At 52.2% G+C, this 141,049-nt stretch overlaps 4 protein-coding genes across 5 annotated transcripts; 1 reads left to right on the plus strand and 3 right to left on the minus strand.

Moving 5' to 3' along the window:
- Positions 1-9,323: 9,323 nt before the first annotated feature.
- Positions 9,324-18,305, minus strand: PDCD1 (programmed cell death 1). Of its 2 annotated transcripts, none has more exons than XM_054478829.1 (5): positions 18,173-18,305; positions 11,981-12,340; positions 11,557-11,712; positions 11,307-11,341; positions 9,324-10,736 (listed from the first exon to the last, which is right to left on the minus strand). In XM_054478829.1, the coding sequence occupies exons 1-5, from the start codon at positions 18,246-18,248 to the stop codon at positions 10,497-10,499; spliced, it is 867 nt and encodes a 288-aa protein (XP_054334804.1). In that variant the 5' UTR covers positions 18,249-18,305; the 3' UTR covers positions 9,324-10,496. The 2 variants fall into 2 exon arrangements, with proteins under 2 accessions (XP_054334804.1, XP_054334805.1); XM_054478830.2 differs by having other exon boundaries at positions 9,339-10,733; positions 18,173-18,287.
- Positions 18,306-29,280: 10,975 nt separating this feature from the next.
- RTP5 (receptor transporter protein 5 (putative)) lies at positions 29,281-32,862 on the plus strand. Its single transcript, XM_054479006.1, has 2 exons — positions 29,281-29,442; positions 31,232-32,862. Exons 1-2 carry the CDS (start codon positions 29,285-29,287, stop codon positions 32,742-32,744), a joined length of 1,671 nt encoding a protein of 556 aa, XP_054334981.1. The 5' UTR covers positions 29,281-29,284; the 3' UTR covers positions 32,745-32,862.
- A 10,366-nt stretch (positions 32,863-43,228) lies between these two features.
- On the minus strand, positions 43,229-43,756 carry LOC129032046 (large ribosomal subunit protein eL21-like). The gene has a single exon (XM_054479007.2). The coding sequence runs from the start codon at positions 43,717-43,719 to the stop codon at positions 43,237-43,239; it is 483 nt and encodes a 160-aa protein (XP_054334982.1). The 5' UTR covers positions 43,720-43,756; the 3' UTR covers positions 43,229-43,236.
- Positions 43,757-55,802: 12,046 nt separating this feature from the next.
- Positions 55,803-65,393, minus strand: FAM240C (family with sequence similarity 240 member C). Its single transcript, XM_054479008.1, has 3 exons — positions 62,811-65,393; positions 59,649-59,797; positions 55,803-56,154 (listed from the first exon to the last, which is right to left on the minus strand). The coding sequence occupies exons 1-3, from the start codon at positions 62,820-62,822 to the stop codon at positions 56,028-56,030; spliced, it is 288 nt and encodes a 95-aa protein (XP_054334983.1). The 5' UTR covers positions 62,823-65,393; the 3' UTR covers positions 55,803-56,027.
- Positions 65,394-141,049: the final 75,656 nt, after the last annotated feature.

Raw genomic sequence — 141,049 nt, forward strand, 5'->3', positions numbered from 1 at the left:
TCCAGGGTCATGAGTGTACCTGATATTATGGAGGAAAGTAAACAAGAAAACCAGCACCTTGAGCAGGGCAATGCAAGACTCTTAGTAACAGCATGAGAAGTTTCATGGCTATACTGAACAACGTATAACAAGAAAAGCCAAGAGTGCAGAATCAAGTTATATTGAAGGAAAACATTGCTCTTCTAGACCTTTAAGATCAACATTTCAGCATCAGGCCACAGCAGTAGTTACAATTGGAAAAGAAAGTTACAGGAGCTGATGAAAAGGCTGAAAGGGAAGCTTATCATCCCAACCAAGCAAAAAGATACATCTTGGCAAGGGCACAAGAACAGAAGGCAAGGATGAACGCAGAATTAAACATTTTTTTTTGAGATGGAGTCTCGCTTTGTTACCAGGCTGGAGTGCAGTGGCACGATCTTGGCTCATTGCAACCTCTGCCTCCCAGGTTCAAGCAATTCTCCTGCCTCAGCCTCCTGAGTACCTGGGATCACAGGTGTCCGCCACCACGCCCGGCTAATTTTTGTATTTTTAGTAGAGATGGGGTTTCACCATGTTGGTCAGGCTGGTCTCGAACTTCTAACTTCAGGTGATCCACTTGCCTCGGCCTCCCAAAATGTTGGGATTATAGGTGTGAGCCACCACGCCCAGCCTAAACATCAAATTTTATTAATAGCAAATTATTATTTTAACAAAACTTTTCTCTAACCGAAAACTTTTGTTTTATATTAATTAGTGTACTCTTTTTTTTTTTTTTTTGAGATGGAGTCTCGCCCTGTTGCCCAGGCTGGAGTACAATGGCACCATCTCAGCTCACTGCAACCTCCACCTCCCGGGTTCAAACGGTTCTTCTGCCTCAGCCTCCTGAGTAGCTGGGATTACAGGTGCCTGCCACCACATTCAGCTAATTTTTGTATTTTCAGTATAGACAGGATTTCACCATGTTGGCCAGTCTGGTCTCAAACTCCTGACCTTATGATTCGCTCGCCTCAGCCTCCCGAGTGCTGGGATTACAGGCGTGAGCCACTGCACCCGGCCCAATTAGTGTACTTTTAATATCAAAGTGCAATCTTTAGAAAGACTCTTATAAGCAATTTCCTTTTAGTAATAGCCAACTTACACATATGCAAAATTCCTTTCATACTTAAAAACAAATTTTTTTTTGAGACAGAGTCTTTCTCTGTGTCCCAGTCTGGAGTGCAGTGGTGCCATCTCAGCTCACCGCAGCCTCTGCCTCCTGGGTTCACGCCATTCTCCTGCCTCAGACTCCCGAGTAGCTGGGATTACAAGCATGCACAACCACACCAGGCTAATTTTTTGTAATTTAGTAGAGATGGAGTTTCACCATGTTGCCCAGGCTGGTCTTGAACTCCTGGGCTCAAGTAATCTGCCCACCTTGGCCTCTCAAAGTGCTAGGATTACAGGTGTACTTTTTTTTATGAAACTTATCACAACTCATACAGACTGTTTACGACATGCTGGGACTTAATGGTTTGTCCTGTGCTCTCTCTTTCTTAAATAACCAGTCATTTTACTTTAGGACAAAAATTTACCACACAAGATTCCTTTTCATAGAAAAGTTACGGAAATCAGTCTCTTGTCCAATCAAAGTGGTCATTAGGGCTGGTGGCCGAGGGGAGCGGGTCGTGAGCCAGCGTCTGGCGGCAGGTGAGATGCAGCTGGGCGAACGTGGCTTCCCTAGAGGCTGGTGCTCATTTAGCTGCTAGAGAAAAAGAAAACCTCAGCCGGGCACAATGGTTTACGCCTGTAATCCCAGCACTTTGGGAGGCCGAGGCTGGCAGATCACGAGGTCAGATCAAGACCAGCCTGACCAACATGGTGAAACCCTGTCTACTAAAAATACAAAAATTAGCCGGGTGTGGTGGCACATGCCTGTAATCCCAGCTACTCAGGAGGCTGAGGCAGGAGAATGGCGTGAATCTGGGAGGCGGAGGTTGCGGTGAGCCAGGATGGCCCCACTGCACTCCAGCCTGGGCAACAGAGTGAGACTCCACCTAAGAAAAAAAAAAAAAAAGAAAGAAAACCTCACGGCAGGCAGGACATAAATCAGCACAGCGTGTGTGACTTCACCCTGCCTGGTGCAGCCTCAGGTCCTGTTGATAATTTGGCATCCTACTGCTGTATTCAGTCCTGCCAATTTTTTTTTTTTTTTTTTTTGAGACAGAGTCTCACTCTGTCTCCCAGGCTGGAGTGCAGTGGTGCGATCTCAGCTCACTGAAACCTCCACCTCCCAGGTTCAAGTGATTCTCCTGCCTCAGCCTCCCGAGTAGCTGGGATTATAGGCGCCCACCACCACGGCCAGCTAATTTTTTTATTTTTAGTAAAGATGGGGTTTCACCACGTTGGCCAGGCTGGTCTTGAACTCCTGACCTCAAGTGATCCACCCACCTCAGCCTCCCAAAGTGCTGGGATTACAGGCGTGAACCACCACGCCTGGCCCAGTCCTGCCAATCTTATGGTCTCTATTTCAACATTCACTCTGGGCATTTGTGTCTAAACCACAAAAGGGAGGGGCTCTAACGAGGTGTATCTGTCCTCCTGTCCTGTCCTAGCTGGGAACTCAGGTGTTAAGGTTTCTCTGGGGTCTCCTTGGCTAACAGGTGTCCTTTTAGTTGACTGGGGGCTTAGAATTTTATTTTTAGTTCTCAAAGCTAATCTGAAAAGGCTGCATACTGGATGATTCCAACTATACAACATTCCGGGAGAGGCAATCTACGGAGACAGTAAGAATCCTCAGTGGTTGCCAGGGAAGGGAAGGGTGAATAGTGGAGCTCGGGGGAATTTCGGGGCAGAGGAGCCGCTCCTGACACCATCATGGTGGATACCTGACCTCATGCACTTGCCAGGACTCCCAGAACGCAAGACGCCAAGACTGGCCCCTGATTCGAGCTGTGGACCCTGCGTGACGGGGCCAGGTCAGTGCAGATTCGTCGCACAGCAAGTACCCAGCACCAAGGCAAGGCGCTAACAATAGGGGTGCAGAGTGTGCATGAGGGGCGAGGCAAGGGGCACATGGAGGCTCCGTCTACTTTCCGCTCAGCTTTTCCATAAACCCCAAACTGCTTTAGATAGTAGAGCCTATTAATTTTTTAAAAAGTGTAGCTATAAAAATTCCAAGAAAAAAGAAGGAAAAAAGTGGATGACAATTGGTATAATCTTGAGGGCATCCACGTGGCCAATGGACTTGTGAAAATGTGATCGGCTGCAGGCCCGCCTTGGCTGAGGGATCCCCTGCAGCACCGGCCATTCTCCCCACGGGCCCAGACGTCCTGGAAGAGCTGGGGTCCCGCGTGCCACCTGCTCCGCCTCCTTCGGCCTGAAATGGTTCATTCTGTATCAGCTTGGCCAGGCCGCAGGACTCTGATGTTGGTCAAACAGCAGTCCAGATGTTTCAGTGAAGGTATTTTTCGAAGATAAAATTACCACTGAAATCAGTAGACTTTGAATCAGCAGGTCAGCCTCCGCGACACAGGAGTCTCATCCAGTCTATGAAGGCCAGAGAGAAAGAAGAGAAAGGAGGATGGAATCCTGCCTGCAGGCATCTTTGGATCTGAGTGGCTACTTCAGCTCCTCCTTCTTCCCCAGCCTGCCTGCTACAGTCATGTGAGCCAATTTCTCCAAGTAAGTTTCTCTCTCTCTGTCTCCACATTCTATTAGTTCTTTTTTTTTTTTTTCTTTTTTTGAGATGGAGTTTTGTTCTTGTTGCCCAGGCTGGAGTGCAATGGCGTGATCTCGGCTCACTGCAACCTCCACCTCCTGGGTTCAAGCAATTCTCCTGCCTCAACCTCCCAAGTACCTTTGATTACAGGCACGCGCCACCACACACGGCTAATTTTGTATTTTTAGTATAGATGGGGTTTCTCCATGTTGGTCAGGCTGGTCTCGAAATCCTGACCTCAAGTGATCCGCCCGCCTTGACCTCCCAAAGTGCTGGGATTACAGGCATGAGCCACCACGCCCGGCCTGTTGGTTCTATTTCTCTAGAGAATTCTCACTACTACAGCTACACCGCCCTGGGCCTCAGTTTTCCCTTCTGTCCATCAGCGAGGCCGAGGGCTGCCATGGGCTGAGGGCTCACACCTGGCCCTCCTGCCCCTGTCCCTGACTCCGGGGCAGCCTGCATAGGCCAGGCGGTGGCTGAGGCCCACTTTCCCCACCCAGCCACTGTGGTTCAGCGGTTCAGTGGCTGACCTCCCAGCCCAGAAACAGAAACTCTTTTTCTCTTGCAAAACGGAAAGTGTCCCCATTAAACAGTCACTTCCCGCTGGCTCCTCCAGCCCCGGGCCCCACCATCTGCTTTTTCTGCCTATGAACCGGCCCACTCTGGGGACCTCGTGTGTGTGGAGTCACACAGTGTTTGTCCTTTTGTGGCTTGTGCCCCTCGGTGTGACGTCCTCGAGGTTCCTCCACGCTGCGGCGGGCGTGGGAGCCCTTCCTTCCTGAGGTGACTCCCTCTGTGCGGAATCACCGTGCTGTCTGTTCCTTCCTCCCGCGGTGGACGCGGGGCTGCTGCTTCCACAGGGCCGCTGCTCGTGAACTGCGCTGCTGTGAACGTGGTGCACTGACTTCCATCCTTTTAAGGCTGAATACTACTCCATGTATGTAATAACTTGGTTTTGCAGGTTGAATTGAGAGATAAAAACTTAAGACCCCAAACCAACCTTGGATTCTGTGGCTAAGTAGTTGGGGACGATGGTGCCCTCGTGCCTGGGGCAGGCGTCCTGCGCTCTCACAGCCCTGGCCAGCAGCCCCGGCAGTGCCCCTCCCGCCACACCCCGGCCAGGTTTTCCAAGGCTGGACAAACACAGGGGCCCCCACTGGTGGGTGCAGGAGACTGACTGGGGTCAGAGGTATGGGGAGAACACGTGGAGATCCACCCAAGAAGGGGAGCGATTGTGCCACAGACGAGGGGGCCACGGCGACGGTGTGGTCACACGGCCTCCGTCACCCTCCAGAGAACCCTCCACATCCTGAACTCTCCAGAATCTCAGGAGCCTCACCCAGACGCAAAGCGAGGTTTGTCCACACTGGAGCCCTGACGCACGAGGGCAGAGACCACCAGGACTCACACCGCAGCCCCTCATGCGGCCCCACCAGCCCCCAGGGCCTTGGCGCTGCACCCAGATCGCCAGCCCTGTCTCCTGTAGTCTGAGGGTGGGTTCCCTCTCAGAGGCCCCCCTGCTCACCTTCGCTCCTGCAGGGAGCCCTGGGCAGCTCCCCCCCACCCCGCCCAATTCCAAGGACCCTGGGCTCCACCCACGAGGCCCACAGGACCCGCGGTCCCCCGTGCAGAGTAAGGCGTCCAGCGCCCACGCACTCCGTAGACCAGGCCGGTGTGGGCGGCGGTGGGGTGGGGCGCAGGAGTCGGGGCGGCGCTGCAGGGTCAGGGCGCGGGGACGCGGGGGCGCGCGGGCGCGGGGGTGGGTGGAGCCGGCCGGGCTCAGGGGCCTGGGACACGGGGCGGGGCCGCCCCTCTCCCGCTCTGGATCCCACGCGCCCCGGCCTCCTCCCAGCACTGTCCCCCGGGGAGCCCCGAGGCCCGGCCACACCCAGGGCGCTCCTGAAGCCGCAGCAGCTGCTGTGCGAGGCCGGGACGACCCGCCTGGGGCGCGTGGGTGGGGCGGGAGCGCAGCCGCAGCCAGGCGGCGACACAGGCCCGGGGCCAGCCGGGGACGGAAAAAGTGAGTGCGCGGCGGCGCGGGGCGGCCTGACGGGAAGGCGGGAGGCGAAGTGCTGACTGCGCTGCGCTCTCTCAGCCGCCGCCACTGCGGACGCCCGCCCGGGACGGCGACCGCTTCCTCCCTCCGCGCCCGCCTTGTCTCTTTTTGTGAGTATCGATCTGAGCTCATGTTCTTTTAAACATACTCAAAGTGTGTCAATCAATTAGGCTTTTTTTTTTTTTTTTTTTTTTTTTTTTGACAGGGTCTCGCTCTGCCGCCCAGGCTGGAGTCAGTGGCACCATCGTGGCTCACTGCGGCCTCCACCGCCGGGACTCCAGGGATCCTCCCGCCTCAGCCTCCCGAGGAGCTGGGACCACATCACCTGGCTAATTTTAAAATTTTTCTGTAGAGACAGGATCTCACTTTGTTGCCCAGGCTGGTCTCAAACTCCTGGGCTCAAGCGACCCTCCCGCCTCGGCCTCCCAAAGTGCCACCGTGCCAAGCCTCAATTAGGTTTTTAATTTTAATTTGGCATTGTTTGAGGCTCAGACTGCTGCCATGTCATTTTCACACGACAGCAAGTTGGGGACAGCGAGTTGTTCTGTCCTGCGCGTGCGTCCCCTCATGGTCTTGAGTGACCTGACCCTCTGTGGGGAGCCCTGAGCCTCCTCCCGGCTCCCGCTGCCCCAGCTCTCAGCTGATGGAGACTCCAGGGCGGGCTCAAGCCCCCGGCCGGCTTTGGACGGCTTTGCAGTTGTGCAGTTGTCGAGCCAGCGCCGTGAGCTCGTGGGCTCTGCGTCTGCACATGTTTGCCGGTGACCTCTGGGAAGTGTTTCTACGAGGACGGGGTTTGGGAGGGCGAAGGGCAAGTGCCCACCGCTTACCAGATGGCACCGGTGCGTCCCCAGCTCGGCTTCCCCGCCAGCCCCTCAGGCCTGCTCCTTGCAGCCTCGCCAATAGCCGCACCGTTGTCAGAGCTCTGTCAGCCTGGTGGATGTAGTTTCAACTTGTATTTTTGTTGAGAGAAACTGAACATCCTTTCATTGTTTAAGGGATATGTGTACGCACGCATGCACTGCCATATATACGTATATTGTAGATACACACGTCCGCACACCTGTACACACACACCCACACACATACTCCTGTGTATGTACATACACACATTTGTATGCACACATATGTCTGCACACATGTAGACACGTGCACACACAGGCTCGCACACACATTTTCTCTGAGCTGTTGGGCTATGTCTCCTGCATTCTCTCGTGTACTTTTGACCTTGCTTTTTCCAGACTCTTAGATCTTCCTACGACTGGCATATTCGCTCTTTTGTGGTGGTGCAAATATTTTCCCTCAGTTTGTTGATGATTTTTTTTGCCAAGCTAAAGTTTTTTGTTTTCCAATATATGGAGTTCAGTGTATCAGTCTTTTCTTTAATTGCTCCCTGATGTCCTTTATTCGTTGGGAATGACTTCCCCTCCCACACTGTAAGAATGCACCCACGGTTTCTTGTTTCTTGTAGGGTTCCTTTTTTTTTTTTTAGACGGAGTCTGGCTCTGTCCCCGAGGCTAAAGTGCAGTGGCGCAATCTCCGCTCACTGCAACCTCCGCCTCCCGGGTCCACGCCATTCTCCTGCCTCAGCCTCCGGAGTAGCTGGGACTACAGGCACCCGCCACCTCGCCCAGCTAATTTTTTTGTATTTTTAGTAGAGACAGGGTTTCACCGTGTTAGCCAGGATGGTCTCGATCTCATGACCTTGTGATCCACCCGCCTCGACCTCCCAAAGTGCTGGGATTACAGGCGTGAGCCACCGCACCCGGCCAGGGTTCTTTTTTTATGCTTCTCTCTGCTGCATTTGGGATTTGTGCATATGAGTCTAACTTAATACTTTTCCAAATGGCTATCCCTATCCCTGGGCAGTTGGTTAAAAAGTCGTTTTTCCCCTCCCTGATTTAGGTCGCAGGGACTGGGCCTGTTCCTGTGTCTTCTGGTGCTTATCCCACCCTGTTTTCATTACAGTAAGTTTCCCCTGAGCTCATAAAGCTGGTCGTCTTTCACTTTCTTTTCATGGTTTTTTGGCTGTTACTTGCTTGTTAATTTTTCCATACGAGCATGATGGTTCCAGAACTGTGGTTTTTATTGGGATCATATTAAATTTACAAATGGCATCAGAAGAACGTGCATGTTTGCAGCTGTGGTGCCTCTTCGGGGCCCGGGGGTCAGGGTGCCTTTGAGTTCAGCCTCTGCGGCAGCTTTCCCACGTTTCTGGCTAGGTTAATGCCGGGAGCATCTCTCTTGCTGTCCTAGACGAAACATCGCCCGCCACTCCATCTCCTAGCGCACCGCGCTGTGAATGGGGTGAATGGGTGTATGAGAGCCGTGAATTCTGGACGCTGGCGTGCTGTGCTGTGAATGAGTGTATGAGAACCATGAGTTCTGGACCCTGGCGCGCTGTGCTGTGAATGGGTGTATGAGAGCCCTGAGTTCTGGATGCTGGCGTGCTGCGCTGTCAATGGATGTATGAGAACCATGAGCTCTGGATGTTGGCGCGCTGCGCTGTGAATGGATGTTTGAGAGCCGTGAGTTCTGGACGCTGGCGTGCTGTGCTGTGAATGAGTGTATGAGAACCATGAGTTCTGGACCCTGGCGCGCTGCGCTGTCAATGGATGTATGAGAGCCCTGAGTTCTGGATGCTGGCGCGCTGCGCTGTGAATGGGTGTTTGAGAGCCGTGAGTTCTGGACGCTGATCTCACATGCAGCACTCCACGGCGTTCTCATTGCCTGTGGTCATTTTCCATGGGACCTATTGGGTTTTGCGGGTGGAAACCCACATCATGTGCAGAGCCCCCGGGTAGCGTTCCCTGCCAGGCCTGATCTGCCGGATCTCACTGGGAGTTCCCAGAGCTGCGAGGTCTCTGTGCCTGTCCCTGACACAGGCATGGGGATTCTACCGTCGCCCCTCCAGGACCGGGCTCCAGGATGGCAAGCACAGAATGAGCCCCAGGGCAGGGCAGGGCAGTGGGTGGGTAGTTGCGGTGCCCGAGGGCCTGACAGGGCTCCCTTCCCTGCACCGTCCCTGCTGCTAGCTGCCAAGGACCCCAGCAGGGTGATAGGGCTCCAGCAGGCATGACCCTGCCTCCCCCGCTGCCCCCACCCTGTGTACTTGGGGAGGGACCCGGAGATGCTGTGTCCCTCATAGCCCGGGGCAGCCCTGCCACCCCGCTGTGGAGGCCCTGGCACCAGGCACCACCCCTGCCCGGAGGGACTGGCAGGCATGGGGACACGGGGGCTATGGAGCAGGCACAGCCACTCAGGGACACCCATGGCTGGCCAGGAAGCCTGGGGGCAGGGGGCTGTGGGACTCCCCAAAAGACCTGGGCTTGGGGAAGATGGTGCCCCCAGCCCCGTGATGTTGGAGGAATTTTTCACCGGAGGGCTGTATGTGTGAGTGGGGCAGACGGGGCGAGGGGGGCCTGTGTGTTTCTGGGACAGCGAGGGAAAGGCCTGACTCAGGCCAGGATCCAGGGGAGCCACCAGCACTCTCCACACGCAGCCTCAGCCTGGCTGCAGCCTTGCCCCTCCCTGGAGGCCTCCCTCCCTCCTGCTCACTGCCCCCACAGCCACCGGACAGGACAGAACTCCTTAGCATGCTCTCATATTTAATTATAATTATAATAGAACCACAGGGAAGGGGGGTCCCTTGTCCCAGCCACTCAGGTGCCTGCTGGCCGCCTGGATGCTGGTGGCCCTGCCCCAGGAGTAGGGGTGCAGTGTGTGGATGTGAGGAGTGGATAGGCTGCAGCGGGGGTACTAGGCCCCGGGGGAACGCCTGTACCTTCCCACCCAGGCCCTGGTGGGAGCCTGGCCAACCCCTTTAAATAATTTCAGGAATGGGTTCCAAGGAGAGCTCCCAGGGTGGACAAATGGGGGGAGCCTAGGTGCCTGCACCTCTGCCTTCACAACACCCAGGTGGCCACAGCTGGGAGGGGCCTGAGTCAGCCCCAGCCCTGCCCTCCTGACCTTGGTACCGTAGGATATCCCTCTCCTGAGTGTATCCTGAGTGTGAGGGGCTGGGGTGGAATGGGGCGGCGGGAGGCCAAAGTGCTGGCTGATCCTGAAAGGCCTCCAGCTCTGCCTGCCCGCTTACTGCCTCAGTTTCCCTGACCCACAAAGGCCCTGAGGTGCTGCCTGGACACATGTGAATGTGGAGGGGTTTCCTGCCCCGTCCAGCACAGCCAGGAGCTCTTCTGACCTTCCCTGAAACTTCTCTAGGCCTGTGGGGAGCAAATGACTCCTGGGGAGTCCCCAGCCCCATGCACCTCCCACCCGTGTCCAGTCTTGGGCCCTGCGTCCAGGGCGTCTCAGGATGCCGCTGCCAGGGGCACCTTGGCTGCTCCAAGGTAGTCTCCAACCAGCCCCCAAGTTCAGGCAGGAGGCTCCGGAGTGTAAGGCAGGGCCACGGCGCCTTCAGCCCCGGGCCGCAGGCAGCAGCAGCAGCAGCAGCAGCAGCAGAGATTCAGGGAGCTGGACGCAGGCAGCTCTGTGCCGGCAGGACCTGAAGCAATGACTGCATCTGGCTCTCCCTGTAGGGGACAGTGACACCTGTTGCCTGGGCTCACTGTGGGCATTGAGACATGAGTCCTGTGGTGGGGCTGTGCCTGGTGCAGGTGCAGGCTGGAGCCCCCGTCGCCCCCAGGCAGCTCAGCCCCTGGATGGCCTGCAATGGCCTGCACCCTGCCTGCTTCTCCTGAGGAAAGGTGCTGATCCGGGCTCATGGTGGAGGGTCTGCAGAACACCGGCGGCCAAGGAAGCCGGTCAGAGGGGCCAAGAGCAGTGTCCATCCTCAGGCCTCAGAGGCTGGGGACTCCGAGGGCCGTCGGCTGAGCCCCTGCGGGCAGGGGACGAGGTGCCCATTCCACTAGGAAAGACGATGGTGGCATACTCCGTCTGCTCAGGGGCACAGGGCACAGGGGGCTCCGGGGTCTTCTCTCGCCAGTGGAAATCCAGCTCCCCATAGTCCACAGAGAACACAGGCACGGCCGAGGGGTCCTCCTTCTTTCAGGAGAAAGGGAGAGGGAGTCAGCCCCATGGCCCACCTCAAGAAGGAGGCCTGAGGCTCCACAGCCTGGCTGCAGCGCCGGCACCGAACCTGGGACCCCCACTAAGAGCCGCTTACCCTAAGCTGTCCCACCACTGCCCTCTGTGTGATCTGGGGGCACCACCCCTCCTCTCTGGCTAAATGTCCCCCTCTGAAATGTCCCTGGCATTCTTGCAGATTTAGGATTCCAAAATGTGACTTTTCAAGCTCTCCTGTCTCCAATGTAAGATAAGAAATGACCAAGCCCACCCCACGCCCTCGCAGGTGGGCACACGCGTGGGCCGGGCACCCCCGGAGACCGCAGGCGGACACATGCAGGGCTGGGCACCCCTGGAGACGGCAGGTGGTCTGGGGCCCCAGGTCATGGCTTTAGGGATTGAGGTTGCTGCCTGGGGGCCGGGGAGGTGGGGTCCTGGCTGTAATAGAGTGTGAGCCCTGCAGGCCGTGTGGTCCCAGCCTGTCCTTCCACCTCTGCCCACCCAGGAAGGAAGGCACAGTGGGTCATGCAGGAAAAGAGTGAGACTCACCAGGGGCTGGCCGGTGCGCCTGGCTCCTATGGTCCCTGCAGAGAAACACACTTGGGGTCACCAGGCCGACCGTGAGCCGTGCTCCCCAGGTGGGGGGTCTTAGTCCAGGGGCCTTCATCAGGGACTTAGCCTGAGGGGGAGATGGGGGGAAGTGGGGTGGGGTGCGGGAAGGGTGGAGGGAGGGGAGGCAGGAGTGAGGGCCGCCAGCAGCGTTAGGGCAGGGCAGGCTGAGGGGCTGGGGTGACGTTACCTCGTGCGGCCCGGGAGCAGATGACGGCCAGGACCCAGACCAGCAGCACCAGGCTGCCCAGCAGGCCGCCCACAACACCAATCACCAGGGCTTGGAACTGGCTGGCTGGCCTGGGTGAGGGGCTGGGGTGGGCTGTGGGCACTTCTGCCCTTCTCTCTGGAAGGGCACAAAGGTCAGGGGTTAGGACGGGGTCAGGTTGGAGGGTCAGGGGCAGGGGTGAGGGCAGACTAGAGGGGCTGGGGTGCTTCCAGAGCAAGAGGACAGAGATGCCGGTCACCATTCCCCAGGTGCAGGATAGAGCCCTGGACTGGAGCTGGGGGGGTCCCTGCCCTACGACCCTGGAACTCCTGATCCTGTGCAGGAGGGGACACCCACCCCAGGACTGGCTCAGCTCACCCCTGCCCTGGGGCCTCCGAAGCCGCACCTGTCACCCTGAGCTCTGCCCGCAGGCTCTCTTTGATCTGCGCCTTGGGGGCCAGGGAGATGGCCCCGCAGAGGTAGGTGCCGCTGTCATTGCGCTGGGCCCTGACCACGCTCATGTGGAAGTCGCGCCCGTTGGGCAGTTGTGTGACGCGGAAGCGGCAGTCCTGGCCGGGCTGGCTGCGGTCCTCGGGGAAGGCAGCCAGCTTGTCCGTCTGGTTGCTGGGGCTCATGCGGTACCAGTTCAGCACGAAGCTCTCCGATGCGTTGGAGAAGCTGCAGGTGAAGGTGGCATTGTCCCCTTCGGTCACCACGAGCAGGGCGGGGGAGAAGGTGGGGGGGTTCCAGGGCCTGTCCGGGGAGGCTGAGAGACGGAGAGAGGTGAGGAAGGGGCTGGGCGGCCCCCCAAAGCCTCCCCAGCCACCTGCTCACATCCCTCGGGCAACAAGGGCTCTGGAAGGGCCACCCCAGCTGGAATGTCGTCGAGAAGTCTCTGCTGGGGCCTCTGCCGCCCGGGGATGGGCACTCGCCTCCACTGCAGCGCGTCTTTCTTCTACGTGAGGCTGCGGCTTCTGCCCAGCGCCTGGCTCTGACTTGGGTCCCCCGATTTCCTACTAAGAGCCTTCACCCCCTTCCCTGTTGAGGCCAGTCCCCCAGAAAGGGCTGTTTGGGGGCTACCCATCCCCAGCCCCTGACCCTTGGGCATCCTGGCCTGGTCCTGTCTGCACTGCTCTGGCCCAGGGGAGTGTAACTGGGCTGGCTGGGTGGGGGGCTGCCCATGGAGACCCCAGCCCTGGGAGGAGTGTGGCCCCTTGGCAGGCTCAGGGTCCAGTCTTTGCCCCCTTTTCAGGACAAGCTCGGAGCTGGGACCACGTGGTATGGGCATCGCTGCCCTGGGCAGTGGGCAGTGGGGCCGCCACATTTTCCAGCCAGACAGTGGGGACTAGAGCTCACAGCAAAGATGCTTCAGAGACGAGATGAGCCATTGACTCGGATGTGGACAGACACGGGGCCCCCGACCCTGGGCTCCCAAGACAAGGACCTCCTGAAACATATGCCTGCCAGGGCCAGGGCCTGGGACACCCGCATGGCAACATGGGGGTCGCAGCTCTTCCGCCAGGTGGGGGCACCAACACAGGGGCTTAAGATCCAGGCCCGAGATGCCATGCAGTGGGGTGATTTTCCCGGCTCACCCACATGTCCCATGCCACAGGGTTCCCCAAACATGGCGCCAGCCCCGCACTGTCAGACCCAGGGCACTGTCACTCAGTTCCGTCTCAGGCCTGGGTGTGGCACCCCCTCGAGGTGATACAGAGACCAGGCCCTGGTTGCCACAGCTGCGGTCCCTCTGCTTCCTGGGACAGGCGGCCTCCGTGGCAGGCGGTGGTGATGACTCAAGGAGCAACCAGCTCAGAGGAGGAAGGGGCTGCTGTCCTCGTGTCCCTGCAGCCAGGCCGGCCCAGGGTGTGCTGGCTGGACACCAGAGGAGGGTGGGTCTGTCGTGTGACCAGGACCAACTCCTAGTGCCAACCTCACTGGGCACCTCCCAGGGGACGAGAGAGGGGTCTGAAGTAACCTTGAGGCCACCCGGGTGTCCCTGTTCCCTCTGTGCCCATGGCCTCCCGGCTGACAAGCGCTCGCCTCCTTCACCTGCATGCCTGTCCCGCAGCTTCCTGAGTGTGCCCAGAGGTGGTAGGGGCGACGGCCGGCTACACAAGGGGCTGCTGAGGTGAGCCCCCTCTCTGAGACCGCCCTTGTCTGCCGGCCAGCCAGGGGAAGCTCCCTGCAGAGGTGTGTGCAGGGTGGGCCCGGGGAATCTCCCAGCCACTCCAGAGTGGATTTTGACCAAGGAGGGCTGTGGGGTAGTGTGACTCTCAGGGCCAGCGGGCAGCCAGGCCAGGGCACTCAGAGACCTGCCTGAATGGAGGAAGATGGGCTTCTGGCATCAGGGCCAAGAGGGCTCCTGGGAGGCAGCCTGGGACAGGGTGGGCTGTAGCCCTTACTGGGACTAGGCTGGGGCTGGGTGGACTCAGCACAGAGCAGGGGAAATGCCCTGCCCTCTGGGTTTCTGGGAATGCAGTGGGGACCCAGGGGCCCCACCACCGCAGGCAGCCCCTCAGGGTTTCCATCTCCCAGGCCAGGGCTGCCATGCAGCTGTTGGGACAGACAGGCAGGTGAGGAATAGGGGTCATCACGGGAACTCTGAGCAGGGACCCTGCATGGCTAGGAAGCACTGAGGGACCCCCCAGCTGTAGGGCGAGGTGCTGGTGACAGGACAATGGCTGCTGCATGTCCACACTGCAGTGTCCATGGAATCATCTGTGCATTGTTCGTGTAACTAGAAACTTAACTGCTATTTATTTGCACACATTGGTGGAGGGACCTGCTCCTGACTTGATCTGTGCTGGCGCTGACAGGCTCAACCCTTTTCTGGTCTGGCTCGCACCAGCCCTCGGCCACTGGGCCTCAAGCCAGGACCTGGGCTCCTGCATCGCCCCCCCACCCCCCCATTTTGGAATCCTTCTCGGGGAGCAGGTCCAGCTGGGCCCCTCAGCCTCCCCTGCCTCCACCAACTGTCTGGGTGGGGTGGGGGCTAGACCTCGGTGTCTGCGGTTCAAGCAGCCCCCTCTCCCACCTCCCCCAGCCAGTCTCAGAGACTGGCTCCCACCCAGTGTGGGGGTGCTGAGTGGCGACCCCCACGCAGGGCCTGCCTTACCCCAGTCCTCAGGCCACCTCCTCCAGGAAGCCTTCCTGGCCTCCCTTGGCTGGTAGTGTCTACTAGGAAGGTGAATATTCAGAAGTGACCACTGGCTGGTCCTGGGTCAGGTTAGATTTTGGGTGTTTCTATGGGATTCCATTGCTTCCCCAGGTGCTCCCTCTCGGATCCATGTAGGATCGTGGGTTGATGAGAGAGGGCTGTGCCCTATGCAGGATCGGGAGGGAGAGAGAACCCATCCCGGGACTGTGGAACAGGCCTGCGAGGCGGCGGTGGGGGTGCTCCCGCAGAGAGACCGCGTTACAGGACATTGCTTTCCAGAAGCGCACAGAAGAAGGCGTGCCTGCCCCGGGCTGAGGAACCTGCTGGCCCAGACCAGACCCGGCATCTCTGACCGTAGTCCCATTAGGGACAAGGAAACCGGCCCACGGGCTGTGCTGGGACGAGGACAGCGAGCTTGTCCCTAGAGGACCTGGCAGGGGCGAGGAGTGGGGTCTTCCAACTCCTCACAGTCGTGTGTGTGTGTGGAGGTGGGAAGGGCTGTGGGCCGAACCGTGTCCCCACAAATTCCTATGCGGAAGTCCTAACCCCGTGACCTCAGAAGGCAGCCTTATTAGGAATAGGGTGACGGCAGCTGGGACTAGGTAGGATGAGGGCACAGAGCTGGGTGGGCATTGACCAGCAGGCCTGGCTTCCTGTACAGAGTCACCCGTGTGGAGATGAAGGCAGAGCCTGGGGGATGCTTCTGAAGTCAGGAACACAGAGGGTGGCCACAAAACCCCCCAGCCAGGAGAGGCTGAGCACAGCCCTCTCGGAGCACAGGGAGCTGACCCTGTGGCCCCTTGGTCCTGCATGGCCAGCCCCCCACGGTGGGAGGACAGGCTCTGTTTTTAAGCCACAGCCGGGAGAGGCTGAGCAGAGCCCCTCAGAGCACAGGGGAGCTGACCCCGTGGAGCTCCATCCTGCACGTCCAGCCCTCGGTCGGCGAGAGGGCAGGCTCTGTTTTAAAGCCACTCGGTCGGTGGAGCTTTGTTATGGCAGCTCCAGCCGCCCAGTCCCCAAAGCAAATGTGTCAATATTCTTAGTTATTGATTCTAGGTGAGGGATATTCATTGTTTTTAAACTTTTTTGTATATTTTTCAAAATAGTCGGTTTAAAATCTGACTTTAAAAGTTTGACTTTAAAAATCGGACTTTAAAAATATGTGTCATGGAGACCAGATGCAGTGGCTCACACCTGTAATCCCAGTACTTGGGGAGGCTGAGGTGGGAGGCCCATTTGAGCCCAGCCTGGGGAACATAGCAAGACCCTGTCTCTAAAAAAGATGGAAGAAATTAGCCTGGCAGGGTGGCACGTGCCTATAGTCCCAGCTACTCTGGAGGCAGAGGTGGGAGAATCGCTTGAGCTCCAGAGGTCGAGGCTGCAGTGAGCCGAGATCACACCACTGCACTCCAGCCTGGGTGACAGAGCAAGACCCTGTCACTAAAAGAAACAAACAAAAAAGTGTCAGGGGCTGGGCTGGGCAGTTTCTACAGATGACCCAAATTTAATCCTCAGGACGCAGCATTGCCAGGAGGCGTCCTCAGCCATGACCCCAAAGCACACGAAGTCAGTAAGGGGCCAAGTCCTGCCAAAGGCCCAGAGCTCAGCGGTGGCAGCGCTGACTGGAGCTCACAGTGGTCCCACGCCAAAGCGGAGGCTCTTATTTACGCTCCTGCCCTCGGACAGGGACCAACAAGCGGCCGGGTTGGGGATATCTCATAAAACACAAGGGAAGCACACACCTGAGGTGCGAGTGCTGACCGCAGGAATGACCGAATGGCAAATGCAGTGAACAGATCAGGAGGGAAAAGAGGCATCCTGGAATGAAGACCCCTGCGGCCGGGGTGGCCACATTTGGGTCAGGACACACAGGACCCCAGTCATGCCCACTGCGCCTTGCTGAGTGCCCTGTGCTGAGTGTTACCCGTGGGGAAACCGAGGCACGCCACCTGTGAGGGTCTTGTCCGGCACACGTGCGGGCACCTGAGGCATGAGTGTCTGGCTGCAGACACCTTGCTCATATCTTTCCCGCCTGAGTCGGGGAGGGTGGCGTCTGGAGGACGTGCCTGAGGAGCCAGGACACGGGGGAGAGGCTCGGCTCCCCTCCTGCCTCACTCAGCTCCTCCTCCCGTGACGAGCGCCCTTCTGCACTCTGGCTCCCCCGCAATCATCTCCCTGGGATGCCTTTTGGCCCTTTGCCCTTTGCCCTTTGCCCTTTGCCCCGTATCTCCAGTTCTGAGTCCTGAGTGACCCCCTTTGCCCAGCATCTCCAGTTCTGAGTCCTGAGTGACCCACGGGCCTCCCTTAAGAGATGGCACTGAGGCAGAAAGGCAGGGCTCTGGCGAGGATGCTGCCTCAGGTGCCGGGGAGCAGGCCCCAGGAGAGGGGCCGAGGTGGGGAACCCCCAGTGGCTTGCCACAGTGAAGGGGCACTAGGACCCCTGGGACAGGAGCCTCGAGGGGGGGTCAGGGCAGCCCCGGGGGTGCCCCTCATCTTGTCTTCCCAGTGGCGTCACACCCCGGTACCCAGCAGGGCCCAGAGGGACCGTCTTAGGCTTGGCCTGGGGAAAAACACCCTCCCCAGGTCTTGGGATCCCCAGGTGCAGGCCGGCTGGGCACAGAGGGTCCAGGGGTGGGCTGTGGTCACCGTGGACACAGAGGGCTCAGGGTCACGGGCAGCCCAGGAAGAGGCTCCCTCTCTCCTCGATCCGGGAGAGTGAGGCCAAGGCCTCCCCCATGGATGGTCTGAACAGGGCTCGGGGAGAGCCCTGGAATCTGGGCAGAGACCCAGGCGGCCACAATCCCCACCCAGGAGGGATCCTGGAGACAGAAGAACTGTCCTCACTCGAACAGGTACACTTTGGATATAATGAGAAAAATATCACCAGCTCATCTAAACTTTGACGTCATAAAGCCAAGGTTAGTCCCGCATGGGGCTCGTCCCATCCTTAGGAAAACTCGAGTGAGGACTGAGGATGCCCGGGCAAGGCAGAGCTGCCACGCAGACTCCCCACGGCCAAGGTTTGGGGTTATGGCCAGCCTGACCTGTCATTCTACAGAAACACGCAGCCCCAAGGACCGGCTGAGAGGGGACAGAGGTCTTGCCTGCCCAGGAGCAGAGGGGACTTGGGCCAGGGGAGGGGTTGGGGCCCAGAGAAGAACCCAGGAGTTTGAGCTGCCCAAACTTTGGGCGGTCACCTGCTCAAAGCCACACAGCTCAGGGTAAGGGGCAGAGCTGGGGGCCAGGGCCGGGCCTGCCACAGCACCCCCCAACCTGCCAGGGACTGAGGGTGGAAGGTCCCTCCAGACCCCTGGCTCCGGGACACCTGGGCTGCCGGGGCCGGGCCCGCCACAGCACCCCCCGACCTGCCAGGGACTGAGAGTGGAAGGTCCCTCCAGACCCCTGGCTCCAGGACCCCTGACCGCCGACCCCACCTACCTAGGAACCATCCCGGCCGCCAGCCCAGTTGTAGCACCGCCCAGACGACCGGCCAGGGCGCCTGTGGGATCTGCATGCCTGGAGCAGCCCCACCAGAGCCGCCTCCTTCTCCACTGCTCAGACAGATGTGAGCGGAAAGGAAACTGTCCCAGGTCAGGTTGAAGGGAGGGTGCCCGCCCCTTGCTCCCGCCCCCTCTTCCTCCACGTCCACGTGGGCGGGAGTGACAGAGGCAGTGCTGGGGGAGGAGGGGTGAGGAGGGGGTAGGACTGGGGAGAGGGTGGGGGAGGGAGAGAGAGACAGAGACAGGGAGACAGAGGAGATGGGAAGGAGGTGGGCCTGTGGCTCCCACGCCCTACCCCGTGGGGGTCTCCCCAGCTCAGGGCCCCTTCCTCCTCTGTCTGTGTCTCTGCTCACTGCTGTGGCCTCTTTCCATATCCCGCCCGAGCTGCCCCTCCTGAGGCTGCGGGGTGGGGGCAGGACCTCCTCCTCCCCCGTCTCCCCCATCTCCCTGGGGGCCGGGCCTCCCTGCCTGGGGAAGGTGGGTGGCCCCCTCTGGGCTCAGGTTCCTGGGCTGCAGTGAGGGGTGGGCTCGACCCCACTCCCATTCTGCCGGAGCCTCTGGGAGCCTCCCGGCTGCCCATAGCCTCTGCCCCTGCTGGGGGCAGGTGCCTGGCCTCTGCCTTCCCGGCCCAGCCCCCTTCGCTGGGGCACAGGTGGCCCTACTGAATGACAACTGTGCATGGCTAATCGGCTCCCCCTCAAAGCTTCCACCTTCTGGATGGCCCCACACCATGGCCACAGTTCCAGATCTTTCCACTTTGTGATGCCTCCAACAGCCTGACGGGAGGCCGGGCGGTGGTGGGGGCTGGCTGTGAGGCTGATCTCCCCTTCCAGCCTTGACCTTCTTCCCCGGGGTCCTGCCCTCCAGCCCACTCGTGCCAGGGTGGGGTGGTTCAGGGGGTCCAGTGCCTGGGCCTGGCTGGCGGCCCGGCGTTTGTGAAACGGCTTGCTTATCTCCTTGTATTCTGTGCTGAGCATTTTATTACTGTGAATGGAAAACAGGAGAAATGAAACTGCTGATATTAGTGATGAGATGCGTCAGGCTCATCAGCTTAAAATAACCGAAGCGAGGCTAGAAACCGCCTGACAGCTGGCGCGGCTGCCTGGCTCCGAGAGACACTCGGCCCGGCTGTGAAGGGAAAACATTAAAGCACTGAAACGGTGGAAAAAGAGCATCAAAGATGATGTCTGCGAGCTGCGGCCACGGCGAGGAAGCTCTCGTTTATGAACAAAGGGCCACTCCCGGGTCTCAGAGATGTGAGGCTATGTGGGTGGCTTGGTGGGGAGGTGGGGGGGCCCAGCTGGCCAGGTGGGCTTGGCGGGGGGCCCCCAGGGAGCCTGGCAGCACCCACTATGCTGCCAGACAGCTAAGGTGGCCCGCAGCAACTGTCTCCTGGCACACCCACCCTCGTGCCCCAATGGCGGGGGCTCTGGGGCTGGAAAACTGTTGGTCGGTAGGTGCCTCCATAGCCCTGCGCCTCACCCAGGCAGTGGAAAAGTGGCTAAGCTGCCCCTGCTGGCTGTACTTGTCCTGAAGGCAGATTCTGGACAGAACCTCCCTCTGCCCCCAGCCCTGTAGAGCCTTGTTCCAACCTCCGTTGAATGCTGTCTCTGTTCCGGGGCAGCAGTGGGCCTTCCTCAAGGCTCTGAGCTTTGTGGGACAAAGCTGTCCTCTGAGGACTGGGAATGCCACTGTGTGGGCTGGAGGGGAGGCTGGGTCCAGGAGGAGGGCTCTGAGACGGGAGATGCTATCAGACCCCTGGAGGTCTCCTCACCACCAAGGCCCTGCCCCAAAATTCCACCTGCCAGGGCTTGGACACGTGTCCCGGAGTAGGGGGTGGGTACAGGGAGAAACCCAGCTTCCATCCTGCCCCTTCCTTCCTTCTCCTTCTTCCACCTCTCTCCTCTCTCCCTGCAGTTCCTCCCTGGCACCCGCTCTCCTTCCCTCTTCCCCTCAGTCCCACTGAAGGCCCCTGGGCCATGGCAGAGGAGACCTGGTGGGGTGGGCGCAGCGTGGAGCCAGGGGACTGTGGCCACTGAGGCCAGGGCTGCCTGACGGTCTCTCCACATCGCCACTCGCCAGAGCACCTGCAAAGAGACACGTGGACCCAGGGAGGGTCTGCAGGGCTGCGAGGGGTCTGGGGTCTGAGCTTGGAGAGCACAGGGCCTAGGCTGAACCTACAGGGTCTTGAGACCCCACTCCGAAGCAGATAGGCGGTCCCAGGGCTCAGGTGTGGGGTGGGGACTCATGGAGCCTGCACCCCAATATCACACTCCAGACCACTTATCGACACCCTCCCCCAAACACATACAGTGTCCCCAACACACATGATTTCCAACACACCACACCCCAACACACACAGTCCCTAACACACACACAGTCCCCAACACACACACAATTCCCAACACACACATAATCTCCAACACACAAAATCCTCAACATGCACAACACCCAACACACACAGAATCCTCAACACACAATCCCCAACACACACACAAAATCCCACACACAATCCTTAACGCATACACAGTTCCCAATACATACACAATCTCCAACACACACAATCCCCCCGCACACAATCTTCAACGCACACACGAAATTCCCAACACACAATCTCCAACACACACAATCCCCCACACACAATCCTCAACACACACACAAAATTCTCAACACACACAATCCCCAAAACATACACAGTCCCCAACACACACACAAAATTCCCAACACACACAATCTCCAACACACACAATCCCCCCACACACAATCCTCAACACACACACAAAATTCCTAACACACACAATCCTCAACACACACACAATCCCAACACACACACAACTTCCAACATACGTAGAATCCCCAACACACACAATCCTCAACACACACACAAAATTCCCAACACATACAATCCTCAGAACACACACAATCCTCAGCACACACACAATCCTCAACACAATTCCCAATACACACACAATTCCCTCACACACAATTCTCAACACACACACAAAATTCCCAACATGCACAATCCCCAACATACACGCAATCCTCAACACACACACAATATTCCCAACACACACACACAAAATTTCCAACACACAATCCTCTGTACACATTGTCCCCAACACACACACAACTCCCAACATTCACAGAATCCCCAACACACACACAAAATCCCCAACACACACACAATCCCCAATACACACACAATCCCAAACACACACAATCCCCAGCACACACACACAGAATCTCCCCCCCACACAATCCCCAACACACACACAATCCCCAACACATACACAATCCCCAACACAATCCCCAACACACAATCTACAACACCCACACACCACAATCCCCAACACACATACAAAATCTGCAATATACACACAATCCCCAACACACATGATTTCCAACACACACAACCCCCAAACATACATGCTCCCCAGCACATGTACTTTCCTCCCACACACATCCTAAGCCCGTGCCTTCCACCCAGTAGGCTTCCACTGTCTTCTGTCACAAGGAGGAAAGGCAGGTGGAGTCCGGGGAGCAGGGTAGATGGGGCTGAGGGGCCCTTGGCTGGCTGGCCCTGCCCACCCCTCCCCCATCTCCTTTTCTCAGCCTTCCTTCCCAGGGAACCTGGACACCCAGGCCCTTCCCCCACCGCCTGCTCCTTCCTCACAGAGGGTCATGCCCCCTCGAAATCACTGGCCCTGGGACGGGAGCAGCCAGATTCAATCCAGGGTGTTCAGTTAAAAGATAATTTACAACAAGCAAAGTTGTATGTGGTTTTTGTCCATTTTCTTTTAGCAACAGGGTCTTGCTCTGCGCCCAGGCTGGAGTGCAGTGGTGTGATCCTGGCTCACTGCAGCCTCGACCTCCTGGACTCAAGTGATCCTCCGACCTCAGCCTCCTGAGTAGCTGGGACCACAGGCATGCACCCCGAGGCCAGCTCATATCTAACATTTTTTTTTTTGTAGAAATTGGGGTGGGGGCAGAGGAGGTCTTTCTATGTTACCCAGGCTGGTCTCAAGCTCCGGGCCTCCAGCAGTTCTCCCACCTTGGACTCCCAAAGAGTTGGGATTACAGGCCTGAGCCACCACACCTGGCTGATGGTTGCATGTTTTGGTTGAGTATTGTATCATTTACAATTGAGATAATTGTAGATTTACTTGCAGTTGTAAGAAATTACACAGATGTTTCCTCATACACTCTTCTCAGTCTCTCTGAATGATAACAGTTTGGAAAACCACAGGACAACGTCACAACCAGGTTAATGACTTTGACGTGACGCCTCAATCTCATCCTGAGTCCCCGTTTCTGGCTAATGTGGGCCTATCAAAGGCTGCACAACGTGGGCACAAGCGAAGGCTCCTGTGTCCCCTGACAGCGAAGCTGCAGAATGTCCCCGTCACCACGGGGTCCTCCGGGTGCCCTTGGCAATACACTCACCTCCCTGCTGGTGGCCACGAGCCTGTCCTCCACCCCCATCACTGTTTCATTCCAGCCACAGCTGTGGGAAGGTGCAGTACGCATCCTTCCAGGATTCCCTGGAGATGCCTCCAGCGCGCGTGTTTCAGCAGCCTGTTCCTCTCTGTGCCGCGCCATCCAGGCTGCGGTGTGAACGTACGTATCACACCACAATTTAGTCAGCCATTCTTCAGTTTAAGTGAGTCTGGTGGACTCCAGTTCTTGGTGACTATGACTAAAGGCCCCGGAAGCCCTCTGTGGGCCAGGGCGCCCAGGAGGCCAGGGGATCTAGGACTGCTTTCCGTGACTGGGGCCTTGCTCTCAGGCGCCTGGAGAAGGTTCCCCTCGCTGGGGGCCCTCCCATGCTCCTGGTCTGAGAAGAGAAACCCTAGAGTTTCCAAGGGGCCTGCACGTCATGACGCGTGGTGCCCGGCACACGGCAGTGATGAGATGGGCCCCGTGTGCTGGAACATGAGCCAGCACCCATGGAAAGTGGCGGGGGGAGGGGAATCCCCGCGCTCGCTCGGGCCAGTGGGAAGTTTCCATCCGCGCAGGGACGGTCCGGGGAAGCACAGGAAACAGCAGGACCATCCCGAAACTGCTTCTGCAGTGGGAGGCGGCGGGCGCCCGGCTGGCCGGGTGGAAACCATGCTGCAGCCGCCGGGCCAAGGGCACCGCGGTGGGGAGGCAGCGCCTGATTCACAGCAATTTCTGAGGTTGGAACAGGAAATGGTTAATAGTGTTTGCAAATAAAAACTCTCTGTTCTATCCTGTTTTCGAAACATTTCCCAGAAGTTAAAAAATAACACCCAATTTATCTGCCCAATTTAAGAATAAACTTTTAAAAAATTGAATGAGATATTTCCACAATTTATTATACACAAAAATAAAAACCGTTGGGCTGTTTGTTAAGGGAGGGTGGTAGGTGATTTCTAACCCCCCCCCCCCGCTGTTTTCTAAACTTTCTAGAATGTGGTTAGTAGTTTAAATGTCAATTTATGTTTTAAATCTCCCAGTGCGTACCCGTATATGTGTGTGTGTAGGTGTGTGTTTATGTGTACTGTATGTGGTATGTGTATTGTGTGTGTTGGTGTGTATGTATCTCTGTTCATGTATATTGTGTGTTGTGTGTAGTATGTGTTATATGTGTTGTGTGTAGTGTACGTGGTGTGTGGTGTGTGTAGTGTGTGTGGTATGTGTGTAGTGTGGTGTGTGGTTGTAGTGTGTGTTGTGTGTGTAGCATGTGTGCTGTGTGTACTGTGTGTGTTTGTGTGTGATGTGTGTGCTGTGTGTGTAGTGTATGTGGTGTGTGTTGTATGTGAGCTGTGTGTGATGTGTGTAGAGTGTGGTGTGTGTGTAGTGTGTGTTGTGTGTGTGGTTTGTGTGATGTGTTTGTTGTGTGTAGGGTGTGTGATGTGTGCTGTGTTGTGTGTGAGCTGTGTGTGATGTGCATAATGTGTGGTGTGTGTGGTGTGTGGTATAGTGTGTGGTGTGTGTGGTGTGTGTAGTGTGTTTGTGTGTAGTGTGTGTGGTGTAGTGTGTGGTGTTTGTGTGGTGTGTGTAGTGTGCATTTCTGTGTGGTGTGTGTAGTGTGTATGTGGTGTGTGGTGGGTGTAGTGTGTGTGTGTGGTGTGTGTTGTGTGTGTGGTGTGTGGTGTAGTGTGTGTTGTGTGGTGTGTTGTGTGTAGTGTGTGTGTGGTGTGTGTAGTGTGTGGTGTGTGGTGTAGTATGTGGTGTGTGGCATTTGGTTGTGTGTTGTGTGTGGTGTGTGTAGTGTGTGTGGTGTGTGGTGTAGTGTGTGGTGTGTGTGTGGCATGTGTGGTGTTTGTGTGGTGTGTGTGGTGTGTGTGGTGTGTGTGGCGTGTTTGGCGTGTGTGGTGTTTGGTTGTGCGGTGTGTGCGGTGTGTGTAGTGTGCGTTTGTGTGGTATGTGTAGTGTGTGTGGCATGTGTGGTGTTTGGTTGTGTGGTGTGTGTAGTGTGCGTTTGTGTGTGGTGTGTGTAGTGCGTGTGGTATGTGTAGTGTGTGTGGTGTGTATGGTGTGTGTGGCATGTTTGGCGTGTGTGGTTTTTGATTGTGTGGTGTGTGTAATGTGCGTTTGTGTGTGGTGTGTGTAGTGTGTGTTTGTGGTATGTGTAGTGTGTGTGGTGTGTGTAGTGTGTGTTGTGTGTGTAGTGTGTGTGTGGTGTGTGGGTGTGTGTGATGTGTGTAGTGTGTGTGGTGTATGTGGTATGGTGTGTGTGCTGTGTGTGGTGCGTGTAGAGTGGTGTGTGTAGTGTGTGTTGTGTATGTTTTGTGTGATGTGTGTGTGGTGTGTGTGTAGTGTGTGTGTTGTGTGTAATGTGCGTTTATGTGTGGTGTGTGTAGTGTGTGTGTGTTGTGTGTAGTGTGTGGTGTGTGTAGTGTGTGTGTGGCATGTGTAGTGTGTGGTGCGTAGTGTGTGGTGTGTGTGGTGTCTGGTATAGTGTGTGGTTTGTGTGGCGTGTGTGGCATGTGTGGTGTTTGGTTGTGTGGTGTGTGAGGTGTGTGGTGTGTGTGGTGTCTGGTATAGTGTGTGGTTTGTGTGGCGTGTGTGGCATGTGTGGTGTTTGGTTGTGTGGTGTGTGTAGTGTGTGGTGTGTGTGGGTGTGTGTGGTATGTGTAGTATGTGGTGTATGTGGTATGGTGTGTGTGCTGTGTGTGGTGTGTGTAGAGTGTGTTGTGTGTGTAGTGTGTGTTGTGTATGGTTTGTGTGATGTGTGTGTTGGGTGGTGTGTGGTAAGTGTGGTGTGTGTAGTGTGTGGTGTGTGTCATGTGTGTGGTGTGTGTAGTGTATGGTGTGTGTAGTGTGTGTGTGGTATGTGTAGTGTGTGTAGTGTGTGGTGTGTGTGGCATGTGTGGTGTTTGGTTGTGTGGTGTGTGTGGTGTGTGTAGTGTATGGTGTGTGTAGTGTGTGTGTGGTATGTGTAGTGTGTGTGGTGTGTGTGGTGTGTGGTGTAGTGTGTGGTTTGTGTGGCATGTGTGGCATGTGTGGCATGTGTGGTGTTTGGTTGTGTGGTGTGTGTAGTGTGTGGTGGGTGTAGTGCGTTTGTGTGTGGTGTGTGGTGTGTGTAGTGTAGTGTGTGGTGGTTTGTGTGTGTGTGGCGCCCCTGCCTTCTCACTCCAGGGCAGTGGGTGTCACTCAGGCCCCTGCTGGTCCCCCTGCTGGGCTCCGAAGCCGAAGCCGGGCTGAGCTGCGGGGGATGCTGAGCTGGGGGCTGCGCAGCGTGAGTGAGCAGCCTCCCAGGGAGGGATCCGCAGCGTGAGTGAGCGGCCCCCCAGGGAGGGATGCCCCGAGGGCGAGTGCAGGAGGTCCTTTGCATTGCTCCTTCGGAATGGCCTCCCCAGCCCCGCAGGACCACGGGTTGGAGGGGAGAGCAAGGGGCCTCTTGGACAGTGGAAGCGCCTGCAGCAACAGAATGGCTGGACAGAGGCTGCGTCCCCAGCTGCCGGTCCTGGGATCCCCGCCCGCCTGGGCAGCGCTGGGGCAGAGCCACACGGAGCCTTGGGCCAGGAACGACCCCTTGCCCGTGGGGCCCGTGGGGCTGCAGGGACTGGGGTCTGCGAGGCGGCCTTGTCCCTGCCGCTGCAGCCACGAGCTGAGGTCTGTGTTGGGAGGGTGAGCCCCAGCACCTGCGAACGGCCACCGTTCTCTGCCCGGCTCCTTTTCCTTCCCGTCTCTTTCTCACTCTGAGCAAGGACCACCATCCCGTCAGCCGACCGGCCCTCCAGCCCCACCGGGACTTGGTGTTTGCTCCTCCCTCGCCGGGAGCTGCTGCCTCTGCTCCTCCAGGCCCAGGCAGTGCATCCGTTCCGGCAGGAGACTGTGGTGGGACTCACCTGAGCTGCAAGTTCTGCTTCCCAGCAGGGAGGGCTGTCCCTGGCCTGCCAGCTTCCCTCCCCAGAAGCTGAGCTCAGGAAGACGAGTACCAGCGTGTGAGGAAGGGGCCCCAGAAGGAGAGCATGTCTGCGGAGAGAGGGAGCGCTAAGCAACCACAGCAGGTGGGCAGCAGTGCTGAAGAAGCACCCGGCTTCCCCTGATAGTTTCTTTTCCCTGTGGTCCGATCTCCCACCCCCATCTCACCCTGTCCTGGAGCCAGCCTTCGGGGAGGCTGGGCAGGGAGCGGGGTCAGAAGGCGTCTGCCCCAGGCCTGGGTCCTAGGGCCTGTCTTTGGAGGGACCACACATGCCTGGCGAGAGGCTCCCGTGGCCGGCTCCAGGCGGGCGCTGATGCAGAAGGCCCAAGGAGGATCCTGCCACATGTTGCAGGGACCCGTGGGTGCTGTGCACACCCTGCCTCATCCATCCCTGGCAAAGAAGAGGGGGTGCTCATGGCTGGCTGATTTGTGAGGGGGCCACGTAAGCAGCTTTTGCAGGGCGTGGCTTGTGGGTTTGGGAGACAGACAAATGGGCAGTCAGACAGAGGCGTGGACAGGATGCCCTCTCTGCTGTCTGCCGCCCAGGCCTCTGGAGGTGTTCTGGGATGGGTCTAAGGAAGACTCAACAATTCTTGAGCGAATAATGCCCGGGCAACCAGCTCCCTGCATTTCATAAGGGCCGGAATTGCCATCCAAAAGGTTATTTTGGGTGACTGTGGTCAGTCATCATTCCAAAGCTTTTCCCTAAACTCAGAGCCAGGTGTGGCCTCCAGGGCTGAGGAGCCTGAGAGGTGGGACTGGCAGGCAGGGCTGTGGCCCCAGCGTGGCAAGGAAGCACCCAGGAAACACTGGCTCTGGGGGGCTGTGGTGGGAGGAGGTCCTCTGCAGGGCCCCTGTGGACCGAGGCTTTTGGAGGCAAGTGGACAGTAGGTGTCTCTTAGACCCCTGCAGGGGCACACGACCAGGACCACAAGGGGCCCACACATGCACAGTGGCCCCGAGCCAACCAGCAAACCCCAGGACCTCAGGTGCAGCCCGACAAGTGAGTTAGGATTGCTCCGGCTAGCTGTGTGATCATCCACGGTGCCAGAGAACAGTGCCTCGAGACCACAGTGGCAGCTGGCTTACTTCTCGTGTGAACAGGAAACCCAGAGGTGGGCGACCCTCCAGTGGTGTGACAACTCCATCTGTCACCACGGCCCCGGGCTCCCGCCTTCCTGCTCCTTGGGCTCACAGCTCCGTGCTTGAGGCGGGTCTAAGACAGGCTGGAGGGCGGCCATCATCCCAGCACTGATGGATAGAAGAAAATGAAGCTGGGATGAGAAACGCGGGGCTTTCCCTGGCAGTCTGGCCCTGTATGGAGGCCCCTTCCCAGAGCACGTCCCAGTGGTTTCCTCTTCTATCTTGGCAGTCACACGTAGCTGCAAGGCAGGGAGATGTCACAGGTTTGAAAGGGCCGAAAGGAAGGTTCAAAAATGAAAACTATGACGAGGCACTTGCTTGCCAGCGTTAGCTGCAGAGTGGACAGAGACAAGGAGATAATGTGTGAAGTGGTAGAAAAATGAGAAGAGATTGTTCAGTGTGCAGGGCAGAGAGATGGCGAGATGGGAGCTGTGAGGAGAGCTGGGCGGCGCGGAGGCTCCCAGGGGCAGATCTGTGCTGAGGTTTCGCAGGGATCGGCTGGCTGTCTCCACGACAGCCGGGGCTGTCGTCCCGCTCCTTCTCAGCTCACCCTTTCTTGTTGTGCCGTGACAGGTGGCTGCCACGCACAGCAATGCTGTTGAATCTCACAAATTAAACAACCCGAAAAGGCATGAGAAGCTGGGCACACACATGAAGTGTTTGTGTAAAGCTCAGAAGCTGCACAGCTAAAGGGCTCGGTGAAGGAGGCATCATAGGTGTTGAAGCCTCAACGTTGTGCAGGCACGGCCAGGCTGGTGGCACCTCTGCCAGGAGGGCAGGGGGTGGGGGTGGGGCCGCGGGCTGAAATCGGGAGGGAACAGGCAGCCGGCTCTGGAGGCTGGCAGAGCGAGGTTCTGTTTCTTCCTCTAGGACGTGGTGACTTAAGACTTTAGAATAATTTGTGAAGCTCTGCATTTATGTTTTAGGCATTTTATGTAAATATTTTATATTTCTCACTAGTAAAACGTTTAAGAGAATACACCCACGGGACAATCTGCAATGATACACGTTCTATAAAGTTCTTCTCAGCTTTGTTTGTGTGAAAAGCATTAGTGCTGTTTGCAGAGAGAAGCTGAGTGAATAAGTTACATGATAGCCACAAGCTGGAAAAATACCAAGTGTTCTCAAGGGATGAGTGTGGGCCACTGCTCCTGATGCGCGATAGAAAGAGACGGCTGTGGATGATTCCTTGGTGTGATGTGTGAAAACACCCGGGCCTCTACACACACGGGTCTGGGGAGGCCCCTGCGTGTCCACCACCACCACCACCACCACCACCTCCACCACCACCACGGTGTGCCACAGGGATGCTCTCTGGGGGGTGGGGTCATGGGAGATTGCATTGTATTGTATTTTCCCTTTCTGCTTCCCATTTCTCGGAGACAAATCTGGTTGCCATGGAGACCATGCTGTTGTCAAGGTGGCTGATTGGCCGGCGCGGGATGCGGGGACGTTTCCTTGGGCCCCCGGCGGGCGCAGCTCTCAGCCCGCACTGCGGAGCCAGGCGGCAGCATGGACGGGGCTCGGGCAGACATGTGGGCCAGCACCTTCACCCTGGCCATGGCCAAGAGGAAGCCCCAGGACGTCTGGGTTCTGCTACCTGAGCACAACCTGGTCCCAGGACGCCTGGACGGCGGTGGTGTCCAGTACCTGCTGGTGGGGCTCTCGAGGTGCGGCCAGAGGTTGGGGACCCTGGGAGAGGCAGGGGGCTGAAGGTGCTTTTCCACGGGACCTTGGGTGGTCCCAGAGGCTGGGTGGGGCTGTCGGGCCTCGTCTTGTCCCCGAGACGGGAGGGTGGGGCTGGGTGCTCCTTCTCCCGCCTGAGCCCCACCGCCTGAGCTGATGCAGGGGTCCCGGGGAAGACATGACGGGTGCCTCATGGAGAGTTTGGTTTCCCACACTTGGCTCCTCGGGCCAGCGCTGCCCTTGGACACAAGCTCGTCTCCTGTTTCCATGGCACTGCTGTGGCCTCGCAGCCATCGGTGCTGACAGGTGGGCCCTGGGGCATGCCGGAGCCTGTGGTCACCATCCGGCCCTGTGCTGCAGACAGCGGGGTGTTCGGCCCTGATCGGGGGCCCGGGGTGGCTGTGGGTCACATGTGAGCCTCACAGGCCATCGTCATGGTTGTGGCGCCGTCAGCGCAGCAGGGCGGGCACCATGCGCTTCTCCACCTGGCAAGGCATCCACAGCTCTGCCGGGCGCCAGCCAGGAGGGGCGCGGGGCAGCTCCACAGCCTCGCAGATGCCCGGCCTGACAGGCCCCCAAGCTGCTGGCTGGTCCGTCCCCCTGTGGAGACACCCTGGGCAAAGGGGGAGTCGTCCTGCCCTTTGACACAGCTCCTCAGTGCCTGAGACCCCTGGGGCCAGGTGTGTGCAGAATCCCAGCTTTTTCAGAAGTTGGGAAAGTAATAACCCGTGTTGGGGTCTGAGAAGGGCTGGGAAGCACATCACTGTTCCCACAGCCAGGTGGAGATGGCTCTGAGCGGCTCCCAGCTGGTGGGAGAGAACTGAGGACGGCTGCCCCAACGTGCAGCCCCAGCGCCTGTGGCTTTGGCTCCTCAGTCCCATTTAAATAAAGTCAGCAGTTCAGTTCCTCCAGCATGAACGTGTCCACGGGCTCTGTGGCCAGTGTGGTTGGAGGCTGCAGGCAGGGCAGTGTGGCTATAGAACATTCTGTCATCCAGAAAGTTCCACCGCATGGAACTGAATCAGAGCCTCTCACTCATGCAGGGTTCCCCGAAGCTCACAGCTGCTTGTGTGGCTAGCAAATGGTCACCGGTCTGATGACCACCATGGACAAACCAATCCCTCCCAGTGCTCTCCCTAAATCTCCCCTCGCCTGGTGACGCCCAGCAGGGCTGCCTGGGCCACGACCGCAGGCCTCCGCAACATCCTTTCCCTCAGCTGGCAGGCGACCTCCTGGATCGCCTCCTCTCAGTCAGGACAGGGACCCCCACTTGCTGAGCCCCCAGGGACAGCCCCCATATGCATGCTTTTCCCCTCCTAAGTGTGTCGGCAGGCCTGCCTCTTCCTGTGTTAACCCCAACTCACAAAACACCAGCAGAGCCACGCAGGCGGCAGGCTGCCGACGCCTCACGGGGGCCGGGCCAGAGCGGGTTTTGTTGAAAAACTGCTGAGAGGAGGTTTGCTTTGCTTCTCAGTGCTCCACACGAGGGGGCTGCAGGCTAGTGTGCATGGGCCTGCTTTTGCCTGTGTGTGGCCGAGGGGCTGGTGGTTTCAGAGCCTCGGCACAGGCAGGAGCAGGTGCTAGGCTGCCTTGGCCGCGGCCCTGGGTGGCTGGTAGGTGAGGTTTGAGGTCTGAGGTTTGAGTGTGGGATGTGAGGCAGGGGGTGGCGAGGCGCTGGGGTCGGATGGGCAAGGAGGCTGCAGAGCAGAGTGCGAGGGCCGGCTGTGGGGCCTCTTTCTCCTGCACTCACACACACTTCTTTCCCCCCTGCAGGCTCCAGTGCAGTCACTGTCCGGGGACCTGGGACTCGGCCCATGTGCACGTCCTCTTCCACCTGTGGTGGGACAGGGCCAGCCGCCGGGGGCTGGTGAAGATGCGCATCTGGGGCCAGCGGTGCAGGCTGTGCTCTGCTCCCGGGGACTGCCAGGTGAGGCCCCCAGGCGAGCAGCCCTTCCTCAGCAGGCTGGTCTTGCACATCCTGCAGGACTGCTACGGGGATGGCCTCGGCCCAGCCCGGCACCCCAGGGAGGCCTATGAGGGCTGCTGTGAGGCCTGTGAGCTGGGGGTCTGCTTCCTCCAGAAGGCCCCAGACCCTGCCTGGAGCGCCAACACCTCAAAAGGCAACTTCCCCGCCACGGCCTGGGGTGGCACTGGCGCCGTCTCCAGGGGCAAACTGCTGCCCACCCCTGGTGACGACCTCGGCAAGGGTGGCGGTGTCATCGCCATCCCCTTCTCCCTTGTGGGCACCAGCAATGACCAGGTGCCCATCGCTGAGGGCCCTGCCACCCCTGCGGGGGACTCTCTCCCTGTGACCGGCAGCCGTGGGGCCCTGGTCATCGGCCAGGGCTTCCCGGTGGCCATTGGAGACCCCCTCTTCCACGGCCCCGGCCTCCTCGGCAGCGGCATCCAGACCTTCGAGCTCAAAGGCTTCCTCTTCAAAGGCCGGGGCTCCCTCTGCAGCCCCGTTGGCGTGGCCCAGGGCTGGGGCCCCATCTCCCTCAACAATGGCCTCGTCCCTGCGGGGAAACACACGCCAACCGTGTTCTACTGCGTGGGCCTCTCGGCCAGTGGGGAGGGCTCCCTCACCTTCCCCTCCTCCCTCACCAGCATCTTCACCAACACCCTCTTGGAGGCCACTGACGGCCCTGTGGCCACTAAAGAGGCCTCCGTCACCTTCCCCTTCATCTTTACTGATGTCAAGGATGCCGTTGCTGAGGTGGCTGAAGGCAACGGGAAGGAAGGAGGTGGCCAGGGCCTCGTCCCTGCGGGTCACGACCCCCTGCCAGAGACCAATGCTGGTGGCCTCCCCTCCCAGGTCAAGGGCTCCCTTGCCCGCTCCTACCCTGCTGATGTGCAAGGCACAGACTCCTTTACTGACATCACTGAAGGCAAAGAGAAGGGAGGTGGCCTGGTCACCGCGGGTCACAACGCCCCTCTGGAGGTCAATGCCGAGGGCCCCATCACGGTTAGTGAGGGCTCCATCACCATCCCCTTCTCAGTCTTCGATGTCATAAAGCGCAAGGGCGGTGGCCACGTTGCCTACGGCCCCCAGGGCAATGGCTGCGTCTCCCAAGGCTATTACCAGAAGAGGCGGCTGAGGTCCAGGTTCCACAAGGCCCGCTGTGGGTGCCGCCGGGAGGAAGACGAGCGCCCTGGCCGCGCCTGCCGCAGGCCGCACGCCGAGCCCTACGAGGACTTCTGGATCTGGGTGTCCATGACCGTGTGCGTCTTCTGGCTGATGTGCATGTGTCGGCTGAACCCCGGGATCTACCCACAGCAAGTGTGACGCCCCGAAGTTCAGGCAACCCTCGCCTCTGAGACCCCGCCTCGCCTCTGGAACCCCGCCTCGCCTGTGAGACACCCCCCCAACCCCGCCTTTGAGACGCCCGCCCTGCCTCCGAGGCCCCGCCCCCGCCTCCGAGACCCCGCCTCTACCTCTGAGACCCCGCCCCGCCTCCTAGACCCCGCCCCCGCCTCAGAGGCCCCGCCTCCACCTCCAAGACCCCGCCCCCGCCTCCGAGACCCCGCCCCAGCCTCCGAGGCCCCGCCCCCGCCTCCGAGACCCTTCCTCACCTCTGAGACCCCGCCCTGCTTCTGAGACCCCGCCCCCGCCAGCAGCCCAGCCCCTCCTGTCTCTAGCCCCTGCTGGTTTTGTGGGTCTGCCCTGAGCTGTGCCTGTGTGCTCCAGCCTCTTCCTATGTGTGTAACTCCAATAAAACCAAGCAAAGCCAGCCACGCAGCCCTCCACCCAGGGGAGGTTTCCAGGTGAGAGAAACCTGGGCCGGTCCTTCTGTCCCTCCACCCTGCAGGGGCCTCTCACGCCCACCGCTTCTTCCCCTGGGGAGAGCTCCCTCTTGGGGATTCCAAATTCCTGGGCATGTGTGGCTCCTGGGAATAGGACAGGAAGCTTTGGCTCCGGCTCCGTGTCAGGTGCAAATTAACCTCCCTCCTGTGTGGACCCAGGGGTCTTGTGGAAGAGGCCACTTACCTCTCTCCAGGAAAGACTCAAGCCCCCGCTGAGACTGGCTTGTCACGCCCTCCCTCTTTCCTCCAGCCTCAGTGTAGCCTCTGGAGGGATCTTAGCACCTCTCATCCAGAGGGTGGGGGGCCACGGTGGGGCTCTGACCCTGTCTGGGTTTGAGAAATTCTATCCATTGCAGATGACAGAAAACTCTCCTGTTACTCAAAGCCACACACTGGATTTTCATTTTAAAAGAGCCCAGTTTCCATTTCCTAGGGGCGGGGGTGTTGGGATACCCGGCTGTCCCAGCCAGGTGGGAGCCTGACAGTGGCAGTGTCTGGGTCCGACTGTCCCGCCTCTCAGGCAGGGTCAGCCCTGTGGGTCCTGGGAGGTTGGGAACTGCCTGGGGAGACCCTGGGGTCTGCGACTGGGGAAGCCCTGCCCTGTAGAAAGAGGAAACCGCGTCCAGGGCCCCTGGTGGGGAGGGGTCCAGCCCAGAGATTCTGCCTGCCAGGCTGGCCTGGACCCCTGGGGTGTGCGGGGGAGGCGTGGCGGGGGGGGCGTTCTCCCACACAGCTGTGGTGGGCTCGGATGCAGGTGGTACGGGGGCTTCAAGGGAAAGCAGCAGCAGAACCTCTTGTCCCAACCCAGCACCCTCTGCTTACTGGGCACCAATGGAGACCCCAGCAGCCCCAGGAGGCTCCACCCTGCACAGAGGCTGGAGACAGCAGCCAGCCTGCAGGTGACACGGATGAGGGTCCAGGAGAAACCCGAATCCAGGGCCTTGGGGGCCAACTGCAGGGATGAGGGTCCCAGGAGAAACCCCAATCCAGGGCCTCGGGGGCCCAACTGCAGGGACGAGGGTCCCAGGAGGAACCCCAATCCAGGGCCTCGGGGGCCCAACTGCAGGGACGAGGGTCCCAGGAGAAACCCCAGTCCAGGGCCTCAGGGGCCAAACTGCAGGGATGGGGGTCCCAGGAGAAACCCCAAACCAGGGCCTCTGGGGCCAACTGCAGGGACGGGGGTCCCAGGGGAAACCTGAATCCAGGCCTCGGGGGCCCAACTGCAGGGACAGGGGTCCCAGGAGAAACCCCAATCCAGGGCCTCGGGGGCCCAACTGCAGGGACGAGGGTCCCAGGAGAAACCCCAATCCAGGGCCTCGGGGGCCCAACTGCAGGGACGAGGGTCCCAGGGGGTGCAGGGACCAGCTCCACAAGGTCGGTGGGCTTCTCCCTGTGTGCGGAGACGAGAGAGTGTAGAAATAAAGACACAAGACAAAGAGATAAAATAAAAGGCAGCTAGGCCCGGGGGACCATTACCACCAATGCGTGGAGACCGGTAGTGGCCCCAAATGTCTGGCTGCGCTGTTATTTATTGGATACAAGGCAGAAGGGGCAGGGTAAAGAGTGTGAGTCATCTCCAGTGATAGGTAAGGTCACGTGGGTCATGTGTCCACTGGACGGGGGCCCTTCCCTGCCTGGCAGCCGAGGCAGAGAGAGAGAGGAGACAAAGAGAAAGATAGCTTATGCCATTATTTCTGCATATCAGAGACTTTTAGTACTTTCACCAATTTGCTACTGCTATCTAGAAGGCAGAGCCAGGTGTACAGGATGGAACATGAGGGCGGACTAGGAGCGTGACCACTGAAGCACAGCATCACAGGGAGATGGTTAGGCCTCCGGATAACTGCGGGCAAGCCTGACTAATGTTAGGCCCTCCATAAGAGGTGGTGGCGCAGAGTCTTCTCTAAACTCCCCCTGGGAAAAGGAGACTTCCTTTCCTGGTCTGCTAAGTAGCGGGTGTTGTTCCTTGACACTTTTTGCTACCGCTAGACCACAGTCCGCTAGGTAACGGGCGTCTTCCCAGACGCTGGCGTCACCGCTAGACCAAGGAGCCCTCTGGTGGCCCTGTCTGGGCATAACAGAAGGCTCGCACTCTTGTCTTCTGGTCACTCCTCACTATGTCCCCTCAGCTCCTATCTCTGTATGGCCTGGTTTTTCCTAAGCTATGATTATAGAGCAAGGATTATTATAATATTGGAATAAAGAGTAATTACTACCAACTAATGATTAATGATATTAATATATAATCATATCTAAGATCTATATCTGGTATAACTATTCTTGTTTTATATTTTATTATACTGGAACAGCTCATGTCCTCGGTTTCTTGCCTTGGTGCCTGGGCGCACACAGGGGAAACCTGAATCCAGGGCTTCAGGGCCCAACTGCAGGGATGAGGGTCCAGGAGAAACCCCAATCCAGGTCTCAGGGGCCCAACTGCAGGGACGAGGGTCCCAGGAGAAACCTGAATCCAGGCCTTGGGGCCCAACTGCAGGGACAGGGGTCCCAGGAGAAACTGGAATCCAGGGCCCCAGGGGCACAACTGCAGGGTGGCAGGAGCCCCACACGCTGACTCAGAGGGCCCAAGCCAACCTCGTCCTGGGATGGGTTTTGGGAATCTGCTTTCCTCTAGTGGGGCAGGGGCTCTGGGGAGCCTCCTGGGTGGGCAGCTTGGCCGCCTCAGGCCGACAGCAGGTGCCCCTCCCCACCCCTTCTGCCCAGCACTATGGGGCGGTGGTCTCAGGGGCTGTGGGCAGGGGAATCACAGCAGCACCTGGGGCCCCAGGCAGGGGGCACAAGGCCCTGACCTTGCCCTTCTCCCATCGCCTGCCAGGCCACCTCTGGCTGGGAGCTTGCTGGGGCCCAGAGGGTAGGTGAGTTCTGGGGTCCAGGGCAGGGAGGGCGCAGGGAGGCTCTGTGTTCTGGATCCACGCCCCTGCCTTCAGCGCCACCCACCCCAGGAGCCTGTGCACAGGTGTCCCCATATGATCACAAGAGGGGCCACCCTGCAGTGACCTCGCTTGGTCGCATGGCTACTAAAATGTGGCCACCTAAGAGGAAGAAGGGAAGGCTGGCACCTTCGCTACAACCCACCCAGCTCAGCCTTCAGGTTGGCTCCCAGCCCACCCCTGCCGTCGGGCAGCTCCCAGCATCTGACCCTGTCGGGACACAGGACACGACTTGTCACCTGGGACCCCCTTCCCTGCAGGCCCTGGGGGTGGGGGGGCAGCCTCAGCAACGGTGGGAGACCCCCACCTGTCGCAAGGGGCTTCCTTTTGTCTGCCTCGGGGCTGCCCGACACTCCTGCCCTCGGGGTCCTTCCGCACCCTGCCAAGGGGCCCTGAAGGCTGCAGGTGCCCGCCTGTCCTAGAAGAACCCCCTCAGGGCTTCCAAAGGTACCCGGGATCCCCCAGCTCCCCGGCCACCGCTCAGCTCCCTGGCCTGCTTGACCTCAACTGCCCCCCACCCACCTCCCCGACCTCCCCAGGGCCCCTACCCCGCCCTTCGCCCCCCACCCGCCATGCTCCTCACTCCCCACCCCCTTCCCACCCCCTTCCCGGTCTTTCTTTCCTACCCCTCCCCCGACCCTCCTTTCTCGGTCCTCCCAGCCCCCTCCCCGTCCCTCTCCCCTCCTCCTGTACCTGTCCAGCGCCCCTCTTTCTCTCTTCCCCTCCCCTTCCTCTTCCGGCTCCCCCCACCCTGTCCCTCTCTCTGCTCCCCTCCCTCTCCTGGCCGCCCCCCGACCCCATCCCCCTCCTCGCTCCCCTCTCTCTCCCGGCCCACTCCGCGCTGTCCTGCGGCGCCCCCGTGTGGCCGCTGTGGGGAAAGAGCAGACCCTGTTGTCGAGGGAGGCCTGGGAGGGCGTGGATCTCTGGGGCCGTTTCCTTGTCCTCATTGCTGTTGAACTGCTTCTCGGCTTAATCAGATGAGTTGTTAAAACTAACAGACTACCCATCATCAGCATTGTTACCATTGGTTTCATTAGTAATTGTATTTATTTAATTAATTGTTACATTCACTAGTAAAAATGGGAGCTAAGGCAATGCGTGCACTCACCGGCGTGCGGCTCACCGCTGTGAAGGCAAATGCGGTACTGTGAGTGCTGAACGCACCGCCATGGTCGCGGGAAAGCCCAGGCACAGACACCAGCTCAAAAGCCAAGGGTAGGCCTGGGGTTCACATGCCAGGCAGCAAGCTGAACTCGCACCTTGAGCCCACACCTGAGCCCTCATCTGAGGCTGCACCTGAGCCCACACGGGAGCCTTAACCTGAGCCCTCACTGGAACCTGCACCTGAGCCCTCCCCTGAGCCTATACCTGAGGCTGCACCTGAACCCACACCTGAGCTGTCATCTGAGGCTGCACCTGAGCCCACACAGGAACCTTAACCTGAGCCCTCACTAGAACCTGCACCTGAGCCCTCCCCTGAGCCCTCATCTGAGGCTGCACCTGAGCCCACACCTGAGCTCTCATCTGAGGCTGCACCTGAGCCCTCACCTGAGCCTACACCTGAGGCTGCATCTGGGCCCACACCTGAATCCACATTGGAACTTTAGCCTGAGCCTACATCTGAGCTCTCGCCTGAGTCTCCTATATGGTTTGAGTGGCCAGGTTGGGCCTAATTAAATATGAGGTAGCAGTAACGACTTTAGGCAACTGAATTATTAGTAGAGATATTTAATATCAAAGTCAAAGAAGATGAAGGGCAGACACATTTTTAATGTAATTGCTATTAGTTCAGCCAAAGTTGAGGGGACTCAAAGTGTGAATAATTTTCTGAGTTAAGGTACATTTCCTAGTGATGGGGGTCAGCTCATCCAGGGTCAGATGTGGTTCCCGCTGAAACCAAGTCCACCCAGAGCATGTGAGGCTGAGCACAGGCTTGGGGTTCCTTGGGAGGGTCTGGCGAGAACTCTGACAGCAGCTCCCATCACCCTGTGGTGGATAAAGCGAATGCCGCTCTAAATGTCTGGGGTCTGTGCTGATTTATGTAGCTACCTGTTGCAGGGTTGGGTTAGGATCAGGTTGGTTACCCTGGACCCTGGGTGTTCAGGTGGACAGGCAGGCCTTGGCCTTGGACAATGGCTAGCTAGGGTGGGCTGGAGCTGCTTTACCTGCAGCTTTGGCGAGGGGAGCAGGAGGCCAGGGAAGTCCCCAGGAGGAGTGGCCACATGGTGATCCGGGCCCCGGGCTGGCTGGTAGGTGGAGGGTCACACCACCTGGGCCTCAGTGAGGTCCTAGCTGGAGCAGAGGTTCGGGGATCTCCTTCCCTTTCCTTCTGGGGCCTGGGACTTTGCACCTCTGTACAGGAGAGGCAGCAGAGGGCTGGGGTCCTGGCGATGCCTCCACTCTGCCTCCCAGCCTTTGGGGAATGTCTCCACCTGTTATGACAAGTGTCCCTGTTTGCCTGGGACTTTGGGGGCTAAATTGGAGGGCTTTCTCTTTTTCCCCAAGTTCTCCAGCACACTTAAAGCATCCGCCCACCCAGCTACACTCCTAAATTTTTCCTTTGATGCCCAGGGCCAGGCATCCTATGGGCATTTGATTACAGATGTCTGCAGGTGGCAATCTGAGTGCCTGTATGCTACTCCTGTGGGCAACTAGCACCCTGGTACCCCTGGGAACAGAGAGTGAATGCCTTTAAAGCTAGTTGGAGCAGAGAACCAATTCCAGACACCCAGAGACATTTAGATAACTCATTACTAGGGTCCTGGCCCTGGGATCACTCCCAGGACTAGTTCTGTGTCTGTCCAGGTGTGATCCAGGAGTGCAGTGAGGGATGTGGATGTGGGATTGGCACAGGACTTCTGCCAGCAGAAGAAAGGAAGGGAGGGGAGGGGAAGAGAGGGCAGGGAGCAGAGGGGAGGGGAGAGGGGAGCAGTCTTTCCAGCTGGGGCTGGCCTAGGCTGCTGGGGTCATTTGGGAAGAAAAGGTGATTTGAACTCAGGGAGACTGAGGGTGCCCTCGGGCCAACATCTGAGGACAGTGACAGGGGTTTCCTTGCTCCACAGCCCCAGGTGGCCTTGGTGGGTGCAAGGCAGAAAATGACCTTTTCAAGTCCAGTTCCAACCCAGAGCTGGTTCCTAGACCCAGCGCCGATCAAGGGGCACCAGGGAGGCAGCAGAGGTTCCTGCAAATCCAGTGCAGAGTGACTGCCAGACACCCCACATCCTTTTCTCAGCAGACTGAAGGCCACCCCACACTTGGAGGAGCCCGGGTGAAGCACCTGGGGAAGACCCTCAGCCTTGGGAGAGTCCCTCCAGGGGTCAGCACGTGGGCTACCCCTCGGGGTGCGGCTCATTTCGATGGAAGTTTTATAAGAAAAGGCGCCCTATAAGCACCCCTTTGGGAGCCTCGTGTTACCCCCAAACATATACCTCGCTTTCAGGTCAGAAGTAGTGAAATGACCATTGCCAATGCAAATTGAACTGTCTTAGGACACACGGGGGAGGTTAGGGCCTGCTGTGGGGCCTTATGGTGGGCCCCGAGGGACCCCGCACACCTGTGCCCACCTCCCAGGTCATTGCTGGGCCGCCTGTGTCCCCTGGGAGGCTCTGCCTCGGGGAGCCCTCTTCCCATGCTCCGAGCAATGACTTCCAGGCCTCCCTCAGCATCAAGAGGAGCCACGTCTTCTCCTTGTGACCTAGCAGTATAATTCACCCTAAATAATGGCAGAATGGGCTGTGTGTAGTCTTTAAAAGTCAAAACAATTTTGCACACAACAGGAGTCATTCAGCAGTGGCTAACACTGCCCTGACCTGTGTCGGCACTGGGCTCCAAGGTAGACCTCCGCACGCATGGGGTTAACTAGGCCCCCATGACCATTCCTGGCAGGAGGGGCGGGACAGAGGACTGCGTTATGTTTCTTCTAAAAGAAAATCATGAAAGTCACACACTCCAGGCGCCACATTTATTATAGAGGAAGGGAAAGCAGATGAGCGGGCGGGAAGACTGGCGGGCTTGCCACGCCCAGGCAGCGCTGGTCGGGTTTCGGCTTCTTCCGCCCCTTCCTTTTTCTCTGTGCATCCTCAGTGACGCGGGGCACAGCTCTGCCCGGGGGCCTCCCAGAGCCCACCTGGACCCCACACTGGGTCAGCCCTGGTGCGGAGGAGGCCGCTCTGGGTGGGCACGGGGGGCAGCACGCGTTAGGGGGCTGGACAGGGGGGTGTCCATGCGCGTGAGGGCGCTGAGCAGGGGCGTGGCCATACGTGTGAGGGGGCCGGGTAGGGGCGTGGCCACGAGTGTGAGGGGGCTGGACAGGGGCGTGGTCATGCGTGAGGGGGCCGTGCAGGGGGCGTGGCCACGAGCGAGGAGACACAAGGGGCGTGGTCACGTGTGTGAGGGGCTGGGCAAGAGGAGAGGCCGTGTGTGCGGGGGCTGGACGGGGGCGTGGTCATGTGCGAGGAGGCTGAACAGGGGGCGTGACCACGTGGAAGGGGGCTGATCGGAGGTGGGGCCACATGTGAGGGGGCTGGGCAGGGGGTGTGGCCACGTGTGATGGGGGCTGGGCCGGGGCGGGGCCACAGGTGTGCTGGCTCTGCTGTGGGCTTCCTTCCCTTTCCTCTGCGCCTTCACTGGGGCCCAGCCAAGTAACTGAATCCAGCCAGGAGCAAGGGCAGACGCTGGCACAGGTCCTGCCACTGTCCCCAACCTGGGTTTCAACACAGCTGAGGCCTGGCATAGTCTTTCTGGGCGCCTCTGGCTGGCTCGGTCTGAAAGGTGGGACAGATGCAGCTGGGGCCTCCCTGGGTGGCTCCCGGCCGGGGAAGTGAGAAGCCCTCCGTGCAGTGTCTCTGAAGCAGTCCCAGGCCAAGGCTGTGGCATGCTCGGTGGTGCTGTAGGCCCAAGATGTTTATGAGTTGAGGGTCCCCGGGGCCGGGATTCTGATCCCTGGTGATAGGTGGGTGGGAGGAAGTCCAGACGTGTCCTGAGTGGCCATTCCTCACATTGAGGTGACACCGCCTCTCCAAACACGTGACGTGGCTGGAAGCAGATGCTGCTGTCCTGTTCTCCCTCCTCTCTGTCCCTGCCTGGGACATGTGGATCTCACCCCCACCCACTTTCTTCTGGCCTCTGTCCCCCTGCCTGGGATACGTGGGCCTCACCCCCAGTCTCCTTCTCGCCTCTGCTCCCCGCAGGCGCGACCAGGTCACAGTCGGCACCAGAAGTTTGGCAGATCTCAGTGAGGCGTTCGTTTGCATTTCCTTGTGACGGGTGAGTTGAACACCCTTTCATGAGTGTATTGATCACTGTGTACCTTCCTTGTGGAAATGTCAGTATTTAAAGTCACAAATCTTCCTCTAAGACTATGCTACAATTTTTTGTAATATTTTGATGGATATTTGAAATAAGTGCTAATTTTCTTTGGATTTCTTCTTTGACGCATGATTTATTTAGGAGAATCTCTTTATTTATGCATTTATTTTTGAACCCCCTATTCTGAGAAGCATATTTAGAAGAGTATTGCCCACTTTCCAAATATGTGGAGAGTCTAAAAGGGATCTTGCTATCACTGATTTAATTCCATTTTGATCAAGGAACAAACTGCAGGATCTCACTTTTTAAAATTACGGAGACTTATTCTTACTGTTTAACATAAGCCCTATCTTCGTAAATGCTCCGTATACACTCAAAAATTACGTGTGTTCTGCAGCTGTGGGGTGGGATGCTCTCCAAGAGTTAATGAGGTGCAGCTGGTTGACGTGCTCTTTAAACCCGCGAATCCTTCCTGTCCCGTCTGCTGTGCTTGCAGTCCTGAGAGAGCTGTTACATCTCCAACTAGGACAGTGAATTTCTCTATTCTTTCAGTTCTGTCCGTTTTTACTTTGTGTGTTTTGAAACTGTTATTATCTTTTTAGGCATTTAGGATTTTTCTGTGATCCTGACAGTGGCTGACCGTGGTGTCATCATGGAATGTCCCTCTTTATCTTCAGGGGTGCTACCTGGTCTAATGTGAGTGTCCCAGGGCTGCTTTCTTATGCATAGAATTGGCGCTGTGTATCTTTTCCTTTTTCTATTCTTTTTTCTTTTTTTTTTTCTTTTTGAGACGGAGTCTCTCTCCATCGCCCAGGCTGGAGTGCAGTGGCGCGATCTCGGCTCGCTGCAAGCTCCGCCTCCCGGGTTCACGCCATTCTCCTGCCTCAGCCTCCCGAGTAGCTGGGACCACAGGCACTCGCCACCATGCCTGGCTAATTTTTTTGTATTTTTTTAGTAGAGACGGGGTTTCACCGTGTTAGCCAGGATGGTCTTGATATCCTGACGTTGTGATCTGCCCGCCTTGGCCTCCCAAAGTGCCGGGATTACAGGCATGAGCCACCGTGCCCGGCCACTTTTTTCCTTTGTGGTTTTTTTTTTTGAGACAGGGTCTCACTGTGCTGCCCGGGCTGGGGTGCAGTGGCGCAATCTTGGCTCGCCACAGCCTCGACCTCCTGGGCTCAAGTGATCCTTCCACCTCAGCCTCCAGAGTAGCTGAGACCACAGGGACGCACCACCACACCAGGCTAATTTTTTTTGTATTTTTCAAACTCCTTTTTTTTTTTTTTGAGACAGAGTTTCACTCTTGTTGCCCAGGCTGGAGTGCAGTGGTGCGATATCGGCTCACTGCAACCTCTGCCTCCTGGGTTCAAGCAATTCTCCTGCCTCAGCCTCTCTAGTAGCTGGGATTACAGGCACTTACCACAGTGCCTGGCTAATTTTTTTTGTATTTTTAGTAGAGACAGGGTTTCACCGTGTTGGCCAGGCTGGTCTCAAACTCTTGACCTCAGGTGATCTGCCTGCCTCAGCCTCCCAAAGTGCTGGGATTACAGGTCAAACTCTTAGACTCAAGTGATCCTCACTCTTGTTCCTCCCACAATGCTGGGACCACTCCTGGCCCCACTGTGGATCTTTTTCTATCCTTTAGACACCCAACCTGTCTTTGTATTTTTTTTTTTAATAGCCCAGAGGTCCTTTATTATTATTATTTTTTAACACCTATTATGCCATGAATTCATAGGGAATAGGTTCCAGCAGCTCAGGCTCCTTCCCCTTGGTTCTCACAAAGTGTGCTTCTCTGGGTGGAGCAGGCTGGCGCTTTAGTTGAACCCAGGTACCTTTTTCTTTGGCTTCTTTCTTTTTCTGATCATTTTCCTTCATGCGTTTCAGGAAGCTATCTCGGCTCTTAGAGTGCTTAATGTGCTCAATACGCACATTAATTCTCTTGGAAAGAATCTTGCCCTTAACTTGTTTGTTTACAACAATGCCAACAGCATGCTGGGTAACATTGTAGACTCTTCCAGTTTTGCCATGGTAACACTTGTGGGGCATTCCTTTTTGAACAGTACCCATTCCCTTGATGTCTACAATATTACCTTTCTTATAGATTCGCATATATGTGGCCAAAGGAACAACTCCATGTTTTCTAAAAGGCCTAGAGAACATATATTGGGTGCCTCTCCTCTTTCCCTTTGTGTTCGTCATTTTGGCGAATTACTGGAAGATGGCGGTTCCGGCCGAAAGGAAAACTGTCTTTGTATCTTAAGTGGGTGTCTGTAGATGGAGTTGGGTCTTGGTGACAATCCCTGCTTTGCACGTGGAGTTTCTCCATTTGCAATTCCTGTAATGATTGATGAGGTTGCTGTAGATCCTCTATCTTGCTACTTGTTTTCTAAGTGTCTTATCATTTGTTTTTTATTTGTCATTTTTTTGTTCCTTTGTTCATCCATTCCTGCCTTTTCTGGGTTAATTGAAATTTTTTAGTACTTTGTTTTACACCTCTGTTGGCCTTTTAGCTGTGCCTCTTGGTATTACCATTTTTAGTAGTTATTCTAAAGACAAAATGAATCCTTAATTTATCAGCCTATTCACATCACACAAAATGTGGGAAACTTGTAACAGTGTAATTCCTCTAACCCTGTTTTTCCTGTTATAGTTGCCATATGTTTAACTTCTACCTACATTACAAACTCCGTAACACAATGCTATTTTTGCTTTAGACAATCTTTTGAATAAATTAAAGTTAACTTTTTAAGAAATTAACTGTCAGTTGGGTGTGGTGGCTCATGTTTGTGATGCCCAAATTTTAGGAGGCAGAGGCAGGAGGACTGCTTGAACTCAGGAGTTCGAGACTGCTTTCAGAAACACAGTGATAACTCGTCTATTAAAAAGAAGAAACTAGCTGGGCGTGGTGGTGCGCACCTGTAGTTTCAGCTGCTCGGGAGGCTGAGGCAGGGGGATCCATGGAGCCCAGGAGGTCGAGGCCGCTGTGAGCCATGGTAATTTTCCTCCCCATCTCCCCTGTCCGGCCCCCACACAGCTCCTTTTCTGTTGCCTCAGGCCAACCCCAGCCCTGGTGCTGTGCCCTCCTCTCACTGCTGCCCTTGTTTCCCCCCGAGCTCCGCTTCCTATGGTGGCAGAGGGGGAGGGGGAGGGTGGGAAGCATGGCTCACAGTTGGCTCCATCACAGTGGCCCTGTATTTGTCCAGTTTCACAGCCATTTGCTGGAGGAACGCAGGGCCAGCACTGGCTACCCTGTCATGGCAGGGGTGACCTCTTACCAGTCTAGCAGCCCAGAGGCGCCCCAGGCGGGGAGGTGGCAGGTGGACACTGGGTCCCGCATGTTGTGGCAGTGAAACCTGCAGCCCGCCAGAGCTCCAACAGCAGAGAAACAGGCTGCGAGTGTAAACGTGGAGTTGCTGTGAGCCATGGCGCCAGCAGCATGTGCTGCAGAGACATCCAATCAGTTAGCCCCTCCGTGCTGGGTGGGTGAGGTGTTGCTGTGCGTGCACCATTAAAGAGCTCACGGGGAGAGAAATGCAAACTCCTCTGGGGGCCCCAGGGTGGATTGCACCACTCAGCACGTTCTATTGAGTGCCTTTCCCCACAATGCGTGCTTTCTGAGGCTGTAATTTTGAGTGTGTCTTTCAAGGCTTCAGCCCTTAAGCAGCACAGCCTGGGTGTTCAGCTGGATAATCCTGTAAATGAAGTTTGAGTGGTTTAACTGCTCACAGCAGCAGGTGGGAGCTGGGGTGGTGGGGAGCATCCGGGGTTTGGAGGAGTCTGAGCCTCTGTGCAGGGCTGCAGGCTGTGGACGGGTTACGCGGGTGCTGGTCTTTAATGAGAGGACCTTCATAGAGATGCAACAAAACCGCACGTGAGGCAGAAATGAAGCCTCCGAGTCGTATTGGAAGAGCTGCTATCCATGCAGCCAATGCCCCCCTAAATACTCTGTGAGGGTCCTGGCTCCAGTCCATCTGTCCATTATCTTGGGAGCAGCCCATGCCAGCCACGTTGTCCTCCAGGCTTCTCTGCACAGACCTGGCTGCTGCGGGGTGCAGGGCATGCTAGTTGCATGTGTGCACTCCACCTCTCTTTCACATTCACATTCTCTGTAACACTCAGGACAACCCCGTGAACTAGAAGTCAGGTCCCCTGTTGAACTGGAGTTGGCCTGAGAAAGATCTTGGAGGATTAAGGCAGAGCTTTGCTCTGGGTCTGCCTCCAGGAAGGTGCCTGAGTCTCCACAGGGGCTGTGCCACAGAAGCCCCCCAAGGCTTTTGGAACCCCAGAACCCTTCACTGCACATTGGCCCTGTAGCCTCAGTCTCCAGGGACCTGGCAAAGCACCAGCGTCAGCTTTTATGTTCTTCTGCATCACCGTGTCGTCTGCCTCGCTATGAATGAGTTTATCAGGCCTCCTCCTTGGGGAGTGAGGTGGGGGCAGGTGGAAGACCTTGGGGCCAACAGAGAGTCATTAAGTAATCTCATAGTGAATGTGGCCTGGAGTCTTGTTTTTCAGATGGAAAGGGGAAAATTGGGCAAAGTTTGTAGGGGAAAAATACCAAGTTTTGTGGTGGTTGTGTTGATGGAGGGGGTTGAGCTGAATCCGAGAAGCAAGTACATTTGAGGCTTGGCTGCCACACTCACGGACACTGCAGAGAATGAGGAAAAATGGCTGGTTGTGTTTTCTTTCCTCTGCACAAAATAATTGCTTTTGTTTACAGATTTTCTGAAATGTCCTTCCAATTCCATTGCCCCTGAATTATGAGCTGTGCCAGCTTGTGTGCAACAAGTGGGTCTTATTAAGCACAAATACATGGGTGCAGAGCGTCTTTCAAAGAGGAGGCATCAGGGAGCCTCCTCTGGTCTCCACAGCCCCTGCCAGAGGCTGCTTCTCGGGATCCAGACCTGCCTGGGCTGCTTCAGTGGCCTCCCTGCCCTTCCCGGTGTGGCAGATCTGTGCCCACAGCAACGCATCCCCCGCACCTGCACCACCGCTCTTCCTGAGGCCCAGTGTTGATCTCTTTGTGGCCCCAGTGAGGACATTTTTGAGGCTTCGTGATCTCTGTAGGATGCTGTCCAGGCCCAGGCCCATGCACACAGCAGGTGCATCCGTGAGGCACACCTCATATCTTAGCACTGCTGTGCTGTGATGCAAGTCCTCAGGGAGCTCGGCTCCACACTGTCACTCAGGGATCCAGCAGCCCCTTCCACCTGTGGTGCTGCCCTCCTCTGTTTTGGCGTCCTCTCCGTTCAGTACACGGCCGGCGAGGAAAGTGAGGAGGCTGTTGCGAGGGTCTTATGAGCCAGGGCTAGGAGTGGACCGCGTCACCCCTGCCCACGTTTCTTGGCTAGAACTAGCTGTGTGGCCAAGGCAAACCCCTGAAGTGGAGGATGCAGGCAGGGCCCACCTCTCTCTCTCTCTCTCTGCCATTTGCCCCTCACCCCCACCCACCCGACCCCCTGCGGCCCCCAAGGAGGCTGCCTCAATGCCCTTCAGTAACCCACTTCTGTTGTGCAAATTCCACTCCAACATTTCCTCTTCGGAGTGACTGCCCGAGAAAACTGGATAATCACGCCTTTCCCTGTGTTTCTGTGGTTATTTATAATCCTGGTTTAAAAATCTAAAATAGTGGATGCTGGTATTTGCTTTTTAGGGTTATAGAAGAAGGTTAACAAGGTACCACAAACCGGATGGCTCAAAACAGCGGATACTGGCTGTCTCACGGTTCTGGAGACCAGAAGTCTGAAACAAAGTGGTGATGGGGTCGGTTCCCTCCGGAGGCTCTCAGTGGGATGCGGTGGCTCTGAGGGGGATGTGAGGGCTCTGAGGGGGAGGCGGGGGGCTCTGAGGAGGATGTGGGGGGGCTCCGAGGGGGATGGGGGGCTCTGAGGGGCATGTGGGGGGTCTCCGAGGGGGAGGCGGGGGGCTCCGAGGAGGATGTGGGGAGGCTCTGATGGAGAGGCGGGGTCTTTGAGGGGGAGGCGTGGGGGGCTCTGAGGGGGAGGCGGGGGGCTCTGAGGGGGAGGCAGAGGCGGGGGGCTCTGAGGGGGGAGGTGGGGTCTCTGAGGGGGATGTGTGGGGGCTCTGAGGGGGATGTGTGGGGGCTCCGAGGGGGATGTGTGGGGGCTCCGAGGGGGATGGGGGGCTCTGAGGGGGATGTAGGGGGGCTCTGAGGGGGAGGCAGGGGGCTCTGAGGGGGAGGCGTGGGGAGCTCTGAGGGGGATGGGGGGCTCTGAGGGGGAGGCGTGGGGAGCTCTGAGGGGGATGGGGGGCTCTGAGGGGGAGGCGGGGGGCTCTGAAGAGAGAGGCAGGGGGCTCTGAGGGGGAGGTGGGGACCTCTGAGGGGGGAGGCGGGGGCTCTGAGGGGGGAGGCGGGGGGCTCTGAGGGGGGATGTGTGGGGGCTGTGAGGGGGGAGGCGGGGGCTGTGAGGGGGGAGGCGGGGGCTGTGAGGGGGGATGTGTGGGGGCTGTGAGGGGGGAGGCGGGGGCTGTGAGGGGGGATGTGTGGGGGCTGTGAGGGGGGAGGCGGGGGCTGTGAGGGGGGAGGCGGGGGCTGTGAGGGGGGATGTGTGGGGGCTGTGAGGGGGGAGGCGGGGGCTGTGAGGGGGGAGGTGGGGGCTGTGAGGGGGGATGTGTGGGGGCTGTGAGGGGGGAGGCGGGGGCTGTGAGGGGGGATGTGTGGGGGCTGTGAGGGGGAGGCAGAGGCGGGGGCTGTGAGGGGGGATGTGTGGGGGCTGTGAGGGGGGATGTGTGGGGGCTGTGAGGGGGAGGCAGAGGCGGGGGCTGTGAGGGGGGATGTGTGGGGGCTGTGAGGGGGGATGTGTGGGGGCTGTGAGGGGGATGGGGGGCTCTGAGGGGGGATGTGTGGGGGCTCTGAGGGGGGAGGCGGGGGCTCTGAGGGGGGAGGTGGGGGCTGTGAGGGGGGATGTGTGGGGGCTGTGAGGGGGGAGGCGGGGGCTGTGAGGGGGATGGGGGGCTCTGAGGGGGGATGTGTGGGGGCTCTGAGTGGGGAGGTGGGGGCTGTGAGGGGGGATGTGTGGGGGCTGTGAGGGGGGATGTGTGGGGGCTGTGAGGGGGATGGGGGGCTCTGAGGGGGGATGTGTGGGGGCTGTGAGGGGGGAGGCGGGGGCTGTGAGGGGGATGGGGGGCTCTGAGGGGGGATGTGTGGGGGCTCTGAGTGGGGAGGCGGGGGCTCTGAGGGGGGATGTGTGGGGGCTGTGAGGGAGGAGGTGGGGGCTGTGAGGGGGGATGTGTGGGGGCTGTGAGGGGGGATGTGTGGGGGCTGTGAGGGGGATGGGGGGCTCTGAGGGGGGATGTGTGGGGGCTCTGAGGGGGGAGGCGGGGGCTGTGAGGGGAGAGGTGGGGGCTGTGAGGGGGGATGTGTGGGGGCTCTGAGGGGGGAGGCGGGGGCTGTGAGGGGGGAGGCGGGGGCTGTGAGGGGGGAGGTGGGGGCTCTGAGGGGGGAGGCGGGGGCTGTGAGGGGGGAGGCGGGGGCTGTGAGGGGGGAGGCGGGGGCTGTGAGGGGGGAGGCGGGGGCTCTGAGGGGGGAGGCGGGGGCTCTGAGGGGGGAGGCGGTGGCTCTGAGGGGGGAGGTGGGGGCTGTGAGGGGGGAGGCGGGGGCTGTGAGGGGGGAGGCGGGGGCTGTGAGGGGGGAGGCGGGGGCTGTGAGGGGGGAGGCGGGGGCTCTGAGGGGGGAGGCGGGGGCTGTGAGGGGGGAGGCGGGGGCTCTGAGGGGGGAGGTGGTGGCTCTGAGGGGGGAGGTGGGGGCTGTGAGGGGGGAGGTGGGGGCTGTGAGGGGGGAGGCGGGGGCTGTGAGGGGGGAGGCGGGGGCTGTGAGGGGGGAGGCGGGGGCTCTGAGGGGGGAGGCGGGGGCTGTGAGGGGGGAGGCGGGGGCTCTGAGGGGGGATGTGTGGGGGCTGTGAGGGGGGAGGCGGGGGCTCTGAGGGGGGATGTGTGGGGGCTGTGAGGGGGGAGGCGGGGGCTGTGAGGGGGGAGGCGGGGGCTGTGAGGGGGGAGGCAGGGGCTGTGAGGGGGGAGGCGGGGGCTCTGAGGGGGGATGTGTGGGGGCTGTGAGGGGGGAGGCGGGGGCTGTGAGGGGGGAGGCGGGGGCTGTGAGGGGGGAGGCGGGGGCTGTGAGGGGGGAGGCGGGGGCTCTGAGGGGGGAGGCGGGGGCTCTGAGGGGGGAGGCGGGGGCTGTGAGGGGGGAGGTGGGGGCTCTGAGGGGGGAGGTGGTGGCTCTGAGGGGGGAGGCGGGGGCTCTGAGGGGGGAGGCGGGGGCTGTGAGGGGGGAGGTGGGGGCTCTGAGGGGGGAGGTGGTGGCTCTGAGGGGGGAGGCGGGGGCTCTGAGGGGGGATGTGTGGGGGCTGTGAGGGGGGAGGCGGGGGCTGTGAGGGGGGAGGCGGGGGCTGTGAGGGGGGAGGCGGGGGCTGTGAGGGGGGAGGCGGGGGCTCTGAGGGGGGAGGCGGGGGCTGTGAGGGGGGATGTGTGGGGGCTGTGAGGGGGGAGGCGGGGGCTGTGAGGGGGGAGGCGGGGGCTCTGAGGGGGAGGCGGGGGTGGCTCCAAGGGGGATGCGTTTCCTGCCTCTCTCCGCCGTGCTGGGGCTCGCTGCATCTTCGTGCTCCTCTGCTTGTGGATGCGTCACTCTGGCTCTGTTCTTCTTCACGCGGCATCCGTCTCCCTGCGTTCTCTCCTTTATAACGGCACCTGTCATTGGATGCAGGGACCACTCTAATCCACCACGATGCTATCTGGAGAACCTAAACTTAATTACATTAGTAAAGACCCTTTCTCCATGAGGTCCCACTCGCAGGTTCTAGGGGGACATGTCTTTTGGGGCCACCATTCCCCCCGCTCTGATGCTCCTTTAAGCTCATTAAGCTTCATAGAGGGGATTCAGGTGGGGGCGCCCTCGGCCTCACTCCGTGGGCGTCAGGGGGCGCATCGCCTGCAGGCCGGCCCTTCTCCCCTCTCAGAGGCAGCCACAGCTCAGGTCAGGCTGGAGGGTGGGGTGGACTTCCGCCCCTCCCCCTCACTGCCCCCGCCCCCCCCCCCGCCTGCTTCCTCCCATCCCCCCTCTTGCTGCCCCCCCAACCGGCTTCCTCCCATCCTCCCTCTCGCTGCCCCCCCAACCGGCTTCCTCCCATCCTCCCTCTCACTGTCCCCCCAACAGGCTTCCTCCCATCCCCCCTCTCACTGTCCCCCCAACCGGCTTCCTCCCATCCCCCCTCTCACTGTCCCCCCCAACCGGCTTCCTCCCATCCCCCCTCTTGCTGCCCCCCCAACCGGCTTCCTCCCATCCTCTCTCTTGCTGCCCCCTCCCCCACCAACCTGCTTCCTCCTTCCCTTCCCTTCACTGCCCCTCACTCCCTGCCTCTTCCCTCCCATCCCCCCTCTCACTGGCCCCACCACGTGTAAGTATCTGTCAGGCTGGGAGGCAAGAAGCAGCAGGTGCCTTCCGCTTGGCCTCGTACATTCGTTGTCATGAGCTGGGTCTGCTCCCCTGGGCTCAGACCCTTGATTTTCAGGGCTCTTGGTGGGTGGGGGGTGGGCACCCGGGGCAGCTGCCCGGGGATGGGTGCACGTAACCTCTCGGGGGATATCAGCTGCTGTCTAGCTGGGGCTCTGTTACTTCTATTCTTCAGGTCTGGTGTCTTTTTATGCCTTTCCATATGGAATTGTTTAACAATTTCATTTTTAAGTTGTTCATAGAAATATAGGAAGATAATTGAATTTTGTACTTGATCAGATATCCTGCAACCTGACTAGATTCACTGAATCATTTTCAGTAGTTTGTTTTGTAGATTACATAGGGTTTTCTCAATACATAATCATGCTTGCAAATAATGGCTTTCTTCCTCTCTTTTTCCCCCCTCCCTCTCCCCATCTGTCTTTCTGATTTTTATGCCCTCTGTTTCCTTTTCTTGCCTTATTGCATTGGCTGGCACCCCCAGTACTGTATGGAACAGAAGTGTCAAAAGTGACCTTAAGTATGGGTCACTTTTAGTTTAGTTTTAGTTGTTAGTTTTCTATAAACGTATTTAATCAGGTTGTGGAAGGTCCCCATTATTTCTGGTTTGCTAAGAATTTTATCATAAGTACCTACTGAATCTTTTTTTCCTGCTACTCTAGGCTTGGGGTTTTCTTTGTGGGAAGGTTTTTATGTACAAATTTAATTTCTTTAATAGGGATAGGGTTATTTGCAGCTTCCCCCTTATTTCCAGTATTTCAAGAACAGGCAATTTTAATGTTACATTGTGACAATAAAGACAAACCCTGGTTTCTAATAGAGAAATGTCAGATTTCTAGTTGGGGACAGCCAACGTGCACAAGGGTCCTAGAACATTTCATTGTGCCTGAAAGCGAGGGGGCTCTCCAGGACGAATGGGGTCTGTCGAGAAGACAAGGAGCCAGTTTGAAAGAGGTGGCATTGGTGAAATCTGGGACACTCTGAGCATCCAAAAGAATGAGGCCCATAGTTAACTCGGATACATCTAATCCATTTACATCCATGAATCCACAATGACACTCTAAGAAAAGAGAAAGCCTGAAAAACTCATCTCAGGCAGATCTTAAACCAACTCTTTATTTTGAATATTGGCAGCCAAAGGGAAAAATCGAACATTATCTTGTTTTGTGCTAGAAAGAGGATGCCAGTATAACCAAATGGCACTAGGTATGAGGAAAGACCTCCTTTAAAAAGGAATATTGGGTCAGGCGTGGTGTCTCATGCCTATAATCCTAGCACTTGGGATTACAGTGTTAGGGAGGCTGAGGTGGGTGGATCAACTGAGGTCAGGGGTTCGAGACCAGACCGACCAACATGGTGAAACCCCATCTCTACTAAAAATACAAACTTTAGACGGGTGTGGTGGCACATGCCTGTAATCCCAGCTACTTGGGAGGCTGAGGCAGGAGAATTGCTCGAACCCAGAAGGCAGAGATTGCAGTGAGACGAGATCGCACCATTGCACTCCAGCCTGGGCAACAGAATGAGACTCTGTCTCAAAAAAACAACAAAAAGGAATGTCGGCCCATAAATGTGAATGAGTGACTGAGTTAGAAAAATCGACTTTTCCAAACACCACTGAAATCATGGACTAGGACAACGTTAGCCCATGAGTGTTTAGACCGTGAGGTGAGCAGCTGCTGGGGACAGGACCCTTGTCTGGTATCGGTGGCAGGGAAGGCTGTGAGCCTCCCCTCGTGTGGGCATCAGCCTCAGCCTCCCAGTGAGGGTCACCCAGGGATCATATCTCCTGGTGAGAAGTGCAGGAGCTTCACATCCCCTGGATACGTCCCAACCGAAATGTTCACCATGAATCCGGCAACCTGTGGAGCTGATTTCCATTTCTAAGGAATGAGAGGGGATGGGGAAGAAACCCCCAGGACAGCACCGACAGGCCCGGCGGGGACCTTTCCCAGACACCCGGCCTCCTCGGAGAGGCAGGTGGCAGAACTGGTTCCACGTCTGATCTTCCTTAGACAAACCTGCCCTCAGAGGAAATTGTGGACAACTGGAGAAATTGGAAAATGTACTAGATATTGGCTGATATGAAGGATATATGTTTTGTTAAGTATGATAATTCGATTTTGGCTCTGTAGGGAAATGCTTTTATTTTAAAAAGATGTGCACTAGAGAAAAAAGAAACAGCATGTAGCAAATACATCCGCGGATGACCTCCTGGTTTAATTGGTTCTGTGGCCTCGGTTTCTGACTTCCTGATAGCACCTCTGTGATTGGAGCCCAGACCCTGGCATCAGACCGGCCTCCACAGGGAGGAGCTGCGGTGCCCAGGGCAGGCCAGGAAGCACCATTGCCCACTGCCTGGGCCTCACCTCATGAATGCCAAGCACTGTGGCGGGCACAGGCGGAGACTGACGGCTTCACGCCCACACCGGCAGCTCCTCAGCCCCTCGCCCGCCGCTCCCAAGTCCGGCAGTTCTGGAGCACGGGAAGCTCTCCGGGGGTTGCTGGGCAGCAGGACCTGGTCTGAGATGACTGAGTCTGCCCGGGTCTTCACGTGCCTAACTGAGCGTGAGCGTGTCTGAGTCTTACCGCAGAAACATTAAAATGCTTGGTGACAGGTGTTAGGAGACTTCTGGGATCTGCACTGTAGCACTTCTCTAAAACTGGGAATATTCTGAGTCTCAGAGCTTGTCTGGATGAGGAATCCTGGGGCCCAATTCTAGACCTGAGGCACCAGCAGCAAAGGATGTGGCCCAGCCCTGGAGCCCCAAGCAGCTCGGCCAGGAGTGTGCCCTCCTACTTTCCCAACCCAGTCGCAGTCAGTTATGAAAAAGGAACAGTGCACGATTCCAAAGTTATATTTAAATGCCAACTGCATTGAATTTGGCAACATTTGACAGGAGTTATGGAAAGCCTTTCAAAGATTTAGCAGGACAAAAACAAACTAGCAAGCGAGCATTATTGTGTGCTTTAAAAATAAACAGGCTTGAGCAATGGTGTCTGTTTTAGAAAATTGACGAGCCTCACAGGTGGATCATGGGAGTGCCTGTAATTACTGGGTATTCAACCAAGGTCCCCTCTGGTCTGTGCCTCATACAAAGAATGGGTATTCCACTGAAATTCAGCTCCTGGAGCAAAGATTTCAGAAATGCCCTCCGTATACCAGGTGAATTGCAAAGGGGCCAGGTGTGAGAAGGGACTCCGGGCTCAGAGCCCTGGGGGCTGGCTTCCCTCTCCTGTCCTGGAAAGCCGGCCCAGCCATCCCTCTTCCCCTTACCCCTCACCCCTCTCCTACCCTCCCTGGTCTCCTTCTCTCCCTGTCTCTCTTCTGCACTGGGCGCCTTCCAGCCTTGGGAGCTGGGCCCAGCTTTGCCTGAGGATTAACGACAAAACAGAGTGAAGATGTGGCTGGCAGACTGCCCGCTGCCCCTGTGGCAGGGACCTCTGCTGTCAATGGAAAGGTGACTGCATTGTTGGAGAGTAATTGGGTCATGAGGCAAGCAGGAGGGGGTGGCTGTTCTGGAAGGTTCTGCAGGGCCAAACTGTGATGAAGATTGCAGCATGAATATGCTCTTCCAGCCCCCAAAAGTCCAGTCTGACATCACAGTTTATTACGGTGTTGACAGTAATAGTGTTCTAAGGATATCATCAGATAAAATCACTCCTCCGCAGCCTGAGGCTTTGCAAAGATTAGCGAGTGATTTCTGTTCATGAACTATCTTCAGGGCTGTTAATCGCCTCCCTCCCTCCCTGAGAATCCCTGAGTCACCAGTGGTGAGGGTGGGGCCCAGTGCTGGCCTGTGACCGGTGTTTTCGAGGGCCCTGGCTGTGCTTCTGCCCACTGACTGGCAGGCCAGGCATCCAGGCACCCAGACTTTGTGTCAGGTTCCGATCCTTCTTTCTGCATGTGCTGTCTGTGCAGTTCATGGTCAGCCCCAGAAATGCACACTCGAGATGGCGTGGGCCTGCGTGGAATCTGCACGTGGCACAGCAGGGACCTGGCTATGCGATCCTCTGGTTAGTGCTTTGTTGGGTTACCCGTGACTGGCAAAGCTGGGGCTAATTTCCTTGCCTTGACAACTTCACCAGAGGGTCCAAACAAAACAGAACCGAATCGCATAAACATCTACGACTGGGGAGATGATGTGAGATTCCACAGCAGCCCCAGCCAGCCGAGGCCCCAGCGCTTCTGTGTTCCTGAGGGCTGATCCCTGCGGCTATAAAAGAGCGCACGCAAGGTGTGGGGTGTGGGTACAGGTGTCAGAACCGGCCTCGGCTGCAGCCAGCACCCTCCTCTGTCCAGGAGACCGCCCCAGGTTCTTGACCGTCTGGCCTCTGGGCAGTGTGGTGGTCCCTCTCCCTTCCTCTGACCTGTCCAGCGTGGTTGCAGCTTGCAGTGGGGCTCCCAGGGCTCATGCTAAGCATCAGGAGGTGAATCTTGGCTCCAACAGCCCTCGTGGCCTTGGGAGATGCTGCCCTTTCTAAACCTGAACTTTTTCAAGTGTAAAAATAAGGATATTTAATTTTCTGAGATGTCTCAGGTACTAAATATGAAATAATTAAAGGAATTTTGGAAAAGGACAAAGCTTTATGCAGTATAAGGCATGTCCTGAAGTTGAAACTTATGTACATATTTTGATCAAAGGTGAAATAAAATTGCATTTAAATCTGCAAATCGGAGGTGGTCAGGCAGCTGAAGAGTTCCTGAGATGCAGTAGTTTCTTTACATGGCTTGTTGCAAGTCTGTAACATCATGGCAAGTGTTTACTACGTATAAACCTTAAAGATAGGAATAAATTTAGCACGAAACATTCAATCCAATTGACTTAGGTTTTATTGGGCACCATCGATGTGCTAGAGAACCCTGGGACTCTGCTGCAGCGTGGACCCCGAGGTGGGATTATTACGGGGTCAGCGAGGTGCGGGCCATTTCCATGATGAAGATCCTGTGAACTCTGGCGTGGATGCTTGGACCCCACGCGTGGTGTTCTTTCTCCATGATCCTCCGGAAGCTCATGCAGAGTCTGGAGCTCGTGGGCCCTCAGGCCGCCATCTTGTCCTTGGTGTGGAGGGACTCAGCGGCCTCCGGGACCCTGTCTGGGCACCTCCCTGGGCCCTGCAGCATCTTGTTCCTCCCCTCCAGCTGCTCAGCCCATCCCACGCGGAGCCTGGGGCAGGGCGATAATTTCGGCATTGTGAGTCAAGCTCTCGGAACTGAGTGACGGCCAAGCCCGTGTCTCTCAGCACCTGGGCACCTGTGAGAGCAGGAGTATGACACTCCCCGCCGGGGGTGGGGGTGTCACCGCGTCCCTGCCCAGCCGGCAGCTGTGACCTTGCTGGGTCTCCCAGGGCCCTGGGATCTCGTGGCCGGCCTTGGTTCAGGCTGCTGCCCAGCGGCAGGGGGTCTCACTCAGGACCCTCCTCACAGGAGAGGAAAAATGCCTTCCCTGGGAAGCAGCCTGGGCCCCCACTTCTGGAAGCTTCTGAGCCCCAGAGAGACAGTGCCTGAGCTTGAGCACTTGCAGCCTCTGTCTCTGCTGTGCTCACCAAGAGGCAGGTGCCCTCGCAGGACGGGGAGGCCTCTGTGGCTGCCTAGGGCCCGCCCGCCTCCCTGCACCCTGCCCGGCTGCCTGTGGGTGCCCACTTCCTTCTTGCTTGCCTGCCTGCCTCACCTGCCCGGCCTGGCCACAGTGGACGGTGCTATGCTGTGATCCCAGCCCCACGCATGGGCGGACCTGGCGGCAGGAATGGCCTGGTCAAAGTGGTCCAGGCTCCCTGAGACCTGGGCAGATCCCCACCTGTCTGCGGCTGCCGCTTCCTTCAGCCTCAAGTGCTTTTGGCTTTAGATGCTGGCGAGTGGGGTGGGTGCCCGGCTCCAGCCAAGGGTGAGCTGTGTCCATGAGGACACTTGTCCCAGATGCCCAGGACCCAGATGACGATGGTGCTGCTGAGTGGCAGGCAGTGTAGCCCGGATGGCTGGGCCCCACGGTGATGGTCCCTGAGCAACAGCTACGTTCACCCTTGCCAGGCCATGGCTGCTGACTGGTGGGGCCCAGGACAGTTCCATGCATGAGGGGGTCAGCTGGGCAGGATGTTAGCAGCTGCTGCGGTCCCACAGACTTGGTGCCTCCGGGCCTGGAGTCCTCGGCCCTCACAGCCGGCCGCCCATCCCAGAGAGGCTGCCAGGACAGCCGGCCCCATGGGGGTGGAACCAGTGGCCCCTGTCCCTCCACAGGGGACCGTGGGGTCCCGAGCCAGGGGCTGCGAATGGCCGGTCTCCTACACGGGCCAGCTCCTCACGGTGGCTTCCTGGGGTGGGCCTGGCCCTTGGGCTCACACCAGCACACGGGACCCTCTCAGCTCTCTGGGCTTCATGCGGGGAGGAAAGTTAGGCTACTCTCTAATGGGAACCCTAAGAGTGACCTCCTTAAAAGCAGTGGTTAGCCTCGTGGCCTGGGGAGAACCGGGCTGTGTGGTGGATGGAGGTGGGTTGTGCAAATGGAGGCTCCACCAGCCCCTGAGAGAACCCTGGTGCCTGCCTTGGACACCAACCTCCACCTCAGGGGCCAGAGGAGGCAGCGCAGACACACAGTCCCGGGGCCTGAGCCCACTCCTGGGACCTGCACCCAGGCAATGGCCAGAGGACACCAGGGCACATGGCACACGCAGGCACACGCAGAGGCACACGGAGGCACACGCAGGCACACACAGGCACACGTCCGGGAAGCACAGGGCAGGGATGAGGCAGGGCCCATGGGGCAGGCACTCGGTGGTGGGATTGGCCTCTCCTTCATCATCGTCTGCTGAGTGCCTGCGTGGTGCTGGGCTCTGTGCTGGGTCCATGTCTGTAGTTGGGTAGCTGGTGAGTGGGCAGGGGTACCTCCAGGCTCTGTGGGACCACCTCGGGCTGCTGAAGGGGTACCATGGCTCTCTTGCTCGGGGCCTGAGCACCGAGGGCTGCCTGGAGCCTCTGGAAGCGCCTGCTGTGTGCTGGCCAGTGTCTCTGTGGCAAATGAGGAGCTCTGCTCCCCGCCCAGCTGTCCCTGAGCAGTGGTTACACCCTGGGTCGGCTCAGGGTCACCCACTCAGCACCCGTAGACCCCCTGGCCTTGGCCCTAGGAGAGAAAGGCGTGCTGGCTTGGTATCTGCCTTCCTCAGCATGTCTGCTAGAAGGAGGAAGGGCACAAGTACAGATACGTCACTCAAGAGCAGTGACCTCAGAAAAACAAGCCAGAGACATTTCCTCCTGGAAAAGTTCCTGTGATACTGGACGGAGTGTCAGGGAGATGGCAGGGGAAGGGGGTGTGGGTGAAGGGGATATGTGTGTTGGGGTGTGGGTGAAAGGATTGGGTGAAGGGAAGTGGGTTTTGGGATGTTGGTGAAGGGGGTGTGGGTGTTGGGATGTGGGTGAAGAGGGTATGTGTTGGGGTGTGTGTGTTGGGGTATGGGTGAAGGGGGTGTGGATGTTAGGGTGTGGGTGAAAGGATTGGGTGAAGGGACATGGGTTTTGGGATGTGGTTGAAGGGGGTGTGGGTGAAGGGGGTGTGTATTGGGGTGTGTGTGTTGGGGTGTGGGTGTTGGGGTATGTGTGTTGGGATGTGGGTGAAGGGAGTGTGGGTGAAGGGAATGTGGGTGAAGGGGGTGTGGGTGTTGGGATGTGGGTGAAGGGGGTGTGTGTGTTGGGGTGTGGGTGTTGGGGGTGTGGGTGTTGGGTTGTGTGTTGGGATGTGGGTGAAGGGAGTGTGGGTGAAGGGGGTGTGTGTGTTGGGGTGTGTGTGTTGGAGTGTGGGTGAAGGGGTGTGTGTGTTGGGGTGTGGGTGAAAGGATTGGATGAAGGGACGTGGGTTTTGGGGTATGGGTGAAGGGGGTGTGTGTGTTGGGATGTAAGTGAAGAGTGTGTGTGTGTTGGGGTGTGTGTGTTGGGGTGGGGGTGAAGGGGGTGTGGGTGTTGGGGTGTGGGTGAAAGGATTGGGTGAAAGGACGTGGGTTTTGGGATGTGGGTGAAGGGGGTGTGTGTGTTGGGGTGTGTGTGTTGGGTTGTGGGTGAAGGGAGTGTGGGTGAAGGAGGTGTGGGTGTTGGGGTGTGTGTTGGGGTGTGGGTGAAGGGGGTGTGGGTGTTGGGCTGTGGGTGAAGGGGGTGTGGGTGAAGGGGATGTGGGTGGGTGTGGGTGTTGGGGTGTGGGTGAAGGGGGTGTGGGTGTTGGGGTGTGGGTGAAGGGGATGTGGGTGGGTGTGGGTGTTGGGGTGTGGGTGAAGGAGGTGTGGGTGTTGGGGTGTGTGTTGGGGTGTGGGTGAAGGGGGTATGTGTGTTGGGGTGTGGGTGAAGGGGGTGTGGGTGTTGGGGTGTGGGTGAATTGTCCGTGGGCATTGGGGTGTGGTGTTGCTTGGATAGTGACATTTGATCTGGGCTTCTGGTCTCATGGTTAGCAACGTGGTGTCTTGTCATTTCCCACTTACTGTTCCGAATGTGATCACTAAGGTGAGTGAATGGCTGTCAGTTTCCTCCTGGGTTGACTCCTTTCACAGGCCTGAAGCTGAGGGGTTTCATGGTGGGCTGAGGGCCAGGGCTGTGTCATGGCACACTGCTGGCGGGGCTGAGGCCCTGGGTGGCGAGTGCGGCTCAGGCACAGGGGTCCCCGATGCACTGCACACCCCGACTCACTTGTTCAAGGCGCTTCTGCGAACCCTCATGTCCTCGTTCTGCAGGTGTCTTGCGTGATGCTCGATTTTTTTCTCCCAAAACATCTTTATCCCGCCTGAATCATATGCTACTCTTCCAGGATTCTTCAGAGTGAGGCTTTTACTCATGTTCTGGAAAATAAAAAGTGGAGAAGAGCTCAGCCACCTTATGCCATTCCCGTTGAGGAGTTTGTGCTCCAGCACCCGGACGGCAGAGGAGCTGGCTCAGCCTGGAGCATCGTGGTCCCCGCCTTCCTGGCGCGTGGGGGATGGCGGAGGCTGCCCTCTGAGACTGAGGCCTCAGGTGGCTCCTGGCCGGCTCCTAAACGCTCTACCGGCTCCACCTTCTGGAACAGTCTCCTGGGTTGGCAGAAGTAGAAATGGAGGGCAAATTCCATTTTGGGCTTTTAGTCATTTTAAAATCTAAGCAATGATGCACTTCTAACTCTCTGTGTGTTAGTGCGGGTGATCCGTGGTCCCACCAGCGAGGTGAGCGTTTCTTGGATGGGGCTGTGGCTTCTGTGCCAGGTGAGTTCATCCCTTGTTTTTGAGACAGGGTCTTACTCCCGTCGCCCAGGCTGCAGTGCAGTGGTGCAATCTCCCCTCACTGCAGCCTTGACCGCCTGGACTCAAGTGATTGTCCCACCTCAGCTTCCTAAGTAGCTGGGACTATAGGTGTGCACCACCATGCCCGGCTAATTTTTGTGTATCTTGTAGAGATGGGGTCTCACTATGTTGCCCAGGCTGGTCTTGAGCTCCTGGGCTCAAGCACTCTTCCTGGCTCAGCCTCCCAAAGTGTTGGGACTACAGGTGTGAGCCAGTGTGCCCAGCTCAGTTGGCCTCTCTCGACACCTGGTTATTGGGTACCTTTTGGTTTGAAATATGTAAACCCAGCAGTGGGGTTAAATGTGGCAGGTTACACTGAAAAACTTCAGCTCTGCTATTTGATGTAATATGCTAAAGTGAGGCTGATGAAATGTTTACTTTCCAATTATTTTGGACTCGTGCATCTATGGGACACCAGCAGCCTTAGAATATCAATCTACAGCCATCAAGAATGTCCAAGGCCGGGCGTGGTGGCTCACGCCTGTAATCCCAGCACTTCGGGAGGTCAAGGCTGGCAGATCACTTGAGCTCAGGAGTTAAGAGACCAGCCTGGCCAACATGGTGAAACCCTGTCTCTAGTAAAAATACAAAACTTAGCAGGGATTGGTGGTGGGTGCCTATAATCCTAGCTACTCTGGAGGCTGAGGCAGGAGAATCGCTTGAACCCTGGAGGTGGAGGTTGCAGTGAGGTGAGATTGCACCACTGCACTCCAGCCTGGGTGACAGACTCCGTCTCAAACAAACAAACAAACAAAAAAAGAATGTCCATGACAAAGGGAAAGTGTCGACAGCAGCAGCCTTTTCTGGAGCCCTCCTCCCGATTTCACCCAGCAGTGGGAGCCCCGCTCTGGGTCAGCTCTCCCTGGGACGCGTGGAGCCTGGGTCCCTGGGCTGTGCCTGCCCTGGCCTGGCCCCAGGTCTCCGTAGATGGCCCTGCTCTGTGCTTGAGGATGGGGTTTACACAAGGGAGCCAGGGCCACGTTTCGGGGTGCAAGGCAGTGGGTCTCGGAATGAATGAGGCATCCACTGTTCTGGGGCTGCCCGAGCCCCTAAGCCGCTGTCCGGCTCCTCGGGGCCTATGGGGTGGGCAGAGCCATTTCTGCAGCCCTGGCTGGCTCCCTCGGGGCACTTTGTTCTTCAGCTTGGCCTTGCTTGGCCTTGGAGGCATTTCTCTTTCCCCGACCCCCACTCTTCTCTCTTGCTGGGGAAGAACACAGGGTGGCAGGAGTGGGGCCCGAGAGGAAAACCAGGCAGCTGAGACCTGCGGGCTCGTTTCCTGCAAACACGTCACCTGCTTCAGGTGGAGAGGATGAGGGTGCCTTCTGGAGCTCGGCTCAGGTTGCAATGAACAGGTGCTGGGGACTCCTTCGAGGAGCTTGATGTGACCCCTGACTGGGGGCTTCCAGCGGCAGAGGCGCGGAGGCTGCGGCCTGTGCAGCCTGTTGTGATGTGGGTGCTGGGCGCTTTGCTGGGGAGCTGCCCCTGGAGGGCCACAGAAATCTCCCATCGATGCCACGCCCTTTGTTCCAGAAACTTAGACATGCAAAGTTGATCATGAAGGGACTGAAGTCAGCCACGCCTGCCTGTGCTGAGGACGCTGGCGCGAATTCAGCGAGTGAAAACTCATCCAATGAGGAGGGTGGGATGCACGGAACCCACCAGTCAGGACCGGGCCCAGCTGCTTCCCCGGAACTTCGCACCTCCTCTGGTGTCTGGGCAGATGCCTCCCGGAGTGAAGCCGGGGCTGGTGTCAGACTCAAAACGAGTAACAGCTGGAAAACGTCTGACAGCTGAGACCTGGCTGTTCCTGGCAGGGGCTTCAGAGAGCAGCGTGGGCGTTAGAGCTTTTGCTCTTAGGATGCTTAGCTCCCAAAGGTAGCCCTTTAAACCCTCATGGGACAAAAACAAACCAGCAGCAAAAGGGAGAACCAGCAAACCAGCAGAGACAGAAAAAACAGACACGCGGCCGGGCGTGGTGGCTCAGGCCTGGAATCCCAGCACTGTGGGAGGCCGAGGCGGGCGGATCACGAGGTCAGGAGATCCAGACAAGCCTGACTAACACAGTGAAACCCCGTCTTTACTAAAAATACAAAAAATTAGCCGGGCGTAGCGGCGGGTGCCTGTAGTCCCAGCTACTCAGAAGGCTGAGGCAGGAGAATGGCGTGAACCCCGGAGGCGGAGGTTACAGTGAGCCGAAATGGCGCCACTGCACTCCAGCCTGGGGGACAGAGCGAGACTCCATCTCATAAACAACAACAACAACAGCAACAAAACAAAACAACAACAATGACAACAACAGACACACAAAGGTGCGTGTTGTGAGGCAGGTGACGGAGACACTCTCCCCCCCCAAAGGCGTTGACAGCAGGAATCCCAGTGGGAAAACAAAATTACAAAGTTCAATTCCCCCAGTGAAATGCAGGTGGGCTCACGTCTTGTGCCAGATATGTCACCTACTCTGTTCACCTTTTGGGGGCCCCCAAATGCAGCGCCAATCTCTCAAGCAAAGACAGCGCCTGTCACATCACAAAGAGCTTACTTTTCCAACCATTTCTCAGTGACCGGCAGGTTTTCCTGTCCCTGTCGAGGGTCCTCAGCCTGTCCTCTCCGGGGTGCACGCCTGTATCTCGCCTGCCGTTCTCTGTTATATGGGCTCAGTGACATGCACGCTTGGCGTCGGTTCAGTCCCAGAAAGACGCACTGCCCTCTGTCTGGGCACCGTCCCTGGCAGAGCTGTCCGTCCGGAGGGCAGCTGTTGGCAGCATGGGAATCTGGAGGACGGCCGGCTGTGCCTCCTCTGCCCTCAGCCCCCATCAGGACTGTTTTTTTCTTCTTTCGACGGCTGCTCCCAGGAAACCTCGAGGGTGGGAGGGAGCCTTGTCTGGGGAGGGGCGTCGGGGCACCTAGGAGTCCCTGGTTTTGCCCAGGCCTGCGTCTCAGGAATGGCGGCCTTTTCACTTACTGCAGGTGAAATGTATGTCACAAAACGACGATGCAGACACACTCAAGGTAGGTGCGGAAATGCTTAGGGTCTCTCTGTCCCACCCATACGTGGGTTTAAAGGTGTTTATTGTGAGGAGCTGGCTCTTGCGGGGACAGGTGCTGAGAGGTCTCGGGATCTGCCATCTGGGACCCAGGAAGGCCTGCGGTGTCAGTCAACCCGACTCTGAGGGAGGTCGGTGTAGATTCCAGACCTTGGTCCAGAGACGGTGAGAAGAGGCGTCCTGGAGCAAGCAGGAAGGCAGGTGAGCAGGAGCCATTCCTCCTTCCTCCACCGCGGCCCCTTCAGGCCGTCAGAGGATTGGATGACGCCCAGCACGCGGGGGGGTCACCGCGTCCGGAAACACCCTCCCAGCCACACCCAGAAACACTGTCCCAGCCGCAGCCCTGGTGCCATCAGGTCGATTCATAAAGTGAAGCCCCCAGGCTTTGTCCTGGACGGGGCTCCTCTCTCAGGCTCCATCCCTCCAGGCCTCAGGGAGCCGGCAGCAGGGCCGGGCCCGGGCCAGCCTCCGTGATCTGTTTCAGTCTCCCGGGTCACTTGCTTCTTTATGAGGTTTCCAAGTCATTGATAGTTTCAGGTGAAAGCTTTTGGGAAATTTTCATTTACTATCATAAAGCAGACTGTACACTTATTTTTTATATTATCCTTCACCGTTTTTCTTTTTTTAAACTGGAGTTCTTTTAAACTGGGCGGAGTTCTTTTAAACTGGGTGGAGTTTTTTTAAACTGGGTGTCATCAGTGGATTGGGAGCTGTTCGTGATTTCCCGAGTCCTGGCGTGTGCTCAGGACACCTTGATCTGTGGCTCCCTGCGAACTGGGGTTCGGCCTCAGGACGCTCCGGGACGCGCCAAAGCGCACAGAACGCGGCGGGGGTGGAAGACGCCGGTGAGAACCAGCAGCTGCTTCAGAAAAACCGCCGCGTGCAGCACAGATGGGAGGAAGCGACCTAAAAACGGAAAGGAATAGCCCCAGGAGAGGCGTCTCCAGCAGGACCGCGTTTTTGTAAAGCCCGTGGTGGTCTCCCCAGGTCCTATGCGTGAGCGCCCCGGGGATTCCCCACCTGCTCTGGACACACGAGAGGAGGGAGCCGAGAGGCCAAACCAACCAACAGTCAAAACACCGGCCTAGACTTCAAAACTTGTCCTTTCAGGCCCCTTCATTCTGACGCGTGTGCAGAGGGACGTCAAGGAGCCACCGCGCTGGCCGTGCCTGATGGAGCAGCAAGGTCGCAGGGAGCGCATTCTGATTTCCACGTGTTTCGGAGTTTGTAGGTCAAGTTTGCACTATCTACATAGTCAGCCAGGGCGGAGGAGGAATTTGGGAGACTGCATTTGCCCCAGGCTGAGGCTTTTGTGTTTCTTCCTCTTTCCTGAGTTACCCCAGTGCAGTGGGCTCCAGACAACCCTGCAGCACCACGGAGGTTCTGAGTGGACTTGCCTGCACCCGCCACCCCCACCCCATCAGAGGCGGTCGTCCAGGCTGCCGGGCTCCAGCTACCGGGCTCAGCCGCCTTCCAGCCCAGGAGTCCCGCCTGCCGCTTCCCCTCCGCCTGCCAGCTGGGAACGCAGCCTCCAAGCCTCCTGTACCAGCCCCGTCCTGCGCCCCTGTACCTGGGCTCTGTGACGGTGAAGCCGGCGTCCTCACAGTCGCAGCATCAGCACAGGCTGAGCCTTCCCCGTGTGCGGCATCACCCGGCTCTGTCCTTCGTGCCTCCCGGGAGCCCAGGGTGTGGGGGCCACCGGACGCTGGACCTGAGAACCTGGACCCAGGTCCGGTCTGCCCGGGAGTTGGCAAGTGCTGAGCACTGTGTCCCCTTGCACGGCCACTCGGGGCTTCCACGCACCTAAAGGACAGCTCCTGAAGCACCCTGGCCCTGCGCTCTTGGTGGCACGCGGGCGCCGTCCCCGAGCCCAGGGGTCAGGCCCGGGGCCGTTCCCTGAAATCTGCCATGAAGGTGAACTCGGTGACACTCAGGCCCAGGGTTCCTGAGGCTGGTGGCGGCTGCTCCGCATGAGGCCTGCTGGCTCCCAGGGGCCGCCCTCCCTTGAGAAGGGGGTGCCGTCTACGGCTGGGCCATCTGGAAGGGTCCCAGTGATCACATTATAAAGTCATTTTTGAACCGGGAGCTATTAACCACTAATTAGTGAGCCACAGCCATGACATCCTTTGTAAAGAAAAATGTTCCTAACTGAAGTGCTCGCCCTTGTCCGCGGTGAGACGCCTGCATGGGGCGGTCTCTGCTTCTCCGCAAGGACCCTCCTCACCGCCCGCTAGGCTGCACCGGCAGATGGTGGCAGGGGACAAGGAGGCGCGGTGGGCTCTGCGCCCAGCTCACCGCGAGTGCAGCTCCCTTCACAAAACGCCAGAGAGAGCAGCACCCTTCTTGCCCCGCCCTTTCTTGGGGCCTCTCTGTGCTTGGAGAGGAGGCCCAGGCTTCCTCCTCTTCCTGGAGGGGGCGTGAGGAGGGGTCTGCAGGCTCTGTCTCCCCCCAGAGCAGCCTGGAAAGTCCCGTACTCCCGGGACGCCCGTCTTTGACTCTGTTCTCCTGGGCGGCAAGGCTGAGGCCCGAGTGCTGAGGCTGCACCTGCTCAGCTCCACTGTGACCTTCTCTTGGTGCCAGGGGACACGCCTGCCCCTGTGCACGTTGCCGCCTGGCCCACCTCCTGTCTGAGCCCTCTCAGCAGACAAGGCCCTTGGTGCCATCAGGACAGATGGTGGAGCCCAAGTCCCTGCTTGGGGAGGGGAGGAGCGAGTCCTAGCGTGGGGAGGGGGTGAGTCCCAGCGTGGGGAGGGGATGAGTCCCAGCGTGGGGAGGGGGTGTCTTTCCCATCCATGGTGCCCCGTTGAAGCTCCACACACTGGACAGGCCACAAGTTCTCATGGGACTCGGGCCCATGCCTGGCCCAGTGTGGCTGCCCTACTGAAGTGGCATCCCAGGCCCCAGCAGCTCAGACCCCCTCAGCTGCCGTCCCCATGCCCAGCTTGATGGGTACACAGTGTTGCCTGCTAGTGCCCACGCCCTCCTGAGGGGTCCCTGGGCTACAGCAATGTTTGGTCTGAGTGAATGAGCCATGGGGGGACAGAAGCCCCTGTAGCTGCAGACCCCCTGCCACAAAGCACAAGGTGGCGGGGGATGTCCTAGAAGGCCCCACAGAGAAGGCAGCGTCGCACCAACCTCGTGAGGCCTTGGGGGTCAGCAGCTGGGCCAGGAGCTGGCCTGGGAGGCAGGGAGGCAGGGATTACCTCTGGAGCCATGTCTGGGGCTGGGACTTTGCCTAAGCCAGGTGTTCTAGGAATGAACTTTAGCTGCAGAGTCTTTATTTATCTGGCTCAGCGTTGGGGAGGACAACAGGGAGTGGTGAGGTCTGTGGCAAAGTGAGAAGCAGTCATATCCACAGGTGGCTGGTGCTGAGCTCACAGCTGCTCCGGGCAAACTTTTTCCATGGATGCCTCAAATCTGAATTTTTAGGAAGCATATCCAGATTTTAAGGTGTTGACTACTATATCACCTAAAAAAAGCCACTGAGCCAGCTCCCCCATGCGGGCTGGACACAGCATTGTACCAGAATCCCAGCAGCGAGGGGGATCCCGCACTTCCTGGGGGCCTGCGGAGGCTGCGGTGGGTGTCTGGGATTCCAGGGTGGGGGCGAAACCCTGCTTTTGAGGAGCCCTCAGATGGGGGCGGAGAGGGAGCCATTCGGGGACGTCCTCCATCACGGCAGGCAGGAGCTGAGTGGCTGCTGGGAAGCGTGAAGACATTCTCCTCCAGACTCAGGAGGCACACGGTTCTCTCAGATTAGAAACCGAGTGGGAAGGTGGCGGTTTCATGATCAATTTCCTGACCAGAGCCACCTGCGGAAGAATCTTTTTCCTGAATACCGTATTTTCTAAGCTATTAGGAGCACAGCTTGGCAATGACTGAGGGTGTTTGGACGGTGAGTTGTGCGCTGGGAAGCCTTGAGGTGCCGTCCGGTCCGGCGTGCCCCATGGACACATGTGGGGAGGGTGCCCGGCCCCAAGCCTGTGGGTGTCGTCAGGAGGTGGCCCCTCTTTTCCTGGTTCTTTGCCTGCTGGTGCTGGTCTGTGAATGCCCTCGGGGCCTCCTCCTGGAAGAGCCTCTTCCCTGGGCCCGCTGAGCTGCAGAGGCTGCAGGTGCGTCTCTGCACGTGGCTGTGCTCTGTGGGCCGCATCCTTTCTCCTGCTGGCTGGGATTGGCTGTTGAGGTGCTGATCCTTCCTCTGCCCAGATGTGGCTTGGTTCCGTTGGAGTCCAGTATCAGAGGGCAGAGTCGGATGTTTCTAGATCAGCTGTGTCCACAGGGGAACTGGCCTCCTCATCACAGTCCCTGCCCCGGGCCCGTCACTAGTGCTGGGCAACACACTTAGGCCTGGCCGTCCTCTGCCCAGGAGAAAAGGGGAGTGGGTGCCGGGAGTGTGTACGTGTGTGCACAGGTGTGTGTGCAGGGCTGTGGGTGTATGCACGCCTGCGTGTTTAATCATAATACAAAGTGGGCCTAGAACCTCACCCTGAAGTGTGAAGGGCAGCGCGTCATTTAGAATCCTTCTCTTTTTCTCCTTCTTGAGCAGCTGAACATCGAGAGGGGCCCCGTCTGGTGTGGCCGTGTCCGGCCCTCTGTGCAGGCCCTGCACTGTGGACTCCCAACCTGCGGGGATCCGTCCCCAAAGACGCCACTAGTTCTGCCAGCCCAGCATTTCCTGAGTGTTTCCCGAGAGGCCCTGGTTGCATGGAGTACGTTCCAGTTTAGGCCTGGTTAGTTCTCCCCAAACGTCTCTCAGGAGCTGCGTTTCTTCTTCATGACCTTCCCCTTAGACCTGTGTCAGATCAGGGTTGGAAGCTGGTCTCCTGGCCTGTGCGGCCACCCTGGCGCCCTCGACGCTCTGCCGCAGGCTCCCTTTCTTTCATCCGAGGCAGCATCTGGCCATAGTGAAACTGAGTGTGGGGAGGGGGACACAGAGCTCCCAGGTCCCAGCCCCCAGGTGCCTCGGTGGTGAAATCCCCCAACACACTGAGTGGGGCTTCCAGGACGAGGGGCAGAAGGAAGAGGATGAAGGGGTTATAGGTAAGTGCAAATATGGCTTTGAAGGTTTAAAATCCTTCACATGTTGTGAGGGAAGAACAGGTACTAGACTAGAAGCCATGTCTGGTTGCCCTCGAGGGACCCCTCAGCCAACGTGAAGACGTGTCCGGGCTGCCCAGAGGGGACACCCCTGTGCTGGGGCCAGTGCAGGAAACGGACCTGCCGGGGCGGCTCCTGTCAGCCCGGGGTGGGCCAGGCTGGGACTGCAGCCGTATGCACAGCATGGCTGAGATAATGAGCAAGACTCCAAGGTCCACCCAGGGGCCCGATGGCCTTTAGGGAGACCTAGCACTGTTGCCGGATCAGGAGGACCAGAGAGAGGCCTTGGAGTGTATACAGGAGGATATCTTTATCACTGAGTGCACTGAGACCCAGCAGACTCAATGTCCAAAGACTGGGCCCAGAACAAAGACAGTGCCTGACTTTTATACACACTTCACAAAAGGGGGTGGGCTAGCTTGAAGCAAGCTTACAGTGGCGTGAAAGCAGGGATACAGAGGCAGGACAAACTCAGGATTGCACATGACCGTTGCCAAGCAACCCAGATATCCGTTATCTAGGTTAGCCTGGGCACAGGCTTATCCCTTAACCTTCACTATGGCACCCAGGTGGCTGTAACTCAGGCCTGCTCGAAGGCTCATGACCTTCACTCTACTGCTTAGATAAAACAGAATACTTGAAGTCACTAGTTACAGAGAACAGGAATTTATAAACTCATTCCATAAAACAAAGGAAAATTTGTTTTTCTTCTCCCTATGTTGAGGGAGTGCTGGGAGAGTCTCCAGAGCACATTAGATAATATTATTATTAAGATCTTTCCTGGGTTTGGGCTGTGCTTGTTGCTGCTTGTAGGACAAGTCAGCCTAATACAGGAAAGCTTATTTCTCTTCCTTTTTAATTTTATTTTTCTTTAATTTCCCACCTCAACACGACCTGAACATGGCTTAGTCTGTGGCCAGTGTTTGTGGAGGGCTGAATAGTGTCCTTGGGAAATATGTTCAAGCCCTAACCTGTGAACACAGACATTTTTGGAAATGGATTATTGCAGATGTTATGCATTAGGACGACCTCATGATGGATTAGGGTGGGCCCTAAATCCAATGACTGGCATGCTTTTAGGAAGGGGAAATGTGTGCGCAGACACACAGGGAAGGTCCCTTGAAGCCGGAGGGAGAGAAGAAGTGACGCGTCTACACTCCAAGTGCAGAGAGAAAAGGTTCAGGGTTGAGGCTCCTGAAACAAGACGGATTCACCAGAGAAAAGCAAACAAATGTATTTTAGTTTTATGTGACTTGGAGCCTTCGTAAGGAAATGAAGACCCAGAGCCAGGTGGACCTGTGTGTTTGTGCTTTGGCTTGATGAAGAGGGGATGGTGGTGGGGAAATGTGGATGAGGACGGGAGGCTGTGATGTGATGGGTGAACTGGGCACCTCGGCACGGCCTGTGTGCCCGGGGGAGAGGGGATAGGTGAGCAGGGAAATGACTGTGTTGACTGCACAGCCACCACCTAAACCTCAGTGTTCGCGTTGTAATTGAGCTCACACAAGCAAAGCTATCTCCAGCGGGGACTTTCCCTTCTAGAGAGCACGCGCACTTTAATTTTTACCTGTCCTCGAACTGACCCTTTGTTCATTATAACAGTGAAAAAGATACCCCTGGGTGGAGATGTAAGATGCTAATGAGACACACCACATATGAACAAGCATGTGTGGTCACTGTGCGTGTGTGCCGACGACCACCCAGAACGTGCTTCCTGCTAACACCTCTTTCACCTTCTTTTTTTTTTTTTTGAGGTGGAGTCTAGATCCGTCCCCAGTCTGGAGTGCAGTGGTGAGATCTCAGCTCACCACAACCTCTGCCTCCCAGGTTCAAGCGATTCTCCTGCCTCAGCCTCCCGAGTAGGTGGGATTATAGGCATGCGCCACCATGCCCAGCTAATTTTGTATTTTTTTTAGTAGAGACGAGGTTTCTCCACGTTGGTCAGGCTGGTCTTGAACTCCTGACCTCAGGTGATCCATTCGCCTTGGCCTCCCAAAGTGCTGAGATTACAGGCATGAGCCCCCATGCCCGGCCACCTCTCCCATCTTCTTATGGATCATCAGGTAAGACTCCCATAAAGGGAGCCTCCCTACGGCTGGTCTCTGCTGTCTCATCCTCATGACCTGCCCTGAGTCCTGTCTCCCTTAGGGTGGCCTGTCTATTCTGCACCTCACTTTCAAAATACTCTTTTTTCTTTCTTTCTTTCTTTCTTTTTTTTTTTTAAGACAGAGTTTTGCTCTTGTTGCCCAGGCTAGAGTGCAGTGGTACGATCTCGGCTCCCTGCAACCTCTGCCTCCCGGATTCGAGTGATTCTCCCGCCTCAGCCTCCCGAGTAGCTGGGATTACAGGTGCTCGCCACCACGCCTGGCTAATTTTTCTATTTTTAGTAGAGATGGGGTTTCACCATGTTGGCCAGGCTGGTCTCGAACTCCTGACCTCAAATAATCCGCCCACCTCGGCCTCCTAAAATGCTAGGATTACAGGCGTGAGCCACTGCAAAATACTTTTCTTCTTTTGCAATAAGTTACTCTATGCTGCACTTCTTTTGCAGTGTGTCTCTCGTTAAATTCTTTTGAACTGAGAAGACGAGAACTGTCATCACGTCAGCTGTCAACACCGGTTGTCTGTGTCCTGTATCTTCAGAGAGAAGGGCGTGCCTTTTCCCTGGGTGTCGGGAGGGCGTCTCTCACATCAGGGTCTCAGGGACTTGCTACAGGGGAGAAGGCGGAGGAGAGGTGAGAGAGACCTTCCTGCTTCTGCTGTTTTCACAGTGCCAAGGTGTCATACTTTGGGGTAGCGTGTCCCGAACCCCATCAAAAGCAACACAGAGGATTGCTGGGGTGTGGCCGGGAGCAGATTCCCTTTCACGTCTCCGCAGGAACTGACCCTGTTGATGCCTGACCTCAGACTTCCGGTCCCCAGGCTGTCAGACACAGATTTCTGTTTTGCTTAGTCAGGCAGACGCTAGGCTCTGTCCCCTACGGTGGCACCATAGGTGCCTCTCATCGGTTCTTTTCAGGTGGCACGAAGTCCTGCACACGTGTGGGCAAGGTCTCCAGGAGATGTAGGAAGAGTGAAATGCAGATTTTGGGGTCCCCTCTGGCTCTGTCCTTTCCAGGAACATGGAAAGAGGTTTCCTTCCTGGCTGCCGTGGTCACTCCGTTGCTCTCTGGGTCCTCATGCCGGAGGGATGGTGGTTTCCTACCCGAGGCTTTGCTCCCCTGCGTGGGCCAGCTGCTCTCGGGTGGAATGCCTTACAAAGGGAAATCTGCCTGGTGCCATGGCTTTCCTCCGAGTACGAACGCCTGTTCGGTCTCTTTCTGATTCCTGCTGTGCCCAGTACCTTCTGGTGGTTGGTGCCTGTACCTGTCCAGGGGATGTAGGTAGCGTGTTGGACTGACATGAGCTGCTTTGCCATGACTGGAAATGGAGCCTCAGTGTTACTGGAAAAAGGGTCTCAATCAAAACCCCAAGAGAGGGCTTTGGATCTCTCGTGGGAAGAAATTCCAGGCAAGTCGCAGAGTGCAGTGAGAGAAGGAAGTTTATTGAAAACGACTTCATTGCAGATAGGGCACCCTCAGAAAGCAAGAGAAGCAATGCCCTGGCTTTAGGTTTTTCTTATATAGGGGTCTCGTCTGTGGAAAGACCAAGCCAAGCTGTGCCTACATGTAGGTCAGCAGAGAGCATGATATTTTCTTATTCTATGTAAGGAAAACTGTCCTTGATATTTTCGTGTGTGAGTCCATCAAAGCATAACTGGAATGATCTTAACAGCACACATTGTTGGGGTTCTGGACGTCTGGACTCTGTTGTTGGAGGAGTGTGTTTTTGCAGGTGTCACCAAGCTGCCTCCTTAGCTGTGAACATCTTAGGACCGGGGGTCATGACTGTGTCCGGCGAGTGGATTTTAAAATGGTGTGATTCTGGCTCTCCTGGGCTCCTGCCTTCCTAACACCAGGACCTTTCTTTTGATAAGAGGACGTTGCCCTTGCCCTCTCCAGGTCACTGTGAGGACAGGGGTGGACGGAGCTGAGTGCCCAGCAGAGACTTGTCAGAATATGTGGCCTGAAACTCAGCATATGGCGGCCAATTTTGAGCCAATTTTGACCCAAAGCGCTTTTGCAAGGAATTGTGTCCCGGAACCTGGTGGCCTGGTTAAGGTCGGCCTGGCGCCTGGTTCTCCGTCTGTGAAGTGGGGATCGAGGGATCTCAGGGGTTGTGTGTTCAGCACAGAAGCAGGGCCTTGCCTGCAGGAATGCCAGGCTTTATTGCTTTAATTATGATTGTTGATCTAGAAAATAGCACATACAGTGTCATATCCGTTCTCTGAGGGGTCCCAGAAAAAATGGGTTCTGGGACCAGGTGAGAACCTATTTCTCTCTAACTCTATATTTGTCAAATATATTTGATAACAGAACCCATCTCTATTTTTGTGGAAATCCAATTAATATCCTGAGACAGATGCCCTGAAAAATGTCTTTGTAAATAGTCTGAGTATTGACAGCATTCTAAATAATCTGGGTTTCATCCATGCAAACATCGGACACCACCCACTCCAGACGGCCAGCACCTCCCGCCTCAAGGTGTCTCCCTTGACCCTGGTTTCTCCGTCGATTCCCTTTTTATCCAACTCATCGTGTTTCTAGATGCTGCTTCACATGCAATTAGTTGTTATAAGGAAATAAATCAGCTACTTTCTAGGGGAAGAAATACATACAGTTCTGCAGACTCGGGGGATGTTAGGAACAATGGAAACGTCACAGAGCTGAGTGGTGTTGCCCGGATCGCTCTAGAGACTGATTTGGGGACTGCTTCCGAAGCACAGAAGCGTCTATTTGCTCTGCCTCCTCGGCCTCCCAGTCGCCCCATCTTCACGTGGAAACACACTTCCCAGGAGCGTGTTAGCTGTGACTGCTGCCTTCCCATGGCTATGCGTGACTCTGAGGTAGGGAAACATTTCTTAAACAGGACAAAGACCCTCAAGCCCAAAAACAAGATTGCAAAGGGAATGATGAACAGAACTGTATTAGAACTAAGATTAGAAAATCATCAAAAGTTCAGACAAAGGGCATGAGAAGGGAGCATAGCGTGGGAGAAGCATCTGCAGAGGCTCGGCTGCGAGGGACTCTGTCCGGGACCTGCAGGGAACGTGTGGAAACCAACCAGAGGCAGGTGGCAGCACAGCCCAAGAGGGGCATGAGGGCGTCGCAGACACTTCACAGAAGAGGACAAACGTGGTGGGAGCTGTGGGACAAAATGCACACACACACACGCACACACACACACACACACCCCCCCACCCAATAAGACAGAAACAAGCAACACAGCGATGCAAAACTAACAATGATCCCGCAAATTATACGATTTCTGAGCGCTCTCAATGTAAGCAGAAATGAACACCAGCTGTTAATGTGTTAATGCCAACTTTAGTTATTTAAAAAGAATTTGCAAGACAGAATCCCAAACCAGTTTCTTTCCTAGTGATGGGGCCCCAGCTGAAGACTGCTGATGCAGATGCAGACGCAGACACAGACAAGCTCGCCTTCCTTGATAGAAGCAAGTGGAAACTCCCCCGACAAAAAGGAATTTTTTTAAACAGCAAATAAATTCCAGACCCCCAAATGAAAAACACTGGAAAATCAGGGATCCCTGGAGGAAAGGGCTCCCAGGCTTCGCCAAATCGTCCTATCAGTTCGGGCTATAAGGTGCCCAAGCCGGTGCCAAGTACCAATAGGTGAGCTGCTGCAGGCCGAGCCACCTTCACTCAGGATCCCTCCGTGCTCTCCAGATGTCAGTCGAGAAAAATGACAAGTCTCAATCATCTTAGGAGGTTTATTTGCCAAAGTTAAGGACACATCCCTGGGAGACAGGTCTATGCCGTTCTCTGGAGATGATTTTGAGGTTTTGAGGCCGCCAAATTTAAAAGGCAAAGGGCGAGATACTGGGAAGTACACAATTTTCATGTAAGAGGCGCGTAGGGAAAAACAGTCATTCATGCCTTTGTCTGGCTCAGTGAATCTGCATTTTTTACATAAGATGACATAGACAAGTGGCATAGAGGAAAAACAAGGGAATCTGTATTTTATGTAACACAGACAAATGGGGCAGGGGAGCAATCAGATATGCATTTGTGTCTGACGGGCAGGAAGGTGACGGCACCTGTAAAGATGAGCCTTCAGTTTACATCCATGGAGAAATTTTAACAGAAACACCTTCAGAGATTTTGCAGCTCTAGGAATTTCCATGAGGGCAAAATACTGGGGAGGCGGGTAGCTTTTCATCTTGCAGCCGTCTTATTTAGGAACCAAAAGTGCAAGGCAGGTTTTCATGACCTAGTTCCCAGCTTGACTTTTCCCTTTGGCTTAATGAGTCTGGGGTCCCAGAATTTAATTTCCTTTCATGTGACAGATGGGAGCATCGAGCCAGGGTGCTGCCCATGGCCCCACGCTTCCCCGAGGGGCTGCTCCCATCGTAAGTCCTGGCAAGATGGTGGACAGGTGTGGGTCTTTCACAGCGCCTCCCCCATCTTATAAAAGCTAAAGGATTCCAGGGTCTCAGGTGGGATTCTAACCCTTTATATGCTCATATGGTGAAACCCCTGGACCCTTTTCCAGAATAATGTTTTCATAGTTTACATAAAAATGCAATAACTATGAAATACTGTTATCAAAGTTTTAAAGATCGTGATGTAATGATATAATTTATTAATGCATAAAACAAAATCTGGTGATGGGTCTAAAACCCACCATAATTTTGAAGTTATGACTGTAAATGATATTTTAAGATATCTTCAATAATTGCAAAAAGATTGGAAATGCCTGTGATTTCTTCTGGTAGAAAACCCACAGGTTCGGTTAACTGAATTCATTTTGTTGCTTCTGGTCAGGATCGAATGACAGTTAAATTTGATTCATGATTACTGAAAAATGGGTGAACCCTGGGGTGTGTGGGCCCTGAGTCTGGAAGGTCTGGTCTGGCGCAAAGCACCTCTCACCACCTCTGCCCCGTGTGCTTCACATTTCAAACTTAACAACATATTTTCACATTCGTTATCTTATTTAATTTGCTGATGATAAATATATTAAGCCTCCAACCCAAGAAACTAGTAAGACAGTAAGAATATTCACCCAAGACAATTACATGGCAGGAAGAATGAACATTAAAAATAAATGTACAAAGTAGAAAATGTCAACAAAAATTAGACCTTGTTAACAAAATACTAGATTTAATCAATAAAAGCCACAGATGGTATGTTGAAAATAAAAATAGAGAATAGAGAAACCTATTAATAATTTAAGTAATTGGAAATGTAAGTTAGGGCAAATTTAAGATAAGAACATATACAAAAGGAAACATTATGTAAAACTCAGAGAAAAATCTAAACAAAAATATTTTCTAAGAGAATATAAATTTAAAAATTGACTTAAGAAGAAATAGAAAACACAAGTATCTTGTTAACTATAGTAGTGATGAAAGAGATTGGCTGAGCTAAACTAGTGATACAAGCACCAGTCCTTGATGGTAACTCAGAAGTTTTGAAAAAGAGAAACAGAGCAGTGTGGAGTGTGTGTGCGCAGGCACACATGTGTGTGAAAGTGTGTGAGATGTTTATGTGTGTGTCTGTGTGCACACAGGGTGTGTGAGTGTGTATGTGTGTGTGTGCTTGTTAAAGTAGGCAGATGGCCGGGAATCTGTCTCCTGCCCTCACAAGGTGGGCTCCCACCTGCAGGCTCAGGGGAGGAGCCCCTTCTGGGTCCCCTGTTCCTGACTTCTGACCCCTGGTGTTGCCCAACAGTAAATGTCAGTGATTTTAGGCCACTGGGTTTGTGGTTATTTGCTATGCCTGCAAAAAAATAACTAATACAAAGAGCACGTAAATTGGAATAGCCTCTTTACAGGGTAATTTGACTCCATCTATAAGAATGTAAAATGCAGACACTGTTTGACCTGGAAATTCCACTTTCAGCATTTAACCTTTAAAAATATCCACACCTGTTATCACATATGTACACGCGAAGATGTTCACTGTGACATTATTCTTTAACAGTGAGAAATTGTGAGCATAAAACATTTGTAAAATACCAATGAACAGAATGACAGAACACAAGAACACATCATTGTATTTTCATGTGTGGATCGGATACTGCAGAATGCTTAAGAAGATAGTGAAACTATTTCCCAGACGTTTTGTTAGGGTATGGGAGTCCCAGGACAGCAGCGCCTGCATGACCCCATTTAGGAGGAGGAGGAGGAGCAGCCAGACCACCCGTGAGGCCCTGCCCAGGCCCAGGTGGGGACACCGCTGCTGGGAACAGGGTCACCTCCTTGAGGGATGTGGAGAAAGGGGGTATGAAGCGGGTGTCACTCTTTGGTTTGCAGGTTTTTATAACAAGAAGGTCCTTTTATATTTTTGGTTCCATTTTGGAAATTAAATGGAAAAATGCATGTGCATCAAACATGTGTGGTTTGGTTTGGGGGGATTCCCAGACCCACTCCCCACCATGGAATGCAGGTGGACTCCTGTCCAGGTTAGTCTTGAAGGAGGTCTGTGCCTGATGGGAAGGCAGAGCCTCTCACCCGGCCTGGCCTCGGCTGGCTTTTGGGGTGCTCTGAAGCAGGGCAGGCACAGGGCCAGCAACGAGGAAAGCCAAGGGGACTCAGGCCCGGAAGTGTCTTTGCTGGTTCAGACGTGGCTGTGGTGCCGGGCCTCCTGGGGAGCAGCCTGGGGACAGGAAGATGCCTTCTCTCTGCCTGGTTGCCGTCTGCGTGGGGTGAAACCTTCCCACACGTCTGTGTTGCTGTCTGACTTTTAAACACTGCATTAAACAGAGGCCTTGCCATGTCACGGCTGCATGGATCTGTGGAGCCAGCGGAGACTCACAGCAGTGAGCAGTCCTGGGGGCCCAGGGTCTGACCCCCGTCATCCAAACCCCGGCCCAACGTGTGCAGAGCCCTCCCACCATCCACTCGCTGCAACCTTTCTTTGAATATGCCCATATTTTTACGCAAATTTACTTATTTAAAAGTTAATTTTGGGCTGAGTGCAGTGGCTTATGCCTAGAATTCCAGCACTTGGGGAGGCTGAGGTGGGCAGATTGCTTGAGCCCCGGAGTTCGAGGCCAGCCTGGTTAACATGCTGAAATCCCATCTCTACAAAGAATGCGAACATTAGCTGGGTCTGATGGTGTGCAGCTGTGGTCCAAGCTACTCAGGAGGCTGAGGTGGGAGGATTGCTTGAGCCTGGGAAGTTGAGGCTGCAGTGAGCCATGATCTTGCCACTGCACTACAGCCTGGAAGACAGAGTAAGATCCAATTAAAAAAAAAAAGTTAATTTAACAACCCCCTTTCACTATTTAATTGAACATACTTCAAAATTAGTTAAATTAGGATCAATAATTTATATAAAAATTGTAGAAATACCGGAACAAAGTGTAGATTAACAATTTTGTCCCAAGGGGCCTGGGCCATGCTCTATAGCCAGCACTCAAGTGGGAGAGGAGCTCACACTCGTAGAGCACTGAGCAATGAGAGGCAGCATGGCTGCATCTGTGAGGAAATATACGGGAGCCACATGACTGAGCAAGGGCTTGCCTACTGACCACTCTGCCTAAAAGCCACCTACTGGATCACATCCCAAAGCTTCAACACCAAAAACGCCTCACTAACATACCCCTGCTGTAAAACCAAAGACCAGAAGTCAGATATAAATAAAGACCCTGCACAAAGCTTCAACCCTGTGAAAACATCCAGAAGTCTATTGACTGTATTCAGTTTACACCACAGTTAAAGGAACACCCACATGCAGAGATGAGAAAGAGCCAATGCAAGAACTCTGGCAACTCAAATTGCCAGAGTGACTTCCATCCTCCAAACGATGGCTCCTTGTTCTCCAACAAGGGCTCTTAACGAGGCTGAGTTGGCAGGAATGACAGAAATAGAATTCAGAATATGGATAGAAATAAAGATTATTGAGGTTCAGGAGAATGGCAAAACTCAATCCAAGGAAACTAAGAATCACAATAAAAGGATACAGGAGCAGACAGATGAAATAGTCAGTGTAAAAAAGAACCTAACTGACCTGGTAGAGCTAAAAATTACACTACAAGAATTTCACAATGCGATCACAAGTATTAACAGCAGAATAGACCAAGCCGAGGAAAGAATCTCAGAACTTGAAGACTGACTGTCTGAAATAAGACAGTCAGACAAGAGTAGAGAAAAAATAATAAAAAGGAATGAACAAAACCTCCAAGAAATATGTGGTTATGTAAAGAGGTCAATTCTAAGAATCACTGGTATCCCTGAAAGAGATGAGGAGAAAGCAAACAACTTGGAAAACATATTTCAGGATGTCATCCAAGAAAACTTCCCCAACCTCACTAGAGAGGCCAACAGTCACATGCAGGAAATACAAAGAACCCCTGCAAGATTTTACACAAGAAGATTATCCTCAAGACACACAATCATCAGATTTTCTGAAGTCAAAATGAAAAAAAGAATGTTAAAGGCAGTGAGAGAGAAAGGGCAGGTTACCTACAAAAGGAACCTATCAGGCTAACAGTGGACCTCTCAGCAGAAACCCTACAAGCCAGAAGAAATTGGGCATATTCAACATTCTTAAAGGAAAAAAAAATCTTCAACCAAGAATTTCATATCCACCCAAAATAAGCTTCCTCAGCAAAGGAAAAATGAGATCCTTTTCCAATAAGCAAATGCTGAGGCAGTTCACTTACACCAGACCCACCTTACAAGAGATCTTGAAAGGAGCACTAAATATGAAGAGGAAAGATTGTTACCAGCCAATACAAAAACACACTTAAACACATAGACCAGTGACACTATAAAGTAACTACATGAATAAGTCAGCATAATAACCAGCTAACAATATAATGACAGGATCAAATCCACACATATCAATACTAACCTTGAATGTAAATGGGCTAAATGCTCTATTTAAAAGGCATGGAGTGGCAAGCAGATAAAACAGCAAAACCCAACAGTATGCTGTCTTTAAGAGACCTATCTCACATGCAATGGCACCATAGGCTCAAAATAAAGGGATGGAGGAAAATCTATCAAGAAAATGGAAATCAGGAAAAAGCAGGGGTTGCAATCCTAATTTCAGATAAAACAGACTTTAAACCAACAAAGATCAAAAAGACAAAGAAAAGCATTACATGATGGTAAAGGGTTCAATTCAACAAGAAGACCTAACTATCCTAAATATATATGCACCCAACTCAAGAGCACCCAGATTCATAAAGGAAGTTCTTAGAGACCTACAAAGAGACTTAGACTCCCACGCAATGATAGTGGGACACTTCAACACTCCACTCACAGCGTCAGACAGATCATCGAGGCAGAAAATTAACAGATATCCAGGACCTGAACTTAGCATTGGACCAAATGGATCTGATAGACCTCTACAGAACTCTCCATCTCCAAACAACAGAATATACCTTCTTCTCATTGCCACATAACACATACTGTAAAATTGACCACATAATTGAACATAATTCTCAGCAAATGTAAAAAGAACCAAAATCGGACCCAACACACTCTTGGACCACAGCACAATAAAAATAGAAGTAAAACTAAAAAAATCACTCAAGACCATGCAATTACATAGAAATTAAACAACCTGCTCCTGAATGACTTTTAGGTAGATAATGAAATTAAGGCAAAAATCAAGAAGTTCTTTGAAACTTATAAGAACAAAGACACAACATAGCAGAATATCTGGGATGCAGGAAAGGCAGTGTTAAGATGGAAATTTATAGCACTATATGCCCACATCAGAAAGTTAGAAAGATCTCAAATTAACAACCTAACATCACAACTGAAACAATTAGAGAAGCAAGAGCAAACCAACCCCAAAGCTAGCAGAAGATAAGAAATAACAAAAATCAGAGCTGAACTGAAGTAAATTGAGACATGAAAAACCATTAACAAAATCAATGAATCCAGAAATTTTTTTTTGAAAAAAATTAATAAGATAGGTCCCTAGCTAGACTAATAAGAAAGAAGATAAAAATAAACACAACTAGAAAGGACAAAGGGGATGTTACTACTGACCCTACAGAAATACAAATAACCATCAGAAACTAGTGCAAACACCTCTATGCACACAAGCTAGAAAACCTAGAACAGATTGACACATGCACTCCCCCAAGACTGAACCTGGAAGAAATTGATTCCCTGAACAGATCAGTGATGAGCTCTGAAATTGAATCAGTAATAAATAGCTTACCAACCAAAAAAAGCCCAGGACCAGATGGATTCAAAGTGGAATTCCACCAGAGGTACAAAGAGCTGGTATCATTCCTACTGAAACTATTCCAAAAAATTGAGAAGGAGAGACTCAACCCCAGCTCATTCTATGAGGCCAGTATCATCCTGATACCAAAACCTGGCAAAGACACAACAAAAAAAGAAAACTTCAGCCTAATATCCTTGATGAACACTGATGCAAAAATCCTCAGCAAAATAATTGCAAACTGAATCCACCAGCACATCAAAAAAATAATCCACCACAATCAAGTAGGCCTCATCCCTGGATGCAAAGTTGGTTCAACATACACAAGTCAATAAATATGATTCATCACATGAACAGAACTAAAGATAAAAACCACATGATTATCTCAATAGATGCAGAAAAAGCTTTTGATAAAATTCAGCATCCCTTCATGTTAAAAACTCTCAATAAACTAGGTATTAAAGGAACATACCCAAAATAATAAGAGCCATCTATGACAAATCCACAACCAACATCACACTGAATAAGGAAAAGCTGGAAGCACCCCCCTTGAAAACTGGCTCAAGATGAGGATGTCCTCTCTCACCACTCCTATTCAACATAGTGTTGGAAGTTCTGGCCAGAGCAACCAGGCAAGAGAATAAAATAAAGGGCATCCAAACAGGAAGAGAGGAAGTCAAACTGTCCCTGTTTGCAGATGACATGCTTCTCTATCTAGAAAACCCTATAGTCTTGGCCCAAAAGCTCCTTAAGCTGATAAACAACTTCAGCAAAGTTTTAGGATACAAAATCAATGTACAAAAATTAGTAGCATTCCTATACACCAAAAACAGCTATGCTGAGAGCCAAGTCAGGAATGCAATCCCATTCACAATTGCCACAAAAAGAATAAAATACCTAGGAATGCAGTGAACCAGGGAGGTGAAAGTTCTCTACAATCAGAATTATAAAACACTGCTCAAAGAAATCAGAGATGGCACAAACAAATGGAAAAAACATTCCATACTCACGGATAGGAAGAATCAATATCATCAAAATGGCCATACTGCCCAAAGCAATGTACAGATTCAATGCTCTTCCTACCCAACTACCAATGACATTCTTCACAGAACAGGAAAAAACTATTTTAAAATTCATATGGAACAAAAAAAAGAGTCCAAATAGCCAAGGCAATCCTAAGCAAAAAAGACAAAACTGGAGGTATAATGTTACCCAATTTCAAACTATACTACAGGGCTGCAGTAACCAAAACAGCATGGTACTGGTACAAAAACAGAAACAGAGACCAATGGGACAGAATAGAGGGCCCAGAAATAGGGCCACACATCTACAACCATCTGATCTTCAACAAACCTGACCAAAAGAAGCAATGGGGAAAGGACTCCCTATTCAATAAATGGTGCTGGGATATCTGGCCAACCATATGCAGAAGATTGAAACTGAACCCATTTCTTTCACCATGTACAAAAATCAATGCAAGATGAATTAAAGACTTAAATGTAAAACCCCAAGCTATAAAAACTATGGAAGGTGACCTAGGCAATAGCATTCTGGATATAGGAACGGGCAGAGATTTCATGATGAAGATGCCAAAAGTGATTGCAACAGAAGCAAAAATGGACAAATGAGATCTAATTAAACTAGAGAGCTTCTGCACAGCTAAAGAAACTATCAACAGAGTAGACATTCTGTGGGTTACAGAAAGGGAGAAATCTTTGCAAGCTATCCATTTGACAAAAGTCTAACAGATCCAGAATCTATAAAGAAGTTAAACAAATTTACATGTCAAAACCAAACCACCCCATTAAAAAGTGGGCAAAGGATACGAACAAACACTTTTCAAAAGCAGACATACATGTGTCCAACAAGCATATGAAAAAAAGTTCAATATCACTGATCATTAGAGAAATGCAAATGAAAACCACAATGATAGACCATCCTACAGCAGTCAGAGTGGCCATTATTAAATAGTCAAAAAATAACAGATGCTAGTGAGGTTGCAGAGAAAAAGGAACACTTACACACTGTTGGTGGGGTGTAAATTAGTTCAGCCCTTGTGGAAAGTAATGTAGTGATTCCTCAAAGAGCTGAAAATCAACTACCATTTGATCCAGCAATCCCATGACTGGATGTATACCCAAAGGAATATAAATCATTCTGCTATAAAGACACATGTAGGTGAATGTTCATTGCAGCGCTATGCACAATAGCAAAAACATGGGACCAACCTAAATGCCCATAAATGAGAGACTGGATAAAAAACTGGTACACATATATCACAGAATACTAACTACACAGCCATGAAAAGAATGAGATTATGTCTTTTGTGGGAACATGGATGGAGCTGAAGGCCATTATCCTTAGCAAACTAATGCAGGAACAGAAAACCAAATGCCACATGTTCTCACTCATAAGTGGCAGCTAAATGATGAGAACTCATGAACACAAAGAAGGGAACAACAGACACCGGGGCCTACTTGAGGGCTGAGGGTGGGATGAGGGAGAGGAGCAGAAAAAATAACTATTGGTTACTAGGCTTAGTACCTGGAGATGAAATAACCGGTATAAGAAACAGAAAACCAAACACCGCATGTTTTCACTCATAAGTGGGAGATGAACAACGAGAACACATGGACACAGGGAGGGGAACATCACACACTGGGGCCTGTCAGGGGGCAGGGGCTAGGGGGCTAGGGGAGGAAGAGTATTAAGACAAATACCTAATGCACACAGGGCTTGAAATCTAGATGACGGGTTGATAGGTGCAGCAAACCACCATGGCACATGTATACCTATGTAACAAACCTGCACGTTCTGCGCATGTATCCCAGAACTTAAAGTAATGAAAAAAAAACGAGTTCGGATTCTGATCTTGCCTCATGTGTCCCCAGGTGCACTGCAAACAAAATCAGAAAATAAACTGCACATTTTAATCACAGGAAGACCCAAGGCTGGGAGGTACCAGTGCATCTCCATCCCTGGGACAGGAGGCCGGGAGGTGCCCGGACGTCTCCATCCCTGGGACAGGAGGCCGGGAGGTGCCCGGATGTCTCCATCCCTGGGACAGGAGGCCGGGAGGTGCCCGGACGTCTCCATCCCTGGGACAGGAGGCCAGGAAGCACCAGCACATCTCCCTCCTTGGACTGCACCATGGAAAACCAAGGCCGTCATGAGGGAGGTCTGGACTTACAGGGTGGTGGCATGGTATGTGCTGGGGAACCCTTTGTCTTTTCCCTGGGTGCCATATGGAGAATTATACATGCAGGCAGGAGGGGAAGGTGTTAGATACTTGTGGTGGGAGGTAAGTGTGAGGCAGGCAGGCAGGGCCTACTGCTGTGTATGGGCAGTGGAAAGAGTGTGGTTTAAATGATTTTCCATCGAACATGCTAATGGCAGCCTCTTACTGGGATGAGGTCCCAGTGGCAGATTAAGGTGGTAAATGCCCCCATACCCTTTATCAAAGTTAATCGCAAAAGGAAGCCAGAGTCATCTATACTATTGATCTGCATTTTATCTATTGCCTTTTAAAGTGAGCAAATCAGTGACTCATATTTACTTTACAAGGCAATTAAAGTGGAGCAGCTTCGTACACAGGCAGGTGAGGGGGCACTGTCTCTCCTGCTTATTATTGCAGGGCTGTCATGGGGAGAGCTGTGTCAGCTAATCCTCCGAGTGTTACGCTTTCTTCTCAGTGTGGCTTTAGTGGGTCTAGAAATGGGGGTGCGGGAAACACTCACAGATTTAGCACTGAAGGGGACCCTCACCATGGAATTTGGAGCTAACCACCTGCAGACATGAAGCTGGGCTCAGCCCTGCAGTTTCTGTGCAGCTAACCATGTGCAGACATGAAGCTGGGCTCAGCCCTGCAGGTTCTGTGCAGCTAACCATATGCAGACATGAAGCTGAGCTCAGCCCTGCAGGTTCTGTGCAGCCAATCGCGTGCAGACATGAAGCTGGGCTCAGCCCTGCAGGTTCTGTGCAGCCAATCACGTGCAGACATGAAGCTGGGCTCAGCCCTGCAGGTTCTGTGCAGCCAACCATGTGCAGACATAAAGCTGTGCTCAGTCCTGCAGTGGCTGTGCAGCCAACCATGTGCAGACATGAAGCTGGGCTCAGCCCTGCAGGTTCTGTGCAGCCAATCATGTGCAGACATGAAGCTGGGCTCAGCCCTGCAGGTTCTGTGCAGCCAACCACATGCAGATATGAAGCTGGGCTCAGCCCTGCAGATTCCGTGCAGCTAACCACGTGCAGAGGTAAAGCTGGGCAGCAACATCTTATTCTCATAACCTCTTTACCACTATGAAAACCAAAACAAAGTTACTGGTGAAACATAACTTTAGATTTCCAGAAAGTCAATCCAGGTCCAAGTAACAACCCTTATGTAATGGGGTAGACAATGGTGTCATGCTAAAACCAAGTTCCAGTGTTGAGTTTCGTCAGAAATTTGTTCCCTATCTGAATGTTATCATTTTGAGATAGAAGAATCATTTGAATCTTCATCATGACTATCATTATCTTTGGTTTTAACAACTTTTTCATTTTACTGAATGAGACACCAGATTGATGGGACAATCAATTCAGCAGTACACCCCAAATAGTACACGGTGAAAGTAAGACGGCCTTTGTAAATAAATCCACCCTCCCTGTTTGCTGACCTGCCTGGCATAGGCAGCTTGTCAGTTGGTGGTCGGTTGGTGTGAACTTCAGCTGTGGCTCTGTGGCTGAACTCCTTTGTGCTGGTGGTGACTCTGTCCTCCCACTTTCTTTTCACATCACATCACACACACTTTGCTCTCAGGGTGCTGCACGAGGGCCCTAGCATCTGCCCTGGAGGGTGTGATTTTAAACCCATATGCAGGCGTCTGCCCTGAGACCATATGGCAGCGTTCCTCTTTGAGCTGTCATCGCTATGAGCCAGAACATTGTTGTTTGTGGTTTTCAGATGATTATCAAAATGAAATACACATACACACACACACACACACACACACAGACACACACACACACTTCATGGAGCTCCTTGACCCCTGAGAATATGTCCTTGGCGTTCCTGACCTCACTGTGGGAAGGGCTGGGGCAAGGCCCAAGATTCTTGCCTTCCTAACACCTGCGACTCCAGGAGATCCCCCACCACATGGCCTAACTCGGTGGGGGGGGTCACTGGATCCTCAAATCAACAGTACTCGATTCTAAGAGACACAGAGCTGGTTTAGAATAGAATAGAAGTCAGGATTTTGCTTGTGACAGAAAACCAAATCCAAAAAGCTCGAGTGAGAAAGAGTTTACTGGGGCACACACTGAAAAAAGCCTAGGGATAGGTGGCTTCAGGTATGGCTGGATCCAGGACTCAAACAAGGTTTTTGGAAGCAGCTTTCTTTTTTCTGGCTCTTGGTTCTGCTCCTTTCTGTGATCATTCTCAGGTCTCCTGTCCCCTCAGCCAACCTCCCCTTAGTCCAGACCCAGCAGAGAAAAGAGCTGCCATGTCCCCATGGGCCAGAGCCAGGCATCCTGACCCTGCTGTGTGCCCTGGGGGTGCTGCTGGGTACCCATCGTTCTCTCCTGGTACACGCGGCTGACAGTGGAGGAGAGGTGAACTCCCACTGACAACGGGGAGCTGGTTCTCGAAGAAGCGGTGCCCACACTGGTTGGCAGACACCCGTCTGGCAACACCAACTCCCTGCTTGTTGGCTGTCAGCCTGGGGCCCCTAAGAATGACACTGTCTGTCCCCAGGAGGCCCCTGATAAATATACATTGATTGATTGCTCAATTGAATGAATCCTGGCTCTGAATGCCGCATCAGCCTGTTTGATGGAAAGGCCATTTAACACCTAAGAGAAGCGAGCCACGTGCCAGGTCCCCAGCTCGGAAGACCGATGTTGGAGGGTCACTGCAGAGCGCCTGCTGTGGAGAAACTGAGGCTGGGTCCTTCCTGACTGTGCCGCGCGCTCCTCACCGCGTTTTTACAGGGAGTGCCGCCCTTCGTCCCGTGGCTGCACCAGGCTGAGTGGCCGCAGAGGCTGAGCGCTGGGACAAGGTGAACCCACAGCCCCTGCCGCTGGACCGCAGATGTTTATCCCCAGAGGGAGGACGGGCCGTGATCCAGTTCAAACCACCCCGTCGTGAAGGAGAACAGCGGGGATGCTGGGGAGCAGAGGACTAGGAATTCCTTTTAGGATTTTGAGAAAGTGCTGAGAGCAACGAAACAAATCTTCTGCGCTCTGGGGTTTGCAAGCGGCACTGAAAGCTACGCCGTTATTTTAAGTAAATGAAAGAGAAGTGTGTGGTCCAGGGCTATTGATAAAGGTGGGTGGGGTTGTTCTAACATCCTCAGTGACATGCGCCCCGGCTTTTGAGAACTCCTGGCTCTGCCGGATCTCAGATTTCGTAAAACCCATGTGGTTGTGGCAGGCAGTCTGTCGTAGCTGGTCTGTGCAATGCGGTCCATGCCTGCCAGGCAGGCTTGAACTCCTCTTTCCCTGTGATCCGCTCTGGCAAAATAAACCAGCCAGGTCTGGGGTGGCACCTGCCCCGCACTGACCCTCAGGCCTGCCGTGGGCTGAGCACAGGGTAAGCAGGTGGATCCGCGCTCTCTTCGCCCCTCTCGCTCCATCACACTTCCCATTGAAGAGGAGGATGAGACGCTCAGTATTTTACATCTCGCCGAGTTATCCCACACTCTTCTTAGACACCACACGGAACGCCTGCACCATATGTCAGCGTGTGTGCGTTCGCATTCATTTACCGTGGTTTCTATTTAGGCTGATTTTGTGTGTGCAGAGTGTTCGGGGGTGGAATTCATCTGAGAGTGAGTAGATAGTTCTGGGGCTCCAGATGCACAGTCAGTCCTACATCATTCCAGGAAAGTCTGTTGGTGAAGGCCCCGCCTGGTGCTGGGAGCAGGGGTTGGGGCCAGGCAGGGCTGACGGCCGGGAGGATTTGGGGGCTGAAGGTTAGGTGCAGGAGAAGGTGAGGGTGGGAAGCCTGCATTGCCAAGAGGGAGGAAAATGGACTTAGGGATGAAATATTGAGATGTTGGCTATTGTTCTCAGTCCATCCCCAAATTAAAAAAAAATAGTCAAATACAGATGCAGTTTGCCTGATTTAAGGGACGGGAAGACGGGAGGCAGCTGGGTCAGCCCTGGATTTTGGTTCTGAGTCCACGCACGTGTCTCTGGCTGCCAGACACACCTCTGCTTCATACAGGACTGCTTATTAATTTAACAAGTTCTCTTCTGATTCAGAATCACCCCTTCGGTCTAGAGAACACCCGGATCCAAGGTCCCCCCGTTAAGACTAAATTTACCGGGACCCCAGGGCATCAGCAAAGCTCTGTCCCTGGAACCTGCCCGCAGAATCGCACATCTGGTTCCTGCCTCAGTGCCCAGAGCGCCCGGACACCTGCTGCGGCTCCACAGGCTTCTTAGCACAATGAGGGTTGGTCACTCCCGAAAGCGATGCTCCCGCCCCTTGGTTGCTGTCCTCAGCTGAGAGCAGAGCACGGGAACCCCCAGTCACCTCAGTCTGTTTATTTTCTATTTTTCGCAGCGGCTGTGACATGCGTGTCGAAGGTGAGTCCTCCACAGCCTGGCCTCGGATGAGTCGAGCCGTCACCACCTGTTGGTTTGTCTCTTTTGTCGCTGGGCCGCTTGCCCCGTCCTTGGGTGTTCATTAAGCCAATGCGTGCCTGTGGTTAAGGTCAAAAGTTTTTAGCATGAAGGTGGCCAGGCGGAGGCTGCTTAGTTACAGTCGCTCAAGGGCAACGCGGCCAGGCGCAGCTTCAGGACTGCTTTCCTTTAGACTGAAAGTGGGGTCTTAGATTTCTGATGGAGATCTGTCTGCAACTTGTTTCAGCTTCTTCTGATCTGAGGTCTGGAAACCCCCATGAATAAAAAACCCTGCCGGGAGCTGCCCACATCAGCGGACTTGGCTTTTGTTGTCTGCCTTTGCCGGCTGGACGGGGCAGAGGAGAAGGGCCACTCGGGATTTCTCGGAGACACTCCTGGGGCTTCAGGGCTGCAGCCTTAATTAGTGGGCGTTAAAGAGAGCATGGGAAAGGCAGAGGCCAACATTACTTCCCACTCCTCACAGTGGTGGGGTCCACTCCACCCCCACTTACAACAGAGGGACCCACTCCACCCCACTCACAGCAGAGGGACCCACTCCACCCCCCACTCACAGCAGAGGGACCCACTCCACCCCACTCACAGCAGAGGGACCCACTCCACCCCACTCGCAGCAGAGGGACCCACTCCACCCCCTACTCACAGCAGAGGGACCCACTCCACCCCACTCGCAGCAGAGGGACCCACTCCACCCCCCACTCACAGCAGAGGGACCCACTCCACCCCACTCGCAGCAGAGGGACCCACTCCACCCCCCACTCACAGCAGAGGGACCCACTCCACCCCACTCGCAGCAGAGGGACCCACTCCACCCCACTCACAGCAGAGGGACCCACTCCACCCCACTCGCAGCAGAGGGACCCACTCCACCCCACTCGCAGCAGAGGGACCCACTCCACCCCACTCGCAGCAGAGGGACCCACTCCACCCCCCACTCACAGCAGAGGGACCCACTCCACCCCACTCACAGCAGAGGGACCCACTCCACCCCACTCGCAGCAGAGGGACCCACTCCACCCCCCACTCACAGCAGAGGGACCCACTCCACCCCACTCGCAGCAGAGGGACCCACTCCACCCCCCACTCACAGCAGAGGGACCCACTCCACCCCACTCGCAGCAGAGGGACCCACTCCACCCCACTCGCAGCAGAGGGACCCACTCCACCCCCCACTCGCAGCAGAGGGACCCACTCCACCCCACTCGCAGCAGAGGGACCCACTCCACCCCACTCACAGCAGAGGGACCCACTCCACCCCACTCGCAGCAGAGGGACCCACTCCACCCCACTCGCAGCAGAGGGACCCACTCCACCCCCCACTCACAGCAGAGGGACCCACTCCACCCCACTCACAGCAGAGGGACCCACTCCACCCCACTCACAGCAGAGGGACCCACTCCACCCCACTCCTAGCAGAGGGACCCATTCCACCCCCATTCACAGCAGAGGGACTCACTCCACCCCACTCACAGCAGAGGGACCCACTCCACCCCACTCACAGCAGAGGGACCCACTCCACCCCACTCACAGCAGAGGGACCCACTCCACCCCACTCACAGCAGAGGGACTCACTCCACCCCACTCCTAGCAGAGGGACCCATTCCACCCCCATTCACAGCAGAGGGACTCACTCCACCCCACTCACAGCAGAGGGACCCACTCCACCCCACTCATAGCAGAGGGACCCATTCCACCCCCATTCACAGCAGAGGGACTCACTCCACCCCACTCGCAGCAGAGGGACCCACTCCACCCCACTCGCAGCAGAGGGACCCACTCCACCCCACTCACAGGAGAAAGGTCCTTGCTTCTGGAATTTCTTTTCCTGAGTTGGGAGGTCTGGGGCTGCCCTGCCTGGATCTTCCCAGCCCCGGAGCGAGGAGGGAGAATGGCTGGGTGTCGGGTCTGGGCTGAGTGCGGGGGAGAAACCTGGCCTCGCTGGCTGACGCCGACCAACTGAATTAAGCACTGTGTTTCCCAAGTCTTTCACGTGGACAAAAAATCCAATTAAAATCTTCCTTACTGAATATTTTCTTTTGGACACATCTTGTCTCACAGAAAGATTAAAGGGTGAGTTTAGGACTTCCACTTCCATCTAAAGTGGAGTAAAAGGAACCAATTTACCCTCACCCCAGAACCAAAACCAACTACAACACAAGAAAAAATAAGCCATGGTTTTTAATATATTGGATATGAAGTAATGAAGGACACGGATCCCTGGGAGGCAGGAAACAGAGAGGGTGAGACCTGACGATGCCACAGCTCAAGAAAGAGGTTCCAGGCTATGGTGCAGGGCAAGGAGCCGAGGCAGAACCCGGGGCTTCCTGGGTTAAGGAGATGGAACTGGGATCCCAAGGGCCCAAAGCTGGTGGAGTCCATGGGAGAAGCACCCTACAGGTGGGAGTGGCATGGAGGCCTGGGGAGAGGGTCTCGTCTTCAGCTGAATGTTGATTAGCACAAGCGTGTGAGGAAGCTGCCCCAGGAGGAGAGTCTTTCAGAAAGGATTAGATCTCCCACAGGACTGGACCTGGTCCCTCTCCCACTGATCTCGATCTCCTGACCTTGTGATCTGCCTGCCTCGGCCTCCCAAAGTGCTGGAATTACAGGTGTGAGCCACTGTGTCCGGCTTTTTTTTTTTTTTTTTTCTTTGGAGCCTAACTTTGTGGCCCAGGCTGGAGTGCAATGTCACGATCTTGGCTCACTGCAACCTCTGCCTCCCAGGTTCAAGCGATTCTCCTGCCTCGGCCTCCTGAGTAGGTGGGACTACAGGAGCCAGCCACCACATCTGGCTAATTTTTATATTTTTAGTAGAGATGGGATTTCACCATGTTGGCCAGGCTGGTCTTGAACTCCTGACCTCAGGTGATCCGCCTGCCTCGGCCTCCCAAAGTGCTGGGATTACAGGAGTGAGCCACTGTCCTCAGCCTTCTTTCTGTTTTTTTTTTTTTTTTCTCTTTCCCTTTCTAACTTAAAAAGTAGCACTGACACCCTGAACTCAAGGTGCCAGCAGGACGGAGGGTGGCAAGGAGAATCAGGGTCCCCGAGGCATCGTCCTGCGTGTTTTCTGGGAAGCTGATTTTGCTTTTCTAGAAACCAAACAGGAAAAAACACCACCATAGTTCTCCAGAACCTTCTTCCTGGGCCAACTTGCTAACTTTTTGGGCTTCTCCAGAAAAATTATTTTTACTGAACTAATTTCCCAGATTAATTTTTTTTCCTCCCATTACCTCAGGAGACTTTCCAGCAGATGAGTTGAATGAAAAACCATCCTTGGGAAAAAAAAATCCTCGCGAATAGAGAGAACGGTCCAGGCCGCACCACACTCTGACCGTGGAGTCAGACAGAGGGGTTTGAATCCACTTCGCATCTGGAGGGTCTGGGGAAGGCCAGGGAAACCCTGCAGCCCCCAGTCGGCTCCGCATCTGCAGGACGGACCGGACAGCAGTGATGTCTCGCGGCCTCGGGGACGGAATAAGACTGTGTGGGCAGGGGGCACACATGGGGGATGGGGAAACATCACACCCGCAGAGACTTCTGTGGCCCTCCCCCGACATGGCCCCCCTAAATGGCATAAAAGTCTGATTTCACAGATGAGAAAAGTGGAAAGTCACTGATTCAGTGCGTGAAAGTCAAAGACAGCCACGGATTGGAGCCGTGGTCTGAGAATAGGAAGCCGGCCTGTGGGTCGCACCAGGACACCTGCACTGCCACGTGACGGCTCCTCTCTCGGGGATCCAATCCCAGGCCCAGGCCGCCGCGCTCAGGTGGGCACTGGCCTGTGGTTGGTGAGGTGGAGCAGACACCACTGGCCCTTGGGATTCTCGGGGACCGGAGAAGGCAGAGAAGGCAGAGAAGGCAGAGAAGGCCGGACGGGTCGCAGTTGATGAGGTTAAGAAAATGCCTGTAATCCCGCAGCTGAGCTGGAAGTCTCGGTACCAACGCAGGAAAGAAACAGTGGCTCACCCAGCAGCTGAGTCCAGGCACCTTCTGTGAATTTGTTCCTCCCTGGGAGGAAGCAAAGCTTCCTGCAGACATGGCTGCTTCTAGCTTGGGGCCAGAGAAGGGACAAAGGGACCCTCCTAACATCGGTCAAGAGGTGTAGAGAACTCAGAGTAGGTGCCCACAACTGAAGCCCCTTGATGCTGCAACCCTGAGCCTCCGGGTGCTGAGAGCAGAAGCCCCTTGGCCCCTCAGGAGGGGGCCTCACTCATCCCCGGCTCAGTGGTGGGTGAGGGACAGTGTTTCCTTCTGGAAGCGGCCCAGCGAGTGCAGAGGGGACAGGCCCGGAATGGCAGTGCTCTGGAGCCCCTGTGGGAGTGGTCCTGGTGGAGATCCACCACCGTGAGTACCCCAGAGAGGCCTCGGGCGCCAGGTGCCCTGGTGGACTGCACAACCCCCCTTGAAAAGTCTCCCTGACACTAAGTTGACCCACGAACTGATAAAGCCTCCATCTCTAACCCCCAGTGCAGACCACTCTGGTTCTCTCAAAGGCTGCGGCCACAGACCTCAGACAGCAGCTAGGCTGAGTGAGGAGAGGGCAGGTGGTGCCTGGCTGGTGGTGCCCCTCCCCTCCAGCCCCCTGACCCCTCGACTTGAATGCACAGTTGCAGGGAATTAGTATCCTGGGAGGGTTGTGGACACATTGCCTCTTCCTCTCCTGGACCCTTCCCCTTCCTGGAAACCTTGGCCTGGGGTGGCGTTTGGGGGTGGTGGTTTATGGGGCTTTCCAGAGCTCCTGGGATCCAGCCTTTGTGGAGTTGACTTTCTCAGAGCCTTGTGAGGTTAGAGGTTCTGCATGGGGAGTAGAGCGCCCCACCCAGGAGTCCCCCGTCCTGCCTAGCTTCATGTGCAGGATGGCGCTGTGCGGCTCTAGGTGGAATGCACTGGGCTGGTCCTTCCTGCTCTCTCAGCCCCGAGACCCAGGAAGGCCCTGGCCATGCTGGCCTCACATCAGCCTGGCCATTTTCATCTGGCGTGGAGAGTTCCAGCCTTTACGGTTGTCCAGGGCTGCGGAGGTAGCCAGGGCAGCATCCTGTTCCAGCACATCTCAGCCTACCTGGGACAGGGGTCGCCGCTAACCTTGAGCCTTCCAACCAGGCAGCCTTCCCACTGGCCCGTCCCTCCAAAAGGCCATGCCTTGGCTGGAACCAGCAGCTTTATTTAGCAAGGTCCCGGGTCCAGGCTGCCCTGTGACTCACAGGTGGCTGCCATGCCTGTAGGGGAACGGGATGACCTGGGATGCAGGCCCAGGAGCGGCCACTACGTGGGAGGGGCTTCAGGATGACAAAGCCCAGCGCCTTGGCCTCCAGCAGGTGGACAGAACTGACCATAGTAAGGGTTTCAGAAGCAGACATCAGACTCAGCTGGTCCTCCTCCACCCAGAGGAGCACAGGCCACTCTTCCTCTGAGCTTTGCCCAGCTCATGCCCAGCCCCAAGAATGCCCAGCCCCCTCTAATCCTCCCTGGTCAGGGACGCCTGCTCCCTTGTTGGGAGAGCTTCACAGCCTCTGAGTGGCCAACACTTGGCCTCTGTGTCTGCCCCAGAACAGGAGGATGAGGATGTGGAACGGGGTGTGGCCAGGCATCTGAGCAGGGCTTTAATTAGCTGATGTCGGCTGAACTCCAGTGCCTGGTTTAACGGCAGAAACAAATCTTTTGGTTGAAGTTCTTTCAAAGGGAGAGAGATAAATTCATTCTGAAGCTGCTCTGCAGACCACACACACCAAGGGAACATTCTAGAGAGAAAACAACTCATTAAAACATTCCCAAAGCGAGTTTTGAAACCAAAGACATGTATTTTGAAAAAATGTATTCATTTTACTTTTGTGTTTATGATGACAAATGTTACACACAAGCAGAGAGAGTGAGATAAAGACAGTCATAAAATGCTGTTTATTTTAGGCATTTAAATTCCTTTCTGCTCAAAGGAACAGCGTGAACGGATGCAGAGCAGACGCTGATTGAGCTGGATTCCTTTTCTCACTAATGCTCTTTTGGTTCAATGAGATTCTGTGAGTGCATCTCCGAGTAGGGGCTGAGGGCACAGCTCTCCTGGCTCCTCTGCTCGGTTACATCCACACAGTGCATACGCCTCAGGTCCCAGCCTGAGATCCACAGAATCTTGATATTTTCCACTTCTGGGAAATAAACTTCTGTTTTCTCCAGTTCAGCTGAGCTGAACATCTACAATGTCTGGCTTTACAGGTTTTGATGCTGAAAATATATATATATATTTTTTGAGACAGAGTCTCACTCTGTTGTCAGGCTGGAGTGCAATGGTGCCATCTTGACTCACTGCAACCTCCGCCTCCCGGGTTCGAGCTATTCTCCTGCCTCAGCTTCCTGAGTAGCTGGTACTACAGGCGTGTGCCACCACGCCCAGCTAATTTTTGTCTTTTTAGTAGAGACGGGGTTTCACCATGTTGGCCAGGATGGTCTCGATCTCTTGACCTCGTGATCTGCCCACCTCGGCCTCCCAAAGTGCTGGGATTACAGGCGTGAGCCACCGTACCTGGCCGAAAATATCTTTTACTTATTAGAAAGAGATTCAACAAAAGGCTCTTCAGACCTCAATCAGAACCGAGTCTGCCCAAACGTCAAGGAGCCCGGGTGTGCAGAACCTGTGGCACCTGCCTATCTCTCCTGTAAGGATTAGAACAGCAGCAAATGCAGAGCTGGTTGAAGTTTCCGTCACGGTGGAGTACCTGCTGGCTCTGCCCTCTGCATCCTGGTCTGGAGCATAGGAAGGCCGCCCTGGGCCCACAAAGCCCGTCTGGTTCCTGCTTCAGACTGTGAAGTTGGTGGGGGGATGGGGGGACCAGGGTGGTCTGGTGCCCCAGTTTTTCCCAAAACCAGTGTCCTCAGGTTTTCACCCACATGCAGGAGGTGCTGGCCTCAGACATAGACAGAAGTGAGGCCACAGGTCACCCTGTGGGCAGGGCAGCTGTCCTCCACCCGGGCTCAAGACTTGTGGCGTCTGAGAAACTTGTGCCAGTGTGGAGTGGCCTGAGCTTTGTTCAAGGGTCTCATGGTGGGAGATGGATGTGGGCAGGAAGGTCCAGGCTGTACCAGGCTCCTTCTTCTGAGCTGGGGCCCAATACTACAAGGCAGGAGAGGGTGGTTGGGGGAAAAAAATCTTTGCCCAGAGCTCCTCACCAGGCACAACTCTCCAAAAACATTAAGGGACCACAAGATGTTGGTGTTACTGGGTGAGCAAAAGGGTAAGGTCTCTGAGCTGTAGAAAGACCCCTACTCTGTGTTTTTTGCACAAATCAAACCCTTAGATTCAGTATGGTGATTTGGTAACACCACCTGCACATTCACCGACTATAGGACCCAGCCAGTGGTGTAATTTTGACTAATGAGCTGCGAGGTGGTCTTCTTGTGGGCTTTGGATAGGATTTTGTTATTCTTAAAAGTAAGACCATGGGCAAACAATGAACAGTTGGAAAACGAAATTAAACAAATTCTACTTACAATGTCAGCAAGAACCATGATATATATATGTTATATATATTTAACATGGTGTTAAGACCTGTACACTGCAAGCCACTCTGCAGTGTAGAGAGAAATTAGAGATAACATCAAAACCTGGAGAGAGACGGGGACACTCAGTATGCATGAGTCGTCAGTTCTCCCCAAATGGAACCATAGATTTAATACAATCCAAGTTGAAATCCAGCAGGCCTTTTCTGTAGAAACTGGCGAGTTGGTTTCATGACTTACTATAAAACAACGGTAATGACACCATGGCACTGCTGTAAGGATAAACACATTGATCAAAGCAACAGCAGAGTCCCAAAATAGACCCACATGTGTGGGATCAATAGGTTTTTGTTAAAGGTGCCAAGGTGCCTCAGCAGAGTGAAGAAAAGTGGCTGGAACAACCGTGAGTGTCCACGTGGGGAAAAAAAAATAAACCTTGATCCCTACCTCACAGTATACATAAACTTAACCCCGAAAAGACTAAAACTACAAAACTTTAGATGAAAATGTCAAAGAAAATCTGTGTAACTTTTGGGCAGGTCAGGGGGGTCCAACTTTTTCTGAAATGGGCAGAGAGTGAATATCCTGGATTTGGTGGGTGGCAGGTCTGCAGCAATGACTGAACTCAATGGCTGTGGCCTGAAGGTGGTCCACACAATGAGCATGGCTCTGCGCCAATAAAACTTTATTTATAAACACTGGTGTCCGGGCCATGGCCATAGTTTGCCAGCCCCTGAAGAGGCAAAGATTGCTTAGACAGGACACAAAAGGCATTCATGAAAAACAACGAGATGAACTTGACATCAAAGTCAACAAATTTTGCTCTTTGAAAAGCTTGTTTCAAAATGAAAAGACAAACCACAGACCGGGAGAACGTATTTGTAAAGCACGCATCCAACACAAGACTCGTATGTGGAATCTCCAGGGATTCTTAATACTCAGTAATAAGACAAGCGACGTAATAGACATGGGCAGAAGACCGGAGTGGACCCTTTGAAAACGGCCTCCTCTGTGGAGAGGCCTGGGTGCCAGAGCCGAGGGATGGGGCGCAGCTGCCTCCCAGGGACAGGGTTCAGAGCCTCCGATGGCCAGTGAGGGAGGCGGACATGCCTGACCCCAAACAGAAGCAGGAGGGAAGGGGCCGCAGGGCCGGTGGGGAGCAAAAGGCAGTGCAGGGCCCGTGGCCCAGCCCCCACCTGATGGCCCCGCACGCCCCAGGGCCCCGCGCACGCCCCGCCCCGCAGCTCGGGTTGTTTCCGGACGCGCCCTCTTGTGCACGGGCAGGGCCTCCTCCCCAGGCTCAGCGGGCGGGCAGGTTGGTCGTGTGTCCGCTGGAGGCCGCTTTGCCGCGGGGCCCTCAGGGAAGGCCTCCAGCCACCTCCGCTCACCGGGATAGGCTCCGGAGGCGACGGCCGCGTGATGGCCACGACGGGGCTGTCTGGCGGGCAGGGGGTGGGGGGCTCCGTAGCCCCGCGGCTTGTCTGTGCGCTCCTTCCCCTGCCTGTGATCTCTGACTCCTCCCGCCTCTCCCGCAGCCCTCGGAGGGGAGGTCCTCCACGGCGGGACGCTGGGCCCGCGTAGGGCTGCGGAGGACGCGGTGGGGACGGAGTGGCTGCTATGACTGTGCCTGCCCCGTGGGTGCACGATGGGCCGGGAGACGAAAACTCACTTGCACCTGCCGTGACAACAGGCTGCAGACAGTAGGGAGACCTGGAGTCTTCGGCAAAGACCTTGTTTTCCTCGGTGTTTCCCCTCCTCATCGGTTCACAGCCCCCGAGTGCCCTGGAAGCCACGATGGAGACGCCTTTTATCCATTCACCCGCTGCACCTGGAAGCTGCGTGCTCCCTTCCACGTGCCGGAGTGGGAGAAGAGGGTAGGAATGATTCCCTTGGGGGATAAGAATCCTGGACTCAGGATTAAGGGTGAAACTGAGTTTGGACACACACATTCTGTATGGTATGTGCAATGTGTAATATTATACACGTATATATGGGTATATGTGATGACGGACGATTCGGCCTCCCCCGAGACACGGCCGAGGCCTGGAGCTCTCTCTCATGTTCTCAGGGAGCCCAGAGTGCCTGGGGGTTGTGCAGGGCGTGTAGGCATCGGTCAGCTCTAGCTGGGGTTCATGAGCTCATGCTCCCGGAGATCTTAGGATGCTTTGGAAGAGCTCTCCTCTGGCCGGCCTTGAGGTGGTCATCCTGACATGCTAGCCCTGCCCTGAACGCCCCCCCCGGACTCTGTACGGTGGCAGTTCACGTCAGCCACGTGCTCATCCCCACCCCCAACCCCCACACAGCCCTGGGGCTCCTGCCTTGTCTGTCTTACAGTAGTGAGCGGTACAATATTGATGCCAACAGGGGAGCATGGAACCAAGGCCAGCAAGCTCCTGTTTACACCATGAGCATTAAGCTAATGGTGTTGCCTGTGTTTCAGGGCTACACTGATTTTTAAAAATGTTTTTATAGAGACACAGTCTTGCTCTATTGCCCGGGCTGGTCATGAACTCCTGGGCTCAAGCAGTTCTCCTGCCTCAGCCTCTGAAGGCACTGGGATGACAGTTGTGAGCCCCCGTGCGGTACTACACTAAATTTTCAAAAGCAAAAAACCAAAACCAAATCAGAACTCAATACATGTGTCATCTGCTTGGTGTGTCCACACTGCTGGAGGTGTCTGAACTTCTAAATAATCCAAGAACAAACCACAAAGAAAGGTAGAAAACAGCGATGGGAATAAAAATGAAAACACAACATTAAAATGTAGGAGATGAAGATAGCTGTGCTTAGAGAGAACTTTCTGGCATTACATTGCAAAAGGAGAACGATCAAAATCAATGATGCAGTTCTGAACTTAGGAAGCTGAGAAGTAGGGTGGATTTATCTGGGATTGAGTAGAAGGGAGGAAATAAAGTTAATTCACTGGTTAGATTTAGAAAACAGGAAAACAGTAAAACCAGAAAATAGGCAAACAGTAAGAAAGGTAATGAGCCCAAATGTAGGTTGTTTGAAAAAAAGCCAATACAATTTGATAAACCTATAGTAGGTAAGATGAAAGCAGAGCAGACATTACTGATACTGCGAATGACAGAGGGATGTCACTTCAAATCCTAGAGACAGTTAAAAGGGTCTTAGGGAACAATTTTACCATAGTCATTCAACAGAATTTTGTAAGTCTTTAACATCTTTGGAAGACACAAATTATTAAAACTTAAGAAAAAATAGAACATCCTAATAGCCTTATAATTCTTAAAGGAATTGAATTTGTAACTTAAAGACTTCCCAAGAAGAAGTCCAGGCCCAGATGGCATCACTGGTGAATTCATCAACCATGATGGAAGAAATTATATCAATCCCACCTAAACTCTTTCAGAAAATAGAGGTGTATGGAACACTTCCCAACCAATTATGAGGCCTGTGTTGCCCTTGTCGGGGCTCAGAAAATGATACCTCAAAATAAGGAGCCAAAGAAGCAGCCCCAAGGTCTATTGGAGCCCCAAAATCTCTTGACCCCTTGCCTCTTCCAAGCATAGGAGAAGGCCACTCTCCCAAGGCTCTCATCTACCAAGAAACCAGACCCCCAAAGAGAAACAAAAATACTTTCCATTCCTTCCCTGAAATTCCATGAACCAGAGAAGATAAAAATTCACATCACATAGGAGGATTCTGAACATCAGACACCACATCTAGAGCCCAGGTGAACTTCCTAGAGCCCTCGTAAACTTTCTAGAGCCCAGGTGAACTTCCTAGAGCCCACATGAATTTCCTGGAGACCAGAGACCAAGTGAACTTCCTAGAGCTCAGGTGAACTTCCTGGAAACCAGGTGAACTACCTAGAGCCTGGGTGAACTACCTGGAGCCCATGTGAACTTCCTGGCCCCCACGTGAACTTCCTGGTGCCCACGTGAACTTCCTGGAGCCCAGGTGAACTTCCTGGAGCCCACGTGAACTTCCTGGAGCCCATGTGAACTTCCTGGAGCCCACGTGAACTTCCTGGAGCCCACGTGAACTTCCTGGAGCCCAGGTGAACTTCCTGGCCCCCACGTGAACTTCCTGGTGCCCACGTGAACTTCCTGGAGCCCGGGTGAACTTCCTGGCCCCCACGTGAACTTCCTGGAGCCCACGTGAACTTCCTGGAGCCCAGGTGAACTTCCTGGAGCCCACATGAACTTCCTGGAGCCCACGTGAACTTCCTGGAGCCCAGGTGAACTTCCTGGAGCCCACGTGAACTTCCTGGAGCCCGGGTGATCTTCCTGGAGCCCACGTGAACTTCCTGGAGCCCAGGTGAACTTCCTGGAGCCCACGCGAACTTCCTGGAGCCCACGTGAACTTCCTGGAGCCCAGGTGGACTTCCTGGAGCCTGGATGAACTTCCTAGGGCAGAAGTGAACTTCCTAGAGCCCAGGCAAACTTTCTAGAGCCCAGGTGAGCTTCCTAGAACCCAGGTGAACTTCTTACAGCCCGAGTGAATTTCCTGGAACCCGAATGAGCTTCCTGGAGCAAGGGTGAACCTCCTAGAGCTCTCATGAACTTCCTAGAGCCTCCGTTTACTTTCTAAAGCCCAGGTGAACTTCCTGTAACCTGGGTGAACTTCCTGGAGACTAGGTGGACTTCCTAGAGCCAGGGGAACTTCCTGTAACCCGAGTGAACTTTCTAGAGCTAAGGTTAACTTTCTGGAGCGCAAGTGAACTTCCTAGGGCCCGGGTGAACTTCCTGGAGCCCTGGTGAACTTCATGGAACCTAGATGAACTTCCTGGAGTGTGGGTAAGCTTCCTAGAGTCCATGTGAACTTCCTAGAGCCTGAGTGAATGTCCCAGAGCCTGGGTGAAATTCCTGCACCCAAGGTGAACTTCCTGGAGCCAAGGTGAACTTCCTGGAGCCAAGGTGAACTTCCTGGAGCCGAGGTGAACTTTCTAGAGCCCAGGTGAACTTCCAAGGTGAACTTCCTGGAGCCGAGGTGAACTTCCTGGAGCCCAGGTGAACTTCCTAGAGCCCACGTGAATTTCCTGGAGTCCATGTGAACTTCCTGGAGCCTGGGTGAACTTCCTGGAGCCCAGGTGAACTTCCTAGGGCCCACGTGAACTTCCTGGAGCCCGGGTGAACTTCCTGGAGCCCAGGTGAACTTCCTGGCACCGAGTGAACTTCCAACATTGTCCCAAGCCATTGTTTGTTCTCAGGTTTCATTCAATTACCAGAGAATCTTTGACAATGCTGCCTCCAGGGTCCATTCACTCCCTCCTGAAAATCATTTCCTCTCTCACCCCCATCTCCCCTCCGCTGTGAAGAAGGTTGTGGACCTCACTGGGTTATTGGGTAATTATTCTCCTGTGATTCTCCCATGCTGTTCATGTGAAAATAAATTTCTATGCTTTTTCTCCTATTAATCCACCTTTTGTCAGTGTATTTTCTGTGAACCTTCCGAGGGTGAAGGTGGAAGTTTTCCCACTTTGCTTCGGCATCCTGGTACAAAAACTAAAGCTATTGCACAGAAAAGAATAGGAAACACCAGGGAGTCTATGAACGTAGATGCGAAGTCCATAGCAAAACATTAGCACCTCCAATCCAGCAGAGGGCAGTCCACTCCGACCTAACGTGGATCGTCTCAGGAATGCAGGGTTGGTTTCACATCTGAAACTCAATCCATGTAATTCACAGTATTAAAAAGAATGAGGGAAAGTATTCCAACAAGACAGAGTATGATTACTTCAATATACACAATACAAGCATTTGATACAGTCCAGCAGCCACTAGTGAAACAAGAGGAAACAAAGCACACAGCAAACAGAAAAAGAAGGCACGTTCCTCAACTTGGTAAAGGGCATTCATGGAAAATCTGCAGCTTTCATCATCCACAGCCTCAACCTCCAGATGTGCTTCCCCACGCCTGGGACAAGGCCAGGACCTCTGAGTTGAGTTACATTAGACTTAGGTTGCACTGGAGAGCCCCATGGGCAGCAAGACAGGAAAATAACTCAGGCATCCATGTTGGAAAAGAAGAGGGACCACTTTCTTCTGTAGGTGCCATGATCAAGTTTATGGAAATTTTAAGTTTCAAGTTTAAGGGAAATTTTAAAGTTATTAGAACATTAGTTCTGATACTAAATTACTAATTATTGAATTGACTTCAAGACTGCAAAACAGAAGGTCAATATTCAAAACCCAAATTTTTCTGAATATATTTTTCTACACTAGCACTGAACAGCTGGATATCACTTATAATGGCTTCAAGCAACATAAAATGTGTAGGGAAGGCACTGAATAAATACATGCAAGACCTATGCACTGAAAGCTACAAAACACTGCTCAGATAATTCAAAGGAGATCCAAAGATGTGGCGAGACGGGAGACTCAGGGGTCATGAGTTATGGTCGCCAGTTCCTTGCTCTGGACCTATTATATCCACTGTCTTATTGCGGTGCCCACACCTATTTTATGCGTGCAAAGCAAGGACAATATTAGGATGACCCTATCCATACTGCACCAAAACAAAGTACAGCTGGAGGTGGAACAGGGTTTTATGCAGAACCCATTGTGTGAGATGTCTGCTGCTTGGTATCACTTGGTATTTTAGAAGACTTCACATTGGTTCAACTGGCTCCAGGTTTCTTAGCCCATGATTCCTCCCTGGGCTCCAGTGGTTTTTTGGCCTCTTTTAGAGAAGTGCCTTGGTTGCAGTGGATTTGAGCATTTTTGTAGCAATTGGAGTGAAAGTGCAGCCACTCGCATTTCTGAATGGTCACATGGAGCCCAAGGTAGAAGCAATTTTACCACTGGTGCAGAAAGATCATTAAGACCACATCCTTCAAGGGACACCCCAATTCCTCCAATGTTCCAAGTTCCCTCCTACACTTTGTGCATGTGAGAGCCGCCTGGGCCTGGCCAGGCTCAGGGGTGGGGTGGTGGGATGGGCTGTCATGGGCATGGTGCCTGGCCCCTCCCCTGAGCCTGCAGCCTCCATGTCTGCCTGCTCTGCTCACTCCCCGCGGCCTCCAGGCTGTCGTCTGTTGTTTGAGGTTGGGGTTCCTCGTTTTCTGGGTTGTCAGGGAGGGTGTCAGTCCATTGGGCCAGGAGCAGACCAGCTGCACAGGATGGCGGCCTGTCTCAACGTCAGGGACTGGCCTGGCTTTGGAAGTGTGGCTGACAGTGGGCGGGGCTGTGTTTGCAGGACGTAGAGGCTGGGGTGTGGGGAGCCCCGTACAAGGCATGTTCCAGTTGCTCCGGTGGGAGGTGACGTGGTTACACCAGAGGAGCGGAAGGAGGTGGGTGCGGCGGGGAGGGGGTAGAGCAAGAGAAGTCACGTCGGAGGGAGAGAAGGGCTTCATGGCTTAGGCGTCTGAAAGGTCAGGAAGAGCCATGTAGAGTAAGAGGGACAAAGAGGAGAGAGGCTGTCTCAGTCCATGGGACCCCTGATGGAGAACGGAATTGCACCATGGCTGCCTGGGCAGGGACCAGCATCATGGTTCTGTCTCATGTCTGGACTCCTGTGTCCTCACGCTGCCTGGGCAGGGACCAGCATCATGGTTCTGTCTCATGTCTGGACTCCTGTGTCCTCATGCTGCGTGCAGTGGGTGGATTGCAAACACTCCTTTGCCTAGGCGCTGTGTGAAAAGTCCAGTGGAAATCTTGATTCAGCAGAAGTGCCTTCATAAAGGGCCCGTAAGTCCTCATGGAAATCTTTACCATACGTAAACCCAGACATGATACCATAGGCAATGGCCCGATCGGGCCTCGGAGGAGTGCTTGCAGCTGTGGTTCTGGCTTCAGGAATTCCTAAAATTTACATTGGCATTTCAGGTCTTGTGCTGTTGGGCTGCTGGATTATTTTATTTGTTAAAGAATGTATTTCTGTATGCTAGCGCTGGCTTAACTTCTTGTTATTTTGGAAAGTTGGACATCTTCTTAATTTTCCTTTAATTGCATTGGCACTGTGAGTGGATGGGATAAACTATTAGCAGCGGCGGCGGGTCGTGGTTGTCTGGCTGTTGTCCCTGCTGTGTGTGCTGTTGGGGCACCAGCATTACTGTCCTGGGTCCTCTGTGTAATGCATCAGGTTCCTGTGGATGCTGTAACCAGTGACTCTCACTCAGCCACAGCAGCTCACATTCATCACCCACAACTCTGTGGGCCAGGGGTCAGGGACTGTGCTGGGTCCAGTGCTAAGGGTCTCACAAGGATGAAATCGAGGCATTGACTGGGCTGGGCTTTATCTGGGGTCTCTGAGAAGGGAACCTGCTTCCAGGGCCATCCAGGGGGTATGCAGAGTCCAGTCCTTGTGGTATAGGACAGCGGTCCCCCTTCCTGGCCACTCTCAGTCTCTCAGTCCTGTGAGGCCGTCTGAACTCCCTGTCACGTCCCCTCGCCCCCACCCACCACTCTTTCACACCAGCATGGGTGGCAGAGACCCTCATGTCTCTATCTGGAGAGGGTCCTTTGCTTTTAGGGGTTCATGTCATTAGATGGCTCCAACCCCCATTGTCCAGGGTCCCCTCCCTATTTTAGGGCCTGTAACCTTATCCATATCTGCAAAGTCCCCTTGGCTGTGTGAGGTAATGTGTTCACAGGTTGCAGGCATTAGGATGCAGGCCTCTTCAGGGGCCAGGCAGCTTATACCACACCCCCACAAAATATGGAAATTTCCAGCTAAAATAAACACACACAACGACATAAGGAAGTGTATGTGAACCGATTGTTGAATCAAACATTTCTGGACAACCTACATGTAGCACAGAATGGCTGCCCCGTGTTCTCTGCCCTCAGGCCTTCCCAGACCAAGGTGGGAGGACCACCTGACCACCCTGGACAGTGCAGGACCAGCCCTTCCCTCACCTCCCTGCATCCCTGAGAATCCTGGGCGTCTTCTGCTTGTCCCCAGGGTTCCATCTTTGTCTTTCTGGTGTTTGGAAGTTTGTGTGTCTCTCCTCACTGGTTAACTATGAGCTCCTTGACTCATGAAGACAGTGGCCAGGCAGCCAGCAGTTTGAGGGATCACCCATGAGTCGGGACGTGAGGGATGCTCCAGGTCGCCAGCCAGCTGGTGGCCTGACTGCCGATCCCAAGCCCATCACACGCACAGAGCGCCTTGACCACTCTGCAGCTGCACCCTTGCCTTGGAAGAGCAGCCAGAGTCAGAGGCCTCCGGGAGGTCTCCCGGGAAGGCAAGGCCAAAAAGATACTAGCGTGTGACATGGGGAGAGGAGGGCCTGTGAACACACACGCTATGTGCGGGTTGGTAAACCTGCATCATGGCCTTCCTCAGTGTCATAGGGGATGTGGGGACCTGCGTAAATAATAGGTTTAAATGAGAGCCACTGGAGAACAGAGTGGGCTCTCAGAAATTAAGAATATGATAATGAAACAGAGTTCTCAACAGTCAACAATATACACACAGACATTTGGTTTAAGCTTACAAATGCACCTGTAGAAGAAGCCAGCGATTGCCTGTACTGGAGGCAGGAGGTTGAGGCTGGAGCTGCATCCATCCCAGCAGGGAGCAGCATATAGGACTGGAAATGCCCATTAAAGATTGAGTTCAAGACTTTAGTGCTGCTTCTAGAAATAAGATGATAGAAGGGCATGGGAAACGCATGATATTTTATGATGTCGTTTTCAAGGAGTTTCTTGCATCCTTTCTTTCTACCAAGCATAATTTTCCCTGGGTTTACAGACCGGCCATTCCCGTAGCTTTGAAATAATGCTACAGTTGGTGTCAGTTCAGGAGACGCTTGACGAAGAGCCGGGGCGGGAAGAGGAAATGCGAGCCCAGATGCTCTTGGGGAGCAGGTGGGCGCTGTGGGTGCTGCTGGGGGAGTGGAGGCCCCAGCTCTGGACAGCAGGGCTGCAGCTGGAGCAAGCTCTGGCCTCTGTCGGAGCCCGAAGTCCCCCACGGCCTTCAGAGCTGGTGTCCAGTCCCTGAGATGTGGTGGCAGCTCCTCTGACAGGGGCTCCCACGTGTCTTATTTTGCAAGCTGGGCATGTGGAGCATGCACTGACCCTGTCCTAGGTGCTTTGGTTCCCAGCAAAGGCTCTCTGCTCAGTGTGAACAGAGGAGGCTCCACCGGGACTGATGGGAGACGGGGCATCCATGCACAGCAGGAGCTGGAACTACATGCAATGGAATTGGAAAGCTGGAAACATTGTGTAATTACAAGAATTGCTTGCCTGGCTCTATTTGATATCATTGTTTATCGATACAAGAAATGGGATATTGACTAGCTAGCAACTTGCTGTGTAGACAAACTCAAGTAGCTTCTTGCAAGTAAGAAAAGAAAGGAAAATATATTTACATTTATTTCCACACGTGATCTATTTGGCTGGGGATTTAGGGAAGGCCACTGTGATGGGAATTAGGAAGTAATTCCTTTTTTCTCTTTAGAATTCAGCCTTCAGCTGGCCATGTGCTTTTCCCAGAGTCTGTGGTGACACTGAGTGTTGTAGTGTGAGGGCATTAGCCCGAATCCCGAGTTACATCCTCAGCAGCTGTGGTGCGGAGACGAAGTGCCTTCGGACCTCTGAGGTGGTGCCTCAGTAGGGTATTGCTTAAATTACGAATGAACCAGAGAAGAAGCTTCACAGATGAAAAGACTGTGAAATGAGAAATCACATTAATTGAAACATAAGTGATACTATTTTCCTTAAAACAAAAAGGTAATTTAAATTTATTAGTTTTACTAATTGGATGTTTTTGTAATTTAGCTGAATTGTCAAAATACCTAGTATATAGAACCACATGGAAAAATAAATTTGGACAAAAAGGGAAAATGTGGGCCAAAAACTGAATTAGCATAATTTACATAGGGTTTCAGTCTAATAAAATAAATCTTCTGAGGCAATAAACATCTACAGGTGGCACATTGGGTAACTGCAAAATGATGATGTCAGTGATCAAAGCAGGTACAGTTATTAAAGACACTAAGTGAAGGCAGCAGCAGTGAACAAAGGGAGAAACTGTTGCTGCCTGGGTAAGACCTGCAGGCTGTGATGTCTTTCCTAGGTCTCCCTCTGAGCCTGCCCCCTCCAGCTGTGACCCTGGGAAGTCACAGCCTTGCTGGCTTGAGGAAGCTCATTGTGGAGTGAGGAGCCCCATTGCTGCTGGATTTGTAAGGCAAATTAAATTCAAAATAATGATAAGGAAGGAAATAATAAAAATAAGAAGAGAAGTTACCAAAATGGGACATGGACAAATAACAGAGAAAAGTCAGTGGATTCAAAACTTGGTTCTTTGAATGGATTGATTAAATTGATCAACCTCTAGGCAGACGGAGAGAGACAGAGAGACAGAGAAACAGAAATTGAGAGAGAGAGAGAGCGTGCACAAACTCCCCACATCAGGAATGACAGACGGCCATCACTACAGATGCTACAGACATTTGATGGATAAATAATGGGGTTGGTCCTTTGGTCTCTCTGGGCGGTTGCTGCTCGGCCCCCTCTGCTCTGGTGCTCAGGTGGGAGGCATTGGGGCCAGTGGGTGTCTGGAGGCTGACGGTGTTCAGCAGGGCAGTGGGGAAGGCCTGGGAAGCAGCTGGGCTGGACTTTTACACTCAGACCAGTGGCAACTCCAAAAGACCACCTGCAACGTCCACAGCTTTTCTGGACACTTTCAGTGCCACACCAGGGGAACAAGCCTTGTACTTAACTGGAAATCCAAGTACCTGGAGAACTGTCTTCGTGAAATGGTATGAGTAACATCGTCCTAAATCCCATCTTAGTTTTCCGTCTTGTGCGATGTCAGGTCCAGCCCTACAGAGTCTGTGGGTTTTTCTCCTCATGTGCGGAGACAAGAGATCATAGAAATAAAGACACAAGACAAAGAGATAGAAGAAAAGACAGATGGGCCTGGGGACCTCTACCACCTAGACGTGGAGACCGGTAGTGGCCCTGAATGCCAGGCTGCACTGTTATTTATTGGATACAAAGCAAAAGGGGCAGGGTAAGGAGTGTGAGCCATCTCCAATGATTGATAAAGTCACGTGAGTCACGCGTCCACCGGACAGGGGGCCTTTCCCTTTTAGGTAGCTGAGGCGGAGAGAGAGAGGACAGCTTACGACATTATCTCTTCTATGCTCTTCTCAGAAAGATCAAAGACTTTAATACTTTCACTAATTCTGCTACTGCTATCTAGAAGGCGGAGCCAGGTGTACAGAGCGGAACATAAAAGTGAAACGGGAGCGTGACCGCTGAAGCACAGCACCACAGGGAGACGGTTAGGCCTCCGGATGGCTGCGGGCGGGCTTGACTGATGTCAGGCCCTCCACAAGAAGTGGAGGAGCAGAGTCTTCTCTAACTCCCCCGGGGGAAAGGAGACTCCCTTTCCCCGTCTGCTAAGTAACAGGTGCCTTCCCAGGCATTGGCGTTCCACTAGACCAAGGAGCCCTCTAGTGGCCCTGTCCAGGCGTGACAGAGGGCTCACGCTCTTGTCTTCTGGTCACTTCTCACCGTGTCCCGTCAGCTCCTATCTCTGTATGGCCTGGTTTTTCCTAGGTTATAATTGTAGAACAAAGATTATTATAATATTGGAATAAAAAGTAATGCTATAAACTAATGATTAGTAATATTCATATATAATCATATCTATATTCTGTATCTAATATAACTATTCTTATTTTAAGTATTTTCTTTATTATACTGGAACAGCTTGTGCCTTCAGCCTCTTGCCTTGGCACTTGGGTGTCTTGTTGCCCACAGTGCATCAGAGGGATATTCAGGGACCATGAACAGTGTCACCATGATGAGTCAGCAGTCACTTCATGGTGAAGCCCTCACCGCTAAAGATATTCTGGGGCAAAGAATAAAAGCTGTTTCTTTTTCTGATGTTAAAGATGCTTTGCTGTTGTTTCTAAAGAAGCACCCAAGATGGAGTTCTTTCCCTTGATAGCCCCTCCGTTCAGGGCCACAGTGAGGAGCCCTCGACACCATGGAGATGGCCAGGCTGAAATGCAGCTGCCGCAGTCACGGTGTCTCCTAGGCTCGTTGTGCGAGTCCTGTGAACACGCGTCTGCACTGAGTTTGCACGGTGACGTCTGAGCATGAGGAAAGCCTGTTGAACGTTGCCGGAGCACACCCCATGCAAAGCCAGTTCTGTGGATTGCAAGTGGTGGCTTCAAGGCAGCCTGCTCAGTGTTAAATGTGGCTCTGCCTCCAAGCCAGCTCCTTGGGAAGCTGAAGATTGACCCGATGCTGTCACCCTCCATGTGGAAAGTGGTGGTGCTGAGCCTGGATTCCAGCATGGATGCCCCTGGTGTTGGTGGCATCTTTCCAGATTCTTAGGATGAGAAGCTTAAATTTGAAGAGATCATAAGTAAAATCAACCCAATGTTGCTGGAGTGCTTTCCTTCAGATCCTGCTGTGAAAACCGCAGCTGGGCCACATAGCTGTGGATACATGAGCTTTCACACTTGCGGTTAAGATCTTTGCCAAAAAACTGCAAGAAAGATAAAGACAGCTCCCAGGATGAGGCTGTACTGATAAACATGTGGAACATTTGATTACATCTGTTACGGTCATGATCATGTGCCGTTAAGCTCCTCCTGCACATGAGAACTAAACTGGGTGTGAGGTTTTATTCTCTGGGATGTGGGAGCCGTACTGTGTGCCCTGATCACACTGAGGCCCTGTGACAGGTGCTGAGATGCTCGCTGCTTGAAAACCTGGGCTCCCTCTGTGGCTTCCATTTTCATGGGATTCTGGAAGCCAGTGTGGTGGTTTGTGCAGCCTGTCCGGGACCCAGGTGTCCCCTCTGAGGCGAGAGAACAAGAATCATGCACCTGACCTGCTGGGGAGGTGGGGAACATCACCCAGCATCACTCACCAACGTAGGCCTTGGCTGTCATTAATATGCGAATACAACTTCTGTAGCTCCTAACTGTGACTTCATTTTGTTTTTTGGGCATTTGGGGAACACAATTGCTGTTGGTTTTGAAATGTCTTTGTGAGAGCCATGTTGAAGCAGATACAAGTGGGAACTAGGTGATGGAGTCATGCTGACTGGTGATCCTGTGGAAACTGGATGCTTGTTGCAATGGATTTTTATTACCTTCTCAAATGTGTTCGTAAAGATTGACTGTCAGCTCTTGAACACACATGTGTAGCTTGTGTGTTGGTAGTTTGCGCTAAAAGCTTAGTGTTATAATCTACTATTAAAATACAGTATTTGAAATAAAAATAACATTAAAGGAATATTATGAACCCATTCATGCCAGTGAACTTGACAGCTTAAATTAGTGAACTCATCAAAAGGCACAAGTTAGCAAAACTTGCTCAAGAAGAAATAGATAACCTAATCTTACAAACTGTATCAACAGAAGAGATGGAAATAATAACAAAAATCTTCCCAACAAAGAGAAATCCAGATCCAGATGGCTTCCATGGCAAATTCCACAAAATAAGGAGGAAATGACATCAATCCTAAACAAACTCTTTCAGAAAATAGAGAAGAGAACAATCACCAGATAATTTTATAAGAGTAGCATTAACCTGGTACCAAAAGAAGACAAGTTTAAAGAAGAGAAATTGGACTTCAACAAAGTAAAAAACATTTACCCTTTGAAAGATAGTATTAAACAAATGAAAAAGTAAGTCACCGACTGTGGGTATATTTGTGAAGCTTACATCTGAGGAAGGTCTCATAAAATACATAAGTAACACCTATAACTCCAAAATAATAAGAAAAAGCAGTTTAGAAGACGGGCAACAGATTTGAGCAGATACTTCACAAAAGATCATACACAAATGAGCAATAAGCACACCACAACGCACAACTGATGAGCCATTGGCGAGATGCAGGTTAAAGGGGGAGATGCCCTCTAGGATGGCTAAAGTGGGAAAAGCCCACTGTAGTGTTTGGTGAGGACACGGGAGAGTGGGAGCTCTCACACGTTGGTCTCAGGAATTCACAACAGTACAGCTTCTCTGAAAGACCTTTTAACACTTCCACGTAAAATAAACGTACACCTACCAGATGGCCTGTCATTCCGGTCCTCGATATTTATGCAAATAGAAACAAAAACATACTTATACAGAGCCGTAGGTGACTGTTCCTAGCAACCCTACAGACAAGAGCCCCAAACTGGAGACACCTGAATGGCCATTAGCTGTGGCTGGATAAACAAATTCGCTGCATTCAAACAATGGAATACTAAAGACTTGGCAGTCTAAGGTAGAGAGCTAATACATACTGTAAACCAAAAATAAAATTCTAAGCTCTCACACTGGTTGATGAACCCTGCCCTTGGCCAAGGGCATTCCAAAGTTAACTGGAAAAACTTTTAATAGTTCAGGCCACGATGAGAAGGGGGAGTTGAACAAGCCTCAGTATACCCTCCTCCTTTTTGGAATTCAGGCACAGCTGACCAGCATTCACGTCAGCACAGACGTGCTGGATAAGGAACATTTATAACCTATTCTCACTGAAGCCTGCTACCTGGAGGTTTCATTTGCATGATAAAACCTTGGTTTCCACAACCTCTTTTCATGACCCAGACATTCCTTTCTATTGTTTCCAGGTCTTTAGATCATAACCCAACCAACTGCCAATCAGGAAATATTTGAATTGGCCTATGACCTGGATGCCCCGACTTTTCCAGAACAAACCACTGCGCATCTTACATGTGTTGATTGATTGATGTCCTATGTCTCTCCCTAAAATGTATACAACCAAGTTGAGCCTGACCACCTCAGGCACATGTTCTAAGGATCTTCTGAGGCTGAGTCACAGGCCATTGATCACTCATATTTGGCTCAGAATAAATCTCTGCAAATATTTTACAGAGTTCGACTCTTTTCATTGACAATATCCAACACGGATGGATTTCAACAGCATTGTGCTAAGTAGAAGAAGCCAGATGCAAAAGACTGTGTCCGTTCACATGAAATTCTAGATGTTCAGATTCCAGACGTCACAGAGAACAGGTCCTGCTTTCCTGGGGTGGGTGAAGAGCATTGCCTGCCGAGGCCAGGAGGGATCTTTAAGGGGATAGAAAGGTTCTGTGCTTTCTCTTGATTGTGGCAGTGGTTCCATGACCGTAAACATTTGTCAAAACTAGTCCAACGGTACACTTAAAAGGTGTGGATTTTAAAATTATACTCTAGTAAAGATATTTAAGATTTAAAAACAAAGCATAACATGATTCAAGGCTGGGCACGGTGGCTCACGCCTGTAATCCCAGCACTCTGGGAGGCTGAGGTGGGCGAATCACGAAATCAGGAGTTCGAGACCAGCCTGGCCGACATGGTGAAACCCCATCTCTACTAAAAATACAAAAATTAGCCAGGCGTGGCAGCGGGCACCTGTAATCCCAGCTACTTGGGAGGCTGAGGCAGGAGAATCACTTGAACTCGAGAGGCGGAGGTTGCAGTGAGCTGAGATTGCGCCATTGCACTCCAGCCTGGGCAACAAGAGTGAAACTCTTGTCTCAGAAAAAAAAAAAAAGCCAAAAAAACCCATGATGCATATTGAAACCACCTTTGCAAAATGATAACTGAGAAAATTATGACAGTGAAAGAGATCAGACCTAACTGAACCCATGTTGCTTCTAACCCCTAAACTGTCCTTGTTCATTCCAGGGCATAGGCTGAACTCACTTTGGGAAGGAATTTTGTGTATAGTTTATATGATACCCCTTCCCAAAAGGCTAAACTGTTCTTGTAAAACAAATGAAAGGCCAGCAGCCACCAAGTCGAGATGAGAGGGGCTGGAATTCTAAATATTACCAGCCATTATTTCGGAGGTCATAAGATTTGCAACTTCCTGAATGACTCTTGCAGGTAACCACTGTTGTGAACCTAAGATCGGTCTTTTGAGATGTCTTTTCAGGTTTTTGCATTTCTAACAACTGGATGGCCCCACCTGGACCTGCCAACCAGGTCTGTGGCCCCCAGCCAGGAACTGGCAAATGAGTTCATCCCTAAGCCAACCAATCAGCACTCCCGATTCACTGGCCCCACCCACCAAGTTATCCTTAAAAACTCTGATCTCTGAGTTTTCGAGGAGTCCGATTTGAGTAATAACAAAACTCTGGTCTCCTGCACAGCCGGGCTGCATGAATTACTCTCTTTCTGTTGCAGTTCCACTGTCTTGATAAGTGGGCTCTGTCTAGGCAGCAGGCAAAGTGAACCCCTTGGGTGGTTACAATAGGTTTAGCAAATGATTTGGTAAATAATTTGTAAAGAAGTATATGGCAACCTAAAGTAATCAAAAGGCTCAGGACCCAGTTAAAAGAGTTTATTAAAGTGCAGAGTGTGAGGGCTACTGTCCTCGGAGTGGAGCTTCACCAAGGAACGAGGATCAGTGTCCCGATGTGGGGAGAGGCAGAACCACGGGGGTTGAACACAATGACAGCATTTTCCTTACAAAGGCAAACTTATGGATACCGCATTTGATTGTTGTAACCAAAAATAAAATCCTAAGCCCCCCAACTGATGGAACGGACTCTCTCTTGGCCAAGGGGACCTCAGAGAAACTTGAAAAACTGAATTCTTGGCCATGACAATCAGGGGGCCAGACACACCTCCTCATTCTCCCTCCCTTGTGGGATTTAGGCACAGCTGAGCAGCATTAACCTTGAAGTAGAGATCACGAGAGTGATAGAGCAGATTCTTCGTGGCAGTAAGACACCAAATTCCAGCCTGGCTCTGGTGTGGCACCACAGGACAGATGGCAGACCCTGAAGGAAATCAAAATATTTTACTCCAAACTATATTTCTTTGACCTACTTTGATATGACCCTGCAAAGCCATCTTTTGTGGGGGAAATTTGTATCTGTAGAGAATCTCCATTAATGTAGCCAGGCCTTCCTTTCTAGGCCTTTCCTGGATTTAGGGGAGATTAAATGAGAGTCTGACACTTTCAAAGTCTGAAAAGAGACATTCACCTTCTATTCTCTCTGAAGACTGTGACCTGGGAGGCTTCATCTGCATAACAAGAACCGTGGTCTCCACAACCCCCTTATCTCAGCCCAAGCCTTTCTTTCTACTGACTTCAAGTCTTTAGAGAAAGCTTAGTTCTTTCAATTGATTGCCAGGCAGAAAATCTTTGAATCCACCTATGACCTGTAAGGACCCCTCCCAACCACTTGGAGATGTCCCACCTTTCTGAACTAAACTAGTGTATACCTTAACATGTATTGATTTATGCCTTTGCCTGTAGCTTCTGTCTCCCTAAAATATATAAAACCAAACTGTAACCTGACTGCCTGGGCACACTATCTCAGGACCTCTTGAGACTGTTACACAGGCATGGTCACTCATATTGGCCCAGAAGAAACCTCTTTAAATATTTAACATAATTTGTTTTTTCCAGTAACATTGGCTACCATTAATTATGCTCTAAGGAGGCTGTGTAACATTCTATTGTAAGGACAGTTACTGGGCGGGGGCCTGGGGGTGGGGGTTTGTCTCCACATCACTGAGCCTAGGTTTGAATGAAGAGTGGGGAGCCTGGTTGAGGTCTCACATCTCAACACAAGGTCAGGAACCAACAGTCGTGCACCAGGGACGAAAAACAGCTGTGTTACGTGACTCAGCCTCCAGGGCTTAACTTTTCTCTTTGTCATAATAAATTTGGAAAGTCCTGAAATTTTCTTTTCTTTTCACATATACAAATATGAACATTAATTACAATATCGATAAAAGAAATAATTTCTAGAAGTTTATTATTATACCTACTGTTTTGATTTTGAAAATTTAGGCATTAAGAGAAGTTAAGGTGAAACACATCGTGTGGCAGATAGCGGATTCTGAGGGAAGTCAGAATATTTTACACCAAAATACATTTGACATATTTTGCCAAAGCAATGAATAATAAGGCACATCTTGGTTTTCTTGATGTCCAGGTCAGTGTTCTTTTCAACAGAATAGCCTCTTGTTTTAATGCCTCCCCCTGAACAAGCAAGTATTTGATGAGTACCCTTGCCATGTATTCTTGGTCGTGTATACTGGAGCTTAATCATGCATTTAACCAGTTTAGAAATAAAAATGAAATTCTATGCCCTCTAACTGACTGAGTGGATCCCCTCTTGGCCAAGGGGACCCCAGAGAAACCACGAAAGCTGAGTCCCCACATGATATCCAGCGCATTCAGAAAGCAGCGGGTTAGAGACCAACCTGAGCAACACGCATGATCAGAGAGACAAGATCGAGTGTCGAGAGGATGCGGCTGTCATGGAAATAGAGGCCAAAGCCGGTAACAGAGGCCAGAATTCTCATAGAAGCCAATGTTAGTAATTGATATAGTTTGGATATCTATAACCCAAGTTTCATGTTGAGATGTAATCCCAAGTGTCAGAGGTGGGGCCTGGTGGGACGTGCTTGGATCCTGGGGGCAGGTCCCTCAGGAAAGGCTTGGGCCGTCTCCGTGGTGATGAGTGAGATCTGGCTCTGAGTTTACAGGAGATCTGGTGGTTTAAGCATGTGGCACCTTCCCTACCCTCCACTGTCTTTCTCATGCTCCTGCTTTTGCCGTGTGAGATGCCTGTTTCCGCTTTCCCTTCTACCATGATTGGAAGCTTCCCAAGGCCTCCCTAGAAGCAGATGCTGGAGCCATGCTTCCTGTACAGCCTGCAGAAAAGTGAGCAAATTAAACATCTTTTCTTTGCAAATTACCCAGCCTCAGATATTTCTTTGTAGCAAAGCAAGAGCAGCCTAACACTGTAACAGAAGCCAACCTGGAAGATAGCCCCTCAGAGGACAGGGTTCTGACTAGGACAGACACTACGTGAAGCTGAGCGTTCATATAACAAACATTTGCTCTACTCTGTCTTCCAACTCAAAAGAGAATTGCAAAAGGGTTCTCACTGAACAAAGGAACATAGGCATGAAAGAAGCCTATCTTTCTTTCACGTTGGCAGTGGATCCACTTCACTTTGGCAGTGGAATTCACATGAGTGCAGGTCGTCCGTGCTGGGAGCAACAGGGGCAGCCCTGAAGAGGTCCCTCTGCCATCCAGCCGCGTCCGTGAACTCCTCCTGGCAGCCCAGGTCCGGTTGTTGTCAGCTGCCTTTTGAGTACATGGCCTGACTGAAAGTCGTGCAGGTAAATGTTCTCAGCATGGACTCAGGTTCCACTTGCCTTTCAGCTTGTGGATTTGAAGTCAGATGGGCTGATGAAACTTTTCAAACTTCACCTCTGTCCCTTTTCCGTGGGCTTCCGTGGAACTTGTTTATACAAAGGGTCCGGGGAGATAAGATGCAGCTGCAGGAGGCGAAGATTTGCACAGACCTGGCCAGAGGGCACCTCAAGCATCAAATACTGCTGCCCAAGGTGGTTTTCTACTGTCAGGGTCTTTCTAAGCCGTTGCTGCCTGCTCTTGATCATCCATGACTCCCAGAAGCAGGAACACAGATAAATGCCTTATGGGCTGGTATTGCAATGTGGGTTCTTGGGGATTTCCCAGATAATTATTTACATCTTCTCCAAAGGTTGGGCAGAACCAGGACTGCAGAAGGAAATGTAATCCAGGTGTGGTGCATATTCCTTGTTGTGTTCCTCAGCTCTGGAACTCTGTGGCTTACAGTGACAATAATCATGAGTCTGTCCTTCTTTCCCAAAGTAACCATTAACTTGACTTCTAATCCTAGTGTCAAGTTTTGCCTGTTTTCGAATTAAAAAAGTGAAATTGCTTGTATTCTCTGTCAATTAAGCCAAGTTCTATATATTATTGGTCTGAGGGCGAGGATGGCTCAGATGGGCAGCTCTGGCACGGGGCCTCTCACAGGGTGGGTCAGGCAGACATCAGCCAGTGCTGCACTCATCTGAAGACCCGAGTGGTGCTGGCAGACACACCTCCGACATTCCTCACTCACACAGCAGGCAGGTCGGTTCCCCTCCATGCAGGTCTCTCCACAAGGCTGCATGATTGCCCTCGTGCCACCGTGGCTGGCTTCCTCCAGAGCCTGCCATATGGGCCAGGAAGAACTACATCACTTAGGATCTGGTCTTGGAAGTCACAGCATCATTTCCACCATATTTGAGGCATTGGAAGAGGGTCACTAAGACTGGCCCACTTAGTGGGGAGGGGAATTAAACTCCAGCTCTTTACAGTGTGAGTGTCAAAGAATTTAACAGACATATTCTAAAATCACCATGCCAGGCAAAGAGCCCCATCTGGCAAAGATGGAAAGATGTTGGCATTGCTAATTGGGATTTTGTATGGTGGTGATGCCTAGATTTCAAAATTGGGTGTTGCAGTAAGGTTCCCTAAACTCAACTGCTCTTTACTTCCACAGAGAAACATAGACATGAATAAAAAGAAACTTTGGGAGGCCGAGGCGGGTGGATCACGAGGTCAGGAGATCGAGACTTCCCTGGCTAACCTCCCTGTCTCTACTAAAAATACAAAAAAATTAGCCGGGCGTAGTGGTGGGCACCTGTAGTCCCAGCTACTGGGGAGGCTGAGGCAGGAGAATGGCATGAACCTGGGAGGCGGAGCTTGCACTGAGCCGAGATAGCGCCCCTGCACTCTAGCCTGGGCGACAGAGCGAGACTCCGTCTCAAAAAAAAAAAAAAAAAAAAAAAGAGACACATTCCTCCCGTGATCATTGGATAAGACCTCACCTTTCTAAGAAGGATGGTTGTCATTGTGCACACACCTGTCTCATTACAACACACACCAATGCACACGCACCCACACAGACTTCATTCTCATTTACTAAATGCTGCTTAACACTTGGCATTGCCCTAGTGGGACTCAGGAAAGCTGGGCTCATAAGATTAGCCTGCTGCTAAGCTATAGGGTGCCTTGAAGAAAATCTTAACTCTGCACAGTAGAATTACCTGGAGATTTAAAAAAAAAATCCTGAAATTCAGGCTCCCACCTGGGCCAGTTCATTTAGAATCTCTGTTTGTGAGGCCCAGCATCAGTAGTTTTTAAAGCTCCCATGATTTAACCACTTTGAGTCAAATTATTCACCTATAAAATAATGAACTTGAAGCAGACAATTTACAACCCTTGATTCTACTTCTGAAGTTTCATAATTTGTTGTCCACTGAGAAGCCTACTGTCACGCCAACCACTTTCCCCTCCTTGGTGGTTACCTAATACCCAGCCATTTGTGTTACTAGTGAAGATGGCTTCTTCATCCCCTAATGTTATAAACTCCTGGAGTTTGTTTAGGAGAATTATTACAAATTATGATCAGTAAATATGTGGAAATTAAAGCAAACTTGAGTTTTTCTTCATATTAGGTTGTATGCTTAATGTGCTGAGAAATATAAACAATTCTTATTACTTCTGATTACATTGCTTTATAAAGAGTGAATTTGCATAATAAAATAACATCTTGTTCTTTCTTCTTTAACACCCACTGTTAGGCTTGGGTATGTCAATATTCCAGTTAAATTGAAGTTTTACAACCATATCTTAGGTCTCAGACTCATAGCTGAGTGATGATAATATGTGGGCTAATTTCTCTTTATCTTTTCTTGTGGCATAATCTTTTGAATTTTCTTAATTGACTATAACACACACACACACACACATACACATACTTACAGTTACACAGCATATATAGGTAAAGTTCAATGAGCTGTCACAAAAGAAACCCTGATGTAAGCTTTGCCCAAGTCAAGCCGTAGAACAAGACATTGAACAGCTACCCTGGAAACATTCCATTCCTCCAACTTTCAGGTCTCATTCCAATCATGAGTCTATCCTCCTTTCCCAAAAGTAACCATTAACATGACTTCTAATCCTAATGTCAAATTTTGCCTGCTTTTGAATTAAAAAAGTGAACTTGTGCATATTCTCTGTCAATTAAGTTGATTGTGTTGTTTAGTTCTTTTGTATCATTTTCATCATTTTATTTATTTGTTCTATATAAATAAATACCATTGAAAGAATTGGAGTCAAAGTAGTTAAATCATTGGATGCAGTTTAGAATACCCTAAGTAGCTCATATTGTTTATATAAATAATAATATGAAAGAGAAAGATTAACATTTAGAACTAGAATTGTGAAGTTTTGAATTTAGTCTTTCAGTTCTGTAAGTTTTCTTCAAGTGTTTGAAGCTGTGTTATTAAGTGTTGTTATTAGTGTTGTTATATCTTCCAGATGAACTGATCATTTAAATTTTATGTAATGTCCTCTGTTATTCTGCTAACACCTTCTTTTTTTTGAGGTCGTGTTGTCTGGTAATTATATCGCCACGTTAACTTTCTCAAGGTGAGTGTTTTCATGGTATGCCTATTCAATTATTCTTTCAGTCTAAGTGTTTCTTTAAAGTTATGTAAAAACAGCATAAAGTTGAGTTTTACTTTTTCATCTAGTCCAAATATCACTGCCTTGTATTTTCAGTGTTTATTTCATTTACATTTACATAATTATTGATAACTTTTGGTTTAAGGACATCATTTTGATGTATACGTTTTCCCTCTTTTTTTATTTCTTATTTTTGCTTTCCTGCCTCCTTTTGGATTGAAAATGCATTTTTTAGTAATCCATTTTAACTCTTCTATTGGCTTTTAAGCAGTATTTCTTTGTTGTATTTTACTAATGGTGACTTTAGGGATTATAATATGCATTTTAAACTGATCTCAGTCTGACCTGAATCGATAGTACATTGATTCAAGTATATTACATCATACTACATCAAGGCATGATGTAGTATATCATTTTCTTGTAGTAGTTTTGGATTCCTACGCTAATCTTTTAATTAGTATTTTTCATTATTAATAATAATTGGTGTTAGTCCACAATTATTTCATCTATAGTGTGAGGCCCTTATGAGAGTATAAATTCATTTTCCATTCTTCCTACTATTTGTGGGATCAATGTTTCATTTTGTGTGAGGTTACTGAGCTTCTTGGATCTTTGAGTTTGTATCTTTCATTAAGTTTGGAAAATTTTTATTCATTATCTCTTCAAGTATCTTCTAATTAGTTATTGTTTGAGTATATGAATACTGCTAATTTCTGTATTTTAAGTTTGTGCTCTGATATATTACTTAACTCTTTCATTGCTTTAATTAGATTTAGCATTGGTGTCCTAGGGTTTTCCAGATATATGCTCATATCATTTGTAAATAATGATATTTTAATTCTTTTACAATTCTTATACTTCTAATTATTTTCTTTTGTCTAATTGCACTGGCTGATAGCTCTAGTACAATGTTGAATGATAGTGGAGATAGTGGATGTATTACTATGCCTGTGCCACCAAAACACAATAGCACAGACTGAGTGGCTTAAACAATAGAAATGTGTTTTCTCGCATTCTGGATGCTGGAAGTCCAAGATTAAGGTGACAACAAGCTTGGTTTCTGATGAAGTCTTTCTTCCTGGCCTGCAGACAGTACCGTCTCACTGTGTCCTCACACGGCTGTCCCTCTGGGCACACTCAGTCCGGTGCCTCCTTTTCTTCTTATAGGGACACCAGTCCCGCTGGATTAGGGCCTCATCAGATGTCTTCATTTAACCTTAATGACATCCTTGAAGACCCCATCTCTAAACACAGTCACATTGTGGGGTGGGGGTTCCACATATGAATTTGGAGTTGGGGGCACACTCAGTCCATCACAGAGAGCATCCTGTTTTATCTGATTTTAGTGGAAATGTCCCAAGTATTTCTCCATTAAATAAGATGCTGGCTTTAGGAATTTATCATGGTAATGAACTATTCTTCCATTCTGAAATTCTTGATTAAAAATTTGGAACTGATATTAAATCTTATCAAAGCTTTTCCAGAATTGACAGAATCATATTTTTGTCTTCAGATCTATTAATATGGTTTAAATTGACAATGGCTTTCCTAATATTGAACAAACATTCAAGGCATGATGTAGTATATTATTTTCTTTCAGTAGTTTTGGATTCTTATACCAATATTTTATTTAGTATTTCCTCATTATTGTTATTGTTTTTTGAGATGGAGTTTCACTCTTGTTGCCCAGGCTGGAGTGCAATGGTGCAATCTCGGCTCACTGCTACCTCTGCCTCCCAGGTTCAAGTGATTCTCCTGCCTCAGCCTCCCGAGTAGCTGGGATTACAGGCATGTGCCATCACGCCTGGCTAATTTTGTATTTTTAGTAGAGATGCAGTTTCTTCATGTTGGCCAGGCTGGTCTCAAACTCCCAACCTCAGGTGATCCGCCTGCCTCGGCATCCCACAGTGCTGGGATTACAGGAATGAGCCACCGTGCCCGGCCGCTCCATCATTTTTTTTGAACTGTATTTCCCTCTTCCTTATCTGCCCACTTGCATCATTTCTGTTGTGTCAGAACATATTAATTTTATATGTTATTTTTCCACCTTTTACCCACATAAGACAATCTAGACCTATAACTGAATATGCTGAGTGCTCACCATTAGCCCTTTTACCAGATCCCACACTCACTTCCCACGTGCACGTCTCCTGCTTCCACTAACCTTTAAAGCTGTTTTCCTGCAGGCTGGTATTTGAGGGTAGATACTAAATACTTGGTTTGCACTTTCCTGCTTTTATTGAAAATGAGATTCATTGCTTCCTCATTTTGTGTGTTGCATGTTGCTTATGCTGCTAGTAAATTATTTATTTATTTATTTTCCTAGAGGCCCAAGGGATTTTTTTCTTTTTCTTTTTTTGAAAGTCTTCTATTTATGGCCTGTAAGAGCTAGCATCAGCTCACACATAGGTAAGCGGACCCCTCATCATTATTCATGGCCTTGTGAGAACCCACATCACATAACACACATGTAAGCAGGTCCTTCATCATTATTTACGGCATTGTGGGAACCCACATCATGTAACACACATGTAAGGGGACCCCTCATCATTATTCACGGCCTTGTGGGAACCAGCATCACGTAACACACATGTAAGCGTGCCCCTCATCATTATTCACGGCCTTGTGGGAACCCAGCACCACATAACACACATGTAAGCAGACCCCTCATCATTATTCATGGCGTTGTGGGAGCCCAGCATCATGTAACACACATGTAAGCGGACCCCTCATCATTATTCACGGCCTTGTGAGAACTCAGCATCACATAACACATATGTAAGCGGACACTTCATCATTATTCACGGCCTTGTGAGAACTCAGCATCACCTAACAAAAATGTAAGCAAATCCCTCATCGACGGCCTTGTGAGAACTCGCATCACCTAACACACATGTAAGCAGACCCCTCTGCATTATTCATGGCTTTGTGGGAACCCAGCATCACTTAACACACATGTAAGTGGACCCCTCATCATTATTCACAGCCTTGTGAGAGCCAGCATCAGCTCACACATATGTAACACATATGTAAGTTCAATTCTGTGTCTCCCCTCTGGTTGCTCTCAGTAGGATGGGAGGCCTCAGTGAAGCAGCTGGCTGTGTCTGTTAATGCGCCCTTCCTCCCAGAGCAGAGCCCCAGGTGATCATTAACGTAAGCTGTATTCCAGGTGGCATCAGCAGGTTTGATCATTAAAACCTCCTTTTGACTTTAGGAGGAACATGAGAGTCACCTGGTTCGGAGCCGGGTCCCTTCGAAGGCTGCACCTGACAGTGCTCTCCTGAGTGAGGATGCTGGCCGTGGGCTCCTGTCTTCACAGGGTAGGGTGTGACTCTCCAAACGCCCCCACTTCTCTCTCCCTAGTCTCTAGGAACCACATACTTCTCATTCAGCTACCGTGGGTTTTTTCCATTGGCTACTGACTCTCATCCTTGTCGTGAGTCCTGCTCCACACTCTTCCGGAAAAATGCCTCCTTCCCTGCTGCGCCCTTAGCGGCCCCCTCTAGGCCTGTGTGTTTCAGCACAAGCTCCTTCTGTGTCCTCGTCCCACGTCCACCACAGGACGGACCGGATGCTCCTGCCGTTGCCAGTACCGCCCGTGTTCCACAGTAAATGATGTTCCACCCTCTCCCTGGATGCCGAGGGACCGGATGTGCCATATATACATTTTAATGCCATTCCTGATTAGGTGGTTTAATTTCCAGTGATGAAGCCCACTTTCAAATCACTGTATCAGGAACTGTTTCCACTGGAAATCACGTGAAAGGAACGTTTCAGTGTTGCAAAAATAAAGATATCCTGATTATAACTGTTATAACAGTGTGAAACGATGATTCTTTTTGGGGGGCAGGTGAGTGGGCAGAATCCTTGGGGCATAATACTTTCAGAGGCGCTGTTTGCTTTGGAAAGAAACAGGTTAATAAGGTCAGTCTTATTCGTTGTTTCTAATACTTGTGTCCACCCTGCGTCCCACTCGGGGCCTGCTAAGCCTGACAGCGGATTGGAAAAGCATCCCTTCCTGTCCCGCGACCGCCTCCATCTATGTAGACGCGTTGACTTTGTTTAATTCACACGGTCATTTTAATGTTCACCTAAAGGATTCATCCGAAGACAGGCTGCTTATCTTTCGCCAGCCAGAGAGAGGCCACGGAGGGGCGGGCAGGCCTGCAGTCTCTGAGGCCGACGGAGCTGGGCCCGCTCCTGTCAGGAGGGAAGGCGCGAAACAGGCGCGGACAGCCGGGGCTTTCCACCGCCTCAGGTCTCCCGGCCGCATTCCGTGCAGGGACCCCCGAGACGGTAGGGGCCCCCAGACTTGGGGGCTTCCTGAGTGTCTGGCGGTTGCTGGGGGGAAGCGGCGCGTTCTGTTCATTCCCGCGTTTCACAAGCTGCGCGGAAAGAAGCCGCTTCCTCCCGCCGTTCTCTGATTCGCTCACCTGCGCGGCCGCAGCGGCGCACCGAGGGGCCCGGGCGGGAGCGGGAAAGCGAAGGCCCGGCCGTTACTCCCCGCGCGTCCGGAGTTCCCGCCAGAGTTTGAGACTCTTGAGAGCTGAGAGGCGCGGCCCGCCCCAGCCGCCGGAATCCACTCGCCACTTCTGAGATTTGGTTTTCATCCGAACACATCTGCTGATTTTAATTAAAATGGTAGGTAAAAGGCCAAAAGTCACTTCAGAAAAAATCTATGTAGCAGAGCAGTCGGGAGTTAATTCCTGTTAAAGAGGGGGTCTCACGTACAGTGCGTGTGGCTGGTGTGATGCGAGGGGTGTGTGGTGTGTGTCTGATGTGCGTGGTGTGTGAGGTGTGCGTGTGTCTGGTGTGCTGTGGAGTATGTGTGTCTATGGTGTGTGTCTGGTGTGGGGTGGTAGGTATGTGTGGTGTGTCTGGGGTGTGTGCGTCCTGTGTGGTGTGTGTGTCTTGAGTGGTCTGTGAGGTGTGGGTGTGTCTGAAGTGTGTGTATTTGGGCGGTGTGGAATGTGTGTGGTATATCTGTGATGTGTGTCTGGTGTGGTTTGTTGTGGGGTATGACTGTGTGGTGTGTATGGTGTGGGGTGTGTGGGGTATGTCTGGTGTGGTGTGTGCAGTGTCTGCTGTGGTGTGTGGTGTGTCTGTGACGTGTGTGTGTTTGATGTGTGTCTGTCTGGCGTGGTATGGTGTGGTGTGGGGTGTGCGGTGTGTCTGGTGTGTGGTGTGTCTGTGGGGTGTGTGTGTGGTGTGGTATGTGGTGTGTCTGGAGTGTGCATGGTGTTTGTGGTGTGTGGTGTGTCTGGGGTGTGTGTCTGGTGAGGAGTGGTGTGTTGTGTCTGGAGTGTGTGTGGTGTTTGTGGTGTGTGGTGTGTCTGGGGTGTGTGGTGTAGTGTGTGGTGTGTCTGTGTGGTGTGTCTGGTGTGGTATGTGGTGTGTCTGGAGTGTGTGTGGTGTTTGTGGTGTGTTGCTTTTTCTGTGTTTAGATGCACAGATGCCATCATGGTACCATCAGCACAGTCACGTGCTGTGTAGGAGCAGTGGGCTTTACCACATAGCTGAGGTGTGTAGGAAGCTGTGCCATCTAGGTTTGTGTATATGCACTCTCTGATGTTCTCACAATAACAAAATTGCCTAACACATTTTTCAGGACGTATCCCCATGGTTAAGCAGTGCATGACTGTAATGTTTGTTTTTTTTGAGACAGAGTCTCACTCTTGTCGCTCAGGCTGGAGTGTAGTGACGCAATCTCAGCTCACTGCAACGTTTGCCTCCCATGTTCAAGCAATTCTCCTGCCTCAGCCTCCCGAGTAGCTGGGATTGCAGGCACGCATCACCATGCCTGGCTAATTTTTGTATTTTTAATAGAGATGGGGTTTTGTCATGTTGGCCAGGCTGGTCTTGAACTCCTGACCTCAAGCTATCTGTCCACCTCGGCCTCCCAAAGTGCTAGGATTACAGGTGTGAGCCACCATGCCCAGTTGCATGACAGTAATAATGTTCTTTTAAAGAACAAAACACATTACTCATTTGTTGTGTTGGGGGTTTCGTGGTGGTAGGTGGTGCGGTGCTGCGCAGGGGGCAGGCTGCAGGATCCGGGGCAGGAGTCCCCTCTTCTGGGCACCCCGAGGACATGCATCTTTTTCCAAGGAGGACCAAGGGTGTGCAGGGTGGAGGTGAGGGGTGTGTTCCACGCAGGGTGGAGGCCTCGGCCAGATGGGGAGTGAGTGTGGGCCGCACAGTGACTGGAAGGGTCTCAGGCCTGGGGCGTGCAGCTTCTGGCGTTGATGGGGACTTCGTCGGGGATTTCTGAGTCCCCATTTTCTGATCCTAAGACAGCCCTCATCACTGACAGACATTTAGAAAATACTTTTCAAAAGTGTTTAGAGCTGGAGGAAAATCAAGAGGTATGAGAATCTAGCCTCTCACTTGTGTTTGTTTTTAGAAAAACAAAGACATATTGGCCCATCAAAGCCCCAGTGGGTTTTCCTATGGAGGTCTTAGGTTGTGGTTTGCAAAACATGTCAACTGGACGCTTAACAAAAAAAGGTAGAGAGAAAACGTTCTGTGCAATGTGACCTGTTTTGCAAAATTCTCTAAATTTCACAGCTTGTACAATTTTGGCAGATGTTTAATGATTTAATTCTGACACTTCAGCCACTGTTTGACACATCGCTTTTTATTGTGAGTATTTTGGAGTATTTCTCTCTATGCTTTGTTTCATCACATTTTGATGCCTTCCCACCTTTCGAGTGAAAGGAATTTGGCTGTAGTAAGCGGGGCCATGCCCCTCACCAGCATCCCTGGGCTGCCTTCTGACATAACCTGGGTAAGTGCCGGACTGAAAGTTAACGCCGGTGCAGTGCTGTTAACTAAGCACAGATTTTACCTGCTTCCACTTCGTTTTCCACGTTGCGCCGCCCATCAAGGACGGGTCCTGGATGTGCATGGAATCGGCCGTCCTGCGTCCTGTGTCCTTCCACTCTCCTAGGTGGCAGCTGCCCCCTCTCCTGTCTCTAAGACCCTGATGCGTTTGGAGAGCATTGGTCAGTTATTTTGTAGAATGTTCCTTAACTTGGGTTTCTAGGAGGCTTTCTCATGATTAGTTTGGCGCTATGCTTTTTTTGGGGGTGACGATACTGCAGATGTGGTGTATGTCTTTGTGAATGCACCGTATCAGCCCTGCTGAATATTGGCATGGCTTATTGATGGCGATGCTGACCTTGACTGCTTGATTAGCAGGTATCTGCAGGTTGCTTCATGGTAAGTTATGATTTTTTTCTTTTGTAGTTAATAGATATACCAAGGAAACTACTTTTAGACAAAACAAGTATCCATCTCTCCCCAGACAGCTGCCTATGAGTCCCAGCAGCTCTACGGAGATCTTGCCAGAAGTAATAATTACTGTAGTGTTCTAATGCTGATTTCCTTTTCTTTTTCTTTGTTTTTTCTGAGATGGGGTCTCGCTCTGTCACCCAGGCTGGAGTGCAGTGGTGTGATCACAGCTCACTGTAACCTCGACCTCCTGGGCTCAAGTAATCCTTCCACCTCAGCCTCTGCTGGGACCACAGGCATGTACCACCTGGAAAGATGGGCGGGGCTGGGGTGTAATGAGGGAGCCTGGCTCCTGATGCTGCTTAAAGTCTAAGCGATAATGACTCTGGTTTTCTGTGAGATGCTGAACCCTCGATATACCTTACCATGGCTGGCGTACGTGAGATATTTCTGTTTCTAACAGCCAAAAGACTCAATTTTGTGTTTTCCAAAAATCTGTAATTTTAACAATGGTGATGGAGAGGGGCTGCACCTGGAGTGGGGTTTGGTTCTAAAGTCTGCAGTCGCCTACTTGGTAAAAATTCCACATCAACAAACTTGCCCTTAAATACGCTACTCAGAAAGTCCAACACAGGCAGACTTCCTCTAGCATCACAATAAGCCAGGGTGCCTTCAGGGACGAGCCACGCTGTGTAAAAAACTTTCCATCTTTAACAGTCGAATTGCACTTGGTCTGACTAAATGATACCACCAGTTAGGATCAACTATAAATGCTAGGGTGCATTTTGCTAGGTGTGTTTGTTGGCGTGTTGGGATTGGGGCATGGAAAAACAGTAGGAGGCAAATCTGAAATGTGGGAGACCAGCTGACTTTCTATAGCTGGTTCTGTTGGTGACCATCAACTTGAGCCTGTGTGTAGTTCTTGGTTTTAAGTGCATCATCTGAATTCTTTCTGGCAGTGCATATCATGTGATAATTTTTTTTTTTGTTGTTGTTAAAGAAAAGCTGTTTGTTGACAGACCAGCTGTTTGGAACATATGGTAGATCTTGAGAAACATTAAGAAAACAGAAATAAGTATCTTACAGCTTTCCAAAAAAGTGTGCTTCAAATCACCATATGGGAAATTGAAGCTGGAAGCACCTCATCACTCCTGTTGAGAATGATGAGAAATGCTTGGCAAAATGCAGGCATTATTTGAAGCTATCCAAGAGATGATGAACATTAAGAACAAGAAGTCCTGTCATTTTGGAGGAGGAAGGGGATTAGGCTAGGAAATGCCTACAGTTTTGATGGAGACATGGAAAGTCTCACATGCAGCTGATTTTCCCCTCAGAATATGTGTATGTTTAAATATATGTATTTAATTCTGGAGCAGCAAAGGGTAGGATGTTGAAAATCTGGAGGAAAAGCAGCATGGAGTTTTGACAGCCTTGAAAAGCAGGGCCTGGTTTTAGGACCTGCTTGGAATGGGGATCCCAAAACAAAACAGAATTTCAGTTGAAAGCATGTAGGACCAAGCCTCAGGACTGGGGGATGAACTGAAGGTAGATGAAGGCTGCAACCCAGACTGAGGGGGCAGAGTCACTGGAACGAGGTGAACAGCCACCACTGTCTGCCTGCATGAGGATAACATCATCTCAAGCCTCTACGGTCTTTTATATGCAAGGATTAATGGACCTACCAGAAGATACCATCAGATTACTGAAAAACAAAAGAAAACAGACAATAGAAACAGACCCACAGGTGATCAAGATATTTGAGCCAGTGAACAAGGTTTTTTTTTCTTTTTTTTTTTCTTCAGATGGAGTCTCACTCTGTCACCCAGGCTGGAGTGTGGTGGTGAAATCTCAGCTCATTGCAACCTCCACCTCCCAGGTTGAAGTGATTCTCTCACCTCAGGCTCCTGAGTAGGTGGGACTACAGATGCGTGCCACCACTCCTGGCTAATTTTTGTACTTTTAGTAGAGACAGAGTTTCGCCATGTTGGCCAGGCTGGTCTCAAACTCCTGACCTCAAGTGATCTGCCTGCCTTGGCCTCCCAAAGTGCTGAGATTACAGGTGTGAGCCACCAAGCCCAACCAACAAGGGTTTGAAAATAAGTATGATTCAATAAGTCCAAGGCATTTAGGGAAACAGATAGAGAAAAGAGTTAAAAAAAGGTGTAAATCAATTGAACAGTCTAGAATAGAAAAATATAGTATCTAAAATTAATAACCCATTAAATTGACTAAGTCACAGAGTAGTCACTGCAAAATGACAGCTTTTATGAAGCAGAAAGGAGGTCAATAGAAAAAATATTACACTGAAAAGTCAGGATAAAAATATATAGAATAATAAAAAAATGCATTAAGGATGTTAATGACACTGTGAAAGGCCTAATGTATCTTTTTTTTTTTTTTTTTTTTTGAGATGGAGTCTCGCTCTGTTGCTTAGGCTGGAGTGCAGTGGCGCGATCTCTGCCGACTGCAAGCTCTGCCTCCCAGGTTCACACCATTCTCCTGCCTCAGCCTCCTGAGTAGCTGGGACTACAGGTGCTCGCCACCACGCCTTTCTAATTTTTTGTATATTTAGTAGAGACGGAGTTTCACCGCGTTAGCCAGGATGGTCTCGATATCCTGACCTTGTGATCCACCCACCTCGGACTCCCAAAGTGCTGGGATTACAGGCATGAGCCACCGCGCCCGGCCGGCCTAATGTATCTTTAAATGGATTCCAGAAGAGGGGAGAAGAGACTTTAGCAGAGAGAAGAGGAAAATGAGTGAAGAGTTACTGGCTGGGGATTTTCAAAATGGACGAAAGATGTATGAAGCTTTGTAAACCCAAGAAGAATAAGTAAAATACGAAGATCATATATAGGCATGCCATGGTAAGACAGATACAAGCCAAAAACAAAAACAGAAACCTAGAGGGAGCTGGAGGGAGATGAAAGGGATGCATGACTTAAGCAACATCACGATTGCTTTTCAGCAGAAGCCATGGGAACCAGAAGCCACAGAACGGCCTCCTCCAGCTGCTGAGAGGCAGTCACCACAGAGCTTCTGCTGCCAGAGAAATGGTCTTCAACAATGGTCTTCAACAGTGATGCTGAACCAGTGTTAGAAAACTCGGAACATGAGAGAAATGACGAGGACTCACGGACACAGAGGGGAGCAGCACACGCTGGTGCTGTTGGAGGGTGGAGGCTGGGAGGAGGAAGAGGACGGGGAAAAAGAACTAATGGGTACTGGGCTTAATACCTGGGTGATGAAATAATCTGTACAACAAAGCCCCATGGTACCCGTTTACCTGTGCAACAAACTGGCAGATCTTGCAATGTATCCCTGAACTTAAAATAAAAGTTGAAAAAAAGAAAACTCTGAACATTTATCACTAACGTAGCTGAACGAACAAAAGTCCTAGAGGGCGTTCTTCATATGGAAGGAAATTGATGAGCAAGGGTAACCACAGCAGTGTGAGGGTGTGAGTGAGCTGGGTGGGGTGGGAAGGCTCACCGTGAATATCTCTCGACATTTCCTGAACACCCAGCACAGAGAACAATAACAGCAGTGGTTTGTGGAGCTTCATTATATATATTTAAAATACATGAGAAAAACAAGAAAAAACGTGGAGATAAGTAAAGTTAAATTGTTTTAAGATTCGTGCTTCTCCAGGAAAGTGTCAGGAGTAATACTTCAAACTAGACTGGAAATTGTCAAGGATGCGTGTTTAAATAACCAGGATTAACCGCTTAAATTTTCGTAAAATAATTATAATAAAAAATTGCTAAAGGGGAAAATGGAACAACATTAAATTAATCAAAGAGAGGGAGAGAATGGGGATAGAAAATAAAAACAGATGACTCAAATGAAAATACGTAGTGAGATAATAGTTATGAATTACATGATTTTTATAATTATATTAAATGCAAACTGACTAAATAAAGTCCTCAAAATTAAAGGACTTTGTCAGAGTAGATAGAAAAGCAAAACAAACTAGACTGCTTATGAGAGGTATAGTATCGTAGATGAAGAACTGAAAAGGTGGAGGTTAAAAATCTGGAAAGGACTGTAGCATACAATAACAGTTTTAAAAACATGTTGTAGCTGTACTAACGTCAGACAGAAATAAAAAAGATTTTATGCTTAAAAAAGATGTCAAGCCATCAGGGAGATATCACTTCCTGTTTGTGTGCACTAGATAACAAAATACATTAAAATGACAATAGAAATAGGCAAATTCACAATCATAGTGTCAGACTTTAACACACCTGTCTCAATATCTGATAGTACATGCAGATCAAAAAGCAACAGGCCTAGACTATCTAAGCACATTTGACCCAATTAACCCACATGGAGCACTTTAACAACAAACAATAACAAATGGCAGAATTCACTTTCTTTGTGAGAAGAAAGAAAAAAATTCACTTTCTTTTCAAGTGAAAATTGGAACATTCATCTAAAGTAACCATATGCTTGATCACAGGGCCTCAACAATCTTCAAGTGATTTAAATTAGAGTACACTTCCCGAACACAATGTAGTTCAACTAGAAATTTATAAAAATAAAATAACAAGAAAACCTCCAGTTGCTTGGAAATCAACCTATAGATTTCCAGGTAGTTCATGGGTCAAGAAATCACCCACTTAATGAAACTGTGATTCCATTAAGAAACCACAATAAAAAATAGAGAATATTTTGAACTGAATAAAATAATAGGACCTCTGAAATCCACCTAAATGCATATTTAAAAGGACATTTATACTTTAATTAAATGTATTAGATAAGAAGAAAGGCTGAAAAGTATTTTTTTTTGGTTTCAAGAATCTATAAAAAGAACAGGAAGTAGAACCAGAAAACGTAGGAGTGAAATAACAAATGAAAGAAGTTACCTTCTCTTCTTGCATGCCAGCTTCCTAGTTCAGTGATTCCTGCTTTTATCTTGATGACCTTATCTCTGTCAACACAATTTTGAGGCCAGCATAAGCTTGATACCAAGCTCTGAAAAGGAGTTTTATTTATTTATTTTAGATTCAGGGGCACACGTGCAGGTTTGTTTTATAGGTAAGTTGTGTGTCATGGGGACCTGGTGTACAGACTATCTTGTCACCTAGGTAATACCTGCTGAGTATTATGCTTCTTACCAGGGCTTTAATTTTTTTCCTTTTTTCATTTTTATGGGTACATAGCAGGTGTATACATTTATGTAATATGCGAGATATTTTGACACAGGCATACATGTGTAATAATCACATTGGGCTAAATAGGGTATCCATCACCTCAAGCATTTATCCTTTCTGTGTTACAAACGTTATAGTTATTTTCAAATGTACAGTAAGTTATTGTTGACTGTAATCAACCTGTTGTGCTATTGAATACTATATCTTATTAATTCTATCTAACTATCCATTAACCATCTTCTCTCCACCACTGCCCACTACCCTTCACAGCCACTGGTAGCCATCATTCTACTCTCTATCTCCATAAGTTCAACAGTTTCAATATTTAGCTCCCACTAATGAATGAGAACATGCCAAGTTTGTCTTTCTGTCCCTGGCTTATTTCACTAATGTTCTCCAGTTCTATCCATGTTGCTGCAAATGACAGGACCTCATTATTTTTTATGGCTGCATAGTACTCCATTGTGTACCTGCACCACCTTTTCTTTATCCATTTGTCTGTTGAAAGACACTTTGGTTGCTTCCAAATCTTGGCTATTGTGAATAGTGCTGCAATAAACATGGGTGTGCAGATGTCTCTTAGATATACTGATTTCCTTTCTTTTAGGTATATACCCAGCAGTGGGATTGCTGGATCATATGGTAGTCCTATTTTTAGCTTTTGAAGAACTTCCATACTGTTCTCCATAGCAGCTGTAATACTTTACATTCCCACAACAACGTACAAAGGTTCCCTTTTCTCCACATCCTTGCAAGCATTTGTTATTGCCTGTCTTCTGGATAAAAGCCATATTAACTGGAGCAAGATGATATTTCATTGCAGTGTTGATTTGCATTTCTCTGATGTTCAGTGATATTGAGCACCTTTTCATATGTCTGTTTGCCATTTGTATATGTTCTTTTGAGAAATGTCTATTCAGATTTTTGGTTCATTTTCAAATTGGATTATTAGATTTTTCCCTATTGAGTTGTTTGAGCTCCTTATATATTCTGGTTATTAATCCCTTGTCAGATGGGTAGTTTGCAAATATTTTCTCCCATTCTGTGGTTGTCTCTTCATTTTGTCGATTGGTTCCTTTGCTATGCAGAAGCTTTTTGACTTGATGTGATCCCATTTGTCCAGTTTTGCTTTGGTTGCTTGTGTTTTTGGGGTATTACTCAAGAAATCTTAGCCCAGACCAATGTCCTGGAGAGGCTTCCCAATGTTTTATTTTAGTAGTTTCATAGTTTGAGGGCTTAGATTTAAGTCTTTAATTCATTTTGATTTAATTTTTGAATATGGTGCAAGATAGGGCTTTAGTTTCATTCTTCTGCATGTGGATATCTAGTTTTTCCAGCACCATTTATTGAAAAGACTGTCTGTTCCCTGCTGTATTTTCTTGCCATTTTTATCAAAAATGAATTCACTGTAGATGTATGGATTTATTTCTGGCTTCTCTATTTTGTTGCATTGGTCTATGTGTCTGTTTTTATGCCAGTACCATACTATTTTGGTTACTGTAGCGCTGTAGTATAATTTAAAGTCAGGTAATGCAATTCCTCCATTTTGTTCTTTTTGCTCAGGGTGGTTTTGGCTATTCTAAATCTTTTGTGGTTCCATATCAATTTTAGGATTAGTTTTCCTATTTCTGTGAGGAATGTCATTGGTATTTTGATAGGGATTGCATTGAGTCTGTAGATTGCTTTGGATAGTATGGACATTTTAACAATATTGATTCCTCCAATTTGTGAACATGGAATATCTTTCAATTTTTTGGTGTCCTCTTCAATTTCTTGCATCATTGTTTTATAGTTTTCCTTGTAGAGATCTTTCATTTCTTCAGTTAAGTTTATTCCTAGGTATTTAATTTTATTTGTAGCTATTGCAAATGGGATTACTTTCTTGATTTCTTTTTCAGATTGTTCACTTTTGGCATACACAAATGCTACTGATTTTTGTATGTTACTTTTGTATCCTACAACTTTACTGAATTTGTTTATCAGGTTTTAATAGTTTTTTTTGGTGGAGTCTTTGGGTTTTTACAAATATAGTATCATATCTCTGCAAACAAATATAATTTGACTTCTTCCTTTCCAATTTGGATGCCCTTTATTTCTTTCTCTTGTCTGATTGCTTTAGCTAGGACTTATAGTACTATTTTGAAAACAGTGGGCATCCTTGTCTTGTCCCAGACCTTAAAGGAAAGTTTTTCCCTTTTCAGTATTATATTAGTCCATTCTCACACTGCTATAAAGAACTCCCTGAGACTGGGTAATTTATAAAGGAAAGAGGTTTAATTGACTCACAGTTCCACATGGCTGGGGAGGCCTCAGGAAACTTATAATTATGGTGGAAGGGGAAGCAGACATGCCCTTCTTCACATGATGGCAGGAAGGAGAAGTGAGAGTGAAGCGTGGAAAAGTCCCTTATAAAACCATCAGATCTCATGAGAACTCACTCACTATCATGAGAACAGCATGGGGGAACCACCCCCATGATCTAATCACCTCCCTTGAGGTCCCTCCCTCAACACATGGGGATTACAATTTGGATTACAATTCAAGATGAGATTTGGCTGGGGACACAGAGCCTGATCTTATCAAATATGCTACTAGCTGTGGGTCTGTTGACTGTGGCTTTTATTGTGTTGAGGTATACCTAGTTTTTAATGTTTTTTTTAAATCACTAAGGGATGTTGCATTTTATCAAATGCTTTTTCATCATCAATTGAAATGATCATATGGTTTTTGTCCTTCATTCTGTTGATATGATGTATCACATTGATTGATTTGCATATGTTGAACTATCCTTGCACCCCTGGGATTCTGGGATAAATCCCACTTGGTCATGATGAATGATCTTTTTGATGTGTTGTTGATTTTGGCTTGCTAGTATTCTGTTGAGGAATTTTGCATTAATGTTCATCAGGGATTTTGGCCTGTATTTTTCTTTTTTTGATGTGTCTTTTTTTTTTTTTTTGAGATGGAGTCTCACTCTATCACCCAGGCTGGAGTGCAGTGGCACAATCTCTGCTCACTGCAAGCTCTGGCTCCCGGGTTCATGCCATTCTCCTGCCTCAGCCTCCTGAGTAGCTGGGACTACAGGCGTCTGCCACCACGCCTGGCTAATTTTTTTTTTTTTTGTATTTTTAGTAGAGACGGGGTTTCATTGTGTTAGCCAGGATGGTCTCCATCTCTTGACCTCATGATCCGCCCACCTTGGCCTCCCAAAGTGCTGGGATTACAGGCATGAGCCACTGCGTCCAGCCCTTTTGATGGGTCTTTGTCTGGTTTTGGCATCAGGATAATACTGGCCTCATAGGATGAATTTAGAAGTGCTCTCTCCTCCATAATTTATGGAATAGATGGAGTAGGAGTGGTGTTAGTTCTTCTTTAAATGTTTGGTAAAATTCAGCAGTAAAGTCATTGGGTCCCCAGATTTTCTTTGCTGGGGGACTTTTTATTACTGCTTTGATCTCATTACTTGTAATTGGTCCATTCAGGTTTTGGAATTCTTCATGGTTCAACCTTGGTAGGTTGCATGTGTCTAGTAATTGATCCACTTCTAGGTTTCCCAATTTATTGGCACATAGTTGCTCATTGTCTCTAAAGTTACTTTGAATTTCTGTGGTATCAGTTATAATGTCTCCATTTTCATCTCTGATTTTATTTATTTAGGTCTTCTCTCTTTTTTTTAGTTTGGTGAGAGGTTTGTCAATTTTATGTTTCCAAAAAACCAACTTTTGGTTTCATTGATCTTTTGGATTTTTTTTTTTATTTCCACTTCATTTATAGGGTTTTTTTTTTTTTTTTTTGAGACAGAGTCTCACTTTGTTGCCCAGGCTGGAGTGCAGTGGCACAATTTTGGCTCACTGCAACCTCCACCTCCCAGGTTCAAGTGAGTCTCGTGCCTCAGCCCCCCAAGTAGCTGGGACTACAGGTGCCCACCTCCATGCCTGGCTAATTTTGGTATTTTTAGTAGAGACGGAGTTTCACCATGTTGGCCAGGCTGGTCTTGAACTCCTGACCTCAAGTGATCTGCCTGCCTCAGCCAACCAAAGTGTAGGGATTACAGGCATGAGCCACTGCACCCAGCCTCACTTATAGGACTTTTAAATAAAGAAAAATTGCAGACCAATCTCTCTCATTATCATAAATGAAAAAAAAATCCTGAACAAAATAGCAGCAAAATTATATACAAAGACTGGCACATCATCATGTTGTGGGGGTATACTGCAGGAATTCAATGATGGTTTCGCACTAAAGAAGTCAATGCCATTTACCACATTATTAGAATGAAGAAGAATACCCCTTCTCTCAATAGAGGAAGAAAGAGCGTTGATGAAATACAGATGGCTTTCATTATCAAAAAGTTTAACAAACTCTAGGAATGAAAGGAAACTTCCTTAATTTGATAAAGAGTACATGTGAATGTCCTGCAGCAAACTTTGCATTTAATAGTGAATGAGTAAATGCTACCATCGCGTCTATTTAATAGTCCCATAGGGAAAAAAATGCATGGGGGTTTGAAGAAAAGAAATAAAACTGTCATTTTTCACTGATGATTGTATATATAGAAAAAAGAATCCATTAAAAAAGTCTTAAAATTAGTAAGAATTGATCTGTAGATCAATAATCAAAAATCAATTGTACTTCTATATACCAGCAACAAATAGACAATGTGATAAAAAATGCAATAGCCTTTCCAATAGTGCACAAAAAAAAATACAGCAACATGTGCACATCCTCTACTCTGAAAACTGCATATATTCACAGAAGGAAATTAAAGAAAACCTAAAAAAAAGACTAAATATTTTTGAAACATCAATTTTCCCCAAACTGATTATAAATTTAATGCAACTGTAATCAATATCCCTCTGTAGGTTCTTTTCTTGGAAATCAACAAGTTTATTTTAAAATGTACCCCTGTGTGGTAGTCAGCTTCTGAGACATTCTCCAGTGATGTGCACTCCTGATTTCACGCCCTTCTTCGGTCGTCTCTTGAGTGGGGGCTGGACCTGGTGACTCACTTGCAGTGAATAGAATATGGCAAGTGATGGAGTCCATTTCTGAGCTAGGTTATAGCAGGCCTAGCCTTCTGCCTTGGGTGCTGTCTGGCTGGCTGTCCTGGATCTCCAGCTGTCAGGTCCTGAGGATATTTGAGCACCCCACAGGGGGCCCATGTGGTGTGGAGCTGGGACCTCCAGCAGAGGTATGAGAGAATTCTGAAAGGACCCTCCTCAGCTGAGCCTTTGGATGTGACCACAGCCCTACCACACAGCCCGGTGTAGCCCCCTGAGAAACCATGGGCTAGAGAAACTCAGATCTGCCCCAGTGAGATTCCTGATCCCACAGAAACTTAGAAATCATAAATATTTGTTGTTTTACAATGCTAGGTTTTAGGATAATTTCTTCTGCAGCAATAGATAACTAATAGAATATGGAAATGTATTAGGCCAAGAATAGCCGAGCAATTTTGAGAACTGAGCTGGAAAGTTTGCTATAGAGACACAGTGATTAAATAGTTGGCATTGATGTAAAGGCAGGTGAGTCCACCATGGGACAGGCAGACCCACAGAAGGCATCACCTGATGCATGGCAAAATGGGGTCTTGCAAAAAAGGTAAGGACACTTTTACGATAAAACATGCTGAGTCAATTGGGTAAAATAGAAAAGAAATGAATGTTGTCCTTTTCCACATTCCATACAAACAAATCCCCATCCCAGGTGCACTGTAGGTCTACATGTGAGTGGTGAAGCAATCAAGCTTTAAGAAGAAAGCAGAGGCCGGGTATGGCGGCTCATGCCTGTAATCCCAGGACCTCAAGAAGAAAGCAGAGGCCAGACGTGATGGCTCATGCCTGTAATCCCAGGACTTTCAGAGGCTGAGGTGGGCAGATCACTTGAGGTCAGGAGATGGAGACCAGCCTGGCCAATATGGTGAAACCCCATCTCTAATAAAAATACAAAAAATTAGCCGGGCGTGGTGGTAGCTGCCTGTAATCCCAGCTACTTGGGAGGTTGAGGCAGGAGAATTGCTTGAACCTAGGAGGTGGAGGTTGCAGTGAGCTGAGATTGCGCCACTGCACTCCTGCCTGGGTGACAGAGTGAGACTCCATCTCAAAAAAAAAAAAAAAAAAAAAAAAGAGAGCAGCAGAACTTTCAAAAATGACATTTTAATGCAAGTATTTAAACATTTTTTTCTATTTGCAAAATCAAAATGGAGCTAGGAGTTTTTAAAAGCATGACTTCAAACCATCAGCACGCCCTGGGTGTCTCAGCAGCTGATAGCATGTGTGTGGGTGCAGGCTGGCTGTTCAGGAATGCGTGCGGGCGCAGGCTGGCTGTTCAGGAATGCGTGCGGGCACAGGCTGGCTGTTCAGGAATGCGTGCGGGTGCAGGCTGGCTGTTCAGGAATGCGTGCGGGCGCAGGCTGGCTGTTCAGGAATGTGTGTGGGTGCAGGCTGGCTGTTCAGGAATGTGTGTGGGCACAGGTTGGCAGCTCAGTGGCTTTCGGGGTTCCTGCTGGAACTTGTGGGCAGAGGCTGAACAACCCAGTAGTCACCACATCTTCCAAGAGGGAGAACATTGCCAAGAATATTGCTTAGTCATATTTGTTGATATGTCAAGCTGAAGTCTTTGTGGTATGAAACAACTGAGTAGTTGATTATAATTAAACTCATGGCAAATACTTTTGATGGAACATTTTCCCTCTCCAATATGCCCTATGAAGAGCCCGTCTTTTTTCCTCTTCACTGAAATGTTGTTAACCTCAATGCCCATGTAGCAACTATGGTGTTTTGCTTATAAGACTTCAAAATCCATTCAATTTTAATCAAGGCCAATAATGAAATTTCATTACAGCTTGTAGGCATTTTCACTGAATTCAGTAGCCAATGCTAGCAAAAAAAAATCCTGACTAGTAAGCACCTTCAGATTACTTAAAAGTAAAGCATTTTTATCTTGTTGAAACTATTGACCAGATATTAATGGAGGGCATTAAATTTTGATTTTCATAGTGAACAGTGTTTCAGTACTCAATACACCTTGTTCCAGAAATATTAGAGCCTGGAATTTATGACAAGAATGAACCCTGTTTTATTGAAATAATAGAGAAAAATGGATTGCAGAAAGAAACATGGTAAACAATAAGTCGGACAACTGCTGTGATAAAATCATTCATTTTGGGGCAATATGTACTGCGTCTGAATTATGAAACACTTGGACATTGCGAGATTGAAACCAGAGTTGTTGTGCAGAGCTTGGCACAACACCAAGGACCGCTGACTCCCAAGCTGAAAATGAAGGATGAAAGTTGCTGTGTGCAGTGTCACGGTGACGGGAGAAGCTCTGTTCTTTTTTAAAAAAATTTTTTAAATTTCTTGAGACAGGGTCTTGCTCTGTCACCCAGGCTGGAGTGCAGAGGGACAATTGCAGCTCACTGCAGCTTCGACTTCCTGGGCTCAAGCAATCCTCTCACCTCAGCCTCCCTAAGTAGCTGGGACCACAGGCACGCACCAGCAGGCCCGGATAATTTTTTAATTTTTTGTAGAGATGGGGTTTTACCATGTTGCCCAGGCTGGTCTCAAACTCCTGGGCTCAAGCCATCTTCCCGTCTTGGCCTCCCAACGTGCTGGGATTCCAGGCGTGAGCGGCGGTGCCGGCAGAGGCTCCTTTCCTGGAGTGCGTGCCTGGCTTCGCTCTGCTGAGGGTGACCTGGCTGCAGGGTCCCCTGAGATGCCAGGAGGGAAAAGTGTTTTCAGCCCCTCCCTCCTCCATTCGATGACAGCGTGCCGGCTTCTGATCTGCTCTGGCTTTAGCCCCTCCTTACCCCAAAAGAGTCACCAACCTTTGTAAGAGCTGTCCATCTGTCAACCTGATAGGCTTTAAACCAACCAACCAAACAAATGACCCTTTGTCACGGGACTGAGGAAACAGGGCTGATGACCCCACGCACCACAGCATCTCAGCTGAGTGATCTGGTGAAAAGGAAGACAGGGCTGTGTCTTTCATTCCCACTGACCTGCAACTCCCCATCTGGGAATTTGCCCCCAAAATAGTCCAGAATGTATGCTCAGATTGAACCAAATCACTGCGCTGTTTTCGGTGTTGGGATTATGTTAAACTGTTCACATTGTGTTGTAGAAGAATGTTTAACAACGTAGAAAGCTATGGAATGAGACCATGCTATGGTTTTGGTCAGAACCCCAGCAGCCTCAGGGCAGATGTGGACGGGAGGGCTCCCGGCGACACAGACGCGCAGCCATTGCAGCAGCACTGGGGACCCAGGGAGCAAAAATCGACGCTACGGTGCTCCCTTGGTCCAGCACTCAGCGGCGTGGAGGTTTTGTGGAGAAGGTCACCGGGACCCTGGAGAGGGGGAGGATAGGGGGGCCCTGAGTGATCACCACTTGGCATGACAAGGGCCTGAGCCTCCTGTGTAGATGCCTTTCATGTATGGCAGTGGAGTTGGAGCCATGTGGATGGGCCTCGAGGGCAGTCTGATGGGTTGGGGTCCCCGACCAACAGCAAGAGGCTGCGGGTGTGGCCCAGGGAGGAGGGGATGGGAATGTCCTGACCGTACAGGGACTCAGCCAGCAGGGTGGAGAGGAGGCAGGAGTGTTGAGGTCTGGGAGCCGGGGCGGAACCCGCCACAGCCCTCTCTGACGCCCCCTTCACAGCAGGCCTGTAAGCCTCAGGGAGAGGGTGCGTCTTTTGTGGTGGAGGCCGGTTGGGGCAGGCACCACACCCTCCTGCTGCCTCTGACCCCTCAAGTGCCCACTGGGATCCAGAGCCCCAGCTCGGGCGACCCTGGAAGGGCACAGCCTCCATTTCCCTGGCATTTGCAAAGCCAGACTTTGCTGCCTCACTTGCAGGTTGAGAGGCCACATGTCTCCTTGGTAATTCGGGAGCCCCTGCCATCCATGGTTTTGGGCAGATGGTGTCCGGGTCATGCCTGGCACCTGGGTGTACATAGGCCCCATGACCCTCTGGCCAAAGTGCCCTCTGTGCCGTGCCACGTGTTTCTTATGGGGCTACAACTTCTTGGAGATTATTTATTTTATTTTTTTGAGATTGGATCTTAGTCTGTTGCCCAAGCTGGGACTAGATTGCAGTGGTGTGATCATAGCTCACTGCAGCCTCAACCTCCTTCAAGCGATCCTCTCCCCTCAGCCTCTTGAGTAGCTGGAACCATCAGTGCCTGCCACCATGCCCAGCTAATTAAAAAAAAATTTTTTTTTTGTACAGATGGGGTTTTGCTATGCCGCCCTGGTCTCAAACTCCTGGACTCAAGAGATCCGCCTGTCTTGGCCTCCCAGAAAGTTGGGATTGCAGGTGTGAGCCACTGTGCCTGGCCAATATTTTGAATATGATGAAAAATGTCTGAGGCTGGCCAAGTTTTCGGTGAAGAGAGAGTGGAGTAGGTTTGCTGGGTCAGACATGAGGAGAACTCAAGTTGTTTGGTGACTGTACCCCAGTAAGAATTGTTGATATCTATGGAGTTAAATGGGCAAGTTACAAAACCATGTAGTATGTACTGGCTTTTATAAAAGAACTGTCCTTTTCTATAGCAACTTTTGCCACTGGAGGTTTATGGTCTAAAACACATATGTACCTAAAGGCAGTAGCATACATATATGCATGCACACACATGTACACATATGCACACAGGAGTGTGTCAGCTCCAGGAGGGCAGTGCTTGGCCTTGCTTGTTCCC

This window comes from Pongo pygmaeus, chromosome 11, assembly GCF_028885625.2.
Source record: "Pongo pygmaeus isolate AG05252 chromosome 11, NHGRI_mPonPyg2-v2.0_pri, whole genome shotgun sequence".
Lineage (NCBI taxonomy): Eukaryota > Metazoa > Chordata > Mammalia > Primates > Hominidae > Pongo > Pongo pygmaeus.

What these genes read in the sequence shown, in the direction of transcription:
- PDCD1 (XM_054478829.1), bottom strand. Translation starts at nt 18,248, where the DNA reads ATGCAGATCCCACAGGCGCCCTGGCCGGTCGTCTGGGCGGTGCTACAA. An exon ending in GGCAGAGCTCAGGGTGACAG is followed by an intron (nt 11,713 to 11,980) that starts GTGCGGCTTCGG and finishes GTGCCCTTCCAG; the next exon opens with AGAGAAGGGCAGAAGTGCCC. An exon ending in CTGCTCCCGGGCCGCACGAG is followed by an intron (nt 11,342 to 11,556) that starts GTAACGTCACCC and finishes GTTTCTCTGCAG; the next exon opens with GGACCATAGGAGCCAGGCGC.
- RTP5 (XM_054479006.1), top strand. Translation starts at nt 29,285, where the DNA reads ATGGACGGGGCTCGGGCAGACATGTGGGCCAGCACCTTCACCCTGGCC. An exon ending in CTGCTGGTGGGGCTCTCGAG is followed by an intron (nt 29,443 to 31,231) that starts GTGCGGCCAGAG and finishes TCCCCCCTGCAG; the next exon opens with GCTCCAGTGCAGTCACTGTC.
- LOC129032046 (XM_054479007.2), bottom strand. Translation starts at nt 43,719, where the DNA reads ATGACGAACACAAAGGGAAAGAGGAGAGGCACCCAATATATGTTCTCT.
- FAM240C (XM_054479008.1), bottom strand. An exon ending in CGCAGAAGCGCCTTGAACAA is followed by an intron (nt 56,155 to 59,648) that starts GTGAGTCGGGGT and finishes GCCCTGCCCCAG; the next exon opens with GCTCCGCGTGGGATGGGCTG.